This window comes from Balaenoptera physalus, assembly GCF_965194825.1.
Source record: "Balaenoptera physalus genome assembly, chromosome: 20".
NCBI lineage: Eukaryota > Metazoa > Chordata > Mammalia > Artiodactyla > Balaenopteridae > Balaenoptera > Balaenoptera physalus.
Window position 1 is genome coordinate 35,541,362 of NC_138901.1, and position 144,179 is coordinate 35,685,540.

Genomic DNA, 144,179 nt, shown 5'->3' on the forward strand with positions numbered 1-144,179 from the left:
AAGGTCACAGAGGTAGTAAGTAGTGAAGGCAGTTTATTAGTGACTAATAATAAACAATAGAGTCATTTTGGGCCCTGAACTTGAGGAGGTTTCCGTCTCAAGGTACAGATGATATAGATGTGAAAATTCCTAAATATAAAAAATCAAAAGTGAACAAGAAACATAAAATCTCATCTGTATATTTCCAGAATGAATCTCCATAAGTAATTTGAAAATGCAATAATAATCCAATGATAAAAAGTTAACATAATTTAAAAATACATGGCTTGGAAAAATTAATTCAGAAGCAATTAATGGTAGAAAAATATATATGTTTGGATTAACAGGATATAAATTTAAAACAATATAATTTTCATGTTTTTTAAGAGTTTAACATCAAAAGTGTTTTATAATCAGTTTTAAATTCAATTTTATTCTTATAAAGTTTTTAAAACTAATTGAACCAACTACTGAATATTAAAATTTATTTATGGGTGCTTATAAAAACTTTATTATAGATGCTTATCTGACTCATTCAAAAAAAATGGGGAAGAATTTGAGGCAGCTTACAGAAAAGTGAACAATTGAATAATATAAAATCTTGAAATAAGTGAGCTAATTGGTGTGAAAAGGTAACGAAGTCAAAAAATAAGTCAAAGATAAGACTGATACAAGATTTGTAACAGGTGATACATTTTCACAAAAGGAGGTGCATATTTATATCTGATTTCCCTGGGCAAAAAGTAGTGACAATATTAAGATTAATTACTAGATTTACAATATTGTTGAGGGGAAGTCCAGCCTTTCTGGGCTTCGGACATGAACGGAATTTCTTCTGCATCCTTACATAGAAGAAGCTATATAATACAACAGACTGTAAAGCCTCAATACCATGCCTACAAGACATGCAGCTGCAAGATTCACACAGCTGTTTTCTGTACAACATCCCTCAGTACTAACCTTGGTGTCATTCCAAACCTAGCTCAGTAAAGACAGTTTATAAAGAGTCAAAATAATGCAGTCTAGGTACACAGTTCTCTAACGGCCCGAGTCTGACGTTTAATTATTCCATCCCATCTACTTATTGGGAGATGATGTAGCCCCACTTGGAGAATGAGATAGATCACCCTGAAAGCATTGACAGAAGCACATAGTTATTGAGTATTTACCATAGACAGGTGAGAGGGGTGATGGCAGGAGGAACGGGAATTACAACCCCTGCAAAGAGAAATTAGGACCCATACATAGTAAGAAGAAAGGAAGGAAGGAAGGAAGGAAGGGAGAAAGGGGAAAGAAAGAAAGAAGCAAAACTGTGTTGAAAACAGAATTTATGTAAAGATAAGCATATAATAGTAAACAATGAAGAAGTCATCATTATCTTTAGATTCCCTTTTTTATACAAAGAATGACCTACTGGAGCATCAAGGCATATGTTTTCAATTGTATTATTGAATAAGGATTTTCTGTCGTACTCTACTCCTTTCCTGCAATTAGTGATGTATAATATGGCAAGGGGTAGGGATATAATGACACATCTAAGTGCTGTTAACTAAGCCATGTATGGTCTTAGCCTCATTTGTACACCTACTTGGCCTGTAAGTCAAAGAGCAGGAATGATGTCACCTAGCCCCAGAGAACACTCTGGTAGAAACTCCAAATGGGAGCTGCATAAGAAGTGAGGGAGAGGTCAGCAAGCTGCTGACAAATGTGGAGGTGTATCTAATTAGAAGTGTATCTATTGACTCATTTTAATATATTTTGCTCCACAAACCCATTCCCCTAGGCCTTGCTTCTTTAGAGGTTTTAGTGCCCAGAAAAAGCATCCTAACAAGGTATCCAGAAAGTGACAATATAAAGGTTTCAATGCAATGGGAACGACCTTAATTCTAAAGGGGAGATAGGATTTTGTTGTTCCTTGGAGCTGGAACAGTGGTTTTAGAGCCCAGGAAACGTCTATAAAACTGTAACCAACAGCAAAGATAAATAGAAAACTAATTAGGGCTTAGATCTCTCAGAAAAGAAGGTTAGGATCATTCAGTAGGAAAAGAACCCATTTTCTAGGACTGATGGCTAAAGGCTTCTGTGAATCAATGAACAAGGAGGGAAGCTGTATGTACCAGCTGTTTACTCATTCATTTGTTCAGCACATATACTGAGCATCTGCTTTGTTCCAGGAACTATTCTGACTCTAATCTCTTACACAAATAAAAGCTATGTTTTAAATTTCCTTTTCTTGCTCACTGTCAGAGTATTTAAATTTGAGATATACTCTGTTTTCTTTTGTCACCTTTAGTAGACCTTTATTCTATAGAGGAATTCTACTTGCATTTTTTTTGCTTAGCTTACTAATATTGCAATTTTGCTCCACAATCAGAAAGTGTTAGTGATTGTGTGCCATTTTATACAGAAGAGTGGAATATTAAGATGGAATTATGAGAGAACCAGGAGATATTGTGAACTTTGAGACAAAAACAGTTTTTTTAAGGAAGACTACAGCATTGCCTCTGGATGGAATAACTGGATGTGACTTCAAGTGGCTACACAAGGACATTTTACAGTGCTAGGACAGAGCATCCTTGGAGCTGTATAATCACCATGAAGGAAGCTGTATGACCCGGTAGGTAGGAGGTGGGATGCAAGGGATGAGAAGCCTCAAAAACTCTTGCTAAACTAATACTCAAAAAGTATTCTGTGACAGGCAAATCACGTGCTTCAAGCTAAAAGAGTATTGATGCCTTTGGCACAAGTGATTGGTTTAAGGAGAATTTCCCAACTATGACCACCTGAGAAAAATGGCCCACTTTGGATGGTGGTTAACCAACCCAACTTACCTAGGGAGACTAAAGGTGAAAGGTAGAAAGCAAAGCAGGCACTCCTGAAGGAAATTCAGGAGCCATTATTGGAACAACTAAGCACTAGAACAGAGACATTTCTATATCCTCACTCTGTGCAGATAAAGTGCTACAACTCTTACAAACTAAAGGGGCAAACAAATATAGTGGTGTTTGGAAGGCAAGTGTTTTGATGCCTCTTATCCAGAGAAGCTATTAGGTGGTATAATGGAGTAAGCTCTAGATTTGGTGTCGGAAAACATGGGTTGGAGAACTAGTTAAGTCATACACTAAATTTGTGATATTGTCCCAATATGTATACTGAATATTTTACTTGTTAGGAAAATATCCTCTCCATTTCTTTCAAGGCTCAAAGCCATGTTGATTTTGATGTAACACTATAAATTCTTAAAGGTAAAAACTTATAACTGCCATGTACATGCAAGAATAAATGTTGCTAGTTTTCTCAGCACCACTTACTGAAGAGGCTGTCTTGTCTCCATTGTATGTTCTTGTCTCCTTTGTCATAGATTAGGTGATCTGTGGTGGCCCCCAAGCTGTAAGCTTATTCAGCTTTCTGCTTTCCGGAGAACTGCTTGTCTCTTTCTTGGTATGCACTCCTGATGCTGCGGTATTGAGCGTAAAAAAGGAAAATGGCTTGCAGCCAGTTTCGTTCCAGGTGCCTGCTCTGAATCTAAGAGCCCCTGGTTGTTCCCCAGAAGAAGGACGTGCTGCCCTGAGGGGGAAGTCTGTATCTCCAAAGAATGGCCCATAAGGCATGCTGACGCATAGATAGTGGTGCATAGATAGTGGTGCATAGATAGTGGTGCATAGATAGTGGTGCATAGATAGTGGCGACAGAATTATGTGGAAATACAAGGTTTACTGATTTGTTGTTTAGTATTCGTTCCGTACTAAACCTATATATACATTCATGCTCTTTGAATAAACTTGCCTTGCAACCATCAGTTGTCTTGGCCCTTCTGACCCCATACTGGTGCTTTTCAGTTCCTTACCCCTCACCGCCAGGAACTTCTAGCTTTCTGCAGCCGGTCTGCAGCAGTGATCATAGGTGTGTGGGTTTATCTCTAGGCTTTCTATCCTTTTCCACTGATCTATATTTCTGTTTTTGTGCCAGTACCATACTGTCTTGATTACTGTAGCTTTGCAGTGTAGTCTGAAGCCGGGGAGCCTGATTCCTCCAGCTCCATTTTTCTTTCTCAAGATTGCTTTGGCTATTCGGGGTCTTTCGTGTTTCCATACAAATTGTATAATTTTTGGTTCTAATTCTGTGAAAAATGCGATTGGTAATTTGATAGGGATTGCATTGAACCTGTAGATTACTTTGGGTAGTATAGTCATTTTCACAATATTGATTCTTCCAATCCAGGAGCATGGTATATCTCTCTGTCGATTTGTGTCATCTTTGATTTCTTTCATCAGTGTTTTATAGTTTTCTGAGTACAGGTCTTTTGCCTCCTTAGGTAGGTTTATTCCTAGGTATTTTATTCTTTTTATTGTAATGGTAAATGGGATTGTTTCCTTAATTTCTCTTACTGCTCTTTCATTGTTAGTGTATAGGAATGCAAGAGATTTCTGTGCATTAATTTTGTATCCTGCAACCTTACCAAATTCATTGATTAGTTCTAGTAGTTTTCTGGTGGCACCTTTATGATGTTCTATGTATAGCATCATGTCATCTGCAAACAGTGACAGTTTTACTTTTTCTTTTCCAATTTGTATTCCTTTTATTTCTTTTTCTTCTCTGATTGCTGTGGCTAAGACTTCCAATACTATGTGGAATAATAGTGGCAAGAGTGGACATCCTTGTCTTCTACCTCATCTAAAAGGAAATGCTTTCAGTTTTTCACCATTGAGAATGATGTTTGCTGTGGGTTTGTCATATATGGCCTTTCTTATGTTGAGGTAGGTTCCCACCTTCTAGAGAGTTTTTATCATGAATGGGTGTTGAATTTTGTCAAAAGCTTTTTCTGCATCTATTGACATGATCATATGATTTTTACTCTTTAATTTGTTAATATGGTGTATTACATTGATTGTTTTGTATATACTGAAGAATCCTTGCATCCCTGGGATAAATCCCACTTTGATCATGGTTTATATGTAAAATAATGAAATTAGAACACTACCTAACACCATACACAAAAATAAACTCAAAATGGATTAAAGACCTAAATGTAGGGCTTCCCTGGTGGTAAGGTGGTTAAGAATCCACCTGCCCATGCAGGGGATATGGGTTTGAGCTCTAGTCTGGGAAGATTCCACATGCCATGGAGCAACTAAGCCTGTGCACCACAACTACTGAACCTGCACTCTAGAGTCCACGAGCCGCAACTACTGAGCCTGTGAGCCACAACTACTGAATCCCACACACCTAGAGCCCATGCTCCACAGCAAGCCACTGCAATGAGAAGCCCACGCACCACAGTGAAAAGTAGCCCCTGCTCGCCACAACTAGAGAAAGCCACAGCAAGGAAGACCCAACACAGCCAAAAATAAATAAATAAATAAAATATATTTTTAAAATAAATAAATACATAAAAGACCTAAATGTAAGACCGGACACTATAAAACTCTTAGAGGAAAACATAGGAAAAACACTCTTTGACATAAACCACAGCAAGATCTTTTATGACCCACCTCCTAGAGTAATGAAAATAAAAACAAAAATAAGTGAATGGGACCTAATTAAACTTAAAATATTTTGCACAGCAAAGGATACCATAAACAAGATGAAAAGCCAACCCATGGAATGGGAGAAAATATTTGCAAATGAAGCAACAGACAAAGGATTAATCTCCAAAATATACAAACAGCTCATGCAGCTTAATATCAAAAAAAAAAACAAAACCCAATCCAAAAATGGGCAGAAGACCTAAATAGACATTTCAGCAAAGAAGACATACAGATGGCCAAGAGGCACATGAAAAGATGCTCAACAGCACTAATTATTAGAGAAATGCAAATCAAAACTACAATGAGGTATCACCTCACAGCGGTCAGAATGGCCATCATCAGAAAATCTACAAACAATAAATGCTGGAGAGGGTGTGGAGAAAAGGGAACCCTCTTGCACTGTTGGTGGGAATGGGCAATTAATACAGCCATTGTGGAGAACAGTATGGAGGTTCCTTAAAAAACTAAAAATAGAAATACCATATGACCCAGCAATCCCACTACTGTGCATATACCCTGAGAAAACCATAATTCAAAAAGACACATGTACCCCAATGTTCATTGCAGCACTATTTGCAATAACCAGGACATGGAATCAACCTAAATGTCCATCGACAGATGAATGGATAAAGAAGATGTGGTACATATATACAATGGAATATTACTCAGCCATGAAAAGATACAAAATTGGTTCATTTGTAGAGACGTGGATGGACCTAGAGTCTGTCATACAGAGTGGAGTAAGTCAGAAAGAGAAAAACAAATATAGTATATTAAAGCATATATGTAGAATCTAGAAAAATGGTACAGATGAACCTATTTGCAGGGCAGGAATAGAAAGGCAGACATGGAGAACCGACGTGTGGACACAGTGGGGAAGGGGTGGGTGGGATGAAATGGGAGATTAGGTTTGACATAAATATACTACCATGTGTAAGATAGATAACTAGTGGGAACATGCTGTACGGCACAAGGAGTTCAGCTCAGTGCTCTGTAATGGTCTAGTTGTGTGGGATGGGGAGGGGAAGGGAGGTCCAAGAGGGAGGGGATGCGTGTATGCATAGGGCTGATTCACTTGGCTGTGTGGCAGAAACTAACACAATATTGTAAAGCAATTATATGCCAATTAAAAAATAATAATAAATGTTGCAACGTTGTGTTAAATAAGTATACAAAGTAATATGTGCAGGATGATGGCTACTTTGGAAAGACTGAGATACATGTGGAAAACAAAGAATACTCAAAAGTGGACATTGTGATAGAGTGATGGGATTTTATATGATAGTTTCCATTTTTCAAAACAAACTGTGATATTGTTTTGTGTTTTTGTATCAGAAATTAGACTAAAACAATGTGTCCACATGGAAGCATTGGCTCTCATACAGAAAACATGAGTGGTTAATAGAAAAACCCTTTGCAGTTGCAGACATGTGAGATTTTGAATAGTATACAATGGAAATAAGAGAGAGTCAACGAGTTCTAGAAGGAAGCTGTTTTCAAGATGTATCCAACCTGAACACTATTTACTTTCATCCCCACCTCCTGCTTTAGCCCAGATCAGAGAGAGAAGATTCAGAAAGAGAAACAGAGAGCATAGGCCAGAGAGACCTTGGACAGATGTTGAGCACTGGCTCCGTGTCAGGCATTGTGTTGAGCCTGCAGAAATATGCAGCAGTGAATAAGCAGACATTCTGCTTCTCCACACAGAGCTTCTAGAAATGTGTGTGTGTGTGTGTGTGTGTGTGTGTGTGTGTGTGTGTGTGTGCTGTGAATGTGAGAGAAGAGAAAATCTCCTCAACTTCTTTATAAACAGGAATAGAGATGGGAAGATCCAGGGATACAATCAGTGATGACTCTCTAAAGTCTGAACTTTCAGCAATTACAGACTGAGAAAAAATATTGAAAATTCTCTAGTTTTAGTACTAAGAACCCTTTAAAAAAGAAGTTGTAAAAAAAAGTTGGTATAGGATATACATAGCACAGAATGCAGAAAAGAATCAATGGAAAATATAGAATGAGAATAATATTTTTAAAGCTATCCAAATAAAACCAAGAGACACATTGCCTTTTGCTGTTTCCTACTTTTGGTTTAACCAACTCTTCTGTAAGAACAGAATAAAAGTTCATCCTTGAACAAAACTTTACATTATTTTTTGGTTGTTTCTTATATAAGCATGCATAGATTAACTCACTAGTAACCTGCATATATTTCTCTCCCATTCAGTAATTCTTTGTTAATCCTTTGTTGTGTTTTAAAATACTGAGTTAATTACTGTTTAGATTTCATATAGGTATGCACATGTGTGTGTGTGTGTGTGTGTGTGTGTATAATTGTTTTATAAAAACTTAATGTATGTGAGGTAGACCCCAAATGACAATATTCTGCTGACAAAACTGGCAAAACCCCAAAAAAACCAGATTTTGCAGAATTTTACCTTTATGCTTGTTCTTGTCTGGGTTGCAAGAGAAATTTGCAAAATTTTAAGAAACACTTCACTGGGAAAATCTGACCCAATGTCAGAAGACCTAGGCTCAAATCCAAGTCTTACCATTTATGAGCCTTACAATGAAGAGCCTTTCACTTGAACTTTAAATTTTAATTTTATTTATTAAAAAAGTACCCCCCCAAACTTATTTACTCAAAAAATATTTGTTGATGGTTAATTATGTACCAGTCTCCTAATTCTCAAGTGTTTGTCTTCAGGAAACTGATATCCTTGGCCAATCATAACTAAGAACAGCCCAATTTTGATGAAAATGCACTGACTTCAGTGGCATCAGGGAAACAGTTCAGAAGTATAAAGGTTCTCCCCAATGTCTCAATGCACATTTCAACAAATAAAACAAACCTAACAAATATAAGAAGAGTAAGGACCATGCCTCCAACTCTTTAACTAGTACCCACTATTTTTTAATATGTAAAACATTCTATGATGAAGGGAATTCAGGATATAATGAAGAGTGCAGAACGCTAAGGCATGTACAAGGAAATAAAAAAGAGATATGTTGAGGCAATTCTGATGTCTCAGTTAACCACAGACATTTGATCCTTATCCTTGTGCCTAATTATAGCTCAACACTCCTCCTTAATTCTCCCCAACAGCAGCATGGAGCATGGATTGCATGGGGTCAACAATGGGAATAGGGACACAAATTAGGAGGATGTATAGCAATCTCTGTACCCTAGGAACAACACATACTTCAAATTTCCCTAGAACACAATAAAATCAGCACATACTAGAACAAGCTAAAGAAACTTCAAAATATTTCAAAGTAAAAAAAAAGAAAAAAAACATAAAAAGACTTTATTAATAATGAAATAAACTTGAAATAAAAACAAAATTGCCAACCAAAAAATCAACTATTTAAAAATAGAAAAGACTTTTTAAGATAACAGTTGGGCAAGAGCAGAAATTAAAGCTGATTTTATAAGACAAAATATATAACAATAGGAAAGGGAATAGTTTATGTCAAAACTTATGAGATATGGACTAATTTATTGTGATGAAATTTTACACTATAATTGGTGTTATCATTAAATGAGATTAAAAATAAATTAAGCATTCAGCACAGTAATTTATAAAAACTAACATCAAATTAGACTAAGAGTGGCAGGAAGAAAGAAATAATAAGGTTATGATATAAAGAGAATATAAACCCCCAAAAGTAGTATAGAAAGGAGCGTAACCGTCAATGCAGAGGTATATTTTAAATAGTTGAATATAGTCTACAATTCTGTGCTTATGTATTTGAAAATTATGATAAAATGGGTATTTTCTAAGAAAACAAAAATGACCAAAATTGTCCCAAGAAGGATAAGAAAACTTAATAAAAAAATGACCAAAAGACAACCCTCAGAATGGGAGAAAATATTTGCAAATGAAGCAACTGACAAAGGATTAATCTCCAAAATTTACAAGCAGCTCATGCAGCTCAATAACAAAAAAACAAACAACCCAATCCAAAAATGGGCAGAAGACCTAAATAGACATTTCTCCAAAGAAGATATACAGATTGCCAACAAACACATGAAAGAATGCTCAACATCATTAATCATTAGAGAAATGTGAATCAAAACTACAATGAGATATCATCTCACACCAGTCAGAATGGCCATCATCAGAAAATCGCAAACAATAAATGCTGGAGAGGGTGTGGAGAAAAGGGAACACTCTTGCACTGTTGGTGGGAATGTAAATTGATACAGCCACTATGGAGAACAGTATGGAGGTTCCTTAAAAAACTAAAAATAGAACTACCATATGACCCAGCAATCCCACTACTGGGCATATACCCTGAGAAAACCATAATTCAAAAAGAGTCATGTACCAAAATGTTCATTGCAACTCTATTTACAATAGCCAGGACATGGAAGCAACCTAAGTGTCCATCATTGGATGAATGGATAAAGAAGATGTGGCACATATATACAATGGAATATTACTCAGCCATAAAAAGAAACAAAATTGAGTTATTTGTAGTGAAGTGGATGGAGTGAGAGTCTGTCATACAGAGTGAAGTAAGTCAGAAAGAGAAAAACAAATACACTATGCTAACACATATATATGGAATCTAAGGGGAAAAAAAAAAGTCATGAAGAACCTAGTGGCAAGACTGGAATAAAGACACAGACCTACTAGACAATGGACTTGAGGATATGGGGAGGGGGAAGGGTAAGCTGTGACAAAGTGAGAGACTGGCATGGACATATATACACTACCCAACGTAAAATAGATAGCTAGTGGGAAGCAACCGCATAGCACAGGGAGATCAGCTCCGTGCTTTGTGACCACCTAGAGGGGTGGGATAGGGAGGGTGGGAGGCAGGGAGATGCAAGAGGGAAGAGATATGGGAACATATGTATATGTATAACTGATTCACTTTGTTATAAAGCAGAAACTAACACACCATTGTAAAGCAATTATACTCCAATAAAGATGTTTTAACAAAAAAATGAATAAGGAATTGAGAAATATAGTCAAAAATGAATTCCAGTACCAAAGATTGTTATAAGTGATTGCTTGCAAATTTTTAATTATCAGAAAATCCAAATGCCACTTAAACTATTGTAGTGCAAATAAAAAAGATGTATCTTGAGGGCTTCCCTGGTGGCGCACTGGTTGAGAATCTGCCTGACAATGCAGGGGACACGGGTTCGAGCCCTGGTCTGGGAAGGTCCCACATGCCGCAGAGCAACTGGGCCCGTGAGCCACAATTACTGAGCCTGCGCGTCTGGAGCCTGTGCTCCGCAACAAGAGAGGCTGCGATAGTGAGAGGCCCACGCGCCGTGATGAAGAGTGGCCTCCGCTTGCCACAACTAGAGAAAGCCCTCGCACAGAAACGAAGACCCAACACAGCCATAAATAAGTTAAAAAATAAATTTAAAGTGTGATAATTGTAAAAAAAAAAAAAAAAAATGTATCTCTGCAATTCATTACACAAAGCTAGCATAATCTTGACAGCAAGACGTAACATAGCACAAAGAGAACTAAAGTTTAGGTCAATTATTATTTAAAAACACAGGAAAATTCTAAATAATTGTAAAATGAGTCCATAAACATAATTAAAAGTATAATATAGTATGACCAAGTTGGCTTTGTTATATAATGCAAAGGAGCTTAATAGGAAAATTTTTAAATATAATTCATCATATTGGTAGGTCAAAATAGATAAATCATGTGATTATCTTGATACTGAAAAGATGATTCAGAAAACTTAATATCCATTCCTAATCATCTTAGTTAGTACCTTAATCATGTAAAGAGTGAGACTTGCTCAAGCTGGTAATAAATGTTATTCTTTTTTTTTTTTTTCATATAATGTCTGAAACATTTATATTAACATATTTCCATACATATTTCCATACAAATACAAATATAAGATTTTTAGAAATTTCATGTAATGTCTGAAACATTTATATTAACATATTTCCATACAAATAACCCAATGAAAGTTTAGTATTAGTTGTTTTGTTTGTTTGTTGTTTTATACTGCAGGTTCTTATTAGGCATCAATTTTATACACATCAGTGTATACATGTCAATCCCAATCGCCCAATTCAGCACACCACCATCCCCACCTCACCGCAGTTTTCCCCCCTTGGTGTCCATATGTCCATTCTCTACATCTGTGTCTCAACTTCTGCCCTGCAAACGGGCTCATCTGTACCATTTTTCTAGGTTCCACATACATGCATTAATATACGATATTTGTTTTTCTCTTTCTGACTTACTTCACTCTGTATGACAGGCTCTAGATCCATCCACGTCTCAACAAATGACTCAATTTCGTTCCTTTTTATGGCTGAGTAATATTCCATTGTATATATGTACCACAACTTCTTTATCCATTCGTCTGTTGATGGGCATTTAGGTTGCTTCCATGACCTGGCTATTGTAAATAGTGCTGCAATGAACATTCGGGTGCATGTGTCTTTTTGAATTACGGTTTTCTCTGGGTATATGCCCAGTAGTGGGATTGCTGCGTCATATGGTAATTCTATTTTTAGTTTTTTAAGGAACCTCCATATTGTTCTCCATAGTGGCTGTATCAATTTACATTCCCACCAACAGTGCAAGAGGGTTCCCTTTTCTCCACACCCTCTCCAGCATTTGTTGTTTGTAGATTTTCTGATGATGCCCATTCTAACAGGAGTGAGGTGATACCTCATTGTAGTTTTGATTTGCATTTCCCTAATAATTAGTGATGTTGAGCATCTTTTCATGTGCTTCGTGGCCGTCTGTATGTCTTCTTTGGAGAAATGTCTATTTAGGTCTTCTGCCCATTTTTGGATTGGGGTGTTTGCTTCTTTGATATTGAGCTGAATGAGCTGTTTATATACTTTGGAGATTAATCCTTTGTCCGTTGATTCGTTTGCAAATATTTTCTCCCATTCTGAGGGTTGTCTTTTCGTCTTGTTTATGGTTTCCTTTGCTGTGCAAAAGCTTTGAAGTTTCATTAGGTCCCACTTGTTTATTTTTGTTTTTATTTCCATTACTCTAGGAGGTGGATCAAAAAAGATCTTGCTGTGATTTATGTCAAAGAGTGTTCTTCCTATGTTTTCCTCTAAGAGTTTTATAGTGTCCAGTCTTATATTTAGGTCTCTAATCCATTTTGAGTTTATTTTTGTGTATGGTGTTAGGGAGTATTCTAATTTCATTCTTTTACATGTAGCTGTCCAGTTTTCCCAGCACCACTTATTGAAGAGACTGTCTTTTCTCCATTGTATATCTTTGCCTCCTTTGTCATAGATTAGTTGACCATAGGTGCGTGGGTTAATCTCTGGGCTTTCTATCTTGTTCCATTGATCTATGTTTCTGTTTTTGTGCCAGTACCATATTGTCTTGATTACTGTAGCTTTGTAGTATAGTCTGAAGTCAGGGAGTCTGATTCCTCCAGCTCCATTTTTTTGCCTCAAGACTGCTTTGGCTATTCGGGGTCTTTTGTGTCTCCATACAAATTTTAAGATGATTTGTTCTAGCTCCGTAAAAAATGCCATTGGTAATTTGATAGGGATTGCATTGAATCTGTAGATTGCTTTGGGTAGTATACTCATTTTCACAATGTTGATTCTTCCAATCCAAGAACATGGTATATCTCTCCATCTGTTGGTATCATCTTTAATTTCTTTCATCAGTGTCTTATATTTTTCTGCATACAGGTCTTTTGTCTCCCTAGGTAGGTTTATTCCTAGGTATTTTATTCTTTTTGTTGCAATGGTAAATGGGAGTGTTTCCATAATTTCTCTTTCAGATTTTTCATCATTAGTGTATAGGAATGCAAGAGATTTCTGTGCATTAATTTTGTATCCTGCAACTTTACCATATTCATTAATTAGCTCTAGCAGTTTTCTGGTGGCAGTTTTAGGATTCTCTATGTATAGTATCATGTCATCCGCAAACAGTGACAGTTTCACTTCTTCTTTTCCAATTTGTATTCCTTTTATTTCTTTTTCTTCTCTGATTGCCGTGGCTAGGACTTCCAGAACTATGTTGAATAATAGTGGTGAGAGTGGACATCCTTGTCTCGGTCCTGATCTTAGAGGAAATGCTTTCAGTTTTTCACCATTGAGAATGATGTTTGCTGTGGGTTTGTCATATATGGCCTTTATTATGTTGAGGTAGGTTCCCTCTATGCCCACTTTCTGGAGAGTTTTTATCAGAAATGGGGCTTGAATTTTGTCAAAAGCTTTTTCTGCATCTATTGAGATGATCATATGGTTTTTATTCTTCAATTTGTTAATATGGTGTATCACATTGATTGATTTGCGTATTTTGAAGAATCCTTGCATCCCTGGGATAAATCCCACTTGGTCGTGGTGTATGATCCTTTTAATGTGTTGTTGGATTCTGTTTGCTAGTATTTTGTTGAGGATTTTTGTATCTATATTCATCAGTGATATTGGTCTGTAATTTTCTTTTTTTGTAGTGTCTTTGTCTGGTTTTGGTATCAGGGTGATGGTGGCCTCATAGAATGAGTTTGGGAGTGTTCCTTCCTCTGCAATTTTTTGGAAGAGTTTGAGAAGGATAGGTGTTAGCTCTTCTCTAAATGTTTGATAGAATTCACCTGTGAAGCCATCTGGTCCTGGACTTTTGTTTGTTGGAAGATTTTTAATCACAGTTTCAATTTCATTACTTGTGATTGCTCTGTTCATATTTTCTGTTTCTTCCTGGTTCAGTCTTGGAAGGTTATACCTTTCTAAAAATTTGTCCATTTCTTCCAGGTTGTCCATTTTATTGGCATAAAGTTGCTTGTAGTAGTCTCTTAGGATGTTTTGTATTTCTGCAGTGTCTGTTGTAACTTCTCCTTTTTCATTTCTGATTTTATTGATTTGAGTCCTCTCCCTCTTTTTCTTGATGAGTGTGGCTAATGGCTTATCAATTTTGTTTATCTTCTCAAAGAACCAACTTTTAGTTTTATTGATCTTTGCTATTGTTTTCTTTGTCTCTATTTCATTTATTTCTGCTCTGATCTTTATGATTTCTTTCCTTCTGCTAACTTTGGGTTTTGTTTGTTCTTCTTTCTCTAGTTTCTTTAGGTGTAAGGTTAGATTGTTTACTTGAGATTTTTCTTGTTTCTTTAGGTAGGCTTGTATAGCTATAAACTTCCCTCTTAGAACTGCTTTCGCTGCATCCCATAGGTTTTGGGTCGTCGTGTTTTCATTGTCATTTGTCTCTAGGTATTTTTTTATTTCCTCTTTGATTTCTTCAGTGATCTCTTGCTTATTTAGTAACGTATTGTTTAGCCTCCATGTGTTTGTCTTTTTTATGTTTTTTTCCCTGTAATTCATTTCTAATCTCATAGCGTTGTGGTCAGAAAAGATGCTTGATATGATTTCAATTTTCTTAAATTTACTGAGGCTTGATTTGTGGCCCAAGATATGATCTCTCCTGGAGAATGTTCCATGCGCACTTGAGAAGAACGTGTAATCTGCTGTTTTTGGATGGAATGTCCTATATATATCAATTAAATCTATTTGGTCTATTGTGTCATTTAAAGCTTCTGTTGCCTTATTTATTTTCATTTTGGATGATCTGTCCATTGGTGTAAGTGAGGTGTTAAAGTCCCCCACTATGATTGTGTTACTGTCAATTTCCTCTTTTATAGCTGTTAGCAGTTGCCATATGTATTGAGGTGCTCCTATGTTGGGTGCATATATATTTATAATTGTTATATCTTCTTCTTGGATTGATCCCTTGATCATTATGTAGTGTCCTTCCTTGTCTCTTGTAACATTCTTTATTTTAGAGTCTATTTTATCTGATATGAGTATAGCTACTCCAGCTTTCTTTTGATTTCCATTTGCATGGAATATCTTTTTCCATCCCCTCACTTTCAGTCTGTATGTGTCCCTAGGTCTAAAGTGGGTCTCTGGTAGACAGCATATATATGGGTCTTGTTTTTGTATCCATTCAGCCAGTCTATGTCTTTTGGTTGGGGCATTTAATCCATTCACGTTTAAGGTAATTATCGATATGTATGTTCCTATGACCATTTTCTTAATTGTTTTGGGTTTGTTTTTGTAGGTCCTTTTCTTCTCTTGTGTTTCCCACTTAGAGAAGTTCCTTTAGCATTTGTTGTAGAGCTGGTTTGGTGGTGCTGAATTCTCTTAGCTTTTGCTTGTCTGTAAAGCTTTTGATTTCTCCATCAGATCTAAATGAGATCCTTGCCGGGTAGAGTAATCTTGGTTGTAGGTTCTTCCCTTTCATCACTTTAAGTATATCATGCCACTCCCTTCTGGCTTGCAGAGTTTCTGCTGAGAAATCAGCTGTTAACCTTATGGGAGTTCCCGTGTATGTTATTTGTCATTTTTCCCTTGCTGCTTTCAATAATTTTTCTTTGTCTTTAATTTTTGCCAGTTTGATTACTATGTGTCTCGGTGTGTTTCTCCTTGGGTTTATCCTGTATGGGACTGTCTTCGCTTCCTGGACTTGGGTGGCTATTTCCTTTCCCATGTTAGGGAAGTTTTCGACTATAATCTCTTCAAATATTTTCTCTGCTCCTTTCTCTCTCTCTTCACCTTCTGGGACCCCTATAATGCGAATGTTGTTGCGTTTAATGTTGTCCCAGAGGTCTCTTAGGCTGTCTTCATTTCTTTTCATTCTTTTTTCTTTAGTCTGTTCTGCAGCAGTGAATTCCACCATTCTGTCTTCCAGGTCACTTATCCGTTCTTCTGCCTCAGTTATTCTGCTATTGATTCCTTCTAGTGTAGTTTTCATTTCAGTTATTGTATTGTTCATCTCTGTTTGTTTGTTCTTTAATTCTTCTAGGTCTTTGTTAATCATTTCTTGCATCTTCTCAATCTTTGCCTCCATTCTTTTTCCGAGGTCCTGGATCATCTTCACTATCATTATTCTGAATTCTTTTTCTGGAAGGTTGCCTATCTCCACTTCATTTAGTTGTTTTTCTGGGGTTTTTTCTTGTTCCTTCATCTGGTACATAGCCCTTTGCCTTTTCATCTTGTCTATCTTTCTGTAACTGTGGTTTTAGGTCCACAGGCTGCAGGATTGTAGTTTTTCTTGCTTCTGCTGTCTGCCCTCTGGTGGTTGAGGCTATCTAAGAGGCTTGATGGGAGGCTCTGGTGGTGGGTAGAGCTGACTGTTGCTGTCAATAAATGTCATTCTTAATTGTAAAATTCTAAAGTCATTCTCTTTATAGTAGCAAGGTAATGTTGCATGTGATTATTACTACTATTTGAAACTATTGTTATTTAAACAGAAAAATAATATTTATTTATATGAAAAATATATAGACGTGAGAAAGAACTGGGTAAAAGTAAAAGTATTGTTGTTTTCAATATTATTATTGAATATATTATATTCAATATTATTACCTGGAAAAATCTAAAAGAATCCATTAAAACCTATTCAAACTAAAAGGAGTGTTCTTAAGGTTGTAATATACAAAATAAATACACCTAAATATCCTTTTATAAATGAGAATCAACCATTTAGAAAAAAAAAACCTTGTTTATAATTGCAACATAGAATATAAAGTGCCTAGAAATTAACTAAAGACTAGAGACACTAAATATGGCTAAAGCTGTAAATCTTCCCTGTAAGGTATAAATGAAGTTTAACTATTTGGAGACACGAAGATGCTTATGAATAGAAAGGCTTAATAGTGGAAGATGTCAGTTCTCCTCCTCCCTCTTTGTCACCAATTACTCTGAAGTCCTATGGCAATATTAATTAAAATTCCAATGCTATTTGGGGAGAGAACTTAAAATAATTTTAAAGTTCATCAGAAAGAATAAATGCCCACAATGGTTTAAATCTTCCTTTGATAACAATGTCTAGTGATCATCGTTAAGTGGCCCTGTTCTCCTTTCAGGCATGTAGGAGGATTACACTTCCCTGCCCCTTGCAATTAAGCTAAGCCATGTGACTGGTTCTGGCCAATGAGTTGTGTCATTTCTAGACATAAGGACTTAATTGCCAGTGTGAAACCTTTCAGCTCTCTTTTCCTGCACAGGAATTGTGGAGGAGAATTTGTGCTGAAAAGTCAAAGTGGTCTAGATTGCTGAGTGTTTACGTGGAGGACAGCTTTCCTGAAGAGATATCTGAACCCACAGTAGACTTCCTGTGAAAAAGATAAATCTTTGTTGCATGAAGCCATTGAGATTTGAAGGTTGTTAATACAGCAGAACCCAGCGTAGGCTTACTGATGAACTTCCTTGTAGGAAAAATAGAACTTCCATAAATAGATAGAAAAGACATACCTCAGGCTGACATGAGATCATAAAAATGAGCAAAGGATATTGTAATAGCAGTTTACAAACAAAAAAACACAAATAGACAATAAATATATGAAAAAATATTATATTTCACTACCAAATAAGAAATGTAGATTTATTTATTTTTATTTATTTGGTTGTACCAGGTCTTAGTTGCAGCAGGTGTGCTCCTTAGTTGTGGCCTGCAGGCTCCTTAGTTGTGACATGCAAACTCTTAGTTGCAGCATGCATGTGGGATCTAGTTCCCTGATCAAGGATTGAACCCGGGCCCCCTGCATTGGGAGCACGGAGTCTTAACCACTGTGCCGCCAGGGAAGTCCTGAGAAAATGTAGATTTAAAATGTGATACAATTTCACACATTTATTTAACTGAATGAAATTAATAAGATTCCTGAAATTAACTTTTGGAAACAATGTGGGAAAATAGAAACATATATTGCTTGTACATTTATAATGTAATACTAACCTTAACTCAGAAATTTCACTTTAAGCTCTCTAAAGATTTTTTTTCCATGTTCAAGGAGATATGTACATGTATGTTCATTGCAATACTATTGCTATTAGTAAAAAGAGGGAACAGTCTATGCCTCAGAAGGAGTCTAAAAAAAGACTGTTTAGTCCTTAAATGGATCTGTATGTGCATATGCCTTTACAATAAAGGTCACAAATCTAATGTAAAGTGGAATAGAAGTACACAAACATTCATGCATACACACACACACAAAGAACCCAGTTTCTTATTATTAAAGACAAAGCTATGAACTAGTGCAGACAGATCTGTTACTGTGGCAACAGCAACCCCACGTGCTTTGTTTGACCTCAATAAACAATAGAAAATCCTTGAAATTTCTTCCTTATCATCTTCATTGAAAACATTTCCTGATGGCTGATGAATCATGAATAGCACTATTTGATTGCTATAGGGTTACAGAGTATAGAGAAAGCAATTTGCTTTTGTCCTTTCAAGGTTATGATTTAAATAAAAATGTCAAGAACACCTGAGGGATAATGATGGGTCTGATTTATGCCAGTACATCAAGTAAGTGAACAAATTCCAAAGAAAAAGGAAATGATGGTATATAGATTAAGATATTTCAGACATAGATATTAGCCATATATTCAGAAAGATTTGTGGATACATACACAAATGCAAATGTAGATATATATATATATATATATATATATATATATATATATATATATATATGTTTAGGTATTTTTGTTGTTTATAAAAGATAGTATTTGGAACAATTGATCTTCACACTCTCCTGAAACAAACAAAAAGTGCATGAACATAGTGTGCCCATAGCTTAGAGACAGAGACTTCCCTCAGAGATATTCTGGTCTACTCTTTCTCAAACATAGAACATACAATGTTACAAGATATGATTTTAGTTCATATGTGAACACTTTATTTTAATAATTAAATACTTTTTATCAGTTGACACTTTATGGCAAATATATATTATTACTACCTACCATTTTATAAAGTTAATTTTTAAACAAGTTATTTAAGTTAAGATGGGTTGATCTGCACCATCTGCTTAATTTTTCTGTAAATCTAAGACTGTATTAAAAATAGAGACAATTAAATATGGTTTGGTTGAAGGAAAAATATTAATAAATAAAAGCACAGGTGATCCATAGTTATGGCAAACACTATAAGGCAAAACACAAACTACTACAGATTGGGAAATTACTACAGGTTCTATATTTGGGAGTTTTATCTACCTATCATGTTGCCTTCATTTGTCACTGTGGTCAACATTTGTAACTTCATCTTTTAAGGTAAATCTACATACCAATCCTTATTGATGCACAGTAGACGTTTTCTCCCAGAAACCTTAAAATTATGTTTACATTTCAAATAGGACCAAGTCAGGAGACAAACACCGCACTAGGGCTTCCCTGGTGGCACAGTGGTTAAGAATCCACCTGCCAATGCAGGGGACACAGGTTCAAGCCCTGGTCCAGGAAGATCCCACATGCCACGGAGCAACTAAGCCCATGCGCCGCAACTACTGAGCCTGCGCTCTAGAGCCTGCGAGCCACAACTACTGAAGCCCGTGTGCCAAAACTACTGAAGCCCATGCTCCTAGAGCCTGTGCTCTGCAACAAGAGAAGCCACCACAATGAGAAGCCTGCGCCCCACAACAAAGAGTAGCCCCCGCTCACTGCAACTAGAGAAAGCCCACGTGCAGCAGCAAAGACCCAATGCAGCCAAAAATTAAATAAATGAATAAATAAATAAATTTATATTAAAAAAAAACAAAAAAAACACACTAGTAATTTAACAAGGAAAATTTAATATAAAGAATTATTAATGAATAAAGAATGGTTAATACTAAAAGCAGTAAGAGAGGATTCTAAGACATAGTAGCAATTGAAGCAGCAATGGCAGGAAGCAGCACTATTCCTAGGACTAAGGGAGAACAAACAAGAAAGGAATTTAGAAACTTATAGCAGCCCTTCCCACAAGCTGAGATTCAGATCTCTAAGGAAAGGTATGGCAGCTACGGGAACACCCAGCCAATAGTGGAAAACCAGCTTGCCAAAGGGCAGCCACTACAGCTAGATTACAGGGGTAGACAGCTGTTGAATGGAGGACATATTTGCTGAAGAGTGAAGGCTGCAAACAAACCATGAGGGCTGCAGGGGTGAGCATGTTTCCCACTATTACCTGCACGCGCGCACACACACACACACACACACACACACACACACACACACAAACCAACATGTGGCTGTCACAGCAGACTGGAAGAAGGAAAAGAAATCCCTTCTTCCTGCTCTGGCCTTGCAGAATCACTCCAGCACACTTTATTATCAAAGACAAACATTGTGCCAGCTGGAAAGAAGAAATATCTACAGGGCCCAACTCCAGTATACAAAGCACAGTGAAGAAGAGTATATTTCAGGCTAAGAGGCAATAAATTCATAACTGGTACAGTCAATTTAAAGACGTGATTCATGAGGACACGCTTCCAGAAAAATTAAAACGCACTGTAAGAAAATTCTTCATGTTCAATGAAAATCTAGCCTAAGGCTTTTAAGTCTGAATGAGTTCTTAAAAATGAAAAAAATATGAGAACTTGTATGCATTTCTATTTAAAATACCCACTCCTTGTGAAAGTTTTCTAAAGGAAAGCAGAAAGCCTGGGAGTGTTTTATAAATGATTTAATTCAGTAAAACTTAAAAAAGCTTTTATGGCAAAAGATACTATATACAAAACCAAAGAATAAAAGATAAACGTGGGAAAATACAAACTATTTGCAATATGTATGAAGACAAAGAATAATTATCATTAATTTACAAAGAGCTCCTTCAAACTGGTTAAGAAAGGATAAATAAACCAATAAAAATGAGCAAAAGTATCTGAAGAAGCAATCACAAAAAATGACATGCAAAAGGCCAATATGAAAATACTCTCAAACAGAATAGTTGACAAAACACAAAATAAATACAAATTTTTAAAAGGTAAAAGTTTTCCTTCCAATTGGAAAAGTTTAACAACATTTCATGAAGCAAGGAAGTAAGTAAAGAAGTCTACTCATGCATTGTTGAAAGGCTTAACTTGCAACAATTTTTGAATAGCCTTCTGGCAATATGGATTAAAATTTATAATGCAGACATCCTTTAACCAAGCAATCCTACCTCCAGGAATTTATTTTAAAAATAAAAATAAAATATAGACATATGAATGTATATAAAAACATTATTCTATTAGCAAAATCCTGGGAAAATTGGAGCATCTCTCAATATGAGAATGGTTGAGTAAATGATGTACATTCTTAATATGGGATATAATGCAATCATTTTAAAAACTGAGTTATATTTTTGAGTGCTGACTTGAAAAAGTATTCATGAAATAGAGTGAAGTGAAAAAAATTCCAGAGTAACACATACTGTGATCCTGGTTTTATAATAAAATTATATATGTATACAATTGATGTAATCTTGCATAAACAAATAAAAATATATAGAATGATAAGAATTTTATGTTTAACAGTGGATACATTGAAGAGGGCAGAATTGGAGCTTGAGAAAAAACACTATTAATTTTAATCTAAATACTTTCATAACGTTTAAATTATTACATCAGGCATGTATTATTTGTATTTATATTTTTTCTTCTCTTCCATTATGGTTTGTCATAGGATATTGAATATAGTTCTCTGTACTATACAGTAGGACCTTGTTGTTTATCCATTCCATATATAATAGTTTGCATCTATTATTTGTATTTAAGTGACTAATATTTAGATATATATGCCTGCTTTAATGCTGGCTTATGAAGTTCTAATCCCCTTTTCACTTATGGCTAAGGTAAATTGAGCAAATTTAGTCTGAAAAATAATAATTCAAAAAATTAGACTCAGTGATGTGTAAGGTCCCTTCTTTTCCAGTATTATATAAGGTGTGTGGGAGATGTGTTGTCAGATGGAAAGCAGGAGTACAGCTGCCTTAGGGGAGGAAGAGAAGTGGGCTGTGGAAAGGTTTAAAGGACAGATGCAGATGAGCAAAGCTGAAGGACAGTTTTCTAAACAGAAGTAGAGTAGGCAGTGAATTCTATTTTCAAGTTCTTCATTCAAAAGAAATAGTATCATCAAGAAAGAAAAAACTGCAAACCACCTTCACCCTTCAGAGTATAGCAGAAGGATCAGAGGATGCCATCTGCCACATGCACTGTCACAGGAGATGAATTTCCTAAGGTAGAAGCAAGTTCAGATTTCTGCTTCAAACTATCCACTTGAAAATCAGAGGAAATTCTAGAAATAACTGATCAAGGTAGCTAAACACAGTATAAGTAAAGCCGACTAAGTTATAAACAGCTCTGACAGAGTCAGCCTAAAGAGGAGAGGCCCCTTCTGGACATCTCACAAGCAATCAAAATGTAATTAATTGGTTACAACAATGTCTAAGATAAGAACATTCCTTTGAAATAGTGTGGAAAGGGGGATGCCCTGGAGGCTACACATTGATTAACCACTTTGTAGTCAATAAACTAGATTTCATTGAATACACGTGGTAACTTTAGAATACATGTTATTACACCTCTATTTTATAAATGAGAAGCTTAGGGAGGGAACTGACTTGCTCTTTTTGCAATGTTAATAAGCGGAAAAGCCAAAAACCAAACCCAGTTCAGATACTAACCTTATGACCTTTATATTACAGTGTCTCCCAAACTGGCTTACTTCACAGAAGGATGTTAGGGAACTGTATGTTTCAAACTCAACATATCGATTGCATGCCAGCCATGTGTCTAGAAGAATCCCCTTTGCTATGGAGAATCTGAAAAAAACAAGTGACATGGAGGTTCCTTTAGGAAGGCTAGTATGTTTGCGGGTTGGGGGGGGTGTTTAACTCATACAAATGGCCGGCTTCCAGCAGCGTATTATATAAACGCCTACAAGATCCAGCCAGCTAACATAAATGGAAACAAGTAAGCCCAGTAGGGACTGTGCAATTAATATGGCCCAGAGTAAATTAGAACAGGGCTTTCAAAGAGTGACATCTATTTCATAAGGGATGATTATCCCCATTGCTTCTCCATTTAACAGCTCAATTTGGTCTATTCTTAAACTTGGTAGGAGTGAATGGTGCTTCGCAGTAGATTACTTCAAATTTAATGCCATGTTCCCACCATTAAGGCATATTATTGAAATTATTGACTCTATCTAATCAGGAACTGGTAAATATTCATCATTTATCAATTTGGCTATGTTTTGTTCAGTGCCTGTTTCAACAGTCTCTCAACTGCAGTTTGCCATCATTTCTGAAGTGACATAATAGACCTATACCCAGCTAGCCATTGGGTACCTCAACAGCTTTTTAATCACACATAATCTTTACAGGCAACATCTTAACTGCATTCAGCTTTCTCCTGGGGCACAGATATGACATTACATTGATAATATTCTCTTCCAAGATGACTCATTTAATATACTTGTTAGTACATACAAACACTCATAAAAGAGCTCAAAAAAGGGGGATGAGCCATTGCCCCAAACATGATTCAAAGCCTCAATTAAATTCCTTAAAATTATTTGGTAAACCAAAGGCCACTCCATCCCTGACGCTGTCAGGAAACAGCTATTGACTCTTTCAGCATCTACAGCTATAAAACAAGCCCAACATCTTTCAGGCTTTGGAGGGTTCTAGAAGCATATACAAATTTTTACTTAAGCCCATTAATGCCATTATTTGCAAATCTTCCCACTTTGAATGGGGCTCCCTCCAAAGGAAGTCTGTAGAATCTATCCAAATTACAAAACAGTAGGTACTCTCCTTAGGGCTCTCCAGAAACTCCTTCATTCTAGAGACTTTAGCAAACTCCTTTCTGTGTCCCAGAGTCTCTGGACCACCTATGATGGCCATAAGCTGTCCATGAGATTCTCAGATAAGAAGCTGCCCTCCTCCTTGGTCCCATACTATATGCCATTAACTGGTAATTGTTGACTACATACTGGGCTCTCTCTGAAACAGAGGCCCTTAAAGGCCCTGAGCCTGTGACCCTCCACATGTAGCTTCCCTTCATGCCTAGTCTCATGGAAGTAGCACCTGCAACCTTGGCATGGCCACTGAAGCCTCCTTGCTAAAGGATGGACCCAAATCTGGGCCCTCTGTTGTACCGCACCTAACCAGACGTAGTGGCCTCACCCCTCCACAGTTCCTTTCTACATGCTATAGTGCTATAGTGTTAATGGCCAGTGTGTCTCCCCAAGGACTCCAGTTACATAATTATGTGGCCATTTGACATTATCTCTTAGCTTGCTGACACTCTATTTTTTGTTTAGTCTTTTTTCTCTGTTGTGTTCTATTCTAGATATGTTTTCAAGTTCATTAATCTATTTTTCTGCTCCATCTAATCTTCCCTTAAACCCACCCAGTGTGTATTTCATCTCAGACATTTTATTTTTCATCTTCCAAAATCTGAAAATCCATATATTTATGTAAAGGATATGTATATATACATATATATATATATATATATATATATCTCCTACATATATATATATCCTATGTATATATAATTTAAAACATTTTTAATAAAACACTGTGAACCCCAAACAAAACACATTAATGCTCCATGCACTACTATATCTCAACATCTGGGAGTAAAACAGGGTTTAAAATCAGACAAAGAAGAGGTTCGAATTTCAGATTCAATGTCTAATTGCTGTGTGGATCTTGATCAAGTATTTTAATTATTAAAATAAGTTCATATTTTAACTTAGATTTTAACTGAAATGGTTGTGGAACATTGTCTGAGCCTGTGTTGACCATAGTGAGATTTTTTAGAGTATGCATGTCAATTCAATATTGCCAAAATCCACAGAACTTAAGCAAGCAATCAAAGTTACAAGTCTGTTCAGCTGCTGAGCATAGCCTCCTGTCACGCATGGGCAGCCACAGATCCCATCCTACAGCTCCACTCATCCAGGATGTCAAACCCACAGCCCTGCCCAAATGTTGAGCATAGCCACTGGCCCGGCACAGCCAGGGAGCCTGAACAGTGACCCTGCAAAGCCTCAGTACCACCCAAGCCACAAAGCCCAGCCTACAGCCCCACCAGACTCCTGAAAACAGTCTGTGCCTTGCCCAGGCAGGGAGCTCAGCCAGTGACCTTGCTCAACCAAAGAGCCTGGCCAGCGACGTCACCTAACAGCCAGGCACAGCCAGGCGCCTACCTGCTCACGGAGTGCAGCCTAAGGCCCTTCCAATCATGAAGCCCTACCTACAGTCTCACCTAAACACAGAGCTCAGCCAGCAGCACCATGCAGTCTGGGAGCACAGCCTGAGACCCTATTTGACCAGAAGTGATTGTGGAGCCCAGTTTGCAGCCCTGCCAGGGAACAAACCCCTGACCTTGTACAACCAGAGATGATCCTCTCAAACTCTTCCACAAAACTGAGAGAAGTGGGAGAAAATATTTGCAAATCATATATCTCATAATGGGTTAATATCAAAAATATATAAAGAACTCAGAAAACTTGATAGCAAAAAAAAAAAAAAATCTGATTTTAAAATGGACAAAGGACTTGAATAGACATTTCTCCAAAGAGGATATGCAAATGGCCAAAAGGTACACAACTACACTAATCATCAGGGAAACAGAAATGAAAACCACAGTTAGAAATGAAAACCTGTTAGAATGGTTATTATCCAAAAGAAAAGAGATAAATGCTGGAAAAGATGTAGAGAAAAGGGAACCCTTGTGCACTGTTGGTGGGAATGTACCTTGGTACAGCCACTATGGAAAAAAATTTGGAGTTTCCTCAAAAATATTAAAAATAGAATTACTGTATGATCCAGCAATTCTACTTTTGGGTATATATCTGAAGGAAATGAAATAACAATCTCAAAGAGATATCTAAACCTGCATTTTCCTTGCAGTATTATTTACAATAACTAAGACATGGAAACAAACTTAGTGCCCATGGATGGATGAATGGATAAAGAAAATGTGGTGTATATATATAAAATGGAATATTATTCAGCCACAGAAAGAAGAAAATTCTGCCACTGTGACAATATGGGTGAAACCTGAAGGCTTCAAGCTGAGTAAAACAAGTCAGACAGAGAAAGACAAATACTGTGTGATCTCATTTATATGTGGAATCTAAAACTAAAAAAGGGGAGATCTTCAAGATGGTGGAGGAGTAAGACGTGGAGATCATCTTTCTCCCCACAAATACATCAGAAATACATCTACATGTGGAACAACTCCTACAGAACACTTACTGAATGTTGGCAGAAACCCTCAGACTTCCCAAAAGGCAAGAAACTCCCCACATACCTGGGTAGGGCAAAAGGAAAAAGTAAAAACAGAGACAAAAGAATAGGGATGGGACCTGCACCTCTGGGAGGGACCTGTGAAGGAGGAAAAGTTTCCACACACTAGGAAGCCCCTTCACTGGTGCAGATGGGGATTGGTGGGGGGGAAGCTTCAGAGCCACAGAGAAAAGCGAAGCAATAGGGGTGCAGAGGGCAAAGTGGAAAGATCCCTGCACAGAGGATCAGTGCCGACCAGCATTCATCAGCCCGAGAGGCTTGTCTGCTCACCCGCTGGGGTGGGTGGGGACTGGGAGCTGAGGCTCGGGCTTCGGAGTTCAGATCCCAGGGAAAGGATTGGGGTTGGCTGCGTGAACACAGCCTGAAGGGGCTAGTGCACCACAGTTAGCCGGGAGGGAGCCCGGGAAAAGGTCTGGACCTGCCTAAGAGGCAAGAGACCATTGTTTCAGGTTGCATGAGGAGGGAGGATTCAGAGCACCTCCTAAACGAGGTCCAGAAACAGAAGCGAGCTGTGGCTATCAGCGTGGACACCAGAGACAGGCATAAAACACTAAGGCTGCTGCTGCAGCCACCAAGAAACCTGTGCACAAGCACAAGTCACTATCCACACCTCCCCTCCTGGGAGCCTGTACAGCCTGCCACTGCCAGGGTCCCGTGATCCAGGGACAACTTCCCTGGGAGAACACACGGTGTGCCTCAAGCTGTTGCAATGTCATGATGGCCTCTGCTACCGCAGGCTCGTCCACATTCCGTACCCCTCCCTCCCCCCAACCCGAGTGAGCCAGAGCCCCCTAATCAGCTGCTACTTTCACCCCGTACTGTCTGAGCAAAGAACAGACACCATCAGGTGACCTACACGCAAAGGCGGGTCCAAATCCAAAGTTGAACCCCAGGAGCTGTGCGAACAAAGAAGAGAAAGGGAAATCTCTCCCAGCAGCCTCAGGAGCAGCGGATGAAATCGCCCCAATCAACTTGATGCACCCTGTATCTCTGGAATACCTGAATAGACAACAAATCATCACAAAATTGAGGCTGTGGACATTGGGAACAACTGTAGGCTTGGGGTTTGCTTTCTGCATCTAATTTCTTTCTGCTCTTATGTTTATCTTAGTTCAGTATTTAGAGTTTATTCTCATTGGTAGACTTGTTTATTGATTTGCTTGCTCTCTTCCTTTCTTTTTAAATATAGATATATATATTTATTTCCTTTTTCTATTTTTGTGACTGTGTATGTGTATGCTTCTTTGTGTAATTTTGTCTGTATACCTTTGATTTTACCATTTGTCCTAGGCTTCTCGCTGTCCTTTTTTTTTTAGTATAGTTTTCAGTGCTTGTTATCATTGGTGGATTTGTTTTTTGGTTTGGTTACTCTCTTCTTTCTTTCTTTCTTTCTTTTTTTCACCCTTTTCTTCTGAGCCGTGTGGCTGACAGGGTCTTTGTGCTCCGGCTGGGTGTCAGGCCTGTGACTCTGAGGCGGGAGAGCTGAGTTCAAGACATTGGTCCACCAGAGACCTCCCGGCTCCATGTAATATCAAACGGTGAAAGCTCACCCAGAGATCTCCATCTCAACGCTAAGACCCAGCTCCACTCAACGACCAGCAAGCTACAGTACTGGACACCCTATGCCAAACAACTAGCAAGACAGGAACACAAACCCACCCATTAGCAGAGAGGCTGCCTAAAATCATAATAAGGTCACAGACACACCAAAACACACCACTGAATGTGGTCCTGCCCACCAGAAAGACAAGATCCAGCTTCATCCACCAGAACACAGGCACTAGTCCCCTCCACCAGGAAGCCTACACAACCCACTGAACCAACCTTAGCCACTGGGGACAGACACCAAAAACAACAGGAACTACAAACCTGAAGCCTGCAAAAAGGAGACCCAAAACACAGTAAGATAAGCAAAATGAGAAGACAGAGAAACACACAGTAGATGAAGGAACAAGGTAAAAACCCACCAGACCAAATAAATGAAGAGGAAATAGGCAGTCTACTTGAAAAAGAATTCACAGTAATGTTAGTAAAGATGATCCAAAATCTTGGAAATAGAATGGAGATAATACAAGAAATGTTTAACAAGGAATTAGAAGAACTAAAGAGCAAACAAACAATGATGAACAACACAATAAATGAAATTAAAAATTCTCTAAAAACAATCAATAGCAGAATAACTGAGGCAGAAGAATGGATAAGTGACCTGGAAGATAAAATAGTGGAAAGAACTACCACAGAGCAGAATAAAGAAATAAAGAATAAAAAGGATTGAGGACAGTCTCAGAGACCTCTGGGAAAACATTTAAATGCACCAACATTCGAATTATAGGGGTCCCAGAAGAGGAAGAGGAAAAGAAAGGGACTGAGAAAATATTTGAAGAGATTATAGTTGAAAACTTCCCTAATATGGAAAAGAAAATAGTCTATCAAGTCCAGGAAGCACAGGGAGTCCCATACAGGAAAAATCCAAGGAGAAACACACCAAGACACATATTAATCAAGCTATCAAAAATTAAGTACAGAGAAAAAATATTAAAAGCAGCAAGGGAAAAACAACAAATAACATACAAGGGAATCCCCATGAGGTTAACAGCTGATCTTTCAGCAGAAACTCTGCAACCAGAAGGGAGTGGCAGGACATATTTAAAGTGATGAAAGGGGAAAACCTACAACCATGATTACTCTACCCAGCAAGGATCTCATTCAGATTCAACAGAGAAATTAAAACCTTTACAGACAAGAAAAAGCTAAGAGAATTCAGCACCACCAAACCAGGTTTACAGCAAATGCTAAAGAAACTTCTCTAGGCAGGAAACACAAGAGAAGGAAAAGACCTACAATAACAAACCCAAAACAGTTAAGAAAATGGTAATAGGAACATATATACTGATAACTACCTTAAATATAAATGGATTAAATGCTCCAACCAAAAGACATAGACTGCCTGAATGGATACAAAAATAAGACCTGTATATATGCTGTCTACAAGAGACCCACTTCAGACCTAGTGAGACATACAGACTGAAAGTGAGGGGATGGAAAAAGGTATTCCATGCAAATGGAAATCAAAAGAAAGCTGGAGTAGCAATTCTCATATCAGACAATATATACTTTAAAATAAAGACAATTACAAGAGAAAAAGAGGACACTACATAATGATCAAGGGATCAATCCAAGAAGAAGATATAACAATTATAAATATTTATGCACCCAACATAGGAGCACCTCAATACATAAGGTAAACGTTAACAGCCATAAAGGGGAAATTGACAGTAACACAATCATAGTAGGGAACTTTAACACCCTACTTTCACCAATGGACAGATCATCCAAAATGAAAATAAATAAGGAAATACGAGCTTTAAATGATATATTAAACAAGATGGACTTAATTGATATTTATAAGACATTCCATCCAAAAACAACAGAATACAACTTCTTCTCAAGTGCTCATGGAACATTCTCCAGGATAGATCATATCTTGGGTTGTCAGGAAACAGCTGCAAGCTGACACAGTTTTTGCAGCTTAAAGCATGGCAAAGTCCTGCTTAATTCTTGACAGGACCCGAAAGAGTTATTAGAGAAGATATGAGTCTTGGCCCGTGAGGTTGCTTGTGGTTTCTCTAACTATAGTTTGTCCTTGGCATGCTTCAGTAGTAACAGTCTGTTCTCATGCATGTTTGTATTCTGGTTCACAGAATGTTTTGTACTATAACTTCAACATTAAGGAAATACTGTCTGGTGATTTTAACAAAAACATGTATTGCCTACTGCAATATATAAAAAGAGGTTTGATGGTAAATAAAGTGTGTGTGTGTGCTTGTACACCACCCTACTGACCCCATCTCTTCTTAATCCCCTCACCTGCTCTCAGGACTTGTTCCTCAGTCTAACAGCGACAGACATTGGGTCACAAATCAAGCCTCAGTAAATTTAAGAGAATTGAAATCTTATCAAGTATCTTTTCTGACCACAAAGCTATGAGACTAGATATCAATTACAGGAAAAAAATCTTAAAAAAATACAAATAAATGAAGGCTAAACAATACACTACTAAATAACCTAGAGATCACTGAAGAAATCAAAGAGGAAATCAAAAAATACCTAGAGACAAATGACAATGAAAACACGACAATCCAAAACCTATGGGATGCAGCAAAAGCAGTTCTAAGAGGGAAGTTTATAGCAATACAAACCTACCTCAAGAAATAAGAAACATCTCAAATAAACAACCTAACGTTACACCTAAAGGAATTAGAGAAAGAAGAACAAAATCCCCCAAAGTTAGCAGAAGGAAAGAAATCATAAAGATCAGATCAGAAATAAATGAAAAAGAAATGACGGGAACAAGAGCAAAGATCAATAAAACTAAAAGGTGGTTCTTTGAGAAGATAAACAAAATTGATAAACCATTAGCCAGACTCATCAAGAAAAAAAGGAGAAGATTCAAATCAATAGAATTAGAAATGAAAAAGAAGTAACAACTGACACTGCAGAAATACAAAGGATCATGAGAGATTACTACAAGCAACTATATGCCAATAAAATGGACAACCTGGAAGAAATGGACAAATTCTTAGAAAAGCACAACCTTCCAAGACTGAACCAGAAAGAAATAGAAAATATAAACAGACCAATCACAAGACTGTGAATAAAAATCTTCCAACAAACAAAAGCCTGGGACCAGATGACTTCACAGGTGAATTCTATCAAACATTTAGAGAAGAGCCAACCCCTATCCTTCTCAAACTCTTCCAAAATATAGCAGAGGGAGGAACACTCCCCAACTCATTCTACGAGACCACCATCACCCTGATACCAAAACCAGACAAAGATGTCACAAAGAAAGAAAATTACAGGCCAATATCACTGATGAACATAGATGCAAAAATCCTCAACAAAATACTAGCAAACAGAATCCAACAGCACATTAAAAGGATCATACACCATGATCAAGTGGGGTTTATTCCAGGAATGCAAGGATTCTTCAATATACGCAAATCAATCAATGAAATAAAACATATTAACCAATTGAAGGAGAAAAACCATATGATCATTTCAATAGATGAAGAAAAAGTGTTGACAAAATTCAACACCCATTTATGATATAAACCCTCCAGAAAGTAAGCATCAAAGGAACTTACCTCAACATAATAAAGGCCATATATGACAAACCCACAGCCAACATCGTTCTCAGTGGTGAAAAACTGAAACCATTTCCTCTAAGATCAGGAACAAGACAAGGTTGCCCACTCCCACCACTATTATTCAACATAGTTTTGGAAGTTTTAGCCACAGCAATCACAGAAGAAAAAGAAATAAAAGGAATCCAAATAGGAAAAGAAGACATAAAGCTGTCACTGTTTGCAGATGACATGACACTATACACAGAGAAACCTAAAGATGTTACCAGAAAACTACTAGAGCTAATCAATGAATTTGGTAAAGTAGCAGGATACAAAGTTAATGCACAGAAATCTCTGGCACTCTTATACACTAATGATGAAAAATCTGAAAGAGAAATTAAAGAAACACTCCCGTTTACCATTGCAACAAAAAGAATAAAATATCTAGGAATAAACCTACCTAAGGAGACAAAAGACCTGTATGCAGAAAACTATAAGACACTGAAGAAAGTAATTAAAGATGACACAAACAGGTGGAGAGATACACCATGTTCCTCGATTGGAAGACCAACATTGTGAAAATGACTCTACTACCCAAAGCAATCTACAGATTCAATGCAATCCCTATCAAACTAGCAATGGCATTTTTCACAGAACTAGAACAAAAGTTTTCACAATTTGTATGGAAACACAAAAGACCCCGATTAGCCAATGCAATCTTGAGAAAGAAAAATGGAGTGGGAGGAATCAGGCTCTTGGACTTCAGACTATACTACAAAGCTACAGTAATCAAAAAAGTGTGGTACTGACACAAAAACAGAAATATAGATCAATGGAGCAGGATAGAAAGCCCAGAGATAAACCCACGCACCTATGCTCACCTTATTTTTGATAAAGGAGCAAGAATATACAATGTAGAAAAGACAGCCTCTTCAATAAGTGGTGCTTGGAAAACTGGACAGCTACATGTAAAAGAATGAAATTAGAACACTCCCTAACACCATACTCAAAATGGATTAAAGACCTAAATGTAAGTCCAGACAGTATAAAACTCTTAGAGGAAAACATAGGCAGAACACTCTATGACATAAATCACAGCAAGATCCTTTTTGACCCACCTCCTAGAGAAATGGAAATAAAAACAAAAATAAACAAATGAGACCTAATGAAACGTAAAATCTTTTGCACAGGAAAGGAAACCATAAACAAGACAAAAAGACAACCCTCAGAGTGGGAGAAAGTATTTGCAAATGAAGCAAATGACAGAGGATTAATCTCCAAAATTTATAAGCAGCTCATGCAGCTCAATATCAAAAACACAAACAACCCAGTCCAAAAATGGGTAGAAGACCTAAATAGACATTTCTCCAAAGAAGATATACAGATTGCCAACAAACACATGAAAGAATGCTCAACATCACTAATCATCAGAGAAATGCAAATCAAAACTACAATGAGGTATCACCTCACAGCGGTCAGAATGGCCATCATCAGAAACTCTACAAACAATAAATGCTGGAGAGGGTGTGGAGAAATGGGAACCCTCTTGCACTGTTGGTGGGAATGTAAATTGATACAGCCACTATGGAGAACAGTATGGAGGTTCCTTAAAAAACTAAAAATAGAACTACCATACGACCCAGCAATCCCACTACTGTGCATATACCCTGAGAAAACCATAATTCAAAAAGAGTCATGTACCGCAATGCTCATTGCAGCTCTATTTACAAAAGCCAGTACATGGAAGCAACCTAAGTGTCCATCAACAAATGAATGGATAGAGATGTGGCACATATATACAATGGAATATTACTCAGCCATAAAAAGAAACGAAATTGAGTTATTTGTAGTGAGGTGGATGGACTTAGAGTCTGTCATACAGAGTGAAGTAAGTCAGAAAGAGAAAAACAAATACCTTAGCTAACACATATATATGGAATCTAAAAAAAAAAAAATAACAAAAAAAAACTGGTTCTGAAGAACCTAGGTCAGGAGAGGAATAAAGACGCAGATGTAGAGAATGGACTTGAAGACACGGGGAGAAGGAAGGGTAAGCTGGGACAAAGTGAGACGGTAGCATGGAAATATATACACTACCAAATATGAAATCGATAGCTAGTGGGAAGCAGCCACATAGCACAGGGAGATCCACTCCATGCTTTGTGACCACCTAGAGGGGTCGGATAGGGAGGATGGGAAGGAGACGCAAGAGGGAAGAACTATGGGGATATATGTATATGTATAGCTGATTCACTTTGTTATAAAGCAGAAACTAACACACCATTGTAAAGCAATTATACTCCAATAAAGATGTTTAAAAAAAAAGGTAAATGGGGTCCCTAGAGCCATGCCCCAAATACTATAGCAAGGAAAGCGTGTCTCTTGCTATAAGATGCATACTGATTAAGTTAACTTACTGAAGTCTATTAAAAGAAATTCATCTAATATAACAATAGTGAATCCTATCTCCATAGACCAAAAACTCTTAAACCTGATAGAACAATTGTCCTCTCATCCAGCACAATTTTACCATGAGGTTTTCTCCCTTATCTAAAGTATTATGTGTGTGATTTTCTTACCAAGAGACAACTAACTGACACTGGTGGTTAACACCTCTCTCAACCTCTTCAAACAATTAGCATCAAATTATTTCTTTTCTTGTGGAAATTGAAAAGAAAATCATTAACAGATGGTACCAAATTATAAGATTTTTTTTTTCTATTTAGTATTTCTATTTTGCAGTGGCTTTACAAACACTATTGTTTCTTTTTTTCAGCAGGAGTTTCACAATTATGATGGGACATTTCCTGCCAATAACAAAACCAGTGGCTCGTCTAACTTGGGACTATCAAAAGCAGTATCATGTGGTGACCATAGCCAGTTTCATTCTTCTGTAGCAGTAGAGAAGTATATGTAAAATAGAATATAATTTTCACCATGACTAATGCATTCAGTAATTATTACTAAGATAAATTCTCAAAGAAAAATGACATTTATTTATAACAAACTTTTTTCATTTTGTTTTATTTTTACAACTTGGCTGCCTGTCTGTCTTTATTAAGGTAATACTTATTTGATCTCTAGTTAAAATAAAAGATTCTTGTCCAACAAAAAAAAATTAAATTAAAAAAAAAAGAAAACCTCATAGATATAGGGAGAACACAAAGATGGCACCCATCAGCCTCTGTCTTTGGAGAGTATTTCCGTAGGCCCCTGGATGTGTGTTAAATTAGATGCCTGCCTCTCAGGCCAATGCTTTAAGATAAGCCTCTTCCACAGAGACTGGGTGTTTTTCAGTCAACTGCCTCTGTGCTGGGATGGAGGGTGGCTGAGTCCACCCAAGCCCTTTATGGACTGTTTCTCAGTTTGCTATAGTCTTGTTGGCTTCAAAGCTAGATGTTTTGGGGGCTTGTTTCCCAGGTGCAAGTCTTGAAAGCTAGGGTTCCAGATGTGGGGGTGAAATCACTTCACTTCTTACAGAGAAGCTCAGGAATTTGACTTCCCTCCCAACTGTGGGTCACCGTGCACCAGGTGTGAGGCTTCTGGCAATATTGTGTTTCAGTCTCTCCTACCTTCTTGGATGTGTGTTTTTTCTTCTTCACCCAATGTGTAGGAGTTGCTCAGCTAGTTTGTTTTGTGTTTTTTCTTTTTTTCCAAAGGACGTTTTTCCATATGTAGCTCTAGATTCGGGATGTCTGTGCGAGGAGGTGGGTGTAGGCTCCTCCTTTATGGCCATCTTGAACTGGAACTGTTAATTCTTAATTAGCGTGGTGTCTAATTGCCTAGCTCCGGTCAAATTTTTCTTGGTCCTAGGGAAGATTTTATGGAATGTACGGTGGGTTGACTCATTCCTTTGGCACTTGTTTTTTTTTAACATCTTTATTGGAGTATAATTGCTTTACGATGGTGTGTTAGTTTCTGCTTTATAACAAAGTGAAGCAGTTATACATATACATATGTTCCCATATCTCTTCCCTCTTGCGTCTCCCTCCCTCCCACCCTCCCCATTCCACCCCTCTAGGTGGTCACAAAGCACCGAGCTGATCTCCCTGTGCTATGCGGCTGCTTCCCACTAGCTATCTATTTTACGTTTGGTAGTGTATATATGGGTGTTAAGCTTTAATTCTTGGTTTATATGTTCGGTCAAAATATGGTCTTTAAGGACTGAATGTGAATCAAATGATTTCTAAGGGAAATTTTCTTTTCTTCCAGTATGGTCTGCAAAATCCTGGCTGTGGTTTCGTGATGCTGCTGGTCTGTGTCTCTACAGCCTGAGCACTGAAGGTGGGACTGTTTTAGAGGATAATTTCCATCTGGATAACTTCCCTCTGAAGGATTAGGGTTTTCTGTACCCATAAGTCACTGTGCTAGGAAATGGAAGGAAATGCTTTTTTTTCTTTTCTTCTCTTTTACATTTCTTTCTTATTTGTTTATTTATTTGAGATATTTTGTAAGAAAAATCAGTTTCCTCCAGGAAATTAAAATGAATATAGACTTGCTATTTTATTGTATACTGATACTTTCTGTGTACCTTCATAAAACTTTCCCCAGGCAACATTGCAGGGAAGCAACTGTTAAATCACTTCATAACCAGTATCAGTGGTTATGAATATATAGCAGAATATAATCTCCTGCTAGGTCTTGAGAGGAAAACATGAACTCCAAATTAATTTTGTCTCTCTTCAAGGATAATCTATTTATCCATTCCATAAATGCATTCAGAACTATTTTTGATAGATTACCATGTGCTAAGTTATAACTGGCTGGGGAGGCAGGCCACACAAATGAAACTTTTTTTCTACCAGAAACAAAAAATATGGTACTGCAGGCTTCCCTGGTGGTGCAGTGGTTGAGACTCTGCCTGCCAGTGCAGGGGACACGGGTTCGAGCCCTGGTTTGGGAAGATCCCACATGCCGCGGAGCAACTGGGCCCGTGAGCTGCAATTGCTGAGCCTGCGCGTCTGGAGCCTGTGATCCGCAACAAGAGAGGCCGTGACGGTGAGAGGCCAGCGCACCGCGATGAAGAGTGGCCCCCGCTCGCCGCAACTAGAGAAAGTCCTCGCACAGAAACGAAGACCCAACACAGCCAAAAATTAAATAAATAAATTTATTTAAAAATATATATATATGGTACTGCAATGCTAATATTAGCATTTTTATTCCAAAATATTATTTAAAGCAGCATAAGTTTGTGTCAAATGAGTGATAAGATCTTAAGGCCTATGGGAGTTCAGAAGCAAGAAATGTCACAAGAAGCTAGGTGAGTCAAGGAAGAATTCCTTGTGAAGATAGTATTTCAGCTGGCAAATAAAGAGGAGTTTAATTTGCCATCATAATTTTCTTGGCATCTGGCCCCTCCCAATCCAAATCTTTCATCCTGGAAAATCACTGGCCTCTATGTTTCTCTGTTTTTACCTCATCCCCAATCACAAGTCCTAACCTCTGAGAACACTATTCATAGAATCTTGACCCTGAAGAGATCTTTGGAACATGGAAGAGATTAAAGACCCACTCTTCACATTGAAGCAAGAACAGGGACCCAGAGGCCAGTCCACTCACTCTCTCCCATTGCCCTGCAGCAAAAATCATGATACCTCAAGGCGAATATACCATGTACCTTAAACTACCAGTCTAGGCCCACTCACTAACAGAATTCACCAGATAGATTAAAAGGTTAACTGCCAGTGGTTAGACTGCTAATTAGTGATACCTCCTAGGTGAGACCTTCCAGTCTGGTGCTTCTGTTATTATTCTTAGTTCACCATCAAAATAAGCATTACCTCTAATTTAGCCTCAGGACCAATTACATAATTTACAACAAGTGTTAAGAATTTTAAGAAGGGGGCAGAAGACCATTAAACAAATCAAGAGGCCCTTCTGGGCATGGGGACTTTGTGACTACATATGTTGCATGCCCACAAAGTCAGCCTGCTTATCTTCTTATGTTGATCCTAAAGAGGGAGAAAGAAAATGGGTAACTAAAAAAATGATTAATTCCAAGTGAAAGTCACTTTTAGCTTCAATAATTTTTTTCCATGTTTTCCATCTAGGAAATGTGGGTGAGTCATTCAGGCAGCATGTCTGTGGGGAGGAGTCTAATGGTCCCACTGTAGCAGATTTCACAACATACTTCCTAAGACTTGAATTTTACCCTCTAACTAAAAACAAAACAAAACAAAAAATCCAACAACAATAACAGAAAAGAAAAAATCCATGAACAAATAGTAACTGTCCATCAGTGACCCATTTTCTGCCTCTTTTGGTTTTATTAAGCTTTTCTGTTATAAATACTGTTCTTGACTACTTTATGTGAACTGAAGTCCTAAAGTCAGAAGGCAAGGTGAAATATTATAGTGGCCAGGGGAGAATAGCCTGATTTTTAGGTGAAACAGATGGGCAATCAAGGGATTTGGAATTCTTTCTCTCTTACTGCATTTTCTGAAGTGCAGTGAGTAAACTAAACCTTGGAGAATTAGTTTGATGCAGGTAAACAAAGCTCTTCCCTTTTACTAGCTTTTTCTACCCTTCCACCCTCACCAGGCCTCAGAGTTGCCAATCCAACAGAAAATCTCCAACACCTTTAAACAGCAGAAAGGCTGTCTGAAGGGCTGCTAAAGAAATGCATCTGGGAAGGGGAGCACTTTATAGCTTGCTTATTGCGTCTGGTGTCAAGCTGGAACCTATGATGCTGTCATTCTGAAAAGAAAGTAATCAACATGAAAAAGAGCTTAATTTTTTTCTATCCAGGCCCCCACCAAAGAATCACTTAGATTTTATATTTAAAATAGTTCTGGGAAAAGAAAAGAAATAAATATGCTGGGTTGGTTCACATAACTATCAAAAAGCCAGTTCATAAACTCAGGGATTAGCATTTCCCAAGAGTTAACACATGGTCCTTTGAGGTGATTTAAATTATTTCTGACTCCATTTGCCTAAGAAATAGAAGGATTAAGCTTCCCGTAAAGGTAGCTAACTCTCACCCTGAAAAGGGGTATAGTGGAGACTCTAATGAAAAGAAGGGAATAATCAAAAATATTCCTGTAAGGTTTTGGGATATAGTATTTTTAAGGAACAGAATTTCCTTAATTATATTTGCAGACATGAATGTACATATGACACACTGGGTATACACTGACTCATGAGAGAAGCTACAGCATCTCAAAGCTTTCTGAAGAGAAGAGTGTTATCAATTTGTGATTGTAAAATGTAGCTAATCCATTTATGAATAAAAGACTATAAAAATTCTCATGTGCTCAGGAATAAATCACTGCATATACATGTATTAATATTTAAAATCAAGAGGTCCCTTCCTGAATTCCATTTTTGGAAATCAGAAGATAATAGGCATGCCCAAATGTGCATATTTTTGGATAAAGATGAAATGAGGAACCAGGCCTTTCATAGGGTTGTTCTTTTTAATATCCAAAGCACGGTCATACCCATTGCTTCAATCTGACCAACACTTTTAGATTTTCTCTGGCTAATGGGCTCTGAAATAGACTTTCCTGATTTTCTATTTAATGAATAGATATTCACTTGTGACACATAGGAAACATCAAAACCGTACAACTGTCTCGAAAACCTAAAAAAAATAAGGCTGATGGTTTCTTCATACTTTGATTCCTCAAATGAAATCCTGTTCAAAAAAAGCAAGAAAACACATTGTTCTTTATATCCCCACTCTACCCCTCCTACTCAGACACCTGCGGTTGCTGCCAGCCAGAAACTGAACACCTACCTTGCTCCTGACCAGGTACTTATATTTGAAGAAGACAGCTTTCCATGTCCAAATTGGGGCTGATATCCTTTGGGGAAAGTGGAGGAAGAAAGAGAAAAAGAATTTGAGGGTTGAAAAGCAGTGGCCTTCCAGGTTACCTTACATTCCCACAAGCAAACCATTAGCAGAGGCAGCAAGGAATAGAGAAAACACTCATGAAACTTCAGGCTGAAGCCAGAGTATAAAGTTTTTGTTTTTCTCTGTATTCATTTGTGTTATTGCTGATGTTGCTTATATGTTCTCTCGTAGTTCAGAGTATCATGAACAGCCACTGGGGAGTAAGATCAGATCTCACCTCAGTATAGCAAGACCAAACCAGATAAATCTCTGATAGAAACTGGAAGCTGGGCTGGAAGCTGTGCACCTCAAACTCTCCTTGAGCTGTAAATCTGAGAAGAGGATTTAATCACTCTTCAAAGGGGCAGTGAGCAGAAATAAAGAAAATTCACACACCATGTCTCTTGACTGAGTATCAGTACAGCACCTACCCCATTCAAGAATGAGTGTTCTTAATTCTATGAGTCTTTGAATATATTATTATATAGCATTAGCATGGTCCAATAAACAATGGGCATGGATAGAAGAAAAAATATTTGTAATAATTGCAATCTCCACTGCCTACTGCCAGTTACCTGAAAAGATCTAGTAATATTTTTCACTTGATGATGTCTCAAATGTGTCTCTCTAACTAACCTGATTCATTTTTGTTCCCACTCTTACCAGATCTTTGAGTCTAGATCCTACACACTACACTGAAGTCTTTCAGAAATGCAATTACAAGTCGTGCTCCTTTGTTTCTGATTTGCATTTCTTAGATTCCATTGCCTTCTAGAGCCATTTTACTTTGAAATATAAATCTAGTTTCAAGCAATAGGTATCCCAGAATTAAGGTAGAATACAAAATCTTTTTTTCTTTTTCTGTTCAGTTCTTATAAGGAATGGGACATCTAGACCAGATTTGATGAGAAACAACCCAGGGTACTGAGTTTTTAAATTACTTCTGGTTTGCTGGAAATCTGAATGTCCCTAAATGACTTCTGTAAAGGAAGTATTGCCGGAAGTCTGTAACTTTCCTGGAATTTGAGGTAGATTCCTGTGCCCTGTGTTCTTGCTGAAGAAGAAATAACATAAATCACATTCTTAATATGAAAGCTCCATTCTCAAGGCCGTGTCTTAAGCTGATTGCCAAGGAGAAAACAAGGTGAACCAGGTCACATAACAAAGGGCTAGTTCAATTCCAAAGAGTATGAGAATGATAACTTAGATCTAGTTCATGGTTGCTACCACTTCAGTTTGCTACAAAATCAGCAAATGATCAGTGTAAAAGGATACATGAAATTACAATGCAAGAAAGTGGAGACACCTTGACAATACTTTCTTTTTCCTCAGGGAGACCCCAAAGCTTTGTGATCTACAAACACACAAAGTTTCAATAACCCAGAGTCATTAGCTTAGTGAAAGGTCAAAGCATCACTCAAGGGTCTACCAACTACCATATAAGGAAACTCCTTGCTAACCCACAATAACTTATTTCACTGTTCCATTCATTTCTCTGTCAAAATCAGGGTGCCATAATTAGGAAAATGCCTTCAACATCCAAAACATATTCACAGACCCACTGCAGACAGCTTCTTTGATTTGTCAGCCTTAAAAATAAAACAGTAGTTATTTTACCAGCAAAATGGATTTATTTGGGAAAAGCAGAAAATTGCAGTTCAGGACAAGCAAGCTATGGTGAAACATAGGCAAGTCCAAAGGGACAAAGGGAAGGTCAGTTTTTGTTAGGTTTTAGGAGGAAACTGGGGAGGGTTGTTTTGAACAAAATTTCCTTGGAGAAGAGCAAGAGTTTGAGATTTTGATGTTTTCTCATTGGCTGCACTCAGGAGTTAAAGCTTTGTTGCTGGGGCAGGAGAGTTCTTCCTTCTTTTTCTTAAAAGCAGGAAATAAAATTCCCATGTGATTCTTGTCAAAATAATTCTTATCTTCCTTCTTCCTGAAATGAGTGTGTAAGAGCTCCCCCTTCAGGGCTTCCTGACTCTATTTTATATGAGGTTTTCTTTATTTATTTTCATAAATTATAAGAAATGAACTCTGACAAGCTTAAAGAGAACATGATCATTTATTGGAAAGATCTTGAATAGCAACATAGTCCATGGAAAGGCTGGAGAAGTAGACGCTGAGAAGGAATTCTCGGTGAGACATTGATCAAAGTGCTCACGCTAGAATAAAGAAGCTCTAAGTATTTTTCCATGCTTCACAGCACCTCCAATATCACAAGATAGTGATATTAGTCAATGTTGACTAATATCACTAATTGACTGACATTAGTCAATGTTGACTAATATCACTAATTGACTGATATTAGTCAATGTTGACTAACATCACTATCTAATATTGACTTGATTAGTCAACATTAGAACATATGCCCACTCCTTGGATAGGGGAGAGGAGACCATACTGATGTACAGTGCTACCAGGATGACACACAATCACAGAGAAATTATTGCTCAAAAGTTACTTGCAATACTATTACAAAGCAACAGGTGGTGGATGGGGTAATGGATACTGAGTTGCTGAACAAGCATCAAATATCCACTGCCCAGCCCAATATATTTATGCAACGTTCTTCCTCATTATTTTTCTGCTCAAATCCTCCTGGGATGGTCACTCAGCCCATTTGGAGGTGCCACACTGACTATAAGATCAATCCACAGCATTCCTGCAATTGTGTATCCAGGACATGAGAAGTTGTGCTAATGTAGCCATGTTACTTGCTCTGCCCTTAAGAACCATGACCCTGAAGAAAACCCACTGGGCTGCAGCTGTCCCCAGTGATAAATTCAGTGCTTGTCAATTTTTACAAATGTTTTAGCTGAAGATTTTGAGGAGTAATTCTTCTTAGAAGGCTTTTCTACCTCACTAGAGAGCCCTCCAGGAAAAAAAAGTCTTAAACATCAACAACAAATATCTCCTACTAGCTGTACCGATTTCTCCCTAGACAGTCTCTTGGAATTCAAGAAGGGATTTTAAATCTGTCTTGAGATTATAAAGGATGAAAAAAAAGAGAGAGAAGAGGGACAAGAAACAATGAGGGGGGATATGCACATACTTTACCCATGTGGGTCTCAGTTATTTCACCTGCACTGAGTCAACCACCACAAAGCAAAAACATCTCTTGTTTCATTCCCACAGTATGCCATGTGACCTACATGACCGGTTCCTTTAGATGAAGTTAATGAACTCACTAGTGTTCTATTGATCAAGCTGAGGATCTGTACTGGAATATGATAGAAAGATGATGGCATTTGGAGAAAATCAGACTGAGATTTACATCTCTGCTCCTCTATTAACTAGACAAAAAAAGTAACCCTTCTGAACCTTATCTGAGGTCTATAAAATGATTTTTATTTTGTCCCTATTCAGTGAGATGATATATGTAAAGTGACTTGTGTTTAATGGGTGCTCAATAACTATCATTCTCTCTTCTATCTCTGGTATAATTAGAAGAATATAATTATATTCTGGAGCATATAATTAAATCTGGAGCACACATAAAAATCTAGTCTTCATTTCTTCACACGTTAAATGAGAATTTATTGCATGTCTACACTATGCCAGATACCATTCTAGAGACTGGGCATGTAATGGCAAACAGGAAAAATAAAGTCCCTTCCCTCATGAAGCTTACATGCTGGGGGGAAAAGATAGTGACAAATAAGTAAACAAATAAATACAAAATATAATCAGAGAAAAACAGTGGTGAGTGCTCTGAAAAACATAATGCAGGGTGGGGATTGGCTATTTAAATAGAGTAGAGAGGGCTTCTCTGAAGAGGTAACATATGAATACTAATATGAATGATTTTTTAAAATGCTGACCTTGGAGACATATGGAGAAAGATGGTCCAGGTGGAGGGGACAGCAAGAATTAAGGCCCTAAGGTAGCAACAAGCCTAATATTCTTGAAGAACAAGAAAGTCAGCGTGAGTGACGCTCAGAGGGAGTGGGATATACTGTTAGGAGAGAAACTCAGAAAAGCAGCTCTTGCCAGATCATGCAGGGCCTTATAGGCTTTTGTGTGGAGTTTAGATTTTATTCTCGTATAATGAAAAATCATGGGAGGGTCTTAAGAAGGTTAGAAATATAATTGGACTTCTGATTTAACAGAATCACTTCTGACTGCTGCCTGGAGAATAGATTCCTGAAGACAGTCATCATCCCCCACTCTAAACACATTTCCATTCTAATCACAGTCTTTGGGCTATAGTCTAGGTCACTCATGAATTTCTTCAAATGGATATTAAACATAATATTTTGGGTGTTGTCTAACCAGTTCCAAGTAGTATGAGAGTATGTACCTCAGTTGCTCAGCATACTGTATGTACAGCAAGGAAATCTAGGGTCATATTCACTTTTTTAAAAAAATTACTGCATGGCAAGATGAAGTAAGAATCACTAGATTGACTCCTGCTTGAAATAATTTAAAAACTGGGTGAAATATGTGAAACAAAGATTTTCAGACATTGTATGTTAGATAGCACGGGGTAATGCTTCTCGAGAGAAGAGAAACAAATAAGGGGAGCCCTACAATTGCTCCAGCTTACCATCTGCAGAGTTTCCAGAGCAATGAGTCAAGAAGCTGAATGGGAGAGTCCAGACAAGTCAAGGTGGCAAGAGCTCTCAGAGCAAAGTGCCAGAGAAAAGAGAAGAGCTGCACGGACAGAGAGCTCTGGAGGTCTGTGGAGAGTTCCCCTCCAGGCTCCAGCTGAGAACTTAGTGTACGCAACTAAGAACACTACCCAAAAGTCAGGGAAAGAACAATTCAAAAGGACTAGAGGGAACAGTCTCCAGAGCCCACATGGGACCAAGAATAGTTTGTGTTCCCACCAGGCAGAGTGGAAGAACCTTGTAATTCATCAGACATTTGGGTATTCAGAAGGGTATCTTTCTCCACTGTGAAAGATGGAGAAAGCTAAGCTGTAGACTAACAGCTGCTCTAATTCCACCTTAAAAATTTTAAAGCAAGGCTAGAAAATATTAAATAGTTTCTATGTAATGTAACCACATTCCAAAATAAATCCAAAAGAAGAAATCAAAAGAGAAATTAGAAAGTATTTGGAATTTAAAAAAATAAAAACAAAATATCAAAATTAGTGAGTAGACAAAACTAAGCCCAAAGTGAGCAGAGAAAAGGAAATAAAGATCAAGCAGAAATCAGTGAAACAGAAAACACAAAAGCAATTGTGAGAATCAATAAAACCAAGATCTTGTTCTTTGAGTAAATAAAAGTAATAAACCTCTAGCCAGCCCAAAGAGAGGAGACACACCTGAAAGAAAGAGAAGATATAACTACAGATCCTAACAGATATTAAAAGGGTAATAAGGGAATGTCAGAAACTTTATGTCTAAATAATCTGATGAATTAGATGAAATGGACAAATTCCTTGAAAGATAAGCATAACTAAAACTCCTTCAAGAATAATTAGATAATCTGTAGAGCCCTACACCTATTAAACATATTGAATTTGCAGTTTAAAAATGTCTCCACAAAAGGAATTCAAAGTTCAGATGATTTCACTGGTGAACTCTATAAAATACTTTAAGACAAAATCATACAATTCTACACAAACTGTTCCAGAAAATTGAATACATGAGAAACTTCCTAATTGATTTTATGAGGCCATAATTATCTTTATACCAAAATGAAATAAAGACATTAAAAGAAAAGACAGCCGCAGAACAATATCCCTCATGAAAAATACAAAAAACCTTAACAAAGTATTAGCAAATCAAATCTAACAATATTTTTTTTAAAAATGCATAATGACCAAGTGAGTTTATCCCATAAATATGATTGGTTTAATATTTAAAGATAAATCAATGTCATTAACCATGTTAACAAGTTAAAAACAAAGACCATGATCATCTGAAGAGAAGCAGAAAAACATTTGACAAAATCCAACATCCATTCCTAATGAAAACTCTCAGCAAACTAGGAATAAACGATACTTCCTCCAACCTGATAAAGGTCATCTATGAAAAACCTACAGCTATCATCATATTTAGTGTTGAAATATGGAGTGTTTTCCCCCTGAGACCAGGAATACGGCAAATGGTATCTTTACTCACTCCCTTTACTCATTTTATTTGTCTTTGGTGCAATAAGTCAAGACAAGAAATAAAGGCACCTAGATTGGAATGGAAGAATTAGAATTGTCTTTATTTGCAGATGCCATGATATGTAGAAAGTCATACAGAGTCTGCAAACAAGCTACCAGAACTACTGAGGTTGGCAAAATTTCAGGATAAAAGCACAATTTAAAAAACTCAGTTGTATTTCTGTATGCTAGACACCCAACTCGTGTCTTTAAAGACAGGGTTTCCTGAAATATAAACCAAGGAAAAGCTAGAGAGTTTGTTTAAAGACACAAATAGGGTGATTCTAACAAAAAATAAATTTGAGAACCACAGATATAAAACAAACATATTGAACCAATTTCATTAAAGTCAAGATTCTGGTGCTCCAAGTGGGCAAAGCTTCATCTTACAGAATTCTGTCCTGAAAGTGATGGTTTGTTCCTGGTTATGTTACAAAAAAAAAAATGCTTTATTTATCTTGCAGCTTTGTAAGTTTACATGTTGTTAAACTACTAAAGCATTTTGGGAAATAAATAGCAAAAAGTTAAGAAATACTCAATAGACATCAATAAGAGATAAACAGTCTCCTGGCACAGTCACACAATAAAATATAATTCAGTGGTTACTGTGAATTAATAGATCTGCATATGTCAATCAATGTGGCTCACTCTCTAAAATGTCATTGAATGAAATAGGGAGTTTCAAAACATTCACATAATTTTTTAAAAATACAAAATACACATAGGTTTTAAGCTTTTGTATATAGTGAAAAATTTTCAAAAACATGGGCTAGGAGGATTCACACAAAAGGTATATTAAGGACTGACTCTGAGTAAGGAGAACAGGATTAGTGAGATAGAGACTTCAACTTAAAAGAAAGATCAGAAGTAAAAAGAAATTTATCAATTTCACATTTATTCATTTTCTGTGGTGGGTACATAGGTGTTAGTAATATTATTTTCCACGTTTTTTTCTATTTCATTTTTTTCCCCAAAATTAAAAAAAAAAGTTATTTGAAGTTTGATGTCTCAAAACATTATGAGGGTAATAAAACAGCTATAAAGCAACTAGTGACAGACATAATAAGGCAACATAAAAAAGCAGAAGAAATATGAGTCAGCTGTGATTTCTGTAATTACACTGATTGAATTTGTGGTTATTTGGGGAAGGGATGGTCCATTCCCACATGTAACAGTGTCACAAAACAGCAGCTTGAGGTTTCAGGGGCACCTTGCTTTTGATAGCTATGTCTTTTAAAGGGCTTTTGGGAATAACTTTTCCAAGATTCATTCCAACTCCTAAAACTTTCAATCAAATTATACACAAGCAGAACCCCCTGAACTTCACAATCACCTGTCCTATCACCTTCAGGATATGGTAATCCTTGCCATTGATGTACAGCACTTCATAAACTAGGAGATAGCAGATTGTAAGAGATCTAGCAATGAGCCCCTATGATGTGGCATTTACTGCATTGAGCATATTATAGACAGTATTTTAGTGACTTCTCACTGCAATACTATGAGGTACATGTTACCATGCCCATGTTACAGATGAAGAAGTGGATACTATGAGGTTAAGACCTGTAGCCAAAAAGACTAGTCCAGCATGTCTCTGAGTCCCCACATGCACAGCATAGATAACAGCTTCTCCCCTTTCTCCTGCTAACAGGGAGAGTGTACCCCATTAGGCAAGAGCAAAATGAATTATTTTAGAGGCCCGAGGGCAATTATTTGTGTCTTAAGTGGTGGGAGTGAGGTTACCAAAAAGTAGAATGCAGATTGCCTTTGGGTCCCTGATAGTCTGATTTCTATTGTTCTTAATTACTATACACATTCCCCATGTCTGAAGCAACTCTAACATTGGTCAGAATCTAATGCGCGTGGTCTTAATTGATGTTGCCTTCTTAGCCCAAACTCTCCCAGCCTTAGAGCTCATCCCCAGCCAGACCTCAGGCAGGAGCTGATTGGGGTTCCCAACAGCCCCCGTCATGCACCTGCCACTTCAGCTCAGCTTTTGTAACCAGCCAGGTAACCAGTGAGAGGCAGAGAGGAGATTGGAACTCCAGTCTTTCAATACTCCGAAGTCCATAGTCTTTCCTGCATACCAGCTGACTTTCCTATTTAAGCCCTGGCAAACACAGAAGAATCTTAATTAACATTTGCCTGTAGTGCGAAACTTTAAGAAATAATCTTGGGTTATTAAACATGAACCTACTCCCTTTTATCTCATTCTGAGTTCTCTGTGGGATGTTTAGAATTCAGGGGACTTCTGAAACTGTAGACAGGAAAGAAATGGCACAGCTCAAATTTCCCAGCTTCTGCATTTGCCCTTGCTTGACCGCCTCACTGCACAAGAGCAACAGGCCCTTTGGTTTGAACTTAACAGATGCTTGTTTCCTAATAAGATCTTAGAGAAAAAAAGGCAGAGGGGAAAGTGTAACACAGGAGCTTGAGGTAGTCAGCTATGAAGGCTGCATTCCCATTAGCCCTCTAAGACTTTTTAATAGAGAAAAGGGCATTAACTGAAATTGGAGTCTCTAAGTGATTCCAGGCATGCTGCCTGAGTTTGGGGTTCCAAATACTACAAGGAAGCTTTTGCTGCTAAGTTTGTCAATTAATTCCTTGAGCCCAAAGGGGATTTGAGAGAAGATTAAGCCATATGCTACTGATTGGTTTACACTTAAGTCGGCAATATGTTGTTTAGAAAGTAAGATTTGGTGGGGGAAGAAAAGGCAGAAAGAAACCTTATAGTGCCGTTCTAATACCACTAAAGATTTATTTGCTTCATAGTAGTAAAGTAGAGATTTTTTCCCAAATGTAATTTAAGTCTAATCTCCCTTAACACCTTAAATGTAAGGTGAAGTCAAAAGCAGCTGGGTTTCAGCTGACTACTCAGCATGCGCTTGGGAAGATCAGGAAACTCGGGCAGATTTTTGAATTGAGGACTCTGATAACTCCACCAGCCTTTGGAGAATCTATAAGATAGGGGCTTAAGGGCAAGGGCTCATGATATTACATCTACCACTCATTTTCTCCAGGGTTTCTCCCCCCACCAGTTCTTGATGGGAGTTATTCTATTTATCTGCTATTTCCAGCTGTTAAGGGCTAAACTGTTGGGCAAAAGTCAACATAGAAAAGAAACTTATCAGTATGTTCTCTTGTGAAAATAATGGGACGCAAGAACCCAGTGCTGGCATGATCCCCACCATTTTCCTTTCCTTCACTTCACCTCCTACCCCATCCCTTCACATACCAAATAGTTGTCAAGTTTCTGAAGTCTTGAGAGGAAATGTCGACAAAGAGTGCTTTGACTGTAAGAAATTGTGTCAAGGAAAGAAACTCTGCATGTACAGGGCACTCTAATGGGAGCCAATAATGGCTCCATTGCCTGCCACCTTCCTGGAGGCTGACTGTTAGGAAGGCAGAGGTGGCATGCCACAGACTTTTCTCTAAATTCATTTATATCCTCTCTTTATAGACAAGCAGCTCTGAGGTGGCCTCAGAAACACATACAAGAGAGTGAGATTAAAATACATAGATGGAATACTGGAACCATAGCAATGGTGATGATTCTCCCTGAATTCCCCCATTAAAACATATAAAGCAACTAAAATAGCAAAACAAAACTCACACAGACAACACCCACGACAACACCAGGTAACAAAGGTACTCCTATGAACCCCAGAATATAAACAGGTGGGGAATGACCACTTAGAGCCAAAAGGCCCTTGTGATATCAGCATCTATGTGGAATGAAGCCAAAGGGCATCACACACACCTGAGAACAGGGAGCCCCAAAATTGTTAACAGGGGCGCACTGGACAGCACACATCGCAAGCCAAATGAGGACAGCAGCAAACCCTGGGAGGAGTTTGAACACCTCCTTGTAGCCATCCAGGTACAAGGAATCTGTGGAGAGATCTGAAAGTGCTGAAAAATATGCCCCTAAGAACTCTCAAAACTAATAAACTCCCCTTCCAGGACAAAGGCCCTCACGGAGGAAAAGCTGCTGGAAGGAGAATCCCCACTGGACAGGGCAGGGACGGTGGGCACACAGGGAGAAAGAGACACCGATAGAGGTAGGGCGGGGGCATCCCTGAGGGGCAGCTCTCAGAACAACTTCAAGAAAAAGAATAAAAGAAGGAGCTCAAGAGACAGGAAACCAGAATGACCACTGCAACCCAACCCTTTCTCCTAAACATTCAGGAAAACTAGTTTCACATAAAAGTGAGCAACCAAAAAGGATGGAGGTAATATGACCTACAAAGTTCTCATAAGCAAAATAGACAAGAGGGACAAACTAATACCACTACAAATAATGAAAATACACCAGAAAGACAGGTCCACAAAACGAATCAAAACGGTGACCTACTTCCTCAAATAAGCTATAAAGCACATGAATTTGATATAAGACACAGAGTACAGCATAAAAATAGGTGAAATAAGAGAACAGAGCTCAAGAAAATTTTAAAATACATTGCTAAAAATCATTTCAGAAATGAAGACTAAATGACTAAACTAGAAGGAACACAGAAGTGAATAAACACAAAAGACCATGGAAGTTGAAAAAGAAAAAAAGTAGCAGATATAGAAATTTTTTAAAAAATGAAGAACCAACACACCTGTGTTAGCTTTCTGTTGCTATGTATCAAATATTCCCCAAACCTACAACCATATATTAACTCTCTTGGTTTCTGAGCGTCAGACAGAACATAAGTGGCAGAGATTATTCCTACTCCATGATGTCTGGGGCCTCAGCTGGAAGACTTGGGGGCTGGAATCATCTAAACCCTCGTTCTCTCATATGCCTGGCAGTCATTGTTGGTTCTTTTCTGAGAGCCTGGCTAGGGCTGTGAGACAGGCTGGGACCTGGGACCCTTTGCTGCAGCGCTGCAATGCTTGCACATGGACACACCGCTCCTCAAGCAAGAAAACACAAAGCAACTATATGGGACTAAAAATAACTGCACGCATGTGCAGTTGGGGCAAATTCTGGACCCAAAAGATACAAAGAGACCAAAAACCAAACTGCCACTTTTGAAGAGCCTGGAGCAAAAGCAGGAGGTCAGGAGCAAAAGCAAGGTACTGTGCATGCCCCCTGCACATGCCCCCTGCACACAACACCACCTAAGGCGTGGTGACCCCTGGACATACCCCTACCCTCACCCCATATAAGGAACAAGCTTGCCCCCACTCAGGGAACAAGCCAGCAAGGGAACCTGTTGTTCATTCTCGCTCCCCTCTGCTGCAGCAGGAGCCCCAATAAACCCTTGCCCGAATTTCTTGTCTGGCTTCTGATCAATTTCTATTGATTAAGGAGGCCAAGAACCCTGGTTGGTAACAGCTGGAGCACTGGAATGTGGCCTCTCCAGGTGGCCTGGGCTCCTCACAGCATGAGGGCAGGGTCCCAAGGGCAAGTATCCCAAGAAACAATCAGAAGGAGGCTGCATTATTCTTATGACCTAGACTCAGAAGTTATATAGTGTCACTTCTTTCGTCATCCATTTGTCAAGGTAGTTCCAAGGCATGATCCAGATTCAAGAAGAGGGAACAGAGACTCACCTCTCGGTGAGAAGTGTATCAGCCATAATGGGAGAAGAGCATGTGGGTGGAATAAGTAGGTGAGTGTGACCATCTTTGGAAAACTACAGTCTGACACAAAACTTCTAATAGAATCCCTGAGGAAGTAAACCAAAGCAATGGAGCAGAACAAATACACAAACTTTACCTGAATAAAACTTTCCTATAAATTTTAACTAAAAGAATAAAAAAAGAGTTGACATTATATTCTGTAAGGGTACACAATCTATCTGGGAAAATCAACACAGAAGGACCCAAACTGAGATCTATTCTAGTAAAGCTACAGGACTGTTGAGGAAAAAAAAAAAAAATCCTTTAGACATTCATGCAAACCAACCAATTCACTTAGAAGGAAAATAAAAGTGTCATCATATTTTTACTCCAGTGCGTTATTCCAGATAACAATGGAATAATATGTTAAGTTACTAAGGGAAAGAAAATCTGAGCCAAGAATTCTACACACCAGCAAACTGACTTTTAAGTATAAAGCCCACATATAAACTATTACGAGCATGCAAGGATTTGAGGACTATATAGTTTCTTTGTGCCTTTCCTGAAGAATTACTAGAGAATAATACATTCTAAATGATCCAAGAAACACTGACACAAAGACTGGTAGACTGGTAGAGTTCCAGAACGGATAGCCTATGAGACCCCGATAATGACTGAGTTTGTCAGCCCAACATACAATTAACCATAGTGTTAACTGATGGAAATATCACTTTAAAAAATCAACCTCTATGCTTCCAAATACGAAATGAAGATCTATGATCTGCCCTTGAACTTTGTGGCCTGCAAAGAATATGAAAATCTAGCAGTAAGAGCACATGGTCTTTATTATAGTTATGAGTGATTTGTATTGTGTGGTTAAGATTCTAAAACCAATATTTATCTACTTTATTAGGTTTTCTAATTAAAATGAGAGGTGCTTTTATAGGTATCCTGAGGATTTCAAATTGTATAGGTCATAGTATGACTTCTTAATGTCATGCCGAGTTCTTGTCAATAGACTCAAATTGACAAGAGCAACTAATTAATGTTACTAAAAGACAGTAACACAACAGTGCTTGTCTATTTTTTAACTGACTCTCAATAAAATTTTACTTTCACTATTCTTAGTTGGAATATACAAAGATATTACTTATTTCTTCAAATTATCCCAATATTATAATATAAAGGTATAATTATGCATATTTTAAGTATCCTGAAAATGTACATTAATAACTTTTAAAAGGAAAAATTCTGAGATGCTTGTAACAAAATGCCCAATTTTAATTTTATAAGCAACAAGATCAGTAACGATGTCTATTTAGTTTCATAAACTTTTCAAATTTTGTATAAGAAAAAAAGAAATAGGTTTTGTACTGACTGTTCCCTCTGTCTTGAATACTCTTCCCTCAGATATCCACATGATTCACTTCCCCTTCTCCTTCAAGTCTTGGCTCCTTCTAAGTTGGAACTTCTCAGACCACCCTACTAAAAACTGAATTCTCCATCCCCAATCTCTGCTTATTTGTCTTCGTGCTATCTCTCACTCTAACACAATATACATTTGTCTGTTTTGTTCACTTCTGTATCCCCAGTGCCTGGCATATAGAAAGCACTCAATAAGTATGTTTCAATAAAAGAAAAAAATAGACAGTGGGTCAGGGAAGGCTCTAGATGATCCTTAGGACCAAAGGTTAAATGTCATATTGCAAAACATTTTTTGGCTTCAAACTCTTAGAACCCTATTTGAAAACTAAAAATGGTTCTCTTATCCTTCTTATAGAGATGAGGAAACTAATATTCAAAAATGCTTCATTACTCACTGTGTAAGTAGAACACTTACTATGAGTCAGGCTTCAGGTATCAAATTCAGTGCTCTTGCCCCTTTATCAGTTAATTCTTAGTGGAGCCCATAGATGTTACAGTGAGCATTAAAAAATCAGCTTCAGGTAAGTAGTGAAAATAAAATACCTTTGAGGAAAAGAAAAAAAAAAATAGGAAGAGATATTTAATATAACCCAGTGCGTCTCAAGTAGGGCATTTTCGCCCCCCAGGGGACATTTGGCAATGACTGGAGACATTTTTGTTGTCACAAATGGGAGAGTACTACTGCCATCTAGTGGGTAGAGGAATAGGATGCTGCTAAACATCCAATGATGCATAAGACAGTCCCCACAACAAAGAATTATCTGGCTCAAAATGTCAATAGAGCCGAGGTTGAAAAACTCTGATAACCTGAGATTTGCTTAGTCTTTTGCACACCAAGCAAGACTAATGCACCATGAAAATCGGTAATAAGGGATAGAACAATTCTTATCACATTACCTTAAATCATTTAGCCCATTGTTTTAGTTTTAAACGTTGTTATTTAAAACAATGTAGTTTACTTACATATAAGACCCTTTTATTGTCATTTAATTACCATTCTTTTTCTTGTAATTAGCTCATTAACTGTCTTACTAAGTAAAAACAACACTAAGCAAATGAGCTAATGAGTGTCTAATCATCGGTTACTAAAGATTACTGCAGATGACTTACAAATGGCTAGCTTCTTTACTGCTACTGGGAATTTCAGGTGCTAACCTTAAGTAATTGACTACAATTAATATAGCAGAGTGTATACATAAACTGCAAGACTGTTAGAGCTGAAGCAAGAAATTTTCATCATTTCTTGGGGAAAATACATTAGCGAAAGGATTGTTTGCATTCATGACCACATGCTTCCCTCCTGCGGCAGAGCCTGGAATGAGGAACGGCATATTAGAGTCAGAAAAAAGCAGACAACAGAGCACTAAACTAAGGAGGCATGGAGATGCCGGCTTATCTGGCACTGGAATGCTGTCAGGGAAGCTGTAACTTAAATCAGAGATCAGGAGCCAGAGTCCAACAACCCCAGAAGGTAGGTTTTATTATTGTAAACTGTTTCATTTATTGTTATTACCTGTTTTTCAGGTGGAAAACTGGGTACAGAGAAGTTCAGCCACTTGCCCAGACACACAACAAGCGAGCAGGGATTCAAACCAGCAATCTAGCACCAGAATTGTTCTCTTTATCACTAGGAAATGATACCTTCTTCCTACTACACTGCAAACTCAATGCAGAGCCTGCCACTGCAGAATGAAGTGGATAGGTTTGTCACATAGGTGAATTTACTTGAATTTGTAATCCCAAAGGGTAGCCAGTTACATGGGTACCCCCTGGCCTCAGACACCAGGCCACTGAATAGACTTTAAATCGGAGAGATACTTTGGAGTCAGGCAGATCTGGGTTTGGGTTTATACTCTGCAGATTACTCTTAGTGTCACTGCTGGTAAGAAAGTTAATCACTCTCCACCTCAGTTTTCTCATTTGCAAAATGGGAGTAATAATGTTTATCCTAAAAAATGCTATGATGATTAAATAAAATCATATAAAATGTTTACACTAGGACCTGACATATAGTAGGGGTTCCCTTCACTTTTATTGCTATAGCAAATAGCAGTCTTGAAAACATTCTGTTGTAATTTTTTATTTTTGTGTTGAAATTAAAAATATACTTATACCCTATAAGTCAAAGGTAACACAAGAGAAGTTTCTAGTTTCTACACAAGAGAATATTTTATTTACAGTTCATAGATGTGTGGAGTAGGGGTATTTATAATTAAGGGAGTGGCAAAAAAGTGATAAAGAAAACTAAGGGAACTGCCATTATAGAAGCTGATCTCCTACTTCCTGTGGGCACCAAGAAATAGCCCATAAACTCATTTGTTCTTTAATTTCATCACCCAACATTTACTGACTACCTCCTGTCTGCTAGGGGCTAACTTATTCACTAGAAATATAGAAAATCTTGAAACAAAAGGAAATAGTTTATGGTAGGAAACAATGAGTTTTTCTCCATTCCACAAATATTTATGAAGTACTAAGCATAAAAAGGCAGGAGACACTGTCAAGATGCCTGTCTCTCCCGGAACTTAGCAAGTTGTGTGACAAGTTACAACAGGGGGACAGGATACAAAGCACAGATACACAACACTGTCTTCAGATCAGGGGCATCATAGGAGCTTCCCAGAGAATCACCTCTGATCTGCATGGTGAAGGGTGAGTGAATGCTTCCTGAGACCTGGAAGCAGCAGAGCACTGCCATCATGAGCATGTGGTGTGGATTCCCAGATCTGACTCTTCCTCCCTGTGTAAACTCAGGCAAGTGCTTCAGGTCCTTCCTTTATAAAGTGAGGATAATAAGGGTACCTACTCTTGCTGTTGCTGACTGTACTGAATGCATTAATAAATGAAAACCCTCAGAATTCTATCTGGCTCATAATTAAGTGCCCAACAAATTTGGCTGTCATTTCTCATTCTTCCAGTTTCAGCTTAAATGAGAAGTGAATGGCATGTACAAAAAAATCAAGGGCATGAAAACCCAGAACCATTTGGAAGACTGCACTTAGATTGAGTAGACTGGAGCAGAGCATCCTTCTGGGGGTACAGATCTAGCCCAGATCATGCGGAAGGAGCCTGGCTCCAGTAACTGACTAATCTGGATTTTATCATGATGGTTGTGGGTCATGGGAGACACTCATGGATTTTTAAGCATGGGAGTGATTGGATCTAAATTCTATTTCAACAAGATGACTCCGTTAACAATGTGGAAAGCATGTGGGCCAGAGGCAAAACTGGCTGCAAAGAAATCAGTTAACAGTGCTATTGCAGTACATTTCCAGGTGAAAATATTAAGGGTCTTGACCTAGGGCAGGGCAGTGAAGATGGACAGCTTTCTCGTAGGTGAGGCATTTGGGTTAAAGGTCTTATTCTGACCTCCTAAAAGACTGATCTTAAACACATTACTCATATATCAGGGTTCAAGGTGTAAGAAGAAAGGTGTTTGTGCATTTTTTTCTAGGGCTTGGACAATGTGGATTTTCTTTCTTTTTCTTCCTGTTCCTCAACAGACATTTCTTTCCTGAATGGTCTCAAGGATGATGCATTCTAAGTGCTTGTAGACTTAGAAAGAAAGAGTGCAGAAGAATCACTGGTCTCCAGGGGCAGACAGCAGTCTACTTCTACATAGGACCACTGAGTGGAATGCCAGGGTAAAAAGACATCTTTTGATTTAAGTCCCCAAGCATGCTGTATTACCAAATCTGCTTCCTATGCATTATAACATCTACATGTATTTCATGACAAGAAGTGGGAGGAAATTTACTCTTAATTTCATTCATTCCACTGAATTAAATCATGCACTTTTGAAATATGCATCTTAAATTACTAACAATTTGGATTAGTGTCGCTTCCATAAAATGTGCTAATAATAAGTTATGTGATTCCCTGTTTCAGAGAAAGAACTAATTCATCAAGGCTAACTTAGTTGCTTTAGAACCTCCTAAAAAGTGCAGATGAATGTGATTTACTGTTAATGTGCAGAGCTAAATTTGTTGGCAAAATTCCTCTGGTATTCTTGGTGAATGACTCCAGGTGCAGTTATTAAGGTCAAATATTACAGTGTTACTGTCGAGATCTTTTTCTATAAAAACTAAGGGAGGATTACATGTAATCCTTAATATAGAGGTCCCTAATAAAGTATGTCCCACCTGCAGCTCTTAAGGCAAGATTCATTTCAATAAAAACGTGTGCTTATCAAGGTTTCAATTGTAGACTTAAGAAAATCATAAATTTATAGGCCTAGGAAGGAATTTGCATAGCTTATTCTCTATTCCCTTGGCTCTAGATGAGACAATATGTAAAATGCTGCAATTCCCTTTGGTATGTGGAGGCCATCTGTAACACATCTCTAAGGGTCACAGTGGTTTCAGGTGATCTGGTGGGAAAGGCAGCTACTTCCTCTTTTTCTCATCATTCTACTTGGGCCCTTGCCAAAGATGCACATTTGGTCAAGAAGCACAATCTTCCAAGCAGAAGGCCCATTTATCTTACCAAGGGTATTCAAGGATTTGTACTTTCTCAGTGCAAGTTCTAAATAGGTTTATTTAGGGCCAGAGAGAGGATGACATAGGACAGTAAATTTTCCAAGACTGCCATTCACTAAAAAACTGTTTGAGATTGACAGCCCTCACAGTTCAGAATTTGAGTTTAATATGAATATATAAGCCAGAAGGACTTTAAAAATCATGTCCTAATCTCTCTCCTTTTTTACATTTACGAACCCAGTGATATGAAAGGACTCCCTCAGGTTGTATGACTAATTAAAGGCAGCCCAAGGATTAGAACTCAATGATTGCATATTGTCCAAATAACGTAAGTGCCTCGTGTTGTGGGATATACTCACGCTTCTAGTTCTCTTTTGATAATATGATTTTTATCTTCCTCTTTAATATTAGGAGGAGGGGAAATTTGGAGAATTTCACTTCTGGCTTGCAGAATTATTGAGACTTGAGGTATATGGGAGAGAAAATTAAAAGTTGCTGAGTCACTAGTGAATTGTTTTATTGCCTCAGATGATGTGGTGGAGTGCCCCAATGATGCATATTCCTTGTTTAAAGGAAGAATCTCAACAATACAAAGGAAAACTACCCTGAATTCCCTATGTCCTCTGGGTAAGCACTTTTGGCACTTGGTATCAGACCTGAGGACAAGACTGAACACGCATGGCCAGGAGAGCATGAGCTTGGAACTTCTTACGATTCTTCAGGAAATGAGAAAAGTGACAAGGGAAAAGCAGCAATCATAGTTTCAAACTCCTGTGCCACTTTCTCTCTCCCAACCTTATAAAATAATCAAATGTACCTACCAGTTCTTTCCTAGCGCTGCTTGATATTTAATTTAGTAGGAACTTGTGCTAAGGGCTACATGCTTAAAAGGATTTATGAGCAGACTGTTTGGAGGAAACTTTATAGTTTCAGGATCCAACTCAAACCCACTAGAGAGAGTGTTATTTCCTTATGGGAATCTCAATTCCTGCAACAAGGAAAACTGTGAAAATTAAAGCTGTTTTACGTGAAAGGGCCCTATGTGTCTCCTGCGTATTTCTGTTGGGACCATGCACTCTGACCATTGAAGACATGGTTAGAGTGGGGATGGGGGGTGGGGCAGAGAGCAGTGGACACGGTGGTTTCAAGTCACTGAAAAAATCACTTGGAGATTTCTGCGGATATTTTCAGGGAGTACGGAGATTTGTAAGCTAGCTAAGTAGACAAGAAATGGCTTTTTAATCTTTCCATTAAATATACTTTCTATTGAAAGTATTTTTAAATGGTAAAATAGAGAACCACAGACTGAGAAATGTCTGCCAGGTCTAATGGTCATCTGAATGTAAAGAATGGAATCTGGTCTACAGCCAGGTCTGATGAATTTTCAAATAATAGATACTTAACTGAAAAAAATTAAGTTTTCTATAAATCAAAGAATCAGGAAGGATAAAAATCCCTTTTGCAGCCCTATAACACTTGCCTGAATGGGACTAGACCAGGGGTCAGCAAACTACTTACATTCAGCGCCAGTTAGTAATGATTTTAGGTTTTTTAGGCTCAAACTATCACAACTAGTCAACTCTGCCATTGTGGTGTGAGAGCAGCCATAGACAACAAAAATGGGCTTGGCTGTGTTCTAATAAAACTTTATTCATAAAAGCAGGAAGTGGGCTGATTTTGGCCAGGGATTTAATTTACTAACCCCTGGTCTAGATGTTGATGCCAAGCTGGCTACTTAGACTCCTAAGGGGATCAAACTGAAATGTCCAAAGAAGAAGACGTGTGTGAATTGGAGGTAATTGGGTTACCGTAGATGCATTGTTGACAGATGCCATATAAAACTTTGACATATTCCTGGACCTTTCTCTTGAGTTGGTCTTCTTGACTCCCATAAAATTCAAAGATTTAAAAATTAAGGGTCTGGGGCTTCCGTGGTGCTGCAGTGGTTAAGAATCTGCCTGCCAATTCAGGGGACACGGGTTCGAACCCTGGTCCGGGAAGATCCCACATGCCGCAGAGCAACTAAGCCCGTGCGCCACAACTACTGAGCCTGCGCTCTAGAGCCACAAGCCACAATTACTGAGACCACGTGCCACAACTACTGAAGCCCACGTGCCTAGACCTCGTGCTCCACAACAAGAAAAGCCACCTCAATGAGAAGCACACGCACAGCAATGAAGAGTAGCCCCCACTCGCCACAACTAGAGAAAGCCCACGCGCAGCAACGAAAACCCAACGCAGCCAAAAATAGATTTAAAAATTAAAAAAAAAAAAAAAAGATTAAAGGTCTGCTTCTGATCTGGTCGACTTTAAATCATCCTAATTTAATTGTCAACAATAAAAGCTGGGTATCATAGACATGCAGAGGGGGTAGACTGACAATAAATCCAACCCACCTTAGTCTTCTAAAGGAAAATCACAGTGCATTCTATAAATGTGAGGCACGAAAAGGGTCATGTAAGACTAGCATTGAAATAAGAGACTAATAGATTTCAACTAAATTTTCTCAATCCTCTCCTATGAGTCACCTTGTACATTTGAAATGGAGGAATCACTAGCAATTCTCAGATATTTTAGTTCACATGTTTTAGTGTTTTTACTGGAGAATTTATGTCTTTAAAATGCACACACACACACACACACACACACACAAAATTCACACACCATTTATCGCTTTGTTTTATGCAGGGGAAAGGAACTGCCTAATGTCCATATGTGTTGTAGTTTCTTAAAGGCTTTCCTTAAATGTGAAGATAAATCAATCTCCAGCTGTGTGTCAGCAACACTTTCACACTGAGAAAAGGAGCCTTGGCTGCTTTCTATATTTTAGGCTTGTCTTTAAATGTCCGGAATTTATTTCACCTCTATAGAATCAAAAACCTTAAAGGGAGAAAAGGCCTTAGCAAGCCTCCTCCTTTATCACCTAAGACAAGCACAGACTGGGCTTCCTTTCACAGTGCATGTGAAGGGACTTCTCTGGCTGCTGCAGCAGTTTCTCTTGGCAAGAAAAATCCTCCTCTTTTCTGTTTTGCCTTTGCTAGTCATAACCTCTGCTAGCTGACTTATTCTAAAGAATTTCAAGAGTTTTTTCAATAGACGTAATATTTCAATTCTTTTTAAAATACTGATTTTCATAATTTTGAATAAACAGACTATTCTCATGCAGAATAATGCAGTTTATTTGCCTCTATTTGTTAAAGTAAGTACAAGTTGCGTGGATTCCTAGATTACAGAAAAAAATAGCCCCTCTTTGCCCCATTCCTGATCATTTGATCTTCATCTACAGCTTATTCTTGATCCTTTATCTAAAGCAAATTTCCTTGCATTTGCCCTATAAGTAGATCCCTTCTTGCCTGTTGGGTCCCTCTTTAAGTGAATCATTTAACAGACCTGTACCTCACCATACTCACACAAAAGGCAATGCAAGGTATGTTTCTGTGTTAAAAAGGCACAAAAACTACACCCTTTTCTGGCACAGCTATGAAGCATGAGGGAAAGAGAGGAGATTCAGAGCTAAAAGATCTTGATTCAGACACAACTCTGGCTCTGAATTTTGAATCTGAGCCTTGTCTGAAAAGGGGGATCATAATAACACTTACCTCAGAGTTGCGAGGATTAAAGGAGCTAATGCATGTAGAAATGCTTTGTAGACTGTAAGATGCTAATCTGTTATTTGTTGGCCTGATGACTTTCCCAGTACAGAAAAGGAAAGTTATCTCATGAACATGACCCTACTTTCCTTTGAGCCAGATTGCCCTGGATAGGGTCAGCATCAGAGGTATGTATTATCCTCAACATCTTCTGGTAAGTTTCTTGCCTTCCACAGTACTGTCTGCAGACCACGTCCATATGTGCTTTTGTAGCCTACACTGATGTTGGCCTGAAATGCTTAGAGCAACAACGTTCCACTTATCCATATAACCAGGGGAGGAGGAGAGAGGAGACAGGGGGAAAAGAAGGGGATCAAGGAGTTTAATGAAAAAAGGAATATTAGATGATGCTATGCCAGAGTCAATTTACTTCTGTAGAATTGGAGCTTTCCTCAAGTTATCCCAACTTGGAAATGGTTTTATTCAGTCCTACAAATCAAAGAGAGCAAGCAGAAAACTGAAACATTGTACAGTGGCAATGGGAAGCTTCCAGAATGTGTAGAAAGACAAGGACTTTGTGTCTTAATAGTGAAATATGAACAACTGTCATCTGAGAGACCCTGAATCTTATGTACTGTAATATTCTGTAATAGTAAGAAGTGACTAACCCAGCATGAACTGTATGGGATAAGAGCTGCCTGAAATCAGGAGAAACCCATCCATGAAAAAGAATAGTGAAAGAAGAGAAGCCAAATAGGGTCACCATAAGCACTTTAACTTTTCTTTAGTGAAGAGGGTTAGAAGTTAACCTTAGAATCACATCTTAAAAAATAAACACACAAAACCACATTGTATAGAATTAAATTTGTTTTATAGATATATAGGTATGCTTCTAAAATAAGTTTTGCTGCCTGGCAAAGGAAAGAGCCCCATTGCTCTTAACAGAATTGTGCCATCACTGGGTATTTTTCTGTCTAGTTTTGCCACATTTTGTGCTTACTGTGAAATGTGCTTCTGACTCTTCCTTCCACATATTGTGAGCAGAAACTGTTAGAGTTTGGAATTTTCAAATCACGGATGTTCATGGGGGGTAGGGTGGTGTGATAAGAGAATTATTTCTTAAAAAAAAAACTAAACTCAAAATTCTACAAGTAAGAAGGGAAGAGCTCTGAGAAGGAATCACTGAAAGAGGAAGGACAGTTGTCCAAGGGAGTTTTGCCTTTGATGAACACATCCTACTCTTAATCCTGATGCCAGCCATATGCACTCCCTAGGGACATTGCCTCATTGGGAAAGACTGGGATATTTAAGTGTGACCTGATTAAAACTAAAGAATTAACAAAGCACAAAGAGGGCACACAAATGTAAAAACAGAATCATCACATTTAACAATTATAGGCTTAGAATCCTATTACACTTAGTTTAACAGGCATGGTACTACATACAGAATATTAAAAAAACCATTTAATCAGAACTAAATGAAAATACTGGCTCTGCTGTTATTAGCTATGCAACATCGGAAAATTTCATTTCCATGAACCTAATTTTCTCACCTTTAAGAACAGGTGATAGTATTTTTTTTTCATGTTGTATTACATGGCTCAGTCTCCCAGCAATGGCTGAATGATCCAGAGGTTTACATTTGACACAAGATGGGCTAATCAAATGCTCTCTTCTGAGAATTTGGACATTTTTAATTGAGAGACAAAGATTGAAAGTCTTTGGAGTGGAGTAACACTGAAACCATTGTTCTAGAGAAAATACCATAAACTCCTGTATCTGAGAAATAAGGACTGTTTCTTTCTTGCTCCTCCATCGGCATACTTAACTCTTCCTGATACTGTGAGATATCCAAGGATCCTTCCAATAATTGTCTGTGGGTTTTCTGTTTTTTGTGTGTGGCCTTAGTAGCCATAATTTGCTTTCTGTTTCTTGTAATCAGAAGAATTTTGAATCAAAAAGAAATAGGTATTAGGAAGGAGAATGGTACAAGTAAAAATTCCTGAAGTGAGGAACTGGTCTAAAGTAGGAGCAGGGCCCTCCCATGATTCTGAGCTGGGAAGCCTATAATGTAATGCTCAGCGGTTGATTCAACAACTCCTGGTTATCCCAATCCATGTGGCTTGGGAGGCATGTGACCCAGGCTGGCCAACTGAATCATCAAAACCTAGAGACTCATTGGAAGTGATTATTTCAGGATAGGCTCATGACCTAAGTGGATTCAGTAACTCAACTCTAGGACTTTTGTTTCAATTTTGGGGAAGAAAGACTCTCTCTTTCTATTGATTAATGAGGGGATGAAACATAACACTGGAGCAGCAATCTGCACATTAAACAGAGAATCTGCCTGAGAAGGAATCAACACAGAGGAAAGGATAGCTGAGAAATGAGGAGAATGACCCTTTGTTTGAGAACTTGGATCCAGCCAGGCCTGAGTATTATCTTGGTACAAGACATTGAAGCCCTTTAAATTCTTTGTAAAAAGAATTTCTTTCTTTGATATCTAGATAGCTCAATAGCATCACTAAAAGATTTTGGCCACTTATACAAAGGTGGCTAGTCCAATTTGACAATACCACGGCAATTTGAATTCAGGTACAACTGCTACATTTAAAATGATAGTGTGTAGGTGGTTTTTAATTAAATATTTAAAAGATTTATAATTTTTTTGCATTCAGCCCCATTGCCTAAATGCCTTGGCAAAACCTGGTGTGCTTGAGTTACCTAACTCATACAGAGATGAGGCTATAAAAAAGAGGGTCCATCTCTTCTGGGAGCCCAAGTAGGAGGACACACACCAGCCTGTCCTTCTGCTACTATACCTGCTGGAAGTCACTGACTAGACAAGTGTTTTCTCATCTTATGACCCAACTATTTTGAAGATTTAGGACCATAGGCTATCAGGACATCTATACCATCTACTTGGCCATATTGGTGAGAATCTGTTAACTTTTAACTGTCCTCTTGCTGGAATGCTTTATTTTGTTTCCTACTGTATCTAAGAAAGCTAGATAGTTGCCCTAAAGCTTGTTTTTGTTTTATCTACATTAAGTGATTCTATTTCTGTGTGTGTAAAGGCCTGTTTATCTAGAAGGAAAAGAACTTGTTCTAATTCTAACCTCTGAAACTGGAAGATTTGTTTCTAATCCCACTAATACACAGATTTATGGCCTAGATGTTTCAGACATAGGAGCCAATAAATTCACTTTGGCTCAAACCAATTTGAATTGCATTTTCTATAACTTGCTACCAAAAGAGTCTAGACTAATACAGTACCTGACCCACAACAGTAGGCTTATCTAGTCTTGCAGACATAGACAAGCCTGAGTAGAATCTGCTCTTTCATCCTCAGAGCTCCTTTGCTGTCATGTGTTCTATTCTCACAAGAACAACGCAGTATAATCAGGTGTCTATTGAAGGTGTATAACATATATTTATAAGGTCATTCCAAATGAATATTAATACTGATTGGTTTAAATATTTTAAAAAACTATTCCTGTGAAAAATATCCACTTAACAGTGGGAATCATACCGTAGTCTCTTTATATGCCCCATCCCTAGTAAAATGCTAGGTGTATTAGTTGCATAAAATAACGAAGTTAAATTGAATTAGAAAAATCCCCTGAGTGGGAGGAGTTGAAGTGAGTTATTGCCAGTACAGAGTCTCTGTAGGCTATGTAAAAATGTTGCATGAGAAAATTCTCCTTTTATAAGAAAGAATAAAATGCACAATTACATCGACAAAGTCTAAAATAAGATAAGGTATGCCAAAGGCTGCAGGAAGGTTTGATGCTCTGGGGAGGATAGAATTGCCTGTACTGGATAAGGAGTGAAAAGAGAAAGGGTATTCTGTCAGAAACTATATTTAAAGAATCCAGATGCCCTCAAATAATTATAGTGATCCAGGCAGGATAAAGGCCCAGTTCTGCCGTACTATGGAGGCTACCATGGGAATTGTGCTCCTGGAGTTCACAGCAGTCCCAGGACAGTCAATGGGGTCCCCCATAGGGGGATGATCCCACCTCTCTCATGTTCTTCTCCCTTCATCCCATGTTCATGTGTCTGGTTAAAGCAGGGAGGCAGAGGCTGTGAAAAAATTTTGAGTAGAACTCTGTGTTAGGAAAAAATCCTAGTTCATAGATAGTCCTAAAGAGCAGCATTTTCCTAACTGAACTAAAGTTTATTTTGATAGTCCTATATTTCCAAGTAGCCTAACTAACACAAACAGCCTAGTTTCCCTATTGGAAAAACAGACATAATACTACTTGCCCTGTTTCCTTTGGTTATTATGTGACACAATGACAAAACTAACTACTGTACATGAAAGTGTTTTGTAAATTTGAACACAGTTCATGATTACAGGTTTTATTTTTGCCCCTCCTATGCCTGGACTTAGTGTCCTGGCTTTTAGGATTTGGCACTGTGCAAGTCAAGCACTGATGCTGAATAATTCAGGTAGTCTAACTGCTGCAAGCAACAGCCCCCAAATCACACTGGCTTATCATGGCTTATCGCAATTTCTTACTCATGTCACACCCCATCATGCATCAGCAGGTGATTTTTCATCCCAGCTTCTTGCATCTCATGACTCCCCCCAACTCTAGGTTCATAGAGACCTCTCCTTTCCACCAGCCGATGAAGAAATAGAGTAGGCACAGTCCAGGAGAGAATTTTATGGGCAGATGGGGCAGATGTACAACACTTCTGCTCACATTCTGTTGTACAGCACCCAATCACATTGTCGTAGCTAACTACAAAAAGGATCTGGAAATGGTAAGCTTTGGTACCCAGGAGGGAGAGCAGAACATGGATAGTTGTGAGCACTAGATACAGACACTCAGACAAGGCATTAATGAACTTATGCAATTCTTCAGCTTATATTACATGAAAAGATCCTCTTCATCTATGTACTCCCACAGCTTCTGGTTTATAGACCCTCTGTACAACCTAATTAAATACACTGCAAGCCACTTAACTGCAGGAACTTTTTGTCACTTTATTCTCACAATGCTTAAATATAGTGGGTACTCAAAATATGCTAGTTGAATTCATAAAACTAGTCAGGTGCCTGATTCCACCTGATTCATGTCCAAAATCAGCAGCTGTTTCTTAAATGCCTCCCACAATGCCACGTTGCTGCCAAGAAATGGTTGCCTAGCCAGAAAAGTTATTCTGAAACTTAGGGCTTTCTACTTTTCTCTTTCAAACCCAGAGACATCCATGACTAAAACATAGTAAGCACTAATTATAAATGTGATGGGTGAGTGAGTGAGAGTGAGTGAGTGAGTGAATGAATGAATAAGTGAATAACTTAGTGAACTAACAAGCTACAGAGTTTTATAAATCAAGTGAATTTGCTATTTGGATCATTCAAGCATTTGGAAATCAGTAACTTTAGTTCTTTTCTATCCTCTTATCCTCTTGTAGGTTTTGGGCTCTAATCCACCCAGATCTAACTGACCCACATTGATCCAACTGTTTTATCTAACAGCTAGTAACCTGATAACCTGGCAGATGAAAGACTCCAGTGTTAGTCCTTGATTGAACGCTAACTCACTCTATGTTTTTGAGCAACTTGGTAGATCCCAGGGCTGCTCCCCCTTCCTTACTTGTCATTCATTTGGGACTTTCTCACACATTAGCTGTACCAGCTTGTTGTCTTGTATTAGTGTCATCTTTCAGATTGTCACATCACTCTTCATCTGGGAAGAGATTTTCTCCTCAAATTGGTGGGGAACAATATGAGAATATGGCCCATGTGTTCTTTGTTATTTCTCTCTAACAACCTTTTCCATACACAAAACAGAAATAGATAAATAGTCCTGAGGTTCACTGATGAATCCTTTCTATGTTCAGCAGACGTTTTAGTCCTGACCATGTGCCAGGTGTAACACTGAGCTTCATTAAGTTATAGCCCTTTCTATCAGGGAGCATCTAGTGGGGAAAGAAATAAACTAAACAAATACCTACTAAGCAGTGCAATAGTTTATAAAAGAGTATAAAAGGAAAAAGGAGTATAGAAGAAAGATGAAGAAACTTAATAAACTGCCAAGGTTTAAAAAAATCTCAGCTTCACCACTCACTGGCTGTCTTTGACAAACTACTTAACCTCTCTGATCCTCAGTTTCCTCATCTGTAAAAGTTTAATAATAACAATAGCCATCTCATAGGGTTGTAAAGAGGATTAAATGTATTAATATATGTAAAATGTTTAGAACTGTGCCTGATCTCAGTAAATATCTAATAAATGTTATCTATTATACTTATTACTTTTATTGTCAAGTACAATAAAGATATGGTAAGTGATATGCCTGAATCAAGGTGTATTTCAAATAAACATTTAGAAAATAGTTTTTAAAAGCAAGATGGTTCTGGAAGTGTTTTAAAAGGTACTGTATATTTCCAAGCATTATTATTTGCCAAATTATAATTTTGTTGTTCTTTCCTTATAACAGGATGAATCCAGTATATACTTATAAAAATTCAGTTTGCACTGACCAAGTACATTATATTCATCTGTCATTGAAATGGATCTGATACGTATCAGAATTACTACTTTCTTGAATTATTACTGTAACATACTACTAAGTCATGAAACCTTCCAGTTACCAACAGAGCTTGACTGTTTTCTTTTCTGTTTCTTTGGGTTGCAAAGATTCAAACCTGAGATTCAGAGCTGAGCTGTTTGTGGATCTGGCAGGCTGGTGACACTGTTGGGTATTTATTTGTATGACTTTATGGTGCAGGGTTGAAGTGCGGGGGAAGAATTTAATACAGGGAGGCTTGAGTCAAAGATAGAGGGGAGAATTAGATTTGGGAGGGAATTGCTTGACATCTATCTCCCTGCTGGCCAGAAGGACTGGTTTCAAAGTCCTGTAGAGAGAGAAATTAAGGCCAGAAGCTACAAGATAAGGTCTGATCAAGGATATGTGAGATTCTGGGAACAAATTGTGCTTCTTCAGGACATTTTATGAAGTGAGACAGAATCAGAGTGAGAGCCATTTTTCATCACACCAAGCCCATCCCCAAACCCATGTTTCACTGCCACAAACCCAGTGTACTTTGAATCCCTCCCACCCTGGATGACAGCTAACCTGCTGAAGCCGTACTGTGATGAGTGTGGGGGTGGGGCAGCTGCAGAGCCACATCAGGAGCCTCGACAAGAAAGCAGAGCCAAAGAACATGGTCAAACTTGTCCCTGAGCACATGTGTGCAAGTGCCCAAAACCTGAGGACTCCCAGAGGTAACTAAGGGAAGCTTTGAAAGAGACTATGATTCTGTAAAATGAGAACAGGGGAGAAAACAATCTCAGCAGGAGCAGGACATTTCACCACCTAGTAAGCAACAGGAGTGGGATTCAAATTCACTTCTCTGTCTTAAGATCCAGTCCTTTTTCAGAATATCATTCTGCCAAATTACTTCACATTGTACCCATACCACCCTAATGGCTACTTATGGGGAAAGAATATTACTCTAAACTGAATTACTAAAAAAAATTTTTTAATTAAAAAATAAACTGAATTACTGCAACGTCCACTATTTCTGCTGCATTCTGCACACGCACAAACACACACACACACCCACATACAGCACTTCTTTTTTGTACCAGAGGAGGAATGTTTTAACTAAGTAATATTTAGCAAAAAAACAAAAATAGAGGATCATTTCCATGTTATCTACCCACTTGACCAAGAGAAAGGCCAAGGAGTGGCCTATTAGGACCATGGTTCCAGAGGCAGTGAAAAGACAGAAGTTGTATCTTACATGTACCTCCAAATCAGAATCCCTCCACCCCAAATGATAGAAATGCTTAATTAAGTCCATATTTTTAAGCACTCCAATCTTTTTTAATGTCATTATTTTTCATCTTTTGCAAAATACTCCTATTTTGGCCCAAGAAAGAGAAAGCAGGCTCCAGAAACCATTCGGCTGCTAGGAGACCTAGCGGCTTGAAAATGAGTTTTTGACCAATTGGAGAGACCACCTCCTTGCCCTGTACCTAGACAGCATGTAGCATTTTGTAAAGTGGCTTCATTCCTTCCACCCCCGCAGCCCAGCTTGGACCACATGGTTGAGAGCCCTCCCTGGAACCGTGTGATGCCTTGGAACATTGCTATTTCAACATGCCTTGAAATCATCCAGGACTGTTGCTGTGACCAAAGCAAAATTTTTAAATCGAGGGCCTTCAGTTATTTGGGTTTGCACCCCACCTCCCACACAATGATCTATGCTACTTTGCTACTGAGAGCGCTTTCTCTGCTTTATTCTGCATCATGCTTTTATGCTGACTATACACGCTATGAGCAAAAAAACTCCATCCAGATATGGCTCTAAAGAGTTGATGATAAAAGATTTAGCCTTAACGTTACAAGGTTAAGTATTTCTATATACTCAGCCTTAATTTGGAATTATAGCTTCATTTGACTCAAGAGATTTTTTAAAATTTCATGATTATTAAAGGTCTCAGCTCTCCCATATGTGCAAATTAAGCCAGGAAGGCTTGAAATTCACCAGCACACTGAATTAGTTTTTCCACCCTCTGGGTTCCCACAGCACTTCAAACTTCCTTTTAACTTTATGTTTACTAGGTGTCAAAATCATTTATGTCCTCCTTTCCCTCTAGCCAATAAGTGTCTTAAAGACAATATATTTTAGTTATCTTTTTATCCCCGAAGCCTCATCAAGTACCTAGCAAGGACCTAATCATTACTCAATATATATGTTGTTGGATTAAAATTTTACATGTCCATGATAACCATTTCAATGCCCTCGGGTACTGTTTATACTAAAAACCTTATTTCTTCTCCATTTGTACCTCGTGTCCAAGAACCTCCATAGACCTGCCTGAAACTGTGAGAGGACAATAGTTCTAAGGGGGACAGAGAGGAATGTTTAGAAAGATAATGGATATCATAACCATATCAAGGTTTCCCTGCTTCTTTACCTACATATCCATCTTTTCCCATTTTTATTCAAGCTCAAACTCTCCATTACTGCACTAATAAAGGGAAGCTATAGTATACGTAGTTCCAAATAGTAGATCATCTAAATAACCCTCTTGTCCTTTTGGGGAAAGTGTCATACAGAAGCAAGAGCCCTAACTTTAGAGACATAAGGCTGAAGTCACACTTCTTACTTATAAGATGACCCTGGAGGTGTCACTCAACCTTTCTGAAACTCAGTTTCTTCACCTGCAATGTTTACCCTTCCTAGCCATAGGACTGGTGTCTGGATGACACAATTTGTACTATATTCTGCAAATCATAAAACACAGTACACATCTAAGATCATGGGAATATTACATCTAGAATGGAATCTGATGGCAATGAGTGATGAATAAGCTGACATAGAATTAATATGTGGTTTTCTGCCAAATAAATATTAAAATAAGTTTACAGTTCTCAAGACTAAACCAAGTGACAATGTGGTGAGGCAGTCCAGCTACCTATTAGGTTCAGGGAGAACTGGATGGGGTTATAAAAGAGCCATGACTGATCCACTACATGGCTGGTTCCTCTGCAGATAATCAAGAGTTGACTAATTCACAGCAAGGGCACAAGACAGCACCTTGCACCACTGTTACCCATATGGTGGAAAAATGAAGGTTGCTTCTGCCAAGTGCAGATCCAATTAAAACTTGGAAAGGTTGCTCCATTATCATATTTGCAGTCATAATTAAATTTGTTGCTGAGAAGAGGTGCCAAGCTTGCCTCTCTGTTTTGGAAGGTGGGACATCTGTTAACATTAGCATGGACATGGAGCATGGGGGAAAGTCACAAAAATTCTGCTTCAAAATGAACATTCAAAATAAACTATAGTTTCTTTTAAGGCTCAGAATACTAAGCCTTCTATCATTTAATCGCCTCAGTTTCCTTGTTATCTCTCCTAATTTGTGATTTTTTTTAACATAAATGACTTTTCCCTGACATTGTTCATTTCCAGAGTCAAAGCTCTGAATGATTAGAATTCATATATGACTAAAATTCAACAAAGAAGATAATCGATGATCAGAATTAAAAACCTTTAAGGAAGACCCTTGATACTTCCTATGGAGCTACCTAATGCTGGGATTGTATATGACTTGATTCAACCACATATAGGAGGCAGCAAAGCTGGAGGGCTCTGGAGCACACAGTTAAGTAATAATATTAATGTATTTGCATTATATCTTACAGACAACATGAGCTTTCACATTCACAAATTATTTTAAACCAGATGGCAATCTTATGTAGTAGACAGTTGTCTTCTCATTTTGCAGAAAAGTAAATTAAGGTTCTGAAACACTGAAATGCTGATAGTCTCACAGCCAAATGGTAGAGAGAGGAGAAATAGAATCCAGGTTTTCTAAATCCTACGCCACATATGTGTACTTAATTTATAAGCTACATTAACTTATGTCAATAGAGCCCACCATACCCACATAAAGAGCTAAATGTTTTCATCTAAACAATTTTTTAAGATTATGATACTGAAACATTAAATTAAAATCCCTTTTCTTGCCTATTAGGATGAAACCCTAAATTGAATAATATGAACCAAAAACAACACTCTCACTGTATAGCCCTGACAAATCCTGCATCCAACTATGAAGCACCTGGGCCCTGAAATTTACAATACCAAAAAGGGGAAGGAGAAGCATGTCATGGAAAGAACTCTAAGCTGAGAGACGTGAGTTCTGGTGCTTGAGGTGCAACCTGGGCCAAAGCACTTCATTCATTTCAGCATCATTTCCAGAACAGGAGGAAGAGATATGGCTGAAGTAAGTTCTCCCTAAGATCCCTTCCATGCTTAAAAACATCATGATTCCCATGAAGGACATTGAACTAGAATTGCACCTTATATTTTCCTGATGTATTGTCAGATCTGAGTTTGAGTGACTCTAAGCTCATGCAGGTTTCACACTTACAACATTTTCCCTATAGCAATTCAGCCCCCAGACTCTCCAACAATTCACAGAGAGTCTTTAATGATAATAAACTTGGGCAAGGGAGCAAACAAATTAGCTCTGCAATTAATGACATGACAGTGAGAGAGATCTCAGAGCAGCAATTTATATAGGAGAATTCTCAGAAGAGAAGGTGGCCTGCTAGGCCTGAACAAGTTAATCGTAAGTGGTCATTTAATTTTATATGAAAGGTGGCTTGATAAGAAGATGGAAAAAGAAAAAAAAAACATTCTGAGAATGAATAACTAAAATCCAGCTCTCTTCCATGTTTGTATACATATATAGTGAATTCCAGAATTATTAATTTTATATATAAAGTAAGAAGATGGAAAACTGAAAATCAAGAGCAGTGTGGAATAGTTTGAAAAGTGAGAATTTTCCAGAGAGGGCTTAACTTGATACTTCTGACCCCAAAACAGAATGTGGCAAGTTTTTAGTCTATGAAGGACATTTACACACATGGCTTTGATCCTCACTGCAACCCTATAAAGAAGAAAAGATGTTATTTTCCCCGATTTAATAGATGGAGAGGGTACAGTAAGTGTTGTGACCAAAGTCACACATTAAGAAATATGTTATACATTTGAAGCCACCAGAACACGTGTTAAAAGCCCACAAAATATATAATTTCTCTTCATACGCCTGTTTCAGATAACCACTAAAACTTACTAATTCAAGCAGCTTCACTCCTCACCCCAAAAGGCAACCAGAGGAAACAACTAAACATTCGAGAACATATGTATCAGTAGAGCTAGTATTCAGTCTTTCTGAGTCTCTTGTAAGTAAGTGGCCAGGACAATGTAATACAGTATCCTTTCGGTCAGAGTTTAGCTTATTACAGATAAAATTGTTGTTTTGAATATATGTGACATAATCAAACTATACATGGCTAACTGAATCATTTTTCCTTTGGGCATTTTCTTTCAGTTTTTTATAATAATTATTATTATATACATGTAGGTAACTTTTGTATAGCAATTACAGTCGAGTGCAATTTACAAAACATTCTGATATCATATGAATTTAACTCTCTAATTAAAGCTCTGTGATACATAATCTATTGGCCTTTCCACATTTTACCTAGCTAACTCTTAAAAGGCATCAAAACTCAGCTCAGTTCTGGAATCATTTTCTGACCTCCAAGTCTGTGTTTCCACCACAAATTACATTTGGTAATTTTCCTATTGGGCTCAAAGCTCCCTAAGGTCAGGGGCCGCTCTCTCATTGATTGTATCCTGGTCTCCTGTCATGTATAGGTGCTTAATAAGTGAAACTGAACAGACAGATGAAAGCAGGAATTGGGAGCTGTAATCCAGGTAACATACTGGGCACAATTCACTGCATTATTATTTGAGCTGATTGGCCAATATTCTAGAATATTCAACAGTTTATATTTTATGTCTAAGTTAAACACAAACTGCTTTCTCAGGAGACAGAGACTCTCAAAATCAGGGGCTGGACAAAGTCTCCAGGACCATCTGGTACAATCCATGCCTACAGAAAAGTAAGTGAGTGTCTAAATAATCCATGGCATTTTCGGCTTCATTTAAAGCTTCATTTTTTCCCCTTAAAACAGGAAAAGAAAGAAGCAGCAAAAATCGCCTTTTCAGAATTTCTGGTTTCTATCCAGAAGAATCCTGCTCCCTTGCCCTGACCCTTGAGAGAACAGACTCCCAAGAGTCCCTGGAAAACTGCCACTTACATAAATTTTTCCCTGTTCATACTTTCTTCATTCTTCCACTGGCAAAATCTCTTTCCTCTCTCACACACATTTTCGACTACAGAACAAAATGTCCATTTCACACTGTTCAAAATCTCCGTCTCATTTTTCAGTGCTAAAACGATATAGTGCCCTGCAGTTTCTCAGACACTCATTCTTTTAAAGGCATTGGCTGAGCCAAGTTCATTGGCTGTGGGTTTAATAAACTCTCTCAGTGCTGGTATCTTTCAGGCTGTCAGTTTAAAAATCCTTTCCTGAGCACCATAGATCACTGCAGAGAGAGAAGTACACTCACAAAGAGAAATAGCAGGAAAATACCAGAATGCAAAGACTGCAAATGAATGGCTCAAAGGCTGCCACTGATGAAGATAATGATTAGACCAGTTGTAAATAAAATCACTTTAAAATGCAAAATGAGACACCCCCATTAGAAAAAGGTTGTTTATGTTCTGGCACTTTCAAGGGTAATGAATACAAGACATTAAGAATTATCCAAGTTGTCCACTTAAAAATTCTTAGATTTCCTACTCAGTGCTCAACCCCCTGCCTAAAAGATGAAAGATATTCAGCTCTATCAGTGGTTTTGTTCCTTACTTACTTATTTCATTTTACTCTCACATAAAATCAGGAACATTCTTAAATCCAACTCTCCTTAAGGATGGCCCATTTCCTTCTCTCTCTTCTAAATCTGATCCCATTCTCTCCTTACATAACATGCTTTGCAACCTGTCCACATACTGCCTTGTATTGCCTTTTAATTGCATATGTTTAAATGTCTTGTCTCACCTAATAAAATCATAAACTACTTGAGGGTAACAATAATGACATATTTCTCTTGGCTAACCCACAACAGCCGGCAGAGTAAAAAGCACAACACAGGTGTTCCATATAAACCCTTTGATGTGAGTAAAATGAGAAACTTGGAGGCTGAGAAAGTGATTCTGTCTTTCCTTCTGGACTTAACAGAAATGCCATCTCAGAGCTTTCTCAACTCATGCATTATTGATTGTTACAGGTGCCACCTTTTTCTAAGGAGATATGGGGCACTAACAGCCAACCGCAGTGCGTTACTCTAATCAGCAACAATTTCGGTCTTATCCTAATCAGAAACACTTGTGCAGTGAGGATGGGTCCCATAAATGACAATCATCTCACCATTGTTAAATCGTGAATGCACCATAATATCATCAAGCACAAAACTGCCCCAAAGTGTTCTCTTAAGTAATTGTACTGAAAGAGTAGGCACCAGCAGGTAATTTGGCCTTATCTTTCTTCAGAAAAACTTAGAAGGGATTTGAAGTTGAATAAATCACCATGAGCAATTGTAAGAACAAACTACCCAGGGCATTTCGATATCTTTCTGTCTTCACACATATGGGGAAGATAATTTTATACTCATGATTTTCATATCATACTCTGGGCTCATAGTTCTGTTAGAGTGAATAATATTCTCCTTTCCCCATCAAAAATAGTGTACCTGCATTGATTCAGGCATAGGGTTTCCCAGACATAAGAGATATTGACACAGGATTAATTGTTTTCCCAGTTTTCTGGAAGATGTTTGAACCTAAGACTGATCCTGGAAATATAGGCCTGTCAGCCAAAAGAAGAGATCAGAGTGTGATAAAAGACATTTTAGAAAGAGATGGCAAGGCCAAGAACAGATATTCAGTCTATACTCATTAAGCACCTAGTGTGTGCAAATAACTGTGCTGAGAAATGCAAGGCATACAGAGATAATGATCTGTCCTGAGCCCTAAGCAGTCTTGTAACCTAGTAGAAAATATCGTATTATACGCAAAAAAACATTAAGGCACCATAGACAACATGTGAAAAGGAACACCAGTGTCTTTTATATGATTAGATGATGTTTCACACACCTACCTGATGTTCCGTAGAGATTAGGATTCAGCAGGCTTGCCATATACCTAAGAATCTGTATATCTTTACAAAGCTCAGATGATTCTTATAATTAGTCAAATTTGAGAGAACTCCAATTAGAGAGATTGTAGTTTAGTTGGAGAGTGAGACAAGTTATACATGGAATGATCAGTACACAATTAGGAAAGTCATAGCTATTCATCTGGTTTTGAGGAACAAATAAGAGATAAATGTAGGTGTGGGGAACATTCTAAAATAGAACAAGTTGAGCTAAGCACAAAGGCAGGAAGTCACAAAGTATATCAGGGGAGAGAGAAAAATCAGTCAAGAGAGGAAGGTAGAAGCCAGAATATAGAGGGTCTTGACTGACAAGATATGAGTGACTTTTGAATTTAATCACCAGGGACTAGGAAACAACTGATAATTTTTCAATAAAATCAAAGTATTACTTATGAAGAATTATTTAGCAAATAGGAATTTACAAAATGGATTAGATTAATAGAATAATTGGAAGCTTAGAAACAAGGAAGAGGATATTGTAATAGCTTAAGCAAAAATGAGGTACTGAAGTAGGACAGTGGCAGTGGAAAAGGAGAACTTGGAATGAAAGAAGTTGGAGAATTTGTTACTAATGGTGTACGGAGGGAAAGGGAGAGGTAGGAAGATGACGAGGCATTGCTAAGCCTGGTAGCCACGGGAGAATGGAGGTTATTAAAAACAAAAGAAAGAATCCAGAAGTTGAGCTAGTTTGACAGGAGTAGAGCTGGGCAGATAATGATTTCAATGTTAGATTTGTTGAGTTTAAAAGATTTGAAGAACATTTGTGTAGAAATATCTGGTATAAAGATGGGGGGTCAGGAAGTGAGTGGAACAGGCCATGGATAGGACAATCAAAAGTCTTGCAGATATTCTTACCATAGGATCTAGCAATTGTGCTCCTTGGTATTCAAAGAGCTGAAAACTTAAGTCCACACAAAAAACCTGCACCCAAATGTTCACAGAAACTTTATTCATAATTGCCAATGCTTGGAGGCAATCAAGATGTCCTTCAGTAGGTGAATGGATAAGCTGTGGTACAGCCAGACAATGGGATATTATTCAGCACTGAAAGGAAATGGGGTTAACAAGCCATGAAAAGACATGGAGGAACCTTAAATGCACGTTACTAAGTGAAAGAAGCCAATCTGAAAAGGCTACGTTTCATATGACTATATATATATGTATATAATATGTATATATATATAAAATATTCTGGAAAAGGAAAAAACTATGAAAAGAATAAAAAGATCAGTGGTTGCCAGGGGTTGGGGAGAGGAAAGGATGAACAGATGGAACACAGTGGATTTTCAGGGTAGTGAAATTACTGTCTATGATACCATAATGGTGGACACATATTTTTACACATTTGCCCAGACCCACAGAAAGTTCAACACCAAGTGTGAACCCTAATGTAAACTATGGACTTTGGATGATAATGATGTAGTTTCATCAATTGTAACACATGTAGTGCTCTGGTGGAGGATGTTGCTAACGGGGAGGCGATGCATGAGTGGGAGCAGGGAGTATATGGGATCTCTCTTACCTTCCTCTCAATTTTGCTGTGAACCTAAAACTGCTCTAAAAACTGAAATCTTTAAAAAAGTTATACACACACAATACTGATGCCTAAAATTCCAGTGATTCATTTTTCGTGTTACCATTACATTTGCCCTCTTTGCAAAGGCAGATAGAATGTTTCTAGCAAAGAGTAGGAAAGAAAATGCAGAATGAGAAAGGGGAGATTTAAAGCAGTAGAGAATTTTCTGAAAAAGAGATAAAAGGAGATAAGCAAGAGGCATCAATGAGGGGATCAACTTCCACAAAGATTTTCCTAAGACTGAAGAAAAATACTTCCTTTACTGTAATAAATCCTAGCTGTTGAGGAAGCTGTGGAGTGCTTGGGACTCTCATATAATTGCTGCTAGGAGTGTAAATGAACACAACTGCTTTGGAAAATTGTTTGATATTATCTACTAAAGCTGAACCTATGGACCCACCACCATAACTCAGCAATTCTACTCCTAAGTACACACCCAATAGAAATGCTATATGTGTACATCAAAAAGGCATGTGAGAGAATGTTCATTGTGACACTGTTTATACTAGCCAAAACTGGAACTTAAACAAATGCCCCTCAACAGTAGAATGCATAAATGCACTGTGACCTAATAATAGATACTCTACAGTAATGAGGAAGAATGAAATATTGCTACACGCAACAATCTGAATGCCTGTGACAAGCATAATAGTAAATGAAAGAAGCCAGACACAAAAGACTCCCTTTATATAAAGCTCAGAAACAAATAAACCTATTCCACAGTGATTCAAATCAGGAGAGTGGCTGATTTGGGGAGGAGGGCAGAGGCTGAGAGCACAGGGAGGACTTCCAGGGTACTGATAATATTCTATTTCTTAATCTGGGTAATGATTACAAGAATGTGTTCCCTTTGTGAAATGCATCAAGCTGTACATTTATGATTTGTTTCTTTTTGTCATGTATGCTCTATTTTAGAAGCTTACTTATAAACTGTGTAGGGGGGCTTCCCTGGTGGCACAGTGGTTCAGAATCTGCCTGCCAATGCAGGGGACATGGGTTCAGTCCCTGGCCTGGGAAGATCCCACATGCCGCGGAGCAACTAAGCCCGTGCACCACAAATACTGAGCCTGCACTCTAGAGCCCGTGGTCTGCAACAAGAGAAGCCACGACAATGAGAAGCCCGTGCACCGCATGAAGAGTAGCCACTGCTTGCCAACTAGAGAAAGCCCATGCACAGCAACGAAGATCAAACACAGCCAAAACAACCCCAAAAAACAAAAAAAAACACAAATGAATAAATAAATTTATTTAAAAAAAAAACTGTATAGGACTGGAGGATTAGGGTTGGTTTTTAGCTTTGGATATCAGAAAATGTTCTCTTAGGTAACATATAACCTGGGATTTGAAGGACTTCGTTATTTAGTTTGTCATACACATTTTAATATTTATTTTGATCTATGATATAACTAATTAAGATTTTATGTTGATTAAGGAGAGAAGAAACATATTTCTACTCCACACATACAAAATAAAGCTTCAGTAAATTGACTCTGATTTCAAATTGGTAGAATCACACTCTTTGATATTAAGTGAGTAGATCACTTGCTTAAGGCACCTTCTGAGGACCAAGAGCTGAGACTAAAACAAAATACAAGAACAAGACTAGTCCAGATTTAATGGGTTAGGGAACTGAGAAGGATGGATTTGGGTCACAAATGAAAGCTACCAGCCTGAAGGGAAATAAAAATCACTAAATGTTAACTCATTCTGTGGTGGATAAAACTTAGAGTCTGAAATACAGAACCAGAGCAGCCGCCCTCCCCTAGCACTCAGGCTTCTGAGAGGCAAAAGGTTTCATATGAGCCAAAGTAATATAGGGTGGAGATGAAAAATACCCTCACCTCAGCCCTCCTCCCACCCCTCCACACACACCCTGTTTCAGTTGACTGGTAGTGGCCGCCTGGAACACAGTATCAAGATGCTGAGGCCATATGCAGCCTCAGCAGAAAGGAGTGCTGGGATGGCTTATCTGTATTTATTCTGGGGGTAAGAGGAAGAAAAGAAGAGTGACCAACATTTCACCCTCAGTTACCCTGAGATTCTCTTGGTTTTAGCAATGAAAATCTAGGATGTTTCTCACTCTACCAGGAAATGATTACCTGCCTTTGCCTTCTACAGTCTATTTCAAGGAGTCTGTTCTTTGGAGAAAAATAACCTGGGTTGGTTATCTCTTTTGTACAACTAATTTATGAGATACCTTGGAAACCCCACTTTGTCTCTCAGAATCTCAAGCTCCTTGTGTAAAGAATATAAAATCTATTGTATGGGGTTATGAGAGGACAAAAAGGAAACAGTGATTATAAAATAAAGAGCATTGCAAGTCACATCATGGAATCCCAATAAATATTACTAGTTCACTCTTCTTTCTGGAACAGCAATTTAAATCAGTGCTACTACTAGCACTCTTAATGAGGCCAAGCCCCTCATGGAGCAAGAGTATGGGAACAGTCCCATCCAAATCAGTTTCCCAAATTGTATTCTGTAATGTCTTATTAACACACACACACCAAAAATGGGCTCCAGAGCAAACTACTTTCTCGACACTCTGGGTTAAATAAAGATAAGCAGGCTCTTTAATGTGAGTCTTTCCATCCAAGAGAGCGATGTAGGGAGCAGCTTCTCCCAACTATCTCCCAAATATATTTAACCGAGAAACTCTTTTCCTCCATGGATCATCTCTTAAGACTAGTATTCTTTAGAATACCTAATAAAATGCTGACCCATCTCCACTCAAGGAAAAGTAATGCAAAGCTCAGATCTGAATGAGAAGTGAGCCCAAAACCATTTGCTCGTCAAGACAGAAAATTATAGACGAAAGGAAGACAAGAGTTCAAGAGTCAGAGATCTGGGGTCAGGTCCACATTTTTTTTTTTTTTTAAACATCTTTATTGAAGTATAATTGCTTCACAATGGTGTGTTACTTTCTGCTTTATAACAAAGTGAATCAGCTACAGATATACACACGTTCCCATATCTCATCCCTCCCGTATCTCCCTCCCTCCCACCCTCCCCATCCCACTCCCCCAGGCGGTCACAAAGCACCGTGCTGATCTCCCTGTGCTATGCGGCTGCTTCCCACTAGCTATCTATTTTACATTTGGTAGTGTATATATGTCCATGACACTCTCTCATCCTGTCACATCTCACCCCTCCCCCTCCCCATATCCTCAAGTTCATTCCTTAGTAGGTCTGTGTCTTTATTCCCATCTTGCCACTAGGTTCTTCATGACTTTTTTTTTTCTTCCTTAGATTCCATATATATGTGTTAGCATACTGTATTTGTTTTTCTCTTTCTGACTTACTTCACTCTGTATGACAGACTCTAACTCCATCCACCTCATTACAAATACCTCCATTTCATTTCTTTTTATGGCTGAGTAATATTCCATTGTATATATGTGCCACATCTTCTTTATCCACTCATCCGATGATGGACACTTAGGTTGCTTCCATGTCCTGGCTATTGTAAATAGAGCTGCAATGAACAGTTTGGTACATGACTCTTTTTGAATTATGGTTTTCTCACGGTAATCCAGTACTGGGATTGCTGGGTCGTATGGTAGTTCTATTTGTAGTTTTTTAAGGAACCTCCATACTGTTCTCCATAGGGGCTGTATCAATTTACATTCCTACCAACAGTGCAAGAGTGTTCCCTTTTCTCCACACCCTCTCCAGCATTTATTATTTGTAGATTTTTTGATGATGGCCATTCTGACCAGTGTGAGATGATACCTCATTGTAGTTTTGATTTGCATTTCTCTAATAATTAATGATGTTGAGCATTCTTTCATGTGTCTGTTGGCCATCTGTATATCTTCTTTGGAGAAATGTCTATTTAGGTCTTCTGCCCATTTTTGGATTGGGTTGTTTGCTTTTTTGTTATTGAGCTGAATGAGCTGCTTGTAAATCTTGGAGATTAATCCTTTGTCAGTTCCTTCATTTGCAAATATTTTCTCCCATTCTGAGGGTGGTCTTTTGGTCTTGTTTATGGTTTCCTTTGCTGTGCAAAAGCTTTTAAGGTTCATTAGGTCCCATTTGTTTATTTGTGTTCTTATTTCCATTTCTCTAGGAGCTGGGTCAAAAAGGATCTTGCTGTGATTTATGTCATAGATTGTTCTCCCTATGTTTTCCTCTAAGAGTTTGATAGTGTCTGCCCTTACACTTAGGTCTTTAATCCATTTTGAGTTTATTTTTGTGTATGGTGTCAGAGAGTGTTCTAATTTCATACTTTTACATGTACCTGTCCAGTTTTCCCAGCACCACTTATTGAAGTGGCTGTCTTTTCTCCACTGTATATGCTTGCCTCCTTTATCAAAGATAAGGTGACCATATGTGCGTGGGTTTATCTCTGGGCTTTCTATCCTGTTCCATTGATCTATATTTCTGTTTTTGTGCCAGTACCAAACTGTATTGATTACTGTAGCTTTGTAATATAGTCTGAAGTCAGGGAGCCTGATTCTTCCAGCTCCATTTTTCGTTCTCAAGATTGCTTTGGCTATTCGGGGTCTTTTGTGTCTCCATACAAATTGTGAAATTTTTTGTTCTAGTTCTGTGAAAAATGCCAGTGGTAGTTTGATAGGGATTGCATTGAATCTGTAGATTGCTTTTGGTAGTAGAGTCATTTTCACAATGTTGATTCTTTCAATCCAAGAACATGGTATATCTCTCCATCTATTTGTATCATCTTTAATTTCTTCCATCAGTGTCCTATAATTTTCTGCATACAGGTATTTTGTCTCCTAAGGTAGGTTTATTCCTAGATATTTTATTCTTTTTGTTGCAATGGTAAACGGGAGTGTTTTCTTAATTTCACTTTCAGATTTTTCATCATTAGTATATAGGAATGCAAGAGATTTCTGTGCATTAATTTTGTATCCTGCTACTTTACCAAATTCATTGATTAGCTCTAGGAGTTTTCTGGTGGCAGTTTTAGGATTCTCTATGTATAGTATCATGTCATCTGCAAACAGTGACAGCTTTACTTCTTCTTTTCTGATTTGGATTCCTTTTATTTCTTTTTCTTCTCTGATTCCTGTGGCCAACACTTCCAAAACTATGTTGAATAATAGTGGTGAGAGTGGGCAACCTTGTCTTGTTCCTGATCTTAGCGGAAATGGTTTCAGTTTTTCACCATTGAGGACAATGTTCGCTGTGGGTTTGTCATATATGGCCTTTATTATGTTGAGGAAAGTTCCCTCTATACCTACTTTCTGCAGGGCTTTTATCATAAATGGGTGTTGAATTTTGTCGAAAGCTTTCTCTGCATCTATTGAGATGATCATATGGTCTTTCTCCTTCAATTTGTTAATATGATGTATCACGTTGATTGATTTGCGTATATTGAAGAATCCTTGCATTCCTGGAATAAACCCCACTTGATCATGGTGTATGATCCTTTTAATGTGCTGTTGGATTCTGTTTGCTAGTATTTTGTTGAGGATTTTTGCATCTATGTTCATCAGTGATATTGGCCTGTAGTTTTCTTTCTTTGTGACATCTTTGTCTGGTTTTGGTATCAGGGTGATGGTGGCCTCGTAGAATGAGTTGGGGAGTGTTCCTCCCTCTGCAATATTTTGGAAGAGTTTGAGAAGGATAGGTGTTAGCTCTTCTCTAAATGTTTGATAGAATTCACCTGTGAAGCCATCTGGTCCTGGGCTTTTGTTTGTTGGAAGATTTTTAATCACAGTTTCATTTTCAGTGCTTGTGATTGGTCTTTTCATATTTTCTATTTCTTTCTGGTTCAGTCTCGGTAGGTTGTGCATTTCTAAGAATCTGTCCATTTCTTCGAGGTTGTCCATTTTATTGGCATAGAGTTGCTTGTAGTAATCTCTCATGATCGTTTGTATTTCTGCAGTGTCAGTGGTTACTTCTCCTTTTTCATTTCTAATTCTATTGATTTGAGTCTTCTCCCTTTTTCTCTTGATGAGTCTGGCTAATGGTTTATCAATTTTGTTTATCTTCTCGAAGATCCAGCTTTTAGTTTCATTGATTTTTGCTATTGTTTCCTTCATTTCTTTTTCACTTATTTCTGATCTGATCTTTATGATTTCTTTCTTTCTGCTAGCTTTGGGGTTTTTTTGCTCTTCTTTCTCTAATTGCTTTAGGTGCAAGGTTAGGTTGTTTATTCGAGATGTTTCCTGTTTCTTGATGTAGGCTTGTATTGCTATAAACTTCCCTCTTAAAAATGCTTTTCCTGCCTCCCATAGGTTTTGGGTCGTCGTGTCTCCATTGTCATTTGTTTCTAGGTATTTTTTGATTTCCCCTTTGATTTCTTCAGTGATCAGTTCGTTATTAAGTAGTGTATTGTGTAGCCTCCATGTGTTTGTATTTTTTACAGATCTTTTCCTGTAATTGATATCTAGTCTCATAGCGTTGTGGTCGGAAAAGATACTTGATATGATTTCAATGTTCTTAAATTTACCAAGGCTTGATTTGTGACCCAAGATATGAACTATCCTGGAGAATGTTCCATGAGCACTTGAGAAAAATGTGTATTCTGTTGTTTTTGGGTGGAATGTCCTATAAATATCAATTAAGTCCATCTTGTTTAATGTATCATTTAAAGCTTGTGTTTCCTTATTTATTTTCATTTTGGATGATCTGTCCATTGGTGAAAGTGGGGTGTTAAAGTCCTCTACTATGATTGTGTTACTGTCGATTTCCCCTTTTATGGCTGTTAGTATTTGCCTTATGTATTGAGGTGCTCCTATGTTGGGTGCATAAATATTTACAATTGTTATATCTTCTTCTTGGATCGATCCCTTGATCATTATATAGTGTCCTTCTTTGTCTCTTGTAATAGCCTTTATTTTAAAGTCTATTTTGTCTGATATGAGAATTGCTACTCCAGCTGTCTTGTGATTTCCATTTGCATGGAATATCTTTTTCCATCCCCTCACTTTCAGTCTGTATGTGTCTCTAGGTCTGAAGTGGGTCTCTTGTAGACAGCATATATATGGGTCTTGCTTTTGTATCCATTCAGCCAGTCTGTGTCTTTTGGTGGGAGCATTTAATCCATTTACATTTAAGGTAATTATCGATATGTATGTTCCTATTCCCATTTTCTTAAATGTTTTGGGTTTGTTATTGTAGGTGTTTTCCTTCTCTTGTGTTTCTTGCCTAGAGAAGTTCCTTTAGCATTTGTTGTAAAGCTGGTTTGGTGGTGCTGAACTCTCTCAGCTTTTGCTTGTCTGTAAAGGTTTTAATTTCTCCATCAAATCTGAATGAGATCCTTGCTGGGTAGAGTAATCTTGGTTGTAGGTTTTTCTCCTTCATCACTTTAAGTATATCCTGCCACTCCCTTCTGGCTTGCAGAGTTTCTGCTGAAAGATCAGCTGTTAACCTTATGGGGATTCCCTTGTGTGTTATTTGTTGTTTTTCCCTGGCTGCTTTTAATATGTTTTCTTTATATTTAATTTTTGATAGTTTGATTTATATGCGTCTTGGCGTGTTTCTCCTTGGATTTATCCTGTATGCGACTCTCTGTGCTTCCAGGACTTGATTAACTATTTCCTTTCCCATATTAGGGAAGTTTTCAACTCTAATCTCTTCAAGTATTTTCTCAGTCCCTTTCTTTTTCTCTTCTTCTTCTGGGACCCCTATAATTCGAATGTTGGTGCGTTTAATATTGTCCCAGAGGTCTCTGAGACTGTCCTCAGTTCTTTTCATTCTTTTTTTTTTATTCTGCTCTGCAGTAGTTATTTCCACTATTTTATCTTCCAGGTCACTTATCCGTTCTTCTGCCTCAGTTATTCTGCTATTGATCCCATCTAGAGTATTTTTAATTTCATTTATTGTGTTTTTCATCATTGCTTGGTTCCTCTTTAGTTCTTCTACATCCTTGTTAAATGTTTCTTGCATTTTGTCTATTCTATTTCCAAGATTTTGAATCATCTTTACTATCATTATTCTGAATTCTTTTTCAGGTAGACTGCCTATTTCCTCTTCATTTGTTAGGTCTGGTGTGTTTTGACCCTGCTCCTTCACCTGCTGTGTGGTTTTTTGTCATCTCATTTTGCTTATCTTACTGTGTTTTGGGTCTCCTTTTCACAGGCTGCAGGTTCATGGTTCCCGTTGTTTTTGGTATCTGTCCCCAGTGGCTAAGGTTGGTTCAGTGGGTTGTGTAGGCTTCCTGGTGGAGGGGACTAGTGCCTGTGTTCTGGTGGATTAGGTTGGATCTTGTCTTTCTGGTGGGCACGTCCACGTCTGGTGGTGTGTTTTGGGGTGTCTGTGGCCTTATTATGATTTTAGGCAGCCTCTCTGCTAATGGATGGGGCTGTGTTCCTATCTTGCTAGTTGTTTGGCATAGGGTGTCCAGCACTCTAGCTTGCTGGTCGTTGAGTGAAGCTGGGTCTTGATGTTGAGATGGAGATCTCTGAGAGATTTTTGCCGTTTGGTATTACGTGGAGCTGGGAGGTCTCTTGTGGACCAGTGTCCTGAAGTTGGCTCTCCCACCTCAAGGGCACAGCCCTGATGCCTGGCTGGAGCACCAAGAGCCTTTCATCCACACGGCTCAGAATAAAAGGGAGAAAAAAATAGAAAGAAAGAAAGAAAGAGGATAAAATAAAATAAAATAAAGCTATTATAATGAAAAATAAGAAAAAAATTATTAAGAATAAATGCATTCAGAAAAAAAATTTTTTTTAATTTTTTAAAAATACATTTATTAATTTTTTATAGTAAAAAATAAGGAAAAATTATTAAGAAAAAAATTTATTAAGAAAAAGTTTTTAATTTTTTAAAATAAAAAATATGAAAAAACTTATTAAAAATTTTTTTAATTTCTAAAATTTGAAAATAAGGAAAAAATTATTAAGAAAACATTTATTAGGAAAAAAAAATTTTTTTTTTAGTAAGAAAAAAAACAAAAAAACACGGACGGGCCTAACACTAAGACTAATGGTGAAAGCAAAGCTATACAGACAAAATCTCACCCAGAAGCATACACATATACACTCACAAAAAAAGGAAAAGGGGGAAAATTAATATATCTTGCTCCCAAAGTCCACCTCTTGAATTTGGTATGATTCGTTGTCTATTCAGGTATTCAACAGATGCAGGCACATCAAGTTGTTTGTGGAGATTTAATCCGCTGCTTCTGAGGCTGCTGGGAGAGATTTCCCTTTCCCTTCTTTGTTCGTACAGCTCCCGGGGTTCAGCTTTGGATTTGGACCCGCCTCTGCATGTAGGTTGCCTGAGGGCATCTGTTTCCCACCCAGACAGAACGGGGTTAAAGGAGCCGCTGCTACGGGGGCTCTGGCTCACTCAGGCCGGGGGGAGGGAGGGGCATGGATGCGGGATGAGCCTGTGGTGGCAGAGGCCAGCGTGACTTTGCAGCAGCCTGAGGCACGCCGTGTGTTCTCCCGGCGAAGTTGTCCCTGGATCACCGGAGCCTGGCCGTAGCGGGCTGCACAGGCTCCTGGGAGGGGCGGTGTGGAGAGTGACCTGTGCTCGCACACAGGCTTCTTGGTGGCGGCAGCAGCAGCCTTAGCATCTCCTGCCCGTCTCTGGGGTCCGCGCTGATAGCCGCGGCTCGCGCCCATCTCTGGAGTTCGTTTAGGCGGCGCTCTGAATCCCCTCTCCTTGCGCGCCGCGAAACAAAGAGGCAAGAAAAAGTCTCTTGCCTGTTCGGCAGCTGCGAACTTTTTCCCGGACTCCCTCCCGGTTAGCACCGAAGCCCCAGCCTCAGCTCCCAGCCCCCCCCCGCCCCGGCGGGTGAGCAGACAAGACTCTCAGGCTGGTGAGCGCTGCTCGGCGCCGAGCCTCTGTGCGGGAATTTCTCCGTTTTTCCCTCTGCGCCCGTTGCTGTGGGATCCGCGCTGATAGCCGTGGCTCGCGCCCATCTCTAGAGTTCGTTTAGGTGGTGCTCTGAATCCCCTCTCCTTGCGTGCCGCGAAAAAAAGAGGCAAGAAAAAGTCTCTTGCCTCTTCAGCAGCTGCTGACTTTTTCCCGGACTCCCTCCCGGCTAGCACCGAAGCCCGAGCCTCAGCTCCCAGCCCCGCCCACCCCGGCAACTGAGCAGACAAGCCTCTCGGGCTGGTGAGTGCTACTCAGCACCGATCCTCTGTGCGGGAATCTCTCCGCTTTGCCCTCCGCACCCCTGTGGCTGTGCTCTCCTCCGTGGCTCCGAAGCTTCCCCCCTCTGCCACCCACAGTCTCTGCCCACGAAGGGGCTTCCTAGTGTGTGGGAACCTTTCCTCCTTCACAGCTCCCTCCCACTGGTGCAGGTCCCGTCCCTATTCTTTTGTCTCTGTTATTTCTTTTTTCTTTTGCCCTACCCAAGTACGTAGGGATTTTCTTGCCTTTTGGGAGGTCTGACATCTTTTGCCAGTGTCCAGTGGGTGTTCTGTAGGAGCAGTTCCACGTGTAGATGTATTTCTACTGTATCTGTGTGAAGGAAGGTGATCTCCGTGTCTTACTCTTCCGCCATCTTGCCCCTCCCCTCCAGGTCCACATTTTTATCATACTGAGCTTTGTAACCCTGTCCCCTTCTGCATAATGCAGAAAATGGACTAGAAAGTCTCCACATCCCTCTCAATATTCATCCTTTTTGAAATTATTCCCTTGGAGGTAGCATTATTCAAATACCTTGATCTTATAAAAATAACTACAGAATTCTTTTACCATTTTGCTTTTTGCTCCCTTGGTTATTATTATTAGTTGTTATCCTTACTTCCTTTTAAAATGCTTCTCCAGCACACTACCTCTACCATTTTGTGTGTTTAAATTAGGCCTCAGTTTCTGCTGCTGACTCTATTTTCTCTCCTTCGAACAAGTTCTCCCTCTTCCACATCCCATGGCATGTTTTTCCCAGCTGAGAACATGAGTTTTCATAAAACACTTCCACGTACAGATTGCCTGAGCAAGAAAATAAACCTCATAATTACAAGGACTGGTGGTTCCCAGGGCCATGCAGATAATGCACTCCTGGGTCTTATTTTTTTCTGGTAAAATTGCAATAAGGACAAAAAAAGAAAATAGCACAATGTGAATCAATTCTTATGACAGTAATTGTAATGAGGATGGGAAATGGTACAATTTAGGCATTTGACACCCGATGCTCCACTTGGTAAAAATCTAATCTATTTTTCATTAGAGTTTCCTCACAGAAGATCCCATGGGACAGGCCAGAAACCCCTGCTCCACGTGCAATCAGATTAGTCCATCTGGCCTCCTGCCATCTCTAAATGTTGTTCTCTGAACAACAGGCACATGCAGATGGACACTCGAGTGACATTTTTTAGTTTTAGCCAGGGAAGAAAATATAGCCCGTTGTGTTGAAATGTCCTGTTAACAGTGCATGCAGAAAAGGTATTGCTTCCATGAAAATTATGGGGTGAATTTTTGATGGTATCTAACCAGAGGACCCAAGAATTTGCAAACATGCCCTATTACCCTCTTACCAAGCGAGATTTCCAAAGAAGCTTAACACAGAAGAAATTATAGCACACGATTTATAAAAATCTCTCTTTGTATTTAGCTGAGCTTTGCCAAATACTCCTTAAAGAAAAGTATTGATAATATTGGGTTATAACACGCAGCTTAGTTTTAAGCCCTATGCAGGGTCACCTGCTTCTCACATGCCAGCCTGGTTCCAACTTTTACCACCCCAGGACCCAACACAATGACCAGTGTTCAGGGGGAAAAAGAAAAAAGAAGATGGCCAGCCCTGTTAGCTGGCCCTTCTCAGTTTACTAGTTGCAAGGCCTGGAGAAGTGGTAACCAGACTGAGTAAACTGTACTCATATTTACAGTGAACCTGCCCACTCATGAACCTCCAATCAGTACCCCAGGCTTGAAGTCATGGGTCAGCAAACTATAGACTTCAGGCCAAGTCCAACCCACCTTCTATTTGTCTGTCTTTGTAAATAAAGTTTTATGCAAACACAGTTTTAAATGAGCACGTGCCCATTTTCTTACATCTTATCTATGTCTACTTTGACTCTATGACAGCAGAGTTGAATAGTGGCTAAATATATCATCTGGCCTTCAAAGCCTGAAATATTTATCTTTGGCATTTACAAAAAAAGTTTGCTAAGCCCTGCTCTGAGCGCTCAGATTTACTAATTACCCTCTCTGTGGAAAAGCAAGGAAAAGGCTGAGAAGCACTCAGAGAGGCAGGAGCACTTCCTTCTTACTCAACCAGCTCACTTCTGCTTCTGTTAAACCCCTTGGGTTTAACAATCAAGACTATATCCAATCAGAGGGGTGGCTGAGGCTCCCTCCAGAACACTGGACATACAGACATACATGAGGCTTGGTTTACTCTTTCTTTCTCATAAAAAGTTTTTACTGAGACCACAGATTTTTTCACTTCTATGATCTATCCTTGGGACATATACAAAAAGACATCTGTCATAATACTAGTCATAATAATAGACAAAATTTGGGGAAAAAAACCTATATATACAACAGTAGGGAAAGGGCAGAGCCAAGTGATATAGCATTAAATAAAGTATTTTTGAAGAATAGATATTATTCATATTAAAATTCCAAATAAAGTATGGGATATAAAATTATGTGTTTTCAAAACTTTAAAAGCAAACACACATAGGCAGGCACACATACATGATATGTTTAAAGGTAGTTATTGTGTGATGTGATTTCCTTTTTTGAACGTTCCAAATTTTCCATAATAAGCATGAGTTACATTTAACATATTCAGACGGCTTTAAGGCACTGGTTCAAGGAGCTACTTGAAGGGTCCAGACTAGAGTGTAGTAAGTGAGGAATTAAGTCTCCATCCATTTCCACCACATTTTTGAAAACTTTAATTTTAACAAAGGGCTCCAGAGCTAAGAAAAAGTTGAAAACCACTATTATTTAGAGTGTTCTCAAAACTTTTTTGAAGTAGTTTCCAAAACCTCCTCTTCTGGTGCATGAGTGGATAGGAATACAGTTTTTCCTGGATTCTTGGATTAATGATTAAGGAGGGTGCTGTAAGGGTTCAGGTCCTGGTGCTTACGTGACACAATCCTTAAGAGAATGGGGCCAAACGGGTATAGAATTCAGAGACTCTGATATTTTAAAATGGTGGAATGGATCACAAAAATATCCTTCCTTTGCAGTCATAACCAGAGGGAAATGGAAGGAAAGAGAATAGGGAAGCTCATCACTCTATAACACATGAATCCCTTCCCAGGGCAAAGGAGTGACCGCTGAAATTGTTCTAGATATCTACAAAATGGACTGCTCTGACAGTTTACATTTTCTCTTTTTTTCTAATTTTTACCAACATTTTTAATTGTACTTTTTCTTTTTCTCCTGCTTTTAATTTTCTTTATGATAGAAGAGAAAAAGGTTTAATAAATAAATAAAACCCTCTAGTATTGCTTTGATAGGCAGATTTGCCTCAATACACTGTCCAGACTAATCCTCAGCAAAGTCCCAGATAAAGAAATGCATCCACTGGGTTGATGAGTCAACGTCGTATAAAACTGAGAAGCAACTTGCCTCCACCACTGCTCTCAGTAGGTAACTGTTGCCTCAGGAACATGCCAGCTATGCTAAATGCCATTTCCCAGCACTGGGCTCATGAGCTGACCTCAGAAAGTGTCACTCTAGCAGCCTAGGAATGAAGGTCCTCTGGTTTCATGGGGAAAGCAAATGAGATGTTGGCCATCAGCCAATGCCAAATATTTTGGCGAGGCTCCCCTTGGTCGGTCATGATAAATAGTACCTGCACACACACACACAAACACACCCCTTCCCTTAGAGACTCCCTTCCTTCATTCAAGTTTTAACAAGCAGTTGTTTTATTCTTGCTGTGAGTAGTCAGTGCTATACATCAGAATTTCTCAGTAGTAGTCAACTCCATATTCTGGGATCCTGGCATACAGAGAAAGTTCAATAAATATTTGTTCAAAGAACTCAGAATAAAATAGCACAGGAGGGCTTCCCTGGTGGCGGAGTGGTTGAGAGTCTGCCTGCCGATGCAGGGGACACGGGTTCGAGCCCTGGTCTGGGAGGATCCCACATGCCACGGAGCAGCTGGGCCCGTGAGCCGCAATTGCTGAGCCTGCACGTCTGGAGCCTGTGCTCCGCAACAAGAGAGGCCGCGATAGTGAGAGGCCCGCGCACCGCGATGAAGAGTGGCCCCCGCTTGCCACAACTAGAGAAAGCCCTCGCGCAGAAATGAAGACCTAACACAGCCATAAATTAATTAATTAATTAATAATAAAAAAAAAATAGCACAGGAGGTTTGGTCTGGCTAACAAACATTCTTTAGTAAGCTCTATTATATCAATTCAGGTGAAAAGTTAGTATCATGCACGAGCTTGCCCACAAGTGAACGGCACAAAGCAGGAAAGTATCCAAGGCAGACAATACTCTCAAGTCCAAACAGGTAAGTAGAATTAGGATGTTCCATCTAAGAATAGAAGAGCTACATCCATTGGATAAAGTTTCAGAAGAAGGACTCTGGTTTACAGGAGGACCAGTAAGGTCAAAAATTAGCCCCTTGTCATAGATGGCTTACAGGAAAATGATTTGAAAAAAAAAGAAATAAAGATAAAAACACAATCCCAGGCCTATGTGTCAATACCTAGAAGAAATTATGCTGAGACTGTGAGGTGAGAACTGGTTGATTCCTTCTGCCTCAGATCAAACTTCTTCTGGTATTGGATGGTGTAAGCCTAAATCTACAAAAAGGAATTAGGTGTGATAGACTTAGAGAGGAGAGGGATACAGAAAACAGTAAAACAGACAAGGTGTGACCCTTGCTCTATTAACATGGAGTACATGGACAGGTAGTTGGAAATTGTTGAGTATCCTTGCAGCTAATCAATAGTACCCTTAATTCTGTGAACACATGTATATCCTTTTTTGTGGACAGCTTCACTTCCCATATCTATCCTTCCCAAGAAATAAATTTGCCTACCACATAAGGTTGGTTTCTCAGAAAAAGTTCAGAACCTAATAGGTAAATGGACTCTAAGACTTTCATTAATTTATTTACTTTTACAAGTAAAAATAACTATTACTTGTTATTTCACAAGAAAATACTAAATTATTTTGTTATTTTATTCCTATTGTTACTGACGAAGAAATTTAAGTTTGAAGCGTGTGCACAGAACAGCAGAGCTTGGATCTGAATAAAGATCTCTCAGATGCCAAAACCTACTTCTCAACTGCTCCTCTAAAAATTGTTGGAATCTTGTTAACTGGCCACTTGGAGTTTTATACTTTCAATAGAAAATTAGAACAATTTAAAATGTACCTAGGGAAAAAAGCAGAGGAGACATATGGGAAAGAAGTCAACGTGAACTCAAGGACTCCCACGCCTCATTAAGGGATTAAAATAATCCATTGAGCTGTGATAAATTAAAAGGGTTCCTCTTCCCCACCCACAGCCTCATCTCCTTCTCTTTCAGCCTTAGTGAGATGAAGCTACATCACCCAGAGATGAGCCAGTCATAGTTAATAATACGTATATTAATAAAATATTATCATAGTATCTAAATAGTTTATGTGTATCAGGGTTGTTTTATTATCTTGATTATAAGCACCTGAGGTTCTGTGTTTGTCTTCTTTCTTTTTATACTGTCTTCAAAAAATAAATTCAATCTTTTTTAAACATCATCTTTAACTGTTATACAGTGTTTCATTCTAATGGGGATAGAGTTCTTTTAGAATGAGTTCTGAAATACCCTCTTGCTATTATGGCTTGCATTAGAAACTATTTGAAAAATATAGTGTTCTTGCCGAAGTTGTTAAGGAGATCATCCTATGAAAATTCCAATAAACAACCGAATTTCAAGTGCTAGTAGAAAGCTATTTTGAGAAGTGTGAAAGTTACTTTCTGTTTAGAAACATATCAATGTTTTAAAATTTACTTTTAGGATAAAAAAGAAGAAAGAGAACAGAGAGAAGAAACAGACATAGAATTTTCTTTGCTCATCAAAGACATAAATTGATAAAGACAAATCTAACAGCTCTATTGGACCCTCACAATGTAGTTTACATCATGGGAGCTCTATAAATATAAAATAAATGGATAAACAAATCACAGCGTTCTTAAGTAGAAAATAAGAAGTCCTATCTCTATTGGGAAGCTAAATACCTCATTAGAAAATGAACAGTGAGAATCCCACCTTAATTATTTGATATATTATTTGGTATATATATATATGTGTGTGTGTGTGTGTGTGTGTACACATATATACATAAAGTTTACCCTTGAAAAATGTAAGGGTTAGGGGTGCTAATTCTCCATGCAGTCGAAAATTCACATATAACTTATAGTCGGCCCTTTGCATCTTTGGATTCAACCAACTGAGGATCACATAGTACTGTAGTATTTACTACTGAAAAAAAATCCTCAGAGAGGTGGACCTGCATAGTTCAAACCTATGATGTTCAAGGGTCAACTGTACATGCATGTATACGCACACACACACTCAAGTATATGTTTTTAAAATAATTCATTTTCTAGTACACAACTAAGAGGGAGATAGTCTTGATCACCTGCAACCCCACCACCAAGAAAGACACCACTGTTAACATTTTGCTGTATTGTGCTGCCTTCCATCTCTGTCATACATATACATATGAGAGAGAGAGAGAGATTACATATCCATCCATCCAATATATTCTACATTTCCACTGTAGAAATCAAACTGTACATAAATTTTTTATTCTGCTTTTTATATACAACATTTTAACTGAGAATTTCCCAAGCAGATAGAAATAGTCATCAACATTTTTAATGACTGCATAGGATAACAACTAGAGGTATACTACTCTATGAAACTATTTTATTGTCATCTGTTTTGGGGAATTGTAATTATTTGTAATTTTTCACCATTATTATTAAAAATGCAATGAATAATCTTCTATATAAACCATGGATTATATTTGTTATTATTTCTTAAGATTGCGTCCTGTAAGTGAACTACTTTAGAAATAATTTAAGGTGGTTTTTAACTTTAAATACATATTTTTTTGCTTACAGGAGTAATACACGCTGTGGTAGGCAGAATAATGACACCTAAGGATGTGACTAGGGGAGAAGAGTCAGAGAGATGCAACTTTGCTGACTTTGAAGGTGGAGGAAGGAGGCACACGCCAAGTTTTAGGGGGTGGCCTCTAGAAGCTGGAAAAGACAGGAAAATAAATTCTCCCTTTGATTCTCCAGAAAGGGACACAGCCCAGTAATTTTAGCCCATAGTGACCCACATCAGACTCAGAGTCTACAGTCTACAACTGTAAGATAACTGAAACATAACAAATGTATGTTGTTTTAGGCCACTACCTTTGTAGTAATACGTTACACCAACAATAAAAAACGAATACATGTGATCTACAGAGCATCTGGAATATGGAAAAATGCACAAAGAAAGTAGGCATCCATAACACTAGCATCCAGAACTTTTTAAAAACATTAAAATGTCGATACCTTTCTCTCTAGCTAGCTTTTTTAAAATGATAATATATACAGTTTTTTTTTTAATTAAGGGTTCACTGAATCCTCTACTTCCCTCCTAATATTAAACTCATTAAACAAGCTTTGTTAAAAACTCATTTAAAACATTATTTGAATAACTATTTCATTAATATATCATTTGTATGCACTATAATTAATTATACATAAGACTATTTTCAAATATGTGTGGTTATTAATTATTCTTTTCTTTATCCCAACTTTTTTTTTTTTATAAATTTATTTATTTATTTTTGGCTGTGTTGGGTCTTTGTTGCTGTATGCGGGCTTTCTCTAGTTGCGGCTAGCGGGGGCTACTCTTTGTTGTGGTGTGCAGGCTTCTCATTGCAGTGGCTTCTCTTGTTGGGGAGCATGGGCTCTAGGCACGCGGGCTTCAGTAGTTGTGGCACGTGGACTCAGTAGTGTAGTTGTGGCTTGCGAGCTCCAGAGCGCAGGCTCAGTAGTTGTGGCGCACAGGCTTAGCTGCTCTGCAGCATGTGGGATCTTCCCGGACCAGGGCTCCAACCTGTGTCCCCTGCATTGGCAGGCAGATTCTTAACCACTGTGCCACCAGGGAAGCCCTATCCCAACATTTTAACTTAAAAACTTTCAATATATAGAAAAGTTGAAAGAATCATTCTGTGAACAACAATATACCAACCACCTAGGTTTACTATTAATTAAACATTAACTAATTAATGTTTGACTATATTTAGCTTAGAATATATCCATCCATTTATTCTTCCTCTATACACCCATCAATAAATTTTGATGCATTTTGGAGTTATCTGTAGATAAAAATAAGCCTCATCTCCAAACATTTTAGCATATATATAATTAACTAGCACTAAATAAAAATTTCTTAATTAACTTCCATATAAATATATCTCTTTTCTGAATTTTGATTATTTTCTTAAAATAGCACTTTGGAAAGAGAATAACTGGGTCAAAATTTATGAATATTTAAGGCTTTCAAACATATAAACAAATGGTTTTCAAAAAAGTTTTGTCGGGGCTTCCCTGGTGGCACAGTGGTTGAGAGTCTGCCTGCCAATGCAGGGGACACGGGTTCGAGCCCTGGTCTGGGAAGATCCCACATGCCGCGGAGCAACTAGGCCCGTGAGCCACAATTACTGAGCCTGCGCGTCTGGAGCTTGTGCTCTGCAACAAGAGAGGCCGCGATAGTAAGAGGCTTGCGCACCGCGATGAAGAGTGTCCCCCACTTGCCGCAACTAGAGAAAGCCCTCGCACAGAAACGAAGACCCAACACAGCCAATAATAAATTAATTAATTAATTTAAAAAAAAAAGTTTTGTCAAGTTATATTTATACCAGTAGTACCTGAGACTATCCATTTAATGGTATCCTTGTGAATATTAAGTATTATATTCTTCATTAATGTAATACCAGGAAAATTGGATGTTGATGATTTGGAACATTTTCCCATGTTTTTCATTTATATTTCCTCTGTTAATTGTCTGATTCATGTATGCCTATTCTTCCATTCAAATTTTAATGTTTTCTCAACAATTTGTGTGAGCTTTTTGTATATTAGAATTATTGACAAAAGAATATGAACAGGTTTAAGGAACTTGATGCATATTTTCAATTTCCTAAAAAGAATATTACATATGGCCTAATGATGAGAAATGAGACAGACTCATAAAATCTCTGTCTCTCAAAGATCAAATCTCTATGTCTCAATAACCAAATATCATTCAAAAAAGAAAATAAGAATAATCAACACTTTTCACTCTAAGATAAAAAGCAAACAACAAACAAAAAAACAAGCAAAATTTACTCTGACTGATTCTGGTCTCTAAAATAATAAAACCTTGAATATTTCTTGTAAATCTGGGCTCTAACAAAATTATTTTCTTAGGTTTTTGCTATGCTGCTGTCTGAGAACATGTCATAACCTTTCTGAATTTCATAATTGTGACAGAGTTGTCATCTTTCACTATGAGAAGACCAACATAAACTTGGTAACCATGCAGTTTTGCACTTTGATTCCCTAAAATGCTTTTTGTGTTCTGTATTTCATGAGCCAGTCCTCCTGAAGTCTGACTCTCCTGCACTCTTTACAAGTGAACTTTTTCTTTTTTTATCTAAATGCTTCCACCTCTAAATATTTTGGACATATGTAATGATTTATAAGCAGGATTCCAGTAAATAATGGAAGAACTTCTATATCAGACTAACCCTCTTGCAAATAACAATTACAAACTCTGGACAAAATTTCTTTAAATAACTGCTTGAAGGCACAGGAAAGCAACCAAAATCAAACAGAAAATGGAAGGGATTTGACTCCTGAAAATCACATATGTTTATATAATTTGTTCCATGAGGGCACTCCATAGCATGGAGTGGCTAAAACTTGCAAAGCAAGGCACAGATTGGTTTGGTTTGGTTTGGTTTTGACCTAAGGAATCAGGAAAAGGAGTTTGGAACTGCAAGAGTGGTTGGAAATTAAAGGGGAAAATTGCAGATAAAAAAGAAATCCATAAGGACCCAACTTTGTAGGTGAGCTTTCCCTCAAATGCTTGTCTACTCTCCAAACTGCACATACATGAGAGAGATGCCAAGGATACCAGAGTGAAAACAGTAGCTGGAAACCTAAAAGAGATGAATAAGGGGAAAATGTGTAATTCTAGACCTCAAAATTGGAGGAACTTGGAAAACGCCTCAAGCTTTTCATGGAAACACAGAAAAACCACTTAAGGAGTAAAGGAAACATTTCACAACTAAAGAATTTGCCCTAGGAATTATGGCAAGAAAGGGGACCTCGTCTTGCAGATTATAGAACTAAGCCTTCACAGGTTCAGGATGAGCAGTCAGTAATTTAACTGCCTTCTAAAACAAAACTAAACGTCCTCTAGTGGAAGATAACAGAACCCAGTCTCTATAAAGTGTCATTCAAAATATCCAGTAGTCAATGAAAATTTACGAGACTGGCGGGGAAGGAGAGACCACAGGGGAAAGACAGGAACATGTATCTAACAGTCAAGAGAAACGTCATTCAAGAAAAACATACTCAGAACAATCCAGATTTGCTATTTTCAGATAGGATTTTAAAATAACTAAGATATTGATAAAAATAATACACAGTTATATAAAAAGATATAGATATAAGTGTATATATTGAGAATTTAATAAGAGATTTCAACATTATAATAAAAAAAATACAATTGACCCTTGAATAACACAGGGGTTGGGGCACCAATCCCCGTACAGTTGAAAATCCACATATAGCTTTACAGTCAGCCCACCATAGCCACAGTTCTGCATCCCTGGATTCAAACAACTGTGGGTCATGTAGTACTTTAATACATATTTATTGAAAAAATCTGTGTATAAGTGGACCTACACAGTTCAAATCTATGTTTTCAAGGGGCAACTGTAAATCTAAGAACTAAATAATACAATATCTGAAATCAAATTTTACTTTTTTTTTGAAAAAAATCATTGGATGAGATTGATAGCAAATTACACACAACAAAAAAAAAAGACCAGTGAACTTGAAGGCAAGTCAATGAAAATCATCCAAACTGAAGCATAAAGAGAAAAAAAAAACTGGGGGGAAAAAAGCTAACAAAACTTCAATTACATCTGAATCAGTATCAAGTACTCTAATATCCATGTAATTGAAGCCTTGGAAGGAAAGAGAGGGAATGGGGTAGAAAAAAATTTGGCCAACTTTTTTCTAAAATTGATCAAAAATATATTAGCAAATCCAAAAATATCATTGAACTCCAATCAGGATAAATACAAAGAAAATCACACCTATGTTCATCAGAGTTTAACTTCTGGAAAACAAAAATAAAGATCTTAAAAATAACCCCAGGAGAAAAAAATCATTACATGCAGGGGAATAATGAAAAAAATGACAGTTGACTTCATATCAAAAACAATTTAGGCCAGAAAATAATAGAATGATATACATAAGATCTGAAAGAATAGAATTGTCAACCTGGAGTTCTATATCCAGTGAAAATAACCTTTAAAAATGAAAAAAATAAAGATGCTTTCAGAAAAAAAAAAAAGGAAGCCACGAAAATTTATTGCCAATAGACTCACTAGAAATTATACCAAAAAAATTGGATCCAAAGGAAGTTTATATATTAGACAGATTTTTAAAAATATTTTTGCTTGCTGTTTCCCTTTAAGTTTCTTTTATAAAATTGTTGCTATTTTACATAGCCATATCTTTCCCTTCTTTGTTCCATTGCATAAATTAACAATGATACTAGATGACAAAGGATGTGATTACGAGACAATTATTATGCTATAGTTTTACTTACTATTTCATTTTGTCCTGGCAAAAACAAACTAGGTTTTATTATTATTCCAGTTACTATATACTGTGACAATCTTTATTATTTTACTACTATTTGAGATGAGGAAATGTAATTTGCCCAAGATAGTTTCTACTGTCACTCCCATTTTACAGATTGCAGAACTGTGAATTTGGAAAGATTAGGCAATTTGCCTAAGTGAAAAAGCTAGTAAATTGCTAGCTAGAATTAAATCACAGGTTGCTGACTCCAGAGCCATGCTCTTAATCAAAGTATTCTATACTGCCTGCATTCACCCTACAAACTTTATTCCAGTGCAGAGATCAGGGGAGTAATCAATGACAGTTTCTTATAATGTTGTGTAGTTCATTATATTAAAATCTAACACTTTTTTAGATATATGATGTGAAATGAGGATTTAACTGTATATTAAGTGTTTACAAATTTGAGGGTCTGGGTCATCTAGCCTGTTCATTGATCATTCTGTCTACCTCTGTGCCAGTAGCATGCTCTTAATAATTGGGACTTTATGGAAAAGAGTTTTGACAGCTGAGCATCACAAAATTGTTCAGCTTCCCTTACTGTGACCTTTTAAAAACACTGATGACAAAACACCAAATGCAGCCTAAAGAAGGTTACACAAATTTCAGCCCTAATAGCATGTTTCCTTTAGCTGGTACAAGAAGTAGGGGAGTTTTTGTGGAACTGACTCTTGCATTTGCTTTTTTGACCCCCTGCTGACATCTAATCTTCAGCAAAGTGACATTTTATTACACTGTTCAGATTGCTCATGTGGGAGAGATATCTTATCATCATCATTCAGCTCCCTGGGACAAAAGTAGCAATTGGGCAGTGCAGATTTTTTAGAGATAGCAAGAGCGAAAGCTGCAGTACACACGCCTCAATTCTTCCCTCACAATTCCTGAAAATTTTCAATTATTTCCCTTTTACTCATAAATTTGGTTTTAATAGAAGGATCATGAACAAGCTTCTGCCTTTTTCTTATCATCCAATGAAAGATCATTTCCTAGGCTGGAATGTAAATGAGGGCACACAAATCTTGCTCTCTTACAATGAGATTTATTTACTAGTATTTTCTATTCCCTTCCTCCAAAATTACAAACATTTTCTATGACACTGTGTAAGATAGCCTTTGCCCTTACACTTACAAAAACTATAAATGGTGCTAGGAAGTCAAGTTTACTTTCTGAGCTTTCTAATAAACATTTCAGAAAAGGTCATCTCTCCCAAAGGAAAAGTCCACAGATTGACAGCATTTGGGGACCTTGGCGTGTTGTGACAACTTGGATGTCACTTCCAATGATATGTGTCACCATTCTTATGGAAACAGGATTTCAATGGTCAAAAATAACACCTGTGGTTTCCCTGCACCCAAGGCTACCAGAAACAATTAACTTCCAACCTGCTTCTCCTGTATCAAAAAGACAGGAAAGATTCTTTCGCATGACCACTCTGAGACTATGGACAGCCCACTGCAAGATGTGAAGCTGTTTCTCCAATCTCTGGAGTAAACATCTACAAGATATGTTTGTAATATTTCTTGTGCTTCTTGTTATAATCAGCTTTCCACCCAGTCTTCCTCTCCCCTTTCACCTTCCTTTTCTGTTGCAAGTCTTTTTCTTCTGGTAGACATGACCTAACATCTCTCTTCCCTGACCTCCTGTTTATTATCTACTCCCAAAGTTGTAAACTTCCTTTGCAATGTATATCCTTCATCTTGTTTCCTATTGTTAATCTTTGTCTTTCTGCTTATTCAGATAGAGTCTATCCTTCAAGAAAGATTTCAAGGGCTTCCCTGGTGGCGCAGTGGGTGAGAATCTGCCTGCTAATGTAGGGGACACGGGTTCGAGCCCTGGTCTGGGAAGATCCCACATGCCGCGGAGCAACTAGGCCCGTGAGCCACAACTGCTGAGCCTGCGCGTCTGGAGCCTGTGCCCCGCAACGGGAGTGGCCACGATAGTGAAAGGCCCGCGCACCACGATGAAGAGCGGTCCCCACACCGCGATGAAGAGTGGCCCCCACTTGCCACAACTAGAGAAAGCCCTCGCACGAACCGAAGACCCAACACAGTCAAAAAAATAAAATAAATAAATAAAGTAGCTATTAAAAAAAAAAAAATTGGAGTCATCAAAATATTCTTTAAAAAAAAAAAAAAAAAAAGAAAGATTTCAAGTGCAGTAATTCCTGACTTCTCTCCCTCACATTGGTGGCTACTAAATATACAGCTTGAACCACACTGGTTTTCATTTAGTTTTATCTACTTTACAATATCATAGAATGTTAGAGCTGGAAAGGATATTGAAATCATGTGTTTTGTTCATCAGAAAAAAAAAGCATACGAAAATGGTAAAAATAATAAGCACAAAATAAGATATAAAGAAGTCTTAATATATCAATAATTACAATGGATTAAATGGACTAAATTCATCAGTTATAAGACAGATTGTCAGATTGAATTGTTTTATTTCAAAGAAGGGCATAAAATAAAATAGGATAGAAAAAGGAAAACACCTTAAAAATAAGTTTGCATAGAGATGTTAATATAATACAAAATAAACTTTAAGAGAAAACCTCTATCAGTGATTACCACTAATAGTGATAAAATGTCAACTCACCCAGAAAATATAACAGTTCTAAAGATGTATCATCCTAATAAAAAATATACCAGCAAAAACAAAAGATTACAAAAAATTAAAAACCACCCTTATCGTGGAATATTTCAACCCACCTGCCATACTACCAATATGCCAAGCACATAAAAACAGATACTGAATATTTAAACAACATAAATAACATGACTGATTAATGAACATATATAAATCAGTACCTGTCAATTTTAAAATGTATATTCTTTCCATGCATACAAGGGACATTTACAAAAATTAGCATTTACAAATACAGACCATAGTCAAGTCTCAAAAGACTTCAAAGAACTGATATCATACAGATTATGTTTTTCTACCACAATGCAATTAAATTCAAAATCAATAATAAAAGAAAAATTAAGAATTTCCATACATTTGGAAATTTGTAAATATCTCCTTTAAATAACTGAAAAGTTGAAAAGGAAATCATAATAGAAATGTTAAAATACTTAGAAGAAAATATTGTGTATCAAAATCTGTGGAATATAGCTAAAGTGGTTTTTAGAGGGAAATTTTAGCTTTAAAATAAGCTTATATTAGAAAATTAAAAAGCTAAAATTAATGAGTGAAGCATAATAAAATTGGAAAAAAGTAATCAAGTTAAAAGCAGAAAATAAATGAAATAAAAAACAAAGTCATTAGAGACCATCACCAAAGACAAATTCAACTCTTTAAAGAGATAAGCTCGATAATTCTCTGGAAAATTAATTCAGAAAAAGAGACAGAGAGAAGAAACAAATTAAAATATGATCAAAAAGAGGAATAACTATAGTTACATAAGAGATATTTTAAATGCTAAGAAAGCACTATGAACAACTGTATGCCAAACATTTTGAAAATTTAGATGAAATGAAAATGCACTAGCAAAAAGTAATAATAATATCAAAACAGTCAGGAAGAAGTAGGAAGTTTCATAACTATTTTGAAATTTTCACACAAAAATCCACACTCAGGTAATACTGCAGAATATTTCCACCAAACTTCCAAGATACATATAATTTCAACATAACATAAAATCTTCCAGAAAATAGAAAAATGAGAAATATTTTATAGGATATAATTGTTTCAGGTGTTCATCAGTTTCTCAATATGGTCATGTAAAGAAATAAGAAATAGTTACAAATAAGTTCATCTGTACCATTTTTCTAGATTCCACAAATAAGCGATATTGTACAATATTTATTTTTCTCTTTCTGACTTACTTCACTCTGTATGACACTCTCTAGGTCTATCCATATCTCTGCAAATGGCACTATTTCGTTCCTTTTTATGGCTGAGTAATTTTCTATTGTATATATGTACAACATCTTCTTTATCCATGCAAAGCAGAAATAGAGACACAGATGTAGAGAACAAACTTATGAATACCAAGGGGGGAAGGGGAGGGTGAGATGAAATGGGAGATTGGGATTGACATATATATACTACTATTTATAAAATAGATAACTAATGAGAACCTACTGTATAGCACAGGGAACTCTACTCAATGCTCTGTGGTGACCTAAATGGGAAGGAAATCTTAAAAAAGGGGATATATGTATACACACAACTGATTCATTTTGCTGTACAGCAGAAACGAATACAACATTGTAAAGCAACTATACTCCAATAAAAATTCTTTTAAAATTTCTAAAAAGAAAAAAAGAAATAGTTATACATTTGTCAGTTTGTAATAACTCTCTGCCCTTGGAAATTTTTTTTTATTCTTCTTCATGTTTGCTTAACAACTTTATCTCTTTCTCCATGTTTGCACATAGAAATATGATAGCATATTATTTTATTAAAGCTGCCAATTTGATTTATATAAATGAGTAAAAACTCTTCAAAATAAACTCAAGGATTAAGAGTTAAATTACAATTTTTTAGTGTAGGAAAATAGAAAAAAATCAAAATATTATTTACCAGATCTTTGGAGAAATGATTATTTCCTCTATTTAAAGCAATACAAGAAATCATAAAGAGAATTGAAGACTTGCTTGACCATCTAAAATTAAAAGGCATTTGCATAAAAAAATAAGTTAAAAAGGAAAACCAAATTTATGAAAATATTTGCAGCAAGTTGTTAATATATATTACAAGAAAATAGCTCAAGCCACCAATATAGAAAATGGACAAGGGATAGCAACAATTCAGTCACACAAAAGGAAACTCTAATGAATAAATATATGGAAAATGTTCAACTTCACTATTAATAAAAATGTAAAGTTAATCTTGAGATAACAATTTTTACCTATTAAATTATTTGAACTATTCAAAAGTTTAAAATATTCACTCTGAAAAATGGCAATATTGTATTGACCTTGGTATACTCCTATGTGCTTGTGGTATTGTAAGATAGTACAATAATTCTTTCAATCTACTAGAAAATGGATCCTAAAGAAATAATAGAACAAAATAACAATGAAAAGCTAAATCCATGAAGATAGTGCCCTAATATCTATAGCAGCAAATACTTGAAAACTATTTAAATGTCCATGTAAATGATGGCACATTAAGTTAATGAAATAATGTAATATTATACTCTTATCAAGCAGCTATTAAAATAGACAAAGTGAACACTACTGAGCATCATAGAAAGTATTAATGATATCAAAATGCTAAGTAAAAACAGATTATAAATCTGGCTACCAAGACAGCAACTACAAAATAACAAATGCATATGGAATTGAAAGAGCATTTGAAAACTAGGAAATCAATTATTGGGTTAGGATAATATATAGTAAATGACTTATATTTCATTGTTTAAGCTTCCTTTTATTTTATTGTAAAATTGCCTTTCAATTTTTCAAAAAATTGGTTTAATAAGTGAGGAGTGATGCAAGCTAGTCTTTCAAATCTAATGACTTTAGTGTGAACATTTATCACAGTAAGTGGATTTGAAAGATGACCATTAAACTTCCAACGGATTTATTTAACGATAATGTCAAGGCATCTGGCCACAGTTATATGCTTCTTAGTAGCTCATCACTACAAGTAATTTTCCAGAACATTTTTCCTTTTCATTTAATCAAATTCATGTACAAACCAAAGAAATTCCAAAAGGCCCAGTGCTGTTCTCATAGGAGATTTGATGTGGCTAATATAAGTTCTATGGTTCATAGGGTATAGCTATAGTCCCCCAACAAGAGGCTATTTCACAAATTGCCTGCACTCCAAACATTCCTGGAGATAAATTTTGAACTGTAATATCTAGATTACTTGATCAAATTTAGCTACAGTTGAAAACAACGAAGAATTGTCATCAAAGGTGATTTGGTCATTGAGCTAATGAGCACACAGACATGAGGGAAGCTACTAAACATATTTGCATTAGACTTATTTGTTCTACAAGGATGACAGAATCTTTACCAGCCCAGATCAAATTTCCTGGATATAACTAGAGACCAGTAACTTACAGGGTCCTGTACACTTATTTTTTTGTCTTCTCCCCACCTCTAATCCTCTCCATTACCACCTGGAACTCTTCCCCTATGTTGGAGTACAGTAAGGAGAGAAAGTGAGGTATGGTGATATGATAGAAAGAAGTGCCCTCACATTACAGGGCACCCTCTGTGTATGGAGAAGCCCCCTCAGCCACCACTTGACTTCCAGGTACTTCCATCATAAAGTAGTTGCTTCAGAATTGATTGGGAGTGACAGCCTTTGGCTTCAATGTTGAAAAGTAAATAACAACTCCTCTTGAGATAATCACCGCTAAAATTCAGATACATAATAATGACAATAATAACTAAGATTTATAGGACAAATAATATTTTACAAAATGCCTTGGTATATGTATTATTTTGTTTAATTCCTACAGCAATTTTGCATCCAAAAATATAATTATTCTCATTTTACAGGTGATAAAACTGAAGCTCAAAAAGATAATAAATAGATGACCAAAATATGCAGATTTATGTATCTTTATGTAGAAAAGATATAAATGAGCCATCCACAGTTTGTGACAAAGACTTATCTCAAATAAGGTGGGAAGATGTATTACCAGGATTCAAGCCCAGGTCTTCCAATTCAAAATCTCATGCTCTTTTGTAAACAGGTAGGGTTACTCTTCTTAGTGAGGTATGCCTTTTTTTGGTCTTTGGGAAATGAACATGTATGTGTATCAGGATGTGTAGCAGTATAGTTAAATTGTCGTTTGAAACTCAAAGCTGACTTTCACTTCTTCTGTGTTTGTTGAGGAAGTAAGGAAGCAGGGTAGAGAGTATGGCTTAAATCATACCACTTGAAAAATAAATGTCTGTATGCTCATTAAGAGAAAGGCAAAAGAAAACTGAAGCTTTAAAGCCTCTGCCAGTCCTTCTGTTGGACTAAAGAGTTTCGATTATTCTTTATTTTAACAGAGCCCAGTAATGGGTCTTTGGATATGCAAAAGTAGACCCAAACTCTGTAGAAGGATGAAAAGATAAATCGTTCTGTATAATGATGTGAGGGAAACTGAAACTAGAGAGGGGAAAGGAAATTGTGTAGCAATGTGGTGGACAGACTCTTAAAAGCATCTACTACTCAGTTTTTTTGTCTACAAGGTGATAACCTTCATCATCATGTACTTTCTTGAAGATCACGCTCGCAAGTGTGCACGCACACACCTTGCATAAAGGATATGGGGAATAAACAAAGAAAAAAGCTAAATCTCATTTTTGATTCACTGTGCAACCAAAGCAGTGTCAAAGGAGGTAAGTTGTAATTTGATTGAAATATCAAAGTAAAAATTGACCATGAGAACATAAGTCCCTGAGAATCTGAAAAAAAAAAAAATGTGTGGGAAAGCATCAGAGTTAGCTCAAAGGACAGGTTGACTTCACAACATCTGGGTAAATAATACATGTCTGGGTGAAGAATCCTTTATATGTAAGTATCTATATGTGGAAAAGCTGTGAATGAGCCTTCCATAGTTTGGTTTATCCGTTTATTCAGCAAATATTTATTCAATGACTATCAATTACCAGGCATTATTCCTAGATGCTGAGAATGTCCAGGAGAATAAGATATAGCTCCTTTTCTCAAGAACTGAATGGTTTAATGTGAGAGAAAGATAAGGAAATGGATTATTGCAATTCGGTGTAGAAAAAAACTAAGAAAGCAATGTCACAGTATTTTGACAATGTAAAGAAGAGACACCCATCCCAGTCTTAAGATCAAAAAGACCTGCTAAATGCACCTCCTACATTTTCCAGAACAAACCCAGTTTTGAGTAATTTGCCTCCATAGATATATTTTAAAGTGTCAATCTATGTACACTGATAAATGATTCTAAAAATATGGCCATCACTTCCTTAGTCTGTCAGGAATTTACTCATCTTTATATATGTTTTCCACCTTTAAAATTACCTTAGGAGTACGAGTGTGTGCCAAGATGGAATAAACTTACCACACAGCTTCTCTCTCACTGCTTACAACTAAACACTGCACAGAATACAAAAAGCAAGAACCTGAGAATTTTGAAAAATAAACACTATTAGGAAACTTAAAGAGCAACCAGAGTGTGCTGAGTTCCTTGTTTTGTCCCTTTTTTTTCCCCTTCTTTGACCCCAAGGCAGTGAGGTGTGGAAATGCCCAGCAAAACCTCTGAAAGAAACATCTTTTTTCTGGCTAAAGGACTGAGAAAAGGCACTCCTGCAAAGTAGAGGGTTCTCTCTATCTATCTATCTATCTATCTATCTATCTATCTATCTATCTATCTATCTATCTCTATCTCCATCTCTTTCATTTTTCTCTCCTGGACATGCCTGGAGGGCAGCCCGAGTCACAGAGCTGCATTGTCATCACAGCATGGATGGTTGTATGGGCACCAGAACCCCTGAGAGAAAACCCATCTCTCTGGCCAGAGAAAATGGGGAAAAGGATGTCTGTGGTCCAAAGAGTATACAGGGATGTCCCTGTTAAGTTTTCCTCTCTGTCCTCTTGCCTCATCACACCACAGGCAGCCCTAGTTGTGTGGAACTATAAGACGGTGCAAGAGGCTAGCACTCATCGTTCTGGCCAGGGAAACTAAGAGAGGAGGTCCTGAGGAACTGGGGAGTAAAACAGGGCTGTGACAAGGGTGAGGCAATGTAGGCATCTAGGGAGCAAAATTGAGGAGGGCACTAGTTCTCAGGGTTGTGCAAGTGCCAGCTCAGTACCTTCACCACACCAGAGTGAGCAGCTCCTAAAATTCTGCACCCTGGGTGTCTCACACTTAATAAAAAATCTTGAATACAATTAGAGAAAATTGACATCTTGCATAAAGAGAGAAAAGTGATTCAAATGAATTACGAATTTCTCCTCAGAAATTTCTAAAGCCACAAGAAAGTGGAAGAACATCTTTAGAGTGTTGAAAAAAAGAACTGTCAACTGAGAATTCTATATCCAGTAAAAATACCCTTCAAAAATGAAGACAAAATAAAGCCACTTTCAAATGGAGAAAATGTATGAAGTTTCAGCTGAATAGACATTTTTCACCAGCAACTCAGTTCTAAAGTAAATGCAATAAGAAGTTCTTCAGGTGGAAGGGAAATGAAACCAGAGGGAACTTGGAACTTCAAGAATAAAGGAAAAACAACAGCAATGGCATGTATCTGGATAAACACAATAGACTCTTTTTCTCCTCTTAAGTTTTCCTAAAAGCACAAATAAATGAAACTAAAATATAAAAAATAATGGAGAAAATTCAATGAAACCAAAAGCTGGTTCTTTGAGAAGATTAATAAAACGTATACTCATTAAAGAAAAACTGACTAAGAAAAAAAAGGGTGAAGATGAATTTTCCAGTATCAGGAATGAAAGCAGTACATCACTACAGACAGCACAGATATTAAAATAATAATAAGGATGTGCTACAAACAGCAGTCAGCCCACAACCCCAACAACATAAATGAAATGGTCCAAATTCCCTGTAAAATACAAACTATCAAAACTCATTTGAGAAAATTAGATAACTGGAATAGTCCTATAAATTGAACTTCTGGTTTAAAATCTTCTAACAAAAATACTCCAGTCCTAGGTGATTTTCACTGGCCAATTCCAGAAGAGATTTAAGGAAGAGAGTATATGAATTCTACACAATTACTTCCATAAAATAAAAGAGGAGAGAAGATGTCCAAAATCATTTTCTGTGACCAGCATTACCTTGATACCAAACCCAAAGACATTACCAAAATAAAAAATATAGTGCATAAATATAAATTCAAAAATCCATGAAAATAGAGTTAAAATATTAGCAAACCAAATCAAAGAGTGTATGAAATGGATCATGACCAATTTGGGTTTATCCCAGAAATGTAAGGTTGTTTCAACATTCAAAAGTTAATCAATATAATTAATCATCTTAGCCAACTAAAGAAGAAAAAAAACACATGATCACTTCAATAGATGCATAAAGGCAATTGAGAAAAGTCATATCCATAAATAATTTTAAAAATAAAAAACCTCTCAGCAATTATGAATGTACAGGAACTTCCTTAACCTGATAAAAGTCATTTACAAAAGAACACTTACAGATAATATCATACTTAATGGTGAAAGACTAAATGCTTTCATCCTAAAATTGAGAATAAGATATGCTTTCACCATTCCTATTCAATAGTATTCTGAAACACCCAACCAGTGCTTTGGGGGAGGAATTTTAAAAAGACATACAGATTAGAAAAAAGAAATAAAATTTCCTCTGTTCCCAGATGACATGATTGTCTACATAGAAAATCTAAATGAATCTATAAATGAGCTTCTAGAAATATTAAGTGAGTTTAACAAGGTGTCAGAATTCAAGCTCAATATACAAAAATCAATAGTATTTCTATACATTAGCAATGAATAATTAGAATTCAAAACTTGAAATAGTACCATTTACAATAACACCAAAAAATTAAATACATAGGTATCAACCTAACAAAATGCGTGCAGGACAATATGATAAAAAGTACAGAACACCGATGAAAGAAAAAGCAAAAAAGATCTGAAGAAATGAAGAAATATGCTATATCAATGAATTGGAAGAGTCAATACTGCTGTCAGTTCTCTCCAGTCTAATCTGTAGAGCCAACACAATACCACTCTAAACCCCACAACACTTTTGACAAGAATATTCTAAAATTTATGGGAAGGCAAAGGTACTGAAATAACCAAATAAATTTTTAAAAAGAATGAAGAAGGCTCAAATTACTTAATTTCAAGACAATGTAAAGCTACATTAATTAAGAGTATAGTGAATGGATAGCCACTTAGATCAACAGGACAGAATAGGGATTTCATAAATGGCCTACTTATGTATGAACAACTGATTTTTGACAAAATTTCAAAGGCAATTTAATGGAGAAAGGAGACTTTTTTCAGTAATGATGCTGGAACAATTGGATATCTACATGCAGAAATAAAAATGAATCACAACCTATATTTTACTTTTTATTGAAAAATTAACAGAAAATAGATCTAAATGTAAAATGTAAAACTATAAAAAGTTCAGAAGAAAACATAGGAGATCTTTGTGGCCTTAGATTGTGTAAAGAATTCTTAGATATGACACCAAAAGTGTAATCCATAAGTGGAAAATCATGATAAATTGGACTTCATCAAAATGTAAGAACTTTGCCTTAGGAAGGACACTATTAAATAAAAATATCAGCCACAGATTAGGAGAAAATATTTACAAGTCACGTATCTGACAAAGAACTTGTAAACAGAATCCACGAAGAACTCTCAAAATTCAATAACAAGAAAACAATGTACATTGTTGTGTGCATAAAATCTGAACAGACACTTCACCAAAGAAAATGTATGGATGGCAAATAAGCATGTAAAAAGATGATCAGCATCATTAAAAATATAATGAAAGACAATTATACATCTATTAGAATGGCTAAAATATAAAAAGCTGACAAGACAAAATGCTGGCGAGGATGTGGAGTGTCAAGAATTCTCATACATTACTGGTAGAAATGCAAAATCGTGCAACCAATTTGGAAAATAGTTTAATGGTTTATTATAATTAAACATACACTTACCATACTACTCTGCAATCTCACTCCTAGGTATTTGCTCAAGAAATATGAAAACTTATGTCCACACACACAAAATGTATGCAAATGTTTAGACCAGCTTTATTCATAATTGCCAAAAACCAGTAATAAATGAAGTGTCTTTCAACTTGCAAATGGATAAGCAAACTGCAATGCAGTCACACAGTGGAACACTACTCAGCAATGAAAAAGAGTGACCTACTGATTCACACAGACATGAATGAATCTCAAATGCATTTTGTTGGGCCAAAGACAAAGTCTCAAAAGACTACACATTGTATTATATCATATGACACGCTGATCAGGCAAAACTATAGGCACAGAAAACAGATTCATGATTTCCAGAGGGTAGAGTTGGGGGAAAGAGTTGACTACAAAGAAGTACAAGAGAATTTTTGTGTAATGAAAATGTTCAGTATCATGACCATGGTGTTGGATACACAACTTTATTCACATGTCAAAAGGGCACAGAATTATATACACTGAATAGTAAATTTTGCATGTAAATTTTTTTAAAAAACACCTTACATATGCTTGAACACATAAGACCGTGAAAAATATACAATTGACACTTGACCTCTAACAAGTGTTAAAAGGAAACATGCCAAAACACTGACTACCTAGATGATTATGAGAAAGTTAACAAGTGTATTTTGTAAAGGCTTTCATAATGACATAAATGAATTAAAGCCATGTTAATGTTTCCATACCTAGTTTTCACCTTGAAATCAAAACTTATGTGAGCTAATCAAATGATAAGGTTCTTCATGCAGAGACATATATAACCCCCCATGAATCATTGTTCTTCTGAATAAAACATTTAGAGGCACTTAATGGAAAGGTAGTAAGTTCATTGACTTTGTTATTATTACCATAATTCAGGCAAAACAAAGCTAGCTAAAAAGGTCTGTCCAAGTTAATGAAGATTTCTTAATTACCCGAGTCTTTGTAGCAAACCAACTTTATGTTAAACTCAGTTTTCCCTTGTCACACTAAGCACTTAATCAGAGTGGGATCCTGGAATTTGATAAGTGGAAGAAAATACAGGGATCACAGAATCAGACCAAATCCCTCATTTCACAAGTGTGAAATACAGTATCTTACCTTGTAGAATGTGGGATACAGAATTTAAACTCTTAACAATGATGATAGATGGTTTCAAACTAGAATATGAAGTGTAAAATATCTGTATATGAATTAGGCAGAGAAAAGAAAATTCATTAAAATATATGAATCTAGCTCCACTGATTTCCTGTGACTTTGCTTTTAAGAATGTGTGAGGATTTTGTTGGAGGGTTTATAATTACTTCTGCTTTTGTAGATTGACTTAGAAATTAGGGTAGAATTTGCCACAAACATGCAAGGGAGATAACAAGCCCTACCAGAGCCCTCCTCCTCACCCCTCACCCCAGCCCCAGCTTTGTCTGTGCCAAAGAAGAAAAGAAGGTACTGTTTAGTCAGGGTTTTAGGAAATAAAGCCACAAAAGGAGAATGGTAGATGATCTAAGAGCATGTAAGAAGACTCCATAGATCATGTTAATTTTCAACCTTTTCTTATCTCTCTAATGCAAAAGTTCATATGTTCCCCCAGAGGAGTTAGGGAACAGCCCAAAGTAGCCCACTACAGGTACAGAGTTTCCCTAAAACACTGTTTGTAAAAAAATCTATGCAAAATTTGCATGCTGCTAATAACTTATCACTGATTATTTTAATTTACAAACAAAAATTTCCAAGAAACGAAAAATTACCTGTTTCAGGAAATTCCTCCAAGCTTGCTGGTTATTGGCAATGTTTATCCTTTAGCTCTTTGTGTCATTTCTTCCAGGAACACATACTCCAATGTGATAAGCACAGAAAACTGTGTTATAAACATACATACATATGCACACACTATAATCTGGTGAAGCTGGAATTTTCTTGGACTGTGGAAGCAAGGGTAGGTCCATGCTGGCACACATGTTCACACAAAAGGACTAACACAAGCACCATGCTTTGTTCTGTACTGTTTAATCTTTTTCTCCCTTGAGAGGGTCCTTCTTCAGTCCACTAGAAACTGGTTATCCTGTAGGAATTATGAATTAATATTCATTCCACAAAATTGTAAATTACTTTTCTCAGAAGAAATGAAAGCCACAAATTTTGGCAGGTTAGAAATAGACACATCTTAAAATCTTATTCATATACTTCAGGAAATAGAGGGTGAGCATTAAGACAGGTTAATACTTTCCTTTTTCAACAGAAAGACAAAATAACATTTAAGAACCTATCATGTGACTTCTGTGCCGGGGGTCTGGGCAAGATGGTGGAAGAGTAAGACACGGAGATCACCTTCCTTCCCACAGATACAGTAGAAATACATCTACACGTGGAACTGCTCCTACAGAACACCCACTGAACACTGGCAGAAGACGTCAGACCTCCCAAAAGGCAAGAAACTCCCCACGTACTTGGGTAGGGCAAAAGAAAAAAGAAATAACAGAGACAAAAGAATAGGGACAGGACCTGCACCAGTGGGAGGGAGCTGTGAAGGAGGAAAGGTTTCCACACACTAGGAAGCCCCTTCACGGGCGGAGACTGCGAGTGGCAGATAGGGGAGCTTCGGAGCCACGGAGGAGAGTGCAGCCACAGGGGTGCGGAGGGCAAAGCGGAGAGGTTCCCGCACAGAGGATCGGCGCTGAGCAGCACTCACTAGCCCGAGAGGCTTGTCTGCTCACCCGCCGGGGCGGGCGGGGGCTGGGAGCTGAGGCTCAGGCTTCTGTCGGATCACAGGGAAAGGACTGGGGTTGGCGGCGTGAACACAGCCTGAAGGGGTTAGCGCACCACAGCTAGCCGGGAGGGAGTCTGGGAAAAAGTATGCAGCTGCCGAACAGGCAAGAGACTTTTTCTTGCCTCTTTGTTTCGCAGTGCGTGAGAAGAGGGGACTCAGAGGGCCGCCTAAACGAGCTCCAGAGATGGCGCGAGCCGCGGCTATCAGCGCGAACCCCAGAGACAGGCATGAGACGCTAAGGCTGCTGCTGCCGCCACCAAGAAGCCTGTGTGCGAGCACAGGTCACTATCCACACCGCCCCTCCAGGGAGCCTGTGCAGCCTACCACTGCCAGGGTCCCATGATCCAGAGACAGCTTCCCCGGGAGAACGCACGGTGTGCCTCAGGCGGGTGCAACGCCACGCCGACCTCTGCCGCCGCAGGCTCGTCCCGCATCCGTACTCCTCCCTCCCCCCGGCATAGTGAGCCAGAGCCCCCGAAGCAGCTGCTCCTTTAACCCCATTCTGTCTGGGCGGGGAACAGACGCCCTCAGGTGACCTACACGCACAGGTGGGTCCAAATCCAAAGCTGAACCCCGGGAGCTGTACGAACAAAGAAGGGAAAGGGAAATCTCTCCAAGCAGCCTCAGAAGCAGTGGATTAAAGCTCCACAAACAACTTCATGTGCCTGCATCTGTGGAATACCTGAATAGACAACGAATCATCCCAAATTCAGGAGGTGGACTTTGGAGGCAGGATATATTAATTTTTCCCCTTTTCCTTTTTTTGTGAGTGTGTATGTGTATACTTCTGGGTGAGATTTTTTCTGCATAACTTTGCTTTCACCATTTGGCCTAGGTTTCGGTCCATCGGTTTTTTTGTTTTTACGTAAAAAATTTTTTCCTTAATAAATGTTTTCTTAATAATTTTTTCCTTATTTTCTATTTTTAAATATTAAAATGTTTTCTTAATAAGTTTTTTCATATTTTTATTTTAAAAAATTAAAAAAGGTTTTTTATTAATAAATTTTTTCTTAATAATTTTTTTCTAATTTTCATTATAAAAAATTAATAAATTTATCTTTAAAAATTTTTTTTAATTTTTTTCTTAATAAATTTTTTCTTCATGATTTTTTTCTTATTTTTTATTATAATAGCTTTGTTTTATTTTATTTTATCCTCTTTCTTTCTTTCTATTTTTTCTCCCTTTTATTCGGAGCCGTGTGGATGAAACGCTCTTGGTGCTCCAGCCAGGCATCAGGGCTGTGCCTCTGAGGTGGGAGACCCAACCTCAGGACACTGGTCCACAAGAGACCTCCCAGTGCCACGTAATAACAAACGGCGAAAATCTCTCAGAGATCTCCATCTCAACATCAAGACCCAGCTTCACTCAATGACCAGCAAGCTACAGTGCTGGACACCCTATGCCAAACAACTAGCAAGACAGGAACACAGCCCCATCCATTAGCAGAGAGGTTGCCTAAAATCATAATAAGGCCACAGACACCTCAAAACAAACCATCAGTCGTGGACGTGCCCACCAGAAACACAAGATCCAGCCTCATCCACCAGAACACAGGCACTAGTCCCCTCCACCAGGAAGCCTACACAACTCACTGAACCAACCTTAGCCACTGGGGACAGATACCAAAAACAACGGCAACTACAAAACTGCAGCCTGTGAAAAGGAGACGCAAAACACAGTAAGATAAGCAAAATGAGAAGACAGAAAACCACACAGCAGATGAAGGAGCAGGGTCAAAACACCCCAGACTTAACAAATGAAGAAAAAATAGGCAGGCTACCGGAAAAAGAATTCAGAATAATGATAGTAAAGGTCGTCCAAAATCTTGGAAATAGAATAGACAAAATGCAAGAAACATTTAACAAGGACCTAGAACAACTAAAGAGGAACCAAGCAACGATGAAAAACACAACAAATGAAATTAAAAATACTCTAGACAAGATCAATAGCAGAATAACTGAGGCAGAAGAACGGATAAGTGACCTGGAAGATAAAATAGTGGAAATAACTACTGCAGACCAGAATAAAGAAAAAAGAATGAAAAGAACTGAGGACAGTCGCAGAGACCTCTGGGACAACATTAAACACACCAACATTCGAATTATAGGGGTCCCAGAGAAGAAGAGAAAAAGAAAGGGACTGAGAAAATATTTGAAGAGATTATAGTTGAAAACTACCCTAATATGGGAAAGGAAATAGTTAATGAAGTTCTGGAAGCACAGAGAATCCCATACAAGATAAATACAAGGAGAAACATGCCAAGACACATATTAATCAAACTATTAAAAATTAAATATAGGGCTTCCCTGGTAGTGCAGTGGTTGAGAATCTGCCTGCTAATTCAGGGGACAAGGGTTTGAGCCCTGGTCTGGGAAGATCCCACATGCCGCAGAGCAACTAGGCCCGTGAGCCACAACTACTGAGCCTGCGCGTCTGGAGCCTGTGCTCCGCAAAAAGAGAGGCCGCGATAGTGAGAGGCCAGCGCATCGCGATGAAGAGTGGCCCCCCGCTTGCCACAATTGGAGAAAGCCCTCGCACAGGAACGAAGACCCAACACAGCCAAATAAATAAATAAATAAATAAATAAATAAATAAATCAAACATACGCATCTGATTCAAGATCCTCATGTTAAAAAGAAAAAAAGGAAATGAAAAAAAGAAACAAAAATTAAATATAAAGAAAACATATTAAAAGCAGCCAGGGAAAAACAACAAATAACACACAAGGGAATCCCCATAAGGTTAACAGCTGATCTTTCAGCAAAAACTCTGCAAGCCAGAAGGGAGTGGCAGGATATACTTAAAGTGATGAAGGAGAAAAACCTACAACCAAGATTACTCTACCCAGCAAGGATCTCATTCTGATGTGATGGAGAAATTAAAACCTTTACAGACAAGCAAAAGCTGAGAGAGTTCAGCACCACCAAACCAGCTTTACAACAAATGCTAAAGGACCTTCTCTAGCCAGGAAACACAAGAGAAGGAAAACACCTACAATAACAAACCCAAAACATTTAAGAAAATGGGAATAGGAACATACATATCGATAATTACCTTAAATGTAAACGGATTAAATGCTCCCACCAAAAGACACAGACTGGCTGAATGGATACAAAAGCAAGACCCATATATATGCTGTCTACAAGAGACCCACTTCAGACCTAGAGACACATACAGACTGACAGTGAGGGGATGGAAAAAGATATTCCATGCAAATGGAAATCAAAAGACAGCTGGAGTAGCAATTCTCATATCAGACAAAATAGACTTTAAAATAAAGGCTATTACAAGAGACAAAGAAGGACACTATATAATGATCAAGGGATCGATCCAAGAAGAATGTATAACAATTGTAAATATTTATGCACCCAACATAGGAGCACCTCAATACATAAGGCAAATACTAACAGCCATAAAAGGGGAAATCGACAGTAACACAATCATAGTAGGGGACTTTAACACCCCACTTTCACCAATGGACAGATCATCCAAAATGAAAATAAATAAGGAAACACAAGCTTTAAATGATACATTAAACAAAATGGACTTAATTGATATTTACAGGACATTCCACCCAAAAACAACAGAATACACATTTTTCTCAAGTGCTCATGGAACATTCTCCAGGATAGATCATATCTTGGGTCACAAATCAAGCCTTGGTAAATTTAAGAACATTGAAATCGTATCAAGTATCTTTTCCGACCACAACGCTATGAGACTAGATATCAATTACAGGAAAAGATCTGTAAAAAATACAAACACATGGAGGCTACACAATACACTACTTAATAACGAACTGATCACTGAAGAAATCAAAGGGGAAATCAAAAAATACCTGGAAACAAATGACAATGGAGACAAGATGACCCAAAACCCATGGGATGGAGCAAAAGCATTTCTAAGAGAGAGGTTTATAGCCATACAAGCCTACATCAAGAAACAGGAAACATCTCGAATAAACAACCTAACCTTGCACCTAAAGCAATTAGAGAAAGAAGAACAAAAAATCCCCAAAGCTAGCAGAAGGAAAGAAACCATAAAGATCAGATCAGAAATAAGTGAAAAAGAAATGAAGGAAACAATAGCAAAGATCAATAAAACTAAAAGCTGGTTCTTTGAGAAGATAAACAAAATGGATAAACCATTAGTCACACTCATCAAGAGAAAAAGGGAGAAGACTCAAATCAATAGAATTAGAAATGAAAAAGGAGAAGTAACCACTGACACTGCAGAACTACAAACGATCATGAGAGATTACTACAAGCAACTCTATGCCATTAAAATGGACAACCTGGAAGAAATGGACAGATTCTTAGAAATGCACAACCTGCCGAGACTGAACCTGGAAGAAATAGAAAATATGAACAGGCCAATCACAAGCACTGAAATTGAAACTGTGATTAAACATCTTCCAACAAACAAAAGCCCAGGACCAGATGGCTTCACAGGCGAATTCTATCAAACATTTAGAGAAGAGCTAACACCTATCCTTCTCAAACTCTTCCAAAATATTGCAGAGGGAGGAACAATTCCCAACTCATTCTACGAGGCCACCATCACCCTGATACCAAAACCAGACAAAGATGTCACAAAGAAAGAAAACTACAGACGAATATCCCTGATGAACATAGATGCAAAAATCCTCAACAAAATACTAGCAAATAGAATCCAACAGCACATTAAAAGGATCATACACCATGATCAAGTGGGTTTATTCCAGGAATGCAAAGATTCTTCAATATACGCAAATCAATCAACATGATACATCATATTAACAAATTGAAGGAGAAAAACCTTATGATCACCTCAATAGATGCAGAGAAAGCTTTCAACAAAATTCAACACCCATTTATGATAAAAGCCCTGCAGAAAGTAGGTATAGAGGGAACTTTCCTGAACATAATAAAGGCCATATAGGACAAACCCACAGCCAACATTGTCCTCAATGGTGCAAAAGTGAAACCATTTCCGCTAAGATCAGGAACAAGACAAGGTTGCCCACTCTCACCACTATTATTCAACATAGTTTTGGAAGTGTTAGCCACAGCAATCAGAAAAGAAAAAGAAACAAAAGGAATCCAAATTGGAAAAGAAGAAGTAAAGCTGTCACTGTTTGCAGATGACATGATACTATACATAGAGAATCCTAAAGATGCTACCAGAAGACTACTAGAGCTAATCAATGAATTTGGTAAAGTAGCAAGATACAAAATTAATGCACAGAAATCTCTTGCATTCCTATACACTAATGATGAAAAATCTGAATGTGAAATTAAGAAAACACTCCCATTTACCATTGCAACAAAAAGAATAAAATATCTAGGAATAAACCTACCTAAGGAGACAAAAGACCTGTATGCAGAAAATTATAGGACACAGATGAAAGAAATTAAAGATGATACAAATAGATGGAGAGATATACCGTGTTCTTGGATTGGAAGAATCAACATTGTGAAAATGACTCTACTATCCAAAGCAATCTACAAATGCAATGCAATCCCTATCAAACTACCACTGGCATTTTTCACAGAACTAGAACAAAAAATTTCACAATTTGTATGGAAAGACAAAAGACCCCAACTAGCCAAAGCAATCTTGAGAAAGAAAAACAGAGCTGGAGGAATCAGGCTCCCTGACTTCAGACTATACTACAAAGCTACAGTGATCAAGACAGTTTGGTACTGGCACAAAAACAGAAACATAGATCAATGGAACAGGATAGAAAGCCCAGAGATAAACCCACGCACATATGGTCACCTTGTCTTTGATAAAGGAGGCAAGCATATACAGTGGAGAAAAGACAGCCTCTTCAATAAGTGGTGCTAGGAAAACTGGAGAAGTACATGTAAAAGTATGAAATTAGAACACTCCCTGACACCATACACAAAAATAAACTCAAAATGGATTAAAGACCTAAGTGTAAGGCCAGACACTATCAAACTCTTAGAGGAAAACATAGGCAGAACACTCTATGACATAAACCACAGCAAGATCCTTTTTGACCCAGCTCCTAGAGATATGGAAATAAGAACACAAATAAACAAATGGGACCTAATGAACCTTAAAAGCTTTTGCACAGCAAAGGAAACCATAAACAAGACCAAAAGACCACCCTCAGAATGGGAGAAAATATTTGCAAATGAAGCAACTGACAAAGGGTTAATCTCCAAGATTTACAAGCAGCTCATGCAGCTCAATAACAAAAAAGCAAACAACCCAATCCAAAAATGGGCAGAAGACCTAAATAGACATTTCTCCAAAGAAGATATACAGAATGCCAACAGACACATGAAAGAATGCTCAACATCATTAATCATTAGAGAACTGCAAATCAAAACTACAATGAGATATCATCTCACACCTGTCAGAATGGCCATCATTAAAAAATCTAGAAACAATAAATGCTGGAGAGGGTGTGAAGAAAAGGGAACCCTCTTGCACTGTTGGTGGGAATATAAATTGATACAGCCCCTATGGAGAACAGTATGGAGGTTCCTTAAAAAACTACAAATAGAACTACCATACGACCCAGCAATCCCACTACTGGGCATATACCCTGAGAAAACCATAGGTCAAAAAGAGTCATGTACCAAAATGTTCATTGCAGCTCTATTTACAATAGCCAGGACATGGAAGCAACCTAAATGTCCATCGACAGATGAATGGATAAAGAAGATGTGGCACATATATACAATGGAATATTACTCAGCTATAAAAAGAAATGAAATGGAGGGATTTGTAGTGAGGTGGATGGAGTTAGAGTCTGTCATACAGCGTGAAGTAAGTCAGAAAGATAAAAACAAATACAGTATGCTAACACATATATATGGAATCTAAGGGGAAAAAAAGGTCATGAAGAACCTAGTGGCAAGACGGGAATAAAGACACAGACCTACTAGAGAATGGACTTGAGGATATGGGGAGTGGTAGGGGTGAGATGTGACAGGTTGAGAGAGTGGCATGGACATATATACACTACCAAATGTAAAATAGATAGCTAGTGGGAAGCAGCCACATAGCACAGGGAGATCACCTCCGTGCTTTTTCACCACCTAGCGGGGTGGGATAGGGAGGTTGGGAGGGAGGGAGATGCAAGAGGGAAGAGCTATGGGAACATATGTATATGTATAACTGATTCACTTTGTTATAAAGCAGAAACTAACACACCATTGTAAAGCAATTATACTCCAATAAAGATGTTTAAAAAAAAAAAAAGAACCTATCATGTGCAAAACACTGCACTAGACACTTTATATTTGATACTTCATTTATTTTCTGTTACAACTCTGTGTGTCTGTGTTAATGTATTTTCCAGGTAGTGAAATTGAACGTGGGCTGAAAATCAACAGCAGTTCAGTAGTGGAGGCAGTGTTTGAACTCTCAGGGCTTCTGTTTGTTTGTTTGTTTTTGTTTTTTTCTAATTGGTTCCTGGCCAGCCGATGGGGTGGATAACTTTGTTTTTTGTTTTTTGGATTTTTTTAAACTTTTTATTTTATATTGCAGTATAGTTGATTAAAAAAGTTGTGATATTTTCAGGTGTACAGCAAAGAGATTCAGTTATACATATACATGTACCTATTCTTTTTCAAATTCTTTTCCCATTTAGGTTGTTACATAATACTGAGCAGAGTTCCCAGTGCTATACAGTAGGTCTTTGTTGGTTATCCATCTTATTTATTTATTTATTTTTTATTTTTTTAAACATCTTTATTGGAGTATAATTGCTTTACAATGGTTATCCATTTTAAATACAACAGTGTATACATGTCAATCCCAAACTCCCTAACTATCCCTTCTCCCCACCCTTCCCCCCGTAACCATAAGTTTGTTCCCTAAGTCTGTAAGCCTGTTTCTCTTTTGTAAATAAGTTCATTTGTATCATTTTTTTAGATTCCACATACAAGCAATAACATATATTTGTCTTTCTCTGACTTACTTCACTCACTATGACAATCTCTAGGTCCATCCATGTTGCTGCAGGTGGCATGATTTCATTCTTTTTTATGGCTGAATAATATTCCATTGTATATATGTACCACATCTTCTTTATCCATTCCTCTATTGATGAACATTTAGGTTACTTCCATGTCTTAGCTATTGTAAACAGTGCTGCAATGAACATTGGGGTGCATGTATCCTTTCAGACCATGTATTTCTCCGGATATATGCCCAGGAGTGGGATTGCAGGATCATATGGTAGCTCTGTTTTTAGTTTCTTAAGGAACCTCCATACTGTTCTCCATAGTGGCTATACCAGTTTACATTCTCACCAACAGTGTAAGAGGGTTTCCTTCTCTCCACACCCTCTCCAGCATTTATTGTTTGTGGATATTTTGATAAAAGCCATTTTGACTGGTGTGAGGTGATACCTTATTGTAGTTTTGATGTGCATTTCTCTAATAATTAGCAATGTTGAACATCTTTTCATGTGCCTCTTGGTCATCTGTATGTCTTCTTTTTTCTTTTTTAAAGGTTTTTAAAGGTATTTTTTTAATGTGGACCATTTTTTTTTAAGTCTTTATGGAATTTGCTCCAATATTGCTTCTGTCTCATGTTTTGGGGGTTTTTTTTTTGGGGGGGGGAGCACCGTGAGGCATGTGGGATCCTAGCTCCTCACCAGGGATCAAACCCACACTCCCTGCATTGGAAGGCAAAGTCTTAACCATTGGACTGCCACAGAAGTCCCCATCTGTATTTATTCTTTGGAGAAATGTCTATTCAGGTCTTCTGCCCATTTTTTGATTGGGTTGTTTGTTTTGGTGATGTTAAGCCACATGAGCTGTTTGTGAATTTTGGAGACTAATATCTTGTCGGTCACGTCATTTGCAAATATTTTTCTCCCAATCTGGGGGTTGTCTTTTCGTTTTGTTTATGGTTTCCTTTGCTGTGCAAAAGCTTTTGAGATTAATTAGGTCCCATTTGTTTATTTTTGTTTTTATTTCCATTACTCTGGGAGATGGATCTAAAAAGATATTGCTGTGACTTATGTCAGAAAGTGTAATGCCTATGTTTTCCTCTAAGACTTTTATAATGCCCTGTCTCAACATTTAAGTCTTTAATCCATTTTGAGCTTATTTTAGTGTATGGTGTTAAAAAATATTCTAATTTCATTTTTTTACATGTAGCTGTCCAGTTTTCACAGCACTATTTATTGAAGAGACTGTCTTTCCTTCATTGTATAGTCTTGCCTCCTTTGTTGTAGATTAACTGACCACAGGTGATGGGTTTATTTCTGGGCTTCCTATCCTGTTCCACTGATCTATATTTCTATTTTTGTGAAAGTACCATACTGTTTTGATGACTATAGCTTTGTGGTATATTCTGAAGTCAAGGAGCCTGATTCCTCCAGCTCCATTTTCCTTTCTCAAGATTTCTTTGGCTATTCAGGGTCTTTTGTGTCTCCACACAAATTTTAAGATTTTTTGTTCTAGTTCTGTGAAAAATGCCATTGGTACTTTGATAAGGATTGCTTTGAATCTGTAGATTGCCTTGGGTAGTATAGTCATTTTGACAGTATTGATTCTTCCAATCCAAGAACATGGTATATCTTTCCATCTGTTCATGTCATCTGCGATTTCTTTCATCAGTGTCATAGTTTTCAGAGTACAGGTTTTTGTCTCCTTAGGCAGGTTTATTCCTAGGTATTTTATTCTTTTTGATGAGATGGTAAATGGGACTGTTCCTTGAATTTCTCTTTCTGTTCTTTCATTGTTAAAGTATAGAAATACAACAGATTTCTATGTATTAATTTTGTAACCTGCAACTTTACCAAATTCATTGATGAGCTTTAGTAGTTTTCTGGTAGCATCTTTAGGATTTTCTATGTATAGTATCATGTCATCTGCAGACAATGAGAGTTTAACTTCTTTTCCAATTTGGATTCCTTTTCTTTCTTTTTCTTCTCTGACTGCCATAGCTAAGACTTCCAAAACTATGTTGAATAATAGTGGTGAGAGTGGACATCCTTCTCTTGTTCCTGATCTTAGAGGAAATGCTTTCAACTTTTCACCATTGAGTATGATGCTAGCTGTAGGTTTGTCATATATGGCCTTTCTTATGTTGAGGTAGGTTCCCTCTATGCCCACATTCTGGAGAGTCTTTATCATAAATGGGTGTTGAATTTTGTCAAAATCTTTTTCTGCATCTATTGAGATGATCATATGGTTTTTATTCTTCAATTTGTTGATGTGGTGTATCACACTGATTGATTTGCAGATACTGAAAAATCCTTGCATCCCTGGGATAAATCCCACTTGATCATGGGGTATGATCCTTTTAATGTACTGTTGGATTCGGATTGCTAGTATTTTGTTGACGATTTTGGGGTCTATGTTCATCAGTGATATTAGCCTGCAATTTTCTTTTTTTGTGGTATCTTTGGTTTTGGTTTCAGGGTGATCGTAACCTCATAGAATGAGTTTGGGAGTTTTCCTTCCTCTGCAATTTTTCAGAACAGTTTCAGAACGATAGGTGTTAGCTCTTCTCAAGTGTTTGATATTGATAGATTCGCCTGTGAAGCCGTCATGTCCTGGACTTTTGTTTGTTGGGAGTTTTTTAATCACAGTTTCAATTTCAGTGCTTGTGATTGATCTGTTCATATTTTCTATTTCTTCCTGGTTCAGTCTTGGGGGATTGTACCTTTCTAAGGGTTTGTCCATTTCTTCCAGGTTGTCCATTTTATTGGCATACAGTTGCGTGTAGTAGTCTCTTATGATCCTTTGTATTTCTGTGGTGTCAGTTGTAACTTCTCCTTTTTCATTTCTAATTTTATTGATTTGAGTCCTCTCCCTTTTTTTCTTGATGAGTCTAGCTAAAGATTTATCAATTTTGTTTATCTTTTCAAAGAACCACTTTTTAGTTTCATTGATCTTCACATTGTTTTCTTTGTCTCTATTTCATTTATTCTGCTCTGATCTTTATGATTTCTTTCATTCTACTAACTTTAGGTTTTGTTTGTTCTTATTTCTCTAGTTGCTTTAGGTGTAAGGTTAGGTTGTTTACTTGAGATTTTTCTTATTTCCTGAGGTAAGATTGTATTGCTATTAACTTCTGTCTTAGAAGTGATTTTGCTGCATTCCATAGGTTTTGGATCATTGTGCTTTCATTTTCATTTGTCTCTAGGTATTTTTTGATTTCCTCCTTGATTTCTTCAGTGATCCATTGGTTGTTTAGTAGCATATTGTTTAACCTCCACGTATTTGTGTTTTTTACAGTTTTTTTTTTTTCTTGTGGTTTATTTCTAATCTCATAGTGTTGTGGTCAGAAAAGATGCTTGATATGTTTTCAATTTTCTTAAATTTACCAAGGCTCACATTGTGGCCCAGCATGTGGTGAATCCTGGGGAATGATTCTGTGTGCACTTGAGAAGAATGAGTATTCTGCTGCTTTTGGATGGAATGCTCTATAAATATCAATTAAGTCCATCTGGTCTAACGTGTCATTTAAAGCCTATGTTTCCTTATTGATTTTCTGTCCGGATGATCTCTCCATTGATGCAAGTGGGGTGTTAAATCCCCCGTTATTATTGTGTTACTGTCAATTTCTCCCTTTATGGCTGTTAGTATTTGCCTTATATATTGAGGTGCTCCTATGTTGGGTGCATGTATATTTACAATTGTTATATCTTCTTGGATTGATCCATTTATCATTATGTAGTGTCCTTCTTTTTCTCTTATATCAATCTTTATTTTAAAGTCTATTTTGTCTGATATGAGTATTGTTACTCCATCTTTCTTTTGATTTCCATTTGCATGGAATACCTTCTTCCATCCCCTCACTTTCTGTCTGTATGTGTCCCTAGGTCTGAAGTGGGTCTCTTGTAGACAGCATATATACAGGTATTGTTTTTGTATCCATTCAGCCAGTCTTTGTCTTTTGGTTGGAGCACTTAATCCATTTACATTTAAGGTAATTATCCATATGTTTGTTCCTATTGCCATTTTCTTAATTGTTTTGGGTTTGTTTTTGTAGGTCTTTTTTCTTCCCTTCCTCTTTTGTTCTCCTGTGGTTTGATGACCATTTTTAGTGTTTTGTTTGGGTTGCTTTTTCTTTTTATGTGTGTATCTATTGTAGTTTTTAGGTTTGTTGTTCCCATGAGGTTTCGATATAGCAGTCTATATATATACAAGGTTGTTTTAAGTTGCTGATCTCCTGTCCGCCTAGAGGAATTCCTTTAGCATTTGTTGCAAAGTTGGTCTGGTGGTGCTGAATTCTCTTAGCTTTTGCTTGTCTGTAAAACTTTTGATTTCTTCATCAAATCTGAATGAGAGCCTTGCTGACTAGAGTATTCTTGGTTGTAGATTCTTCCTTTTTACCACTTAAAATATATCATGCCACTCTCTCTGGCCTGCAGAATTTCTGCTGAAAATCAGCTGATAACCTTATGGGTGTTCCCTTTTATGTTATTTGTCATTTTTCCCTTGTTGCTTTTAATATTTTTTCATTGTCTTTCATTTTTGTCAATTTGATTACTATGTGTATCTGTGTATTCCTTGTTGGGTTTATCCTGCCTGGGACTCTCTGTGCTTCCTGGACTTGGGTGACTGTTTCTTTTCCCATGTTAGGGAATTTTTCAGCTATTATCTCTTCAAATATTTTCTCAGGTCCTTTGTCTCTTCTCCTTCTGGGACCCCTATAATGTGAATGTTGGTGCATTTAATGTTGTCCCAGAAGTCTCTTAAACGTCCTTCATTTCTTTTCATTCTTTTTTCTTTATTCTGCTCTGCAGCAGTGATTTCCACCATTCTGTCTTCCAGGTCGCTTATCCATTCTTCTGCCTCAGTTATTCTGCTATTGATTCCTTCTAGTGTATTTTTCATTTCAGTTATTGTATTGGTCATCTCTGTTTGTTTGTTCTTTAATTCTTCTAGGTCTTTGTTAAACTTTCTTGAATCTTCTCTATCCTTGCCTCCATTCTTTTTCTGAGGTCCTGGATCATCTTCACTATCATTATTCTGAATTCTTTTTCTTGAGGGTTGACTATCTCCACTTCACTTAGTTGTTTTTCTGGGGTTTTAGTTTGTTCCTTCATCTGCGACATAATCCTGTGCCTTTTCATTTCATCTCACTATCTGCCATTGTGGTTCTCATTCTGCAGGCTGCAGGATTGTAGTTCTTCTTGCTTCTGCTGTCTGCCCTGTGGTGGATGAGGTTATTTAAGAAGCTTGTGCAAGCTTCCTGATGGGAAGAACTGGTGGTGGGTAGAGCTGGGTCTTGTCCCTCTGGTGGGCAGGGCCATGCTCAGTAAAACTTCAATCCACTTGTCAGCTGATGTGTGGTGTTGTGTTGTCATTATCTAAGAACGTTAAAGATGTACATACCATATGACCAGTAATACCACTTTTGCGTATTTACTCTAGAAATGCGTATAAATGTTCACAAGCTCCCTGTTTAAGAATGTTGATAACACCACTCTTTGTCGTAACCCCAAACTGCAGATAATCCAAAAGTTTATCAACAGGAGGACAGATAAGTAAATCATAGTAATTCATACAATTCCATTCACACAATGGCATATGTGCAAAAATAAAAATAAATTGATTTGACACACAGCATGAATTCATCTTTCAAACAATGTTGAACCAAAGAAGCAAGTTAAAAGAATTCTTACAGTAGGACTCAAACTATATAAAGTTCAAAAACATGCAAAATAAAACTATAGTATTCAGGAATGTTTGAATATATGGTAAGACAATTTTTTAAAAATTCAAGGGATTAAGTACCATAAAATTAATGATAGAAGATACTCTGAAGGGAGAGAAAGTCTGATGGAGCAGAGCCTCACAGAGGGCCTCTGAGTGCTGGAAATGGCTTATTTCTTGAGTTGGGTAATGATTACAAAAATTCACCCTATAATTATTATGCATTTTTGTTGTATTTAAAAAATTATAAAATGTTTACAAAATTAAATATTAAAAAAATAAAACTCTTGGGAGGTTATTTCATTTTATTCAACAATAAACTCTGACTTCTTAATTCCTCAACTTAATTTCCCATTTTAATTTTCAGGTGCTGAGAAGGCTGAAGTTGCAGATGAGATTAAAAAGGAAATGAAGACAATCAAGTGAAGCAATTCCTGAAATTATTCAAAGAATAAAATAAATATTTATTTAGAATTTATTACATCTAAGTTATATAATTATTAATTTATGATAATATAAATATTTATTTACAACTATTTGTAGTTTAGACAACAAAATTCACATTTATTGAGTATCAACTATGTGCTAAGACACAAACATACACATATACACACAAACTTAGGACCAATACAAACAACATATAAGCCTTCTTTACAGTAGAAAATCAGTATTAAGGTGACTATAGATTATGGATGCTTATACACAAAGACATCCAAGAGGTAAGTTTTCATCTGAATTTTGAAGAAGCTGAGGTACTTGACAATAAAAGATAAGGTGTCTGGGGGGAGAAGGGAAACATGCATATGTATGGCTGTGCACCTGAAACTATCACAAGATTGTTAATTGGTTATACTCAAATATAAAAAAAAAAGTTAAAAAAAAAAAGAGATAAGGGAACATTTCACCATGAGGCGGTATGTGGCACATATGGAGCAGGATTAGCAAGTGTTGTTAGCCAAAGAAGATTGAATATGGAATATTGACTTGGATGCATAAAAGTCACTGTAGTATAAAAGAGCATCAGGTGATATTTAAAATATACATAGTACGAAAGAGAATCAAGTGATAGAAGTATGTGTGTAACAGGATACAAAAAAAACTACTGAAAAATCAATAAGAAAAAGATAGACATCCTCAATTTTAAAATGCAAAAAAGACTTGAATAGATATTTCACAAAATCAGATATCAAAATAGCCAACTAATACATGAAAAAATACTCATCTTAATTAATTATCAAAAAAATACAAAATTAAACAAAAATAAACTACCACATACCCACTGAATTGACTAAAATGAAAGATCAACAATGCTAAAATATTGGCAAGGATATGGAACAATGGAACTTTCTTACCTTACTGGTAGGCACCTAAATTGGGACAACTTTGGAAAATGTTCAATAGTATCTACCAAAGCTAAGCATACATATACCTTATGACCCTGCAATGCTACTCCTGGATAAGTGCTCAACAGAAGTTGAACAACATGGGTTTGAACTGTGCGAGTCCACTTACATGTGGATTTTTTTCAACAGTAAATGCTATGATACTACACAATCTACAGTTGGTTCAATTCTCGGACTCAGCATCGGGATACAGAGGAACCTCAGTCCAGAGGGCGCCAACTCTAAGTTATATGCAGATTTTCAACTGTGCAGAAGGTTGGATTGCCTAACCTGTGTGTTGTTCAAGGGTCAGCTGTAACCAAATCAGTCATTTTCCTTTTGCCAGAAATCTAGATTGTTTAGACCACATTAACAGATAGTCTCCTATGTACCAGTTCTGTGTTATTGAAAAAATAAGATACATTCCTTCCCATGAAGGAATTGATAGTGTTTCTAATTTTGCACTACTAAAAAAAAATCCAAGCTGAAAACCATTGTGCATATATTTTTCTTTGGAGTTATTTCCATAAGAAATAATTCTCTCTCTCTCTCTCACCTACTGTGTTCCCACTGACCTTCTTTTGGTTCCTGGAACATACCAAGCTCATCCCAACTTAGTAAATCTTCACCAGCGGTTCCCTTTGCAGTGTCACTTAGTTTAACCTGAGTGCCAATTCTTCAGAGTGGCCTTTCATCCCAACCACACTAAAGAAGTCACCTGTCACAGCATCCTGCTTTAGTTCTCTGCACAGCACTTACCACAATGTCATATTTTTCTTGCTTATTGGTTTCTCTCTTTATTGTCTGCTCCCCTACCCCTACCCTAGTACCAGAATGAAAGCTCCATATAAGAACCTCATTTGTTTTGATCAATACCCAGTTTTGATCTAGGACTCAGTACCTAGAACAGGGTTTGGCAAACTACAGCCTGCAGCCAAATCCAGCCAACTGCCTGTTTTGTAAATAAAGTTTTATTAGAACACAGACACCTGCATTTCTACAGATTGTCTATGGCTGCTTTTGTGCTACAGGGACAGAGTGGAGTAGTTGCCACAGAGACTAGATGGCCCACAAAGCCTGAAACATTTGCTGTCTGTCCTTTACAGAAAAAGTTTGCTGATCCCTGATATAGAAGAGTGCCGAGCACAAAGTAGGCAGTTAACCAGTCCCCAAGAGGTGTTAAAATTTTGTCTCAAAGTCTATTGAGAAACCTTGTTTTCTCATTCTATAGATACATATTTTTCCTAATGATTTATTAGTCCCATTTTGGCAGGATTGCTCTTTAAGGAACTGCATCATAGATGGTAATTCCACACCAGACTTCCAGAATGAACAACTATTACCTTGGAACAGAGGATTCAAGTTTAGCTCAACATACTCCAAATCATGGGGCATCTCAAAAGCAGAATCTAATGTCCTTCCCAGGTTAAATCAGTTAAAAGGATTTATCCTTTCTCAGGATAAATCAGTTTCCACCTGCATTTTTTTCATTGAAGCACTCTAGATCTGCATTTGCCAACCCAAATTACACTAATGACCAGTGAAATATCTAAATTTTCTATCACAGCCAATTAAAATTGTGTTTCATATGTAATGTCAACATCAAGGTTTTCCAAAATACAGAGCACCTTTTAATTCAAATCCTTATCATGTATCTTTTGTCAATGAAATAAAATAAAACTGCCTTGAGCCTAAGTTGGGTACCAGCACCCACGTCCATTAAGAGTTACCATTTTTGCTTTTGTTTCTTAGGTATGTAAACTTTAATAAGTTTTAACATTAAGTAATAAAACTTTTATACCCAGAAGTTTGATTTCAGGAATCCATTTCCCATGTTTCTCCTTTCTGCTGAGATCATAGGGTCTTCTACCAGGTTTATCCTGGGCAGTTCCAGCCAAGTCTTATCTTTGGCAGGGCATAGGGTAGACAGAGTTAGGAAAAAGTTGTATGCAAAGAAGTTGTAGTGTAAGCCCACCAATTGCTCCTCTTCAACCACCAAAAGACCTCTAAAAAATTCTTGGAATTATATCTCAGGGTCTCTTCCCTTTGGAATCTATCATTTATATCCCAAGACAAAACTGCCTGTTCTGCATTTATTTTTTTCAGAATTTTCTTCTTTAATATCTACCTGATTTATGCCTCCACCAATCCCCTTCAGACTGAGTTTTTGTTGGGTCTCTGAGCTTCATTCCTAAATGTTGTCTCTGGGTCCATTTTAACTCCATGATCTGTGACCCTCAAGCTAGACTCACCCCATCTCCACATTCACCAGGTTCACAGATTCCCAGTCTATGGGATTTGGTGAGGAAATTTTAACAGGCAAATAAATATAATATAAATATGTGGAAAGCTGGTCTAGTCTCAGAGAACAATTCATTATAGAAGTCCACTGTCCCATGTGGTGGAAGTAGTAGACCATTCTGCTCTTTCTGGAAGTGTGAAGAAAACCAACAGGGAAAAATAACCAGTGATTCACTTCCACCCCTGCTCTTTATGCCCATTTTAGCCATGCATAACTCCTGACTGTGGAAGGTGACAAGCTCCAGGTACTTCAACGGCATTTAAAGCAATCATCAAGGAACCCCTCTTGCTTCATTTCTGGTTACGTTTCTCTTACACTCCATTTTTTCTCAGATTCAGATCCTTAACCTATGTCCCATTGTCAGCTCTTCTTCTGTCCTTTGGAACTATTGATTTCTGGGGTTTCCATAAGCCAGCCCTCAGGGTCTTTCAGAACCATGGTTTTGATCCATTTCTCTGGTTCTTGCTATTCCTGATCATCTTAAGCAGATTTACCACAAAAATCTCTGGCCTCCAGGACCAGAAAAACAGGCACTGTCTCACTGATGCTCTGGATAAAACCATCACAGACCATGACAAGGCAAAAGTCAGAAGTTTGTGATGTTGAAAAGTGTTACAGGATGGGGGCTTCCCTGGTGGTGTAGTGGTTGGGAGTCTGCCTGCCAATGCAGGGTACACGGGTTCGAGCCCTGGTCTGGGAGGATCCCACATGCTGCAGATCAACTGGGCCCATGCGCCACAACTACTGAGCCTGTGCTCTAGAGCCCATGAGCCACAACTACTGAAGCCTGTGTGCCACAGCTACGGGATCCTGCGTGCCTGGAACCTATGCTCCACAGCGGGGGAGGCCACCACAGTGAGGGGCCCTCACGCCGCAGTGAAGAGTGGCGCCCGCTCACCGTAGCTGGAGAGAGCTGGCGGCAGAAGACCGAATGCAGCCAATAAATAAATAAATAAATAAAATCTATTAAAAAAAAGAATAAATTTTTTTTAAAAAAATGTTACAGGATTGTCCATGAAAGTATTTAAGCAGAGGCTTGAGTTTCTTGGGAATTGTGTAGGAGGGCTGCCTGCTAGGATGACTGCCAGATTATACCAAATGATTTCTAAGGTTCTGTTGAATCTTGAGATTTTAAAAACTAAATTATTTAATAAGCTCTAACTAAAATAGGTTCCCTATTCTCTGGGGGTAAAAGAGTAATATCTCAGCAATACTGGAGCTACTATGTATAAATATATATTCTTAAGAAATGATAATGTTGAGAAAGGAAAGAAAAAAGAAAGATGGAAAGAAGAATGGAAAAGGAAGAGAAAAAAGAAAGAAGGAAGGAAAGAAAAAGAGATAGAAGATGGAGACAAAGGATAGCAAAAGAGTCAAAAGATGAAAGCTCAAATCTTCCTTTAGTTGTCAAGTATGTATCATCTAGTGAACTCACCTGGCCAATATTGGGTAAACAAGTGCAATACAGGTTCATTTGGTGTCTTAATGACCAAAAAGATCTACCCTTTGAATCACATACAGTTGTCTGTACAATAATTGATGTCCACAGTTATGACCCTGAGGCACTGGTAGACCTAAAGAGCTGAAGAAACCAACAATAACAACAAAAAAAGAATCATGTTAAATGATCTGGGAGTTAAATTAATTTTACTGGAAATGAGTGATCAATCAGAAGGCCACATATTCTTATCATACCAGATGATAATAGATTTTACTTCCAGAATATCTGAATCACAGCAACCAGTATTCACTGAGTTTTATCTGAAAGAAAACCAGTTAAATAGTCTTTAGTAGATGAATCTGTTATAAATATTGCACTAATCAAAATTAAAATGGAAAAAATAAACTAATGAATAAATCTAAGTAAGATATTCTACTATTAAAGGATACTCTGATTTACCACAGAATTCCCTAATTTTCTTTAACTTCATCAAATGCACTTAAAATTGTACTTAATTGGAACACAAATTATCAGGAGCATTCTAAATTCATAAAGTGAGAAAAAAAATTTCCCCAACAGTATTCAAAAGGGAAAACATCAAAACAATGGAATGTCTTGATACCTCCTTTTAGCCCAGAATGAGCTATATTTCAAGAAATGTCATATTAAACTTCAGGCTCTCAAAATATAATTAAATCTATTAGTTGGAAAGAGTGCTGTCTTTAAAAGGCTCAGGTGTTTTTCCTTAATTGATGCTGCATAAATGTGTAAGTTTTGAAACTATGATCTTTGATGACAATTCTATTCAGTATCATTTCTATTTGGTATGTCCATATGTTTGTGTGTTTCCTTTGTATCTTCTGCACATATTTCAGATAAATACTTATTTCAAATCCCTAAACCCAGTCATTTGGGAGTAATTTATCATTTGGCACAATCTAAGATCATCTGGAATTTCCCAAAGTGGATTGTTTTTGTTTTTTAACATCTTTATTGGAGTATAATTGCTTTACAATGGTGTTAGTTTCTGCTTTATAACAAAGTGAATCAGTTATACGTATACATATGTTCCCATATCTCTTCCCTCTTGCATCTTCCTCCCTCCCGTCCGCCCTATCCCACACCTCTAGGTGGTCACAAAGTACAGAGCTGATCTCCCTGTGCTATGCGGTTGCTTCCCACTAGCTATCTATTTTACGTTTCGTAGTGTATATATGTCCATGCCACTCTCTCTCTTTGTCACACCTTACCCTTCCCCCTCCCCATATCCTCAAGTCCATTCTCAAGTACGTCTGTGTCTTTATTCCCGTCTTACCACTAGGTTCTTCATGACCTTTTTTTTTTCCTTAGATTCCATATATATGTGTTAGCATACTGTATTTGTTTTTCTCTTTCTGACTTATTTCACTCTGCATGACAGACTCTAACTCCATCCACCACATTACAAATACCTCCATTTCATTTCTTTTTATAGCTGAGTAATATTCCATTGTATATGTGTGCCACGTCTTCTTTACCCATTCATCCGATGATGGACACTTAGATTGCTTCCATGTCCTGGCTATTGTAAATAGAGCTGAAATGAACATTGTGGTACATGACTCTTTTTGAATTGTGGTTTTCTCAGGGTATATGCCCAGTAGTGGGATTGCTGGGTCGTATGGTAGTTCTAGTTTTACTTTTTTGAGGAACCTCCATACTGTTCTCAATAGTGGCTGTATCAACTTACATTCCCACAAACAGTGCAAGAGGGTTCCCTTTTCTCCACACCCTCTCCAGCATTTATTGTTTCTAGAGTTTTTGATGATGGCCATTCTGACCGGTGTTAGATGATAGCTCATTGTAGTTTTGATTCGCATTTCTCTAATGATTAATGATGTTGAGCATTCTTTCATGTGTTTGTTTGTAATCTGTATATCTTCTATGGAGAAATGTCTATTTAGGTCTTCTGCCCATTTTTGGATTGGGTTGTTTGCTTTTTTGTTATTGAGCTGCATGAACTGCTTGTAAATCTTGGAGATTAACCCTTTGTCAGTTGCTTCATTTGCAAATATTTTCTCCCATTCTGACAGTTGTATTTTGGTCTTGTTTATGGTTTCCTTTGCTGTGCAAAAGCTTTTAAGTTTTATTAGGTCCCATTTGTTTATTTGTGTTTTTATTTCCATTTCTCTAGGAGCTGGGTCAAAAAGGATCTTGCTGTGATTTATGTCACAGATTGTTCTCCCTATGTTTTCCTCTAAGAGTTTGATAGTGTCTGGCCTTACACTTAGGTCTTTAAACCATTTTGAGTTTATTTTTGTGTATGTTGTCCGGAAGTGTTCTAATTTCATACTTTTACATGTACTTCTCCAGTTTTCCTAGCACCACTTATTGAAGAGGCTGTCTTTTCTCCACTGTATATGCTTGCCTCCTTTATCAAAGACAAGGTGACCATATGTGCGTGGGTTTATCTCTGGGCTTTCTATCCTGTTCCATTGATCTATGTTTCTGTTTTTGTGCCAGTACCAAACTGTCTTGATCACTGTAGCTTTGTAGTTTAGTCTGAAGTCAGGGAGCCTGATTCCTCCAGCTCTGTTTTTCTTTCTCAAGATTGCTTTGGCTAGTTGGGGTCTTTTGTCTTTCCATACAAATTGTGAAATTTTTTGTTCTAGTTCTGTGAAAAATGCCAGTGGTAGTTTGATAGGGATTGCATTGCATTTGTAGATTGCTTTGGATAGTAGAGTCATTTTCACAATGTTGATTCTTCCAATCCAAGAACACGGTATATCTCTCCATCTATTTGTATCATCTTTAATTTCTTTCATCTGTGTCCTATAATTTTCTGCATACAGGTCTTTTGTCTCCTTAGGTAGGTTTATTCCTAGATATTTTATTCTTTTTGTTGCAATGGTAAATGGGAGTGTTTTCTTAATTTCACATTCAGATTTTTCATCATTAGTGTATAGGAATGCAAGAGATTTCTGTGCATTAATTTTGTATCTTGCTACTTTACCAAATTCATTGATTAGCTCTAGTAGTCTTCTGGTAGCATCTTTAGGATTCTCTATGTATAGTATCATGTCATCTGCAAACAGTGACAGCTTTACTTCTTCTTTTCCAATTTGGATTCCTTTTGTTTCTTTTTCTTTTCTGATTGCTGTGGCTAACACTTCCAAAACTATGTTGAATAATAGTGGTGAGAGTGGGCAACCTTGTCTTGTTCCTGATCTTAGCGGAAATGGTTTCACTTTTGCACCATTGAGGACAATGTTGGCTGTGGGTTTGTCCTATATGGCCTTTATTATGTTCAGGAAAGTTCCCTCTATACCTACTTTCTGCAGGGCTTTTATCATAAATGGGTGTTGAATTTTGTTGAAAGCTTTCTCTGCATCTATTGAGGTGATCATAAGGTTTTTCTACTTCAATTTGTTAATATGATGTATCATGTTGATTGATTTGCATATATTGAAGAATCTTTGCATTCCTGGAATAAACCCACTTGATCATGGTGTATGATCCTTTTAATGTGCTGTTGGATTCTATTTGCTAGTATTTTGTTGAGGATTTTTGCATCTATGTTCATCAGGGATATTCGTCTGTAGTTTTCTTTCTTTGTGACATCTTTGTCTGGTTTTGGTATCAGGGTGATGGTGGCCTCGTAGAATGAGTTGGGAATTGTTCCTCCCTCTGCAATATTTTGGAAGAGTTTGAGAAGGATAGGTGTTAGCTCTTCTCTAAATGTTTGATAGAATTCGCCTGTGAAGCCATCTGGTCCTGGGCTTTTGTTTGTTGGAAGATGTTTAATCACAGTTTCAATTTCAGTGCTTGTGATTGGCCTGTTCATATTTTCTATTTCTTCCAGGTTCAGTCTCGGCAGGTTGTGCATTTCTAAGAATCTGTCCATTTCTTCCAGGTTGTCCATTTTAATGGCATAGAGTTGCTTGTAGTAATCTCTCATGATCGTTTGTAGTTCTGCAGTGTCAGTGGTTACTTCTCCTTTTTCATTTCTAATTCTATTGATTTGAGTCTTCTCCCTTTTTCTCTTGATGAGTGTGACTAATGGTTTATCCATTTTGTTTATCTTCTCAAAGAACCAGCTTTTAGTTTTATTGATCTTTGCTATTGTTTCCTTCATTTCTTTTTCACTTATTTCTGATCTGATCTTTATGGTTTCTTTCCTTCTGCTAGCTTTGGGGATTTTTTGTTCTTCTTTCTCTAATTGCTTTAGGTGCAAGGTTAGGTTGTTTATTCGAGATGTTTCCTGTTTCTTGATGTAGGCTTGTATGGCTATAAACCTCTCTCTTAGAAATGCTTTTGCTCCATCCCATGGGTTTTGGGTCATCTTGTCTCCATTGTCATTTGTTTCCAGGTATTTTTTGATTTCCCCTTTGATTTCTTCAGTGATCAGTTCGTTATTAAGTAGTGTATTGTGTAGCCTCCATGTGTTTGTATTTTTTACAGATCTTTTCCTGTAATTGATATCTAGTCTCATAGCGTTGTGGTCGGAAAAGATACTTGATACGATTTCAATGTTCTTAAATTTACCAAGGCTTGATTTGTGACCCAAGATATGATCTATCCTGGAGAATGTTCCATGAGCACTTGAGAAAAATGTGTATTCTGTTGTTTTTGGGTGGAATGTCCTGTAAATATCAATTAAGTCCATTTTGTTTAATGTATCATTTAAAGCTTGTGTTTCCTTATTTATTTTCATTTTGGATGATCTGTCCATTGGTGAAAGTGGGGTGTTAAAGTCCCCTACTATGATTGTGTTACTGTCGATTTCCCCTTTTATGGCTGTTAGTATTTGCCTTATGTATTGAGGTGCTCCTATGTTGGGTGCATAAATATTTACAATTGTTATACATTCTTCTTGGATCAATTCCTTGATCATTATATAGTGTCCTTCTTTGTCTCTTGTAATAGTCTTTATTTTAAAGTCTATTTTGTCTGATATGAGAATTGCTACTCCAGCTTTCTTTTGATTTCCATTTGCATGGAATATCTTTTTCCATCCCCTCACTTTCAGTCTGTATGTGTCTCTAGGTCTGAAGTGGGTCTCTTGTAGACAGCATATATATGGGTCTTGTTTTTGTATCCATTCAGCCAGTCTGTGTCTTTTGGTGGGAGCATTTAATCTGTTTACATTTAAGGTAATTATCGATATGTATGTTCCTATTCCCATTTTCTTAAATGTTTTGGGTTTGTTATTGTAGGTGTTTTCCTTTTCTTGTGTTTCTTGCCTAGAGAAGTTCCTTTAGCATTTGTTGTAAAGCTGGTTTGGTGGTGCTGAACTCTCTCAGCCTTTTGCTTGTCTGTAAAGGTTTTAATTTCTCCATCACATCAGAATGAGATCCTTGCTGGGTAGAGTAATCTTGGTTGTAGGTTTTTCTCCTTCATCACTTTAAGTATATCCTGCCACTCCCTTCTGGCTTGCAGAGTTTCTGCTGAAAGATCAGCTGTTAACCTTATGGGGATTCCCTTGTGTGTTATTTGTTGTTTTTCCCTGGCTGCTTTTAATATGTTTTCTTTATATTTAATTTTTGATAGTTTGGTTAATATGTGTCTTGGCGTGTTTCTCCTTGGATTTATCCTGTATGGGACTCTCTCTGCTTCCAGGACTTGATTAACTATTTCCTTTCCCATATTAGGGAAGTTTTCAACTATAATCTCTTCAAATATTTTCTCAGTCCCTTTCTTTTTCTCTTCTTCTTCTGGGACCCCTATAATTTGAATATTGGTGCGTTTAATGTTGTCCCAGAGGTCTCTGAGACTGTCCTCAGTTCTTTTCATTCTTTTTTCTTTATTCTGCTCTGCAGTAGTTATTTCCACTATTTTATCTTCCAGGTCACTTATCCGTTCTTCTGCCTCAGTTATTCTGCTACTGATCCTGTCTAGAGTATTTTTAATTTCATTTATTGTGTTTTTCATCGTTGCTTGGTTCCTCTTTAGTTCTTCTAGGTCCTTGTTAAATGTTTCTTACATTTTGTCTATTGTATTTCCAAGATTTTGGACCATCTTTACTATCATTATTCTGAATTCTTTTTCAGGCAGCCTGCCTATTTCCTCTTCATTTGTTAGGTCTGGTGTGTCTTTGCCTAGCTCCTTCATCTGCTGTGTGTTTTTCTGTCTTCTCATTTTGCTTATCTTACTGTGTTTGGGGTCTTCTTTTCACAGGCTGCAGGTTCGTTTTTCTTGTTGTTTTTGGTATCTGTCCCCAGTGGCTAAGATTGGTTCAGTGGGTTGTGTAGGCTTCCTGGTGGAGGGGACTAGTGCCTGTGTTCTGGTGGATGAGGCTGGATCTTGTGTTTCTGGTGGGCACGTCCACGTCTGGTGGTGTGTTTTGGGGTGTCTGTGGCCTTACTATGATTTTAGGCAGCCTCTCTGCTAATGGATGGGGCTGTGTTCCTGTCTTGCTAGTTGTTTGGTATAGGTTGTCCAGCACTGTAGCTTGCTGGTTGTTGAATGAAGCTGGGTCTTGATGTTGAGATGGAGATCTCTGAGAGATTTTCGCTGTTTGGTATTACGTGGCACTGGGAGGTCTCTTGTGGACCAGTGTCCTGAAGTTGGGTCTCCCACCTCAGAGGCACAGCCCTGATGCCTGGCTGGAGCACCAAGAGCCTTTCATCCACATGGCTCAGAATAAAAGGGAGAAAAAATAGTAAGAAAGAAAGAAAGAGGATAAAATACAATACAATACAATACAATACAATAAAATTAAATTAAATTAAAAATTAAGATAAAATAAAGTAATTAAAATAAAAAATAAGAAAAAATTATTAAGAAAAAATTTATTAAGAAAAAAAATTTTAATTTTTTAAAATAATTTTTTAATTTTTTAAAATAAAAAATAAGAAAACAATTATTAAGAAAAATTTTTTTTAATTTTTTAAAATAAAAAATAAGAAAAAAATTTTTTAAGAAAAAATTTATTAAGAAAAAAAAAATTTTAAGTAAAAAAAAAAAACAAAATGAAATGGATGGACTGAACCCTAGGACAAATGGTGAAAGCAAAGCTATACAGACAAAATCTCACCCAGAAATATACACATACACACTCACAAAAAGAGCAAAAGGGGAAAAAATAATATATCCTGCTCCCAAAGTCCATCTCCTCAATTTGGGATGATCCGTTGTCTATTCAGGTATTCAACAGATGCAGGTACATCAAGTTGTTTGTGGAGCTTTAATCTGCTGCTTCTGAGGCTGCTGGGAGAAATTTCCCTTTCTCTTCTTTGTTCGTACAGCTTCCGGGGTTCAGCTTTGGATTTGGACCCGCCTCTGCATGTAGGTCGCCTGAGGGCGTCTGTTCTTTGCTCACACAGGACGAGGTTAAAGGAGCAGCTGCTTCAGGGGCTCTGGCTCACTTAGGCCAGGGGGAGGGAGGGGTACGGATGCGGGGCGAGCCTGCAGTGGCAGAGGCCAGTGGGAAGTTGCAGCAGCCTGAGGCGCGCCGTGTGTTCTCCCGGGGAAGTTGTCCCTGGATCACGGGAGCCTGGCCGTGGCGGGCTGCACAGGCTCCTGGGAGGGGCGGTGTGGAGAGTGACCTGTGCTCGCACACAGGCTTCTTGGTGGCGGCAGCAGCAGCCTTAGCGTCTCATGCCCATCTCTGGGGTCCGTGCTGATAGCCGCGGCTCGCGCCTGTCTCTGGAGCTCATTTAGTCGGTGCTCTGAATCCCCTCTCCTTGCGTGCCGCGAAACAAAGAGACAAGAAAAAGTCTCTTGCCTGTTTGGCAGCTCCAGACCTTTTCCCGGACTCCGTCCCGGCTAGCTGTGGCGCACTAGCCCCCTTCAGGCTGTGTTCACGCTGCCAACCCCAGTCCTCTCCCTGGGGTCTGGCCTCCGAAGCCCGAGCCTCAGCTCCCAGCCCCGCCCACCCCGGTGGGTGAGCAGACAAGCCTCTCGGGCTGGTGAGTGCCAGTCGGCACTGATCCTCTGTGCGGGAATCTCTCCGCTTTGCCCTCCGCACCCCTGTGGCTGCGCTCTCCTCCGTGGCTCTGAAGCTCCCCCCCTCTGGCACCCGCAGTCTCCACCCGCGAAGGGGCTTCCTAGTGTGTGGAAACCTTTCCTCCTTCACAGCTCCCTCCCACTGGTTCAGGTCCCCTATTCTTTTGTCTCTGTTATTTCTTTTTTCTTTTGCCCTACCCAGGTACGTGGGGAGTTTCTTGCCTTTTGGGAGGTCTGAGGTCTTCTGCCAGCGTTCAGTGGGTGTTCTATAGGAGCAGTTCCACGTGTAGATGTATTTCTGATGTATCTGGCACAAGGTGGCCATCCCTGGTTTCACATCAACATGATCTCAGGCACAAACCTCCTTGTTTTTCCATTTTGTCTTTAAGTTACTTGAAACAACCGGCCCGCCATCCCCACGACTGTCGCGGCTTCGGCCGCCGGGGCCCCTCCAGAGCCGGCAGCCTCATTGAGTCTGCCCTCTCCTCGGGCTCCGGGGCAGTTCCGTGACGGCGGAGGGAAGAGACCCTGCGCTGGGAGTTCCAGCTCTGTGGAAACGCAGGCTCTGTTCAGGCCAAAGTAGATTGTTGCATGGCTGCTAATCCTGAGAGATGCTCTAAGATACGAATTCTGTTTCAAATATATTTAGGAAATGCTGAACTCTATACTTCTCTCTTCATTGGTACTTGTGAAGTTCAATAGTAAAGACATCTGTTTAATTTGTTTGGTTGCCATTTTCCAAATGTACTTTGCTATGAATTTTATTTTAAGTATTTATTAACATTCCATAGATCACATTTTGGGATTGGTGGTCTATTTCAACTGTGTCAAGTTCAAATGCTTTCAATGTCCAGGTGTGTAAAGTAAATGTGTGAAGCAATCTGGTATCAGACAACAGGGAGTGATGAGAGCTGTGGAACAAGATTCTTGCTCTCCTAAAGACATTCAAGTTCAAAGTACTGAAAACAAGTGATGGGAGCGGGGGTGGGGGTGGGGGGGTGGGTACAGAGAGACAGAGATTTGTTGATTAAACAAGGCACATTCATAGAGAGGAGTCAGCCTTTGGGCCACCAGTTTTCAATTCCTGATCTCAACCACCCTTCAATTAACCAATAAGAGCAAGAGTCTCAGTTATAAGGCATAACTTGCCCTCTCCACCCTAGGACAGAAAAAAGAAAGATGGAAAAAAGAAAGATGGAAAAAATCATTCCTGGGTATGATTTGAGGATGCATGTCATTACCCTGTACCTGTTATACACCAGCCATTTCATTAGGTACTTTTCACAATCTTAAAAAATATCTCCACAGGCAAAGTGTTATTAGATTCTATTTTACAGATAAGGAAACATGTAGTAGATTATTTGACCTGCCCAAGGCAGGAGTAACAGAGCTGGGGTTTGATCTCAGATCTCTCTACTTTGAAGCCCGGGCTCTTCTCACTATAGCAAGCGTCCTATCCAGCCGGAGCACAGAGCTGTGGCATTTCATGTGACAAAAGTAACACATGTAGGCAAGAAACAAAATTTTCAATAGTTGTGTTGATCCAGACAGGGTTAAATAAACAGGTATTTTCCAAGGAATCAATTCACAGGTACTAAAAAAAATTTAAAAATAAAAATAGTAGCACTTGTAAAAATGGTAGAACTACCATTGCTAAATACTTACTATGAACTAAGGTCTTTTTACATTATTTATACATTATTTATCCTCTGTCACTACAACAACACTTTAAAATAGGTATTAATACATTTTTAGATTAAAAACTAAAACTGAGCCTGAGAAAGATTAGGTAAATTTTAATGGTTGGAATCTGATTGCCCTGCTCTTTCTTACACCAAATTGCCTCTCATGTTTTTTTTGTTTTATTTATTTATTTATTTATTTATTTTTGGCTGTGTTGGGTCTTCATTTCTGTGCGAGGGCTTTCTCTAGTTGTGGCAAGTGGGGGCCACTCCTTATCGCGGTGCGCGGGCCTCTCACTGTCGTGGCCTCTCTTGTTGCAGAGCACAAGCTCCAGACGCGCAGGCTCAGTAGTTGTGGCTCACGGGCCTAGCTGCCCCGTGGCATGTGGGATCTTCCCAGACCAGGGCTCGAACCCGTGTCCTTTGCATTAGCAGGCAGATTCTCAACCACTGCGCCACCAGGGAAGCCCCACCTCTCATGTTTTAAACCTGTGGCTTTAGAATAGAAAAGTAATTTTTAATCCCTTCATTAGGACATGTCAATATTAAAAACCATCCTTCCATTCAAATAATCTCGATAGTTTAAATATTTCTTTAAAATACATAATCTCATTTAATCCTACTAATGACTGTGAGTAGAGAAGGCAGAATTTAAATCCCTCACATTACAGAGGAAAAATATGAGACCCAGTGAGTTTGAGACTTGGTGTAAGGCAGAGCCTAGACACAAAGCCAGGTTGTCTGACTTTTATGATTTTTCATGATTCCCAAAACACTGCACTGAAGAAAATAGAGGTTTGTTACTTCAGCTTCCATTTTGCATATGGACAGATGACCAGGAAAACCACAAATCACAGGGGAAAATAAACACTGGCAGCTCTGCCTATGACTATCATGGCTGAGAAAAAGTCACTCAGTCCCTTCAGACATGTCACGTGTAATAATTATCCTTCGGAACCGAATGCAAAATTCCTTTAGCACTTAGCCACCATTTCACTTTCTTTGGCCTCTATTTTAAGGCCTCTATTTAAATATTTAAATTGTTACCCACTAAGACACTGTAGGAACAAAATAAACTTTTGTGGACTTTTAAAATCCTCTGATTATTGATACAGAAGACAATTTGGATAAATTTTAAGGGCATTATGCTGAGTGGGGGACAAAAAACAATTTCAAAATTGTTTTGAAACAATTTTGAAACTGTATGATTCCCTTTCTGTAACATTCTCAAAATGACAGAAATGGAAAACAGATTAGTGTTTTCCAAGGGTTAGGAATGGAGGGTGGGGAGTGGCAGAGAGGCAGGATAGCAATGGATGTGACTATAAAGGAGTATTATGAGGAAATTTTGAGGTGATGGAGCAGTTTTGCATCTTGGTTGGGGTAATGGTAACAGAATCTACATGTGCTAAAATTGCATAGAACTACACACACACACACAAATGTACATGTGATTTGGTAAACTCTGAATAAGCTCTGTAGATTGTACCAATGTCAATTTCATAGGTTTGATATTTGTACTATATAGTTGGTAAAATGTTACTACTGAGAACAACTAACATCTTTGTATTTATTTTACAATTTCCTATAAATCTACAGTTATTTCAAAAAACAATCTAAAAAAATTTTTTAAATCTCCTGATCTGGAAGCTAACTACCATTTCACAAAGACACTCAAGTAGCCCTATGAAGAGATCCATGTGGCAAGGAACTTAGGTTCACTAACTTGGAGATGAGAGTAAGCAGACCTTCCAGGCCCTTTTAAAGTTCCAGATAACTGCATTCCTGACTGACATATATATTCAACCTCAGGAGAGACACGGAGTCAGAACCACCAACCTAAGCTACTTCCAATTCCTCACCCACATGAACTGTATGAGATAATAAATGTTGATTGTCTTATGACAAAAAAAAAAAAAAAAAAACTCCTGATCTTAATGGGGGTCTTGTTGGATCACCAGTGTCTATGCCTCAGGCAAATATACTCTACTATCCCCAAAAGTCCCCTCCCCCCAAGGAGAAGTGGCAAGGACTCTCAGGACTGCTGTCAAATGTATCCTTATCTCAAATCTAATCAGGTTGCTTCTGTTTTTAAAACACATCCATAGAATAAAGTTCAAATTCCTCCTTGAGTATGACAAACAGGTTCATTGTAATCTGAATCCTGCTTACTTTTTGATGCCCCTCCCCCTCCCCCAAAAAAGAAAGGCTTTCATGCTTGTGGTTCTGATTATGCTCTCCCTTCTTTCTAGAATGACTTTCTTCATAGACACTACAGACTCACAGCGTTCTTTGAGACAACCCAGCTCTGCTCCCAGTAGGCCTTGCAGCTAAAAAGCAGCATATGGCAAGTCAAAGCTGGACCCGCCAACAGACCCAGTGAAGACTCCTCACAGCCTCTCCCCATCCAGGATTCTTAAGCATTTGCCTTTGCCAAGTACTAAATCCACTCACCAATATCTTATAGCTAATCTCCTGTGATCCAGATGCAAAGCCTAACCTAAATTACCCCAGAAGGGAAGCATGTTGATTTTCTCTCCCACCATTTCAGGTGTTTACTACCCACCAAGGTTTCAGAATCAACACTAGGGCCTGGCCATGACGAAAGGTGGCACTAAGATTGGATACTGAAACAATAAATCAGCTAGACTTTGCCTATATGGGTTACCTCTGAGAGGCTGAGAACAAACAGCTTAACTTGCATCACACAACCCCAGGGTTTCATGGACATCCCTTTTAGAGGAGAAAACAATACAGTAAAGCTGCAGCTTAACCCAGGACCATGGAGCCAATCCAGTCCCATTCATTTGTTTATCCTGAGTATTTCTGACCA

The 144,179-nt window shown here is 37.8% G+C and overlaps 1 long non-coding RNA gene across 1 annotated transcript; it reads right to left on the minus strand.

The window, feature by feature from the left end:
* Positions 1-35,303: 35,303 nt before the first annotated feature.
* On the minus strand, positions 35,304-78,027 carry LOC309650635. Its single transcript, XR_014257660.1, has 2 exons — positions 59,709-78,027; positions 35,304-59,675 (listed from the first exon to the last, which is right to left on the minus strand). It is a non-coding gene; the product is annotated as an uncharacterized lncRNA (long non-coding RNA).
* Positions 78,028-144,179: the final 66,152 nt, after the last annotated feature.